This window comes from Chenopodium quinoa, unplaced genomic scaffold (assembly GCF_001683475.1).
Source record: "Chenopodium quinoa cultivar QQ74 unplaced genomic scaffold, ASM168347v1, whole genome shotgun sequence".
Taxonomy (NCBI): Eukaryota; Viridiplantae; Streptophyta; class Magnoliopsida; order Caryophyllales; family Amaranthaceae; genus Chenopodium; species Chenopodium quinoa.
In genome coordinates this window covers 3,202,889-3,347,067 of record NW_018745080.1, presented here as the reverse complement: position 1 = coordinate 3,347,067, position 144,179 = coordinate 3,202,889, and the positions used below count along the sequence as shown (strand labels likewise).

Here is a 144,179-nt window from a genome sequence, read left to right as displayed (position 1 = left end):
TATTCAAGTCGTATGAGGTCATTATTGTTGATGCATCCTTTGTGTTGCATGACATTACGGAGCTCTTCTTGTACTTTTTTCATAGAAATAGGGCTCTTCATTAGCTCTGTCATTGCCCAAATTACCATGGCTGCACTTGTATCCGTTCCTGCTATTAATATGACCTGTAGAAAGGTTTAGCGAGTTGGCACCATTAGAGTGATTTCATAAGAATGCATATAACAATAAATAAATAAATAAATAAATAAATAAATAAATAAAAGATACTCCGTTGTGCTTCATAATGATAGTCTCATACTAGAAACTATAGTAATGGATCTCCTTTTTCTATTATGTGTTTTTTTTTTTTTTCTTATATGTTTTTATTACCAACTTTAAAGCTGTAAATGTTAATGAAACTTGTAAAGCAAAAACATCATTTGAGGGTGGATATTCATGCCAATATACGTACAATAAGTATAAGATGAAACTACCATTAACACTGCTTTGATGTGGTCTAACGTGAGCTCAAATGAGCGTTCATTCATGAGTTGGAGTAGAACATCAACGATATCTTCTCGCTCGGTTTTAGGCTTGTTTGGGTCAAGATGATCATTAATGATTTCTTCAAAGAATGCATCTAAATCCTTAAATGTCTTCTCAAGTCTAGAGAACTTTCCGGTTAGCTTATCAAGCCACCCAATAATAGAAGGAAAATAATCACTAAAGAAGAAGGTGGTAAACATGGCTTCTGCTTCTCTTATTAGCTTGTGAAATCTGCTACTTGACCTTTTATCATCCTCGTACCTGAATTGAAATATACAAATTTAAACTAAGGCTATGTTTACTTGATTACTGATATAATTTTTACCACTAGAGTACTAGACCAACTACTACTTGATTTAGCTTTGACACAAATTAAAGTTCCTAAACTAGTTTATGAGTCATGTAGCGTTGTAGGCTTGTAGCATTCTCTCTTTTGTATCAAGCCTTAATTTATATGTGTTTAAATTTTATATTAGAGACATAACTATTGATCCATATCATATTACATAATTTTTAAGAAAAAAATTAATAAATTAAAGGAGAATATGGATTTTATGTATAATAATAGAAATTTAAATTTTTTTTTTCTAATATAATAACTTGACTCAGGATGTCACACAGGCCCATAAATATACGAAGTAGTTGACTTTTATGCAGATTAAAATGTATAATGGAAATTTTAGTGAGTACTTATAAAGGTGCATATAAAGTTGATTGGCCTAGTTCAGTCTGACTCCTTGACCATAAATGGATCACTGTTTTTGCCAAGCCTAAATTCTGCCTTTTAGTTCCCGCCATTTTCTTTTACTATCTTTCATTCTTTTTGTGTGGATAAAAATAGGATAAGGCTTATCTCTAGACAAGTTCAATCCTACATTTTTCTAATCTTACACCGTTACCCCTTACACTTACTTACACGTAACAAGTTAGATAGTGTTGTGCGACAGCGGAAGCAAAGGTCGAAAACAAACAAGAAAACAATAAAGAAATTCAATGCAAACAATAAGAACAACACCAAGAATTTACGTGGTTCACTATCGATGTGATAGCTACGTCCACGGGCACCGAGATCGAATGAATTTCACTATAAACTGCAAAGATTACAAAGATGATTCTTGTATTTCTCAAGAACGGCTCTCACTCTGTCTCTCTTCACCCTAATACTGATATTAGGGAGGTTTTATATTAATCCCTAATTAAAAGATACTTGGGCAAAAAGATAATAAAATAAGATAACCTAAAACCGCAAAATCCGCGTTCCGTATTTTTCCTTCTCCGCCCGGTCAGACCGGGCAAGGTCTGCCCGATCGGGCGCGAGAAGAAAACTCCATACGAATGCTTCAACGTATCCAACCCCCACCGCCCGGTCAGACCGGGCAAGGTCTGCCCGATCGGGCGAAGGCTCGCCCGGTCGGGCGAAGGCTCGCCCGGTCGGGCGCGAGAGCAGCTTCTTCAACGAATTTGCCAGGCACCTCTTCTTCTTCCGCCCGGTCAGACCGGGCAATGTCCGCCCGATCGGGCGGACAAAGCTACGAAGTACGAGTCACCTAATATACTTATCAACAATCTCCACCTTGACGAGAACTCGTAGTCAGCAAACGACCCCATCAAGACATAGTGAAAAAACATCTCAAGCCAAACCCGATGCAGGACTCATGCATAAGCCATACATCCCGATAAGTCTTCAACCAAGACCCATCACATACTCGTCTCCAAGTATAACAAATCATAATGCTCCACCTGCATCACAAGCCCCGGGCAAGCTCCACCTTAATGCCAACACACCTACACCAGGAGCTCCCCAACTTCGCCCCTCAGGGCCTACTACATCACGTAGTAATCAATATTTAGCAAGTCTAAGCAATGTTTAAACTTGCTAAACGGAACAGGCTTAGTGAAGAAATCAGCCGGGTTGTCAGCAGTCCCAATCTTCTTCACCTTAATCCTCTTGTCAGTACGTAAGAAATGATACCTGACATCAATGTGCTTCGTCCGATCATGGTGTACTTGATCTTTAGCTAAGCAAATCGCACTTAGACTATCACAATACACTGTAGCAAAATCCTGTGCAATACCCAGTTCACCTACTAGGCCTTTGAGCCAAATAGACTCCTTAGCTGCAGAAGTTAAAGCCATATACTCAGCTTCAGTAGTTGACAACGTAACTGATGACTGCAATGTAGACTTCCAACTAACCACAGAACCACCCAAAGTGAACACATAACCAGTCACAGACCTCCTGGTATCCACATCAGCTGCATAATCAGAATCACTGTACCCAGTGACCAAGCATTCCTTATCATTCCCGTACACAAGACCAATATCAGCTGTCCCTCTCAGGTAGCGAAAAATCCTTTTCACCCCTTGCCAGTGTTCCCTCCCAGGTCGAGCCATAAACCTGCTTACAACACTAACAGCATGCGCAATATCCGGCCTAGTACAGACCATAGCATACATCAAACAACCAACCGCGTTTGCATATGGAACTCTAGACATATAAGACAACTCCTCCTCTGATTGAGGTGACATAGACAAAGACAACTTACAACTAACAGTAGTTGGCGTACTTATAGGCTTCGATTTTTCCATCCCAAAACGAGACAAAATCTTTTCAATGTAGCTTTTCTGAGTCAAGAAAAGCTTACCTCTAGCCCGATCCCTGTAGATCTCCATACCCAAAATCTTCCTAGCTGCACCCAAGTCTTTCATGTCAAACTCCGAGTTAAGCATCTCCTTTAATCTAGCAATATCAGATTTATTCTTTGTGGCAACCAACATGTCATCAACATATAACAAAAGATAAATCATGGAACCATTATCCAGCTTACTATGATACACACAGCAATCATATGAATTCCTGTCAAAACCTTGTGAAACCATAAAAGAATCAAACCTTTTGTACCACTGTCGGGGGGATTGCTTAAGTCCATACAATGACTTTAGCAATCTGCAGGCATAGTGTTCCTTTCCAGGAGCTTCGAATCCTTCGGGCTGCTTCATCAGAATCTCCTCCTCCAAATCGCCATGAAGGAAAGCCGTTTTAACATCCAACTGCTCCAGCTCAAGATCAAAATGTGCTACAATTGACAATAACACACGGATAGAAGTATGTCGAACCACAGGTGAGAATATCTCAACAAAATCAACCCCTTCTACCTGACTGAACCCCTTAGCAACTAGCCTAGCCTTAAAACGTATTTGCTCAGTTTCCGACAACCCTTCTTTCTTCTTGTAAATCCATTTACAACCCACAAGCTTCCTCCCTTCCGGTACCTTTACCAGTTCCCACACTCTGTTCTTGTAAAGAGACTGCATCTCTTCACCCATTGCGGCAAGCCATTGCGCAGACTCACTACAACTAATTGCTTGTTTATATGTGGCAGGTTCAAATGACTCTACATCATCAGCTACACTCAATGCATAACCTGTCATCGCATCAACACAGCAATTTCTTCCCTCCATCTCTTCAATCAATCTAACAGGCTTCTTGATAACTCGTTTAGGCATCTCAAGAATGGTGTCAGGTTGACTAGATGACCCCTGATTAGATTGCTCCACCTCATCCCCAGAGTTAGAATGAGTAGGAGTAATCTCAGGTTCAGGAGTACCCGGCACTGGAACATCAGCATCATCATCAATATATTGTACCCGAGGTAAATCAGCAATGGTAGACTGATGTACCTCAAGTACCCCATCTGTCTGTAATAAATTGTCTCCTTCCCTTCTCAAATCTGAAATCTCTGCATTTTTAATTGAATACATGGTGTTTTCATCGAAAGTAACATCCCTACTAAGAATGACCCGACCCTCCGAAGGTGAAAAAATTCTAAACCCCTTCACACCATCCCCGTACCCAACAAAACACCCCTTCTTGGCTCGTGGATCCAGCTTACCCTCAATAACATGATAATAAGCAACACAACCAAAAATCTTCAAATTCGAAAAATTAGGCAACTTACCACTCCAGATCTCAAACGGAATCTTGGAATCAATTCCAGAATGAGGACCCCTATTAATGACATAACAAGCTGTTAACACAGCTTCACTCCAGTACCTCCTCCCAAGCCCTGCATTAGAGAGCATGCATCGAACTCTCTCTAGCAGTGTCTGATTAACCCGTTCTGCTACACCGTTCTGCTGTGGTGTCTTCCTGACAGTATGATGCCGACCTATACCCTCATCTGCACAGAACTGATTAAACTCGTCTTTGCAAAACTCTAGCCCATTGTCCGTTCGTAGCTTCTTGATCTTCCTTCCTTGTCGATTTTCCACCAAAGCTTTCCATTGCTTGAAAACTTTGAAGGCCTCATCCTTTGACTTAAGCAACCTAAGCCATGTGTATCGGGACTTGTCATCAACAAATGACACAAAATAGTGGTAACCTCCCATACCTTCAACTCTAGATGGACCCCAGCAATCTGAATGGATGTAATCGAGCACTGCATCAGTAATGTGAGCACCCTTGCTGAACTTTGACCTGTGTTTCTTACCAAACACACAATGCTCACAAAATTCAAGGTTGGCAACCTTGACCCCGGATAGAAGACCCCTCTTGGACAATAGCTGCATCCCCTTCTCCCCCATATGACCAAGCCTCATGTGCCAAATCTTAGTCATCTCCTGGTGAGATACAGATGCGCAAACCGCAGAACTAGGCAGTGTAACACCCTCAAAAACATAGAGGGTGTTCCTTTTGATACCCTTAAGTACCAACTCATAACCTCTGAAAATACACAACTCCCCATCTGAAAACACACCATTGTACCCCAAGTCATCCAGGGTACCCAATGAAATCAGATTCTTTCCTAAAGCAGGAACATGCCGTACATTAGTCAAAGTTAACCTCCGCCCATCAACAGTCCTCAACCTCATGGAACCAATACCTGTGACCTTACATGGAGCATTGTTACCGACTATAACCATACCCCCATTGCGAGGTTCATATGTATCAAACCAATCTCGACGTGGACACATATGGAACGAACACCCCGAATCTAGAACCCAGTTATCAGATAAATCATCAGACCTAGCAGAACTGACTAATGCTAAATCTTCCTCTGAATTATAGCTCTCATTCGGTTTCTCTTCAACTACAGCAGCCTGGGACTTGTTTTTCCTCACCGGACAATTATTCCTAAAGTGACCCGGTTCTTTACAGTAATAACATGTTTTAGTAGTAGTTTTACTAGATCCATCCTTGCCGTTTCCAGCACCCGACCCAGCATTGTTCCCCTTGTTAAACCCCTTATTCTTTTTAGACTTTCCGGACTTAACAAATAACCCACTACCATTATCCCCATTATCACTCGTAGCTTTCATTCTGAGTTCCCTAGTATGAAGTGCTGCCTTCACTTCTTCTAAGGTTATAGAATCCTTACCAACAACAAAAGACTCTACAAAATTCTCAAAGCTAGACGGTAGAGATACAAGTAAAATCAACGCAGCATCCTCATCATCAATTTTAACATCTAAATTACGTAAATCAAGCAAAATAGAGTTAAGTTTTTCTAGATGTTCCCGTAAGGAAGTACCTGACTGCATCCGGAGGCTAAACAACCGCTGTTTCAGTAATAATTTGTTGGTCAACGACTTAGTCATATACAATGACTCCAGCTTCAGCCACAATCCAGCCGCCGTTTCCTGATCAGCAACCTCCGTGATGATTTGATCATCAAGACTAAGTAATATGGTAGAGTGTGCCTTCTCTTCCATAACTTCTAACTGCGAGTCAGTCGGTCCGTCTCCTGACTCCGAAGTAGTACTCTTTGGAGCCAACGGACGCCATATCTGCTGTTGTTTTAACAGAGCCTTCATCTTAATTTGCCATAGCCCGAAACTATTTTTCTCGGTAAACTTCTCAATTCTTATTGTTGAATCTCCTGCCATTGTTATCTTCAAGAAACTCTCCAAGGATTGAACCTGAGCTCTTGATACCAATTGTTGTGCGACAGCGGAAGCAAAGGTCGAAAACAAACAAGAAAACAATAAAGAAATTCAATGCAAACAATAAGAACAACACCAAGAATTTACGTGGTTCACTATCGATGTGATAGCTACGTCCACGGGCACCGAGATCGAATGAATTTCACTATAAACTGCAAAGATTACAAAGATGATTCTTGTATTTCTCAAGAACGGCTCTCACTCTGTCTCTCTTCACCCTAATACTGATATTAGGGAGGTTTTATATTAATCCCTAATTAAAAGATACTTGGGCAAAAAGATAATAAAATAAGATAACCTAAAACCGCAAAATCCGCGTTCCGTATTTTTCCTTCTCCGCCCGGTCAGACCGGGCAAGGTCTGCCCGATCGGGCGCGAGAAGAAAACTCCATACGAATGCTTCAACGTATCCAACCCCCACCGCCCGGTCAGACCGGGCAAGGTCTGCCCGATCGGGCGAAGGCTCGCCCGGTCGGGCGAAGGCTCGCCCGGTCGGGCGAAGGCTCGCCCGGTCGGGCGCGAGAGCAGCTTCTTCAACGAATTTGCCAGGCACCTCTTCTTCTTCCGCCCGGTCAGACCGGGCAATGTCCGCCCGATCGGGCGGACAAAGCTACGAAGTACGAGTCACCTAATATACTTATCAACAGATAGACAATAGAAATCAATCAAACATTCAAATCATACTCTCAAAACTCCACCTTTAGAAATTAGTGGTAAAAAGTAAATTTTTAAACGTGGATAGTTACAATGTGTGGTCAGTTATTTACTCGGTTAGTGTTTATGGGGTTAATTAGTTAGTATTATAGGAATTACTAAGTTACGGAGTAGTAATATGAATATTACTGTGTCAGTGTTGTAGGGGTTATTTTGTTATTTAAGGGTTATTCAATAAGTATAATAAGAGATTACTCTGTTAGTATAATAGGAGCTACTCTGTTAGTGTTATAGAGGTTAGCCGGGATACTCTGTTACAAGCGGTCACACGATGTGACCAACTGCACAGAAAGCGCGCTAGCACATCTAACAAGTCTATAGTTTTTAACACAAAATATTACGAGTAACAATTTTCCATAAAATAATTGCACAAGATTTCCAAGGTTTGGTCACAAAAAGGCTTAATTATGAGGGAGTTTAATGTAATACCTCTTGCCAAATGCAGTCCTGCATACGTTCAACCTTGCGAAGTTCGCTAACAAATCTGTCAAATTTACGATTTCTGAAGCTTCGGAGAGGGATGAAATTTTTTCGATCATCCTCGATACTTCTTCTTGACGAATTGGAGCAAAAGATTCAACTCTTTTAGAGCTAAGAAGATGAACTATACTAATCTTTTTAATTTTTATTTGATACTCACTATAAGGGGCAAAAGCAATGTCTAATCCATTATAACTTAGCTTTTGAATTCCAACCATAGACGGTCTACTACAAAAGTTAAGGTCTTGTGTGTGTAAGACCTCCCTTGCTAACTTGGCTGATTGCACCACAACAACAGGTACACGTCCAAATCGTAAGCTCAAGATCGGGCCGTAGGTCTTGGCTAGCTCGGCAAAGTAGACGTGTGGTTTCGAGGTGTCGAATTGGAGTAAGTTTCCGATGAAGGGGATCCCTTTAGGCCCCGGGGGAGGATGAAATGGCTCATTTTTTTTGCGATTTGGAAGAAGGAAAAGTACTACTAGGGATAAAATTGCTAGAAAATATATAATTATCAACATGACTTTATTGTTGTGGGGTTAGTTTCATATGCGTATATTTGTGTTAGCTGTTGTAACACCATACTAATTATATATAGACAATAGACTGAAGTTTATGATCGATATTGAGTATAAAATTTTCTCTTCTGCAATCTCCATATCACAATATTTTTTTTACGAGTTGCGTTACATGAAAAGTGAGTGGCCATTTTTTTTATCCACGTGATACCTTGATGTACGACCTTATCAAAACTAATCTTGTACTCCGTGTGGGTATATATGATCGTGAACACGGAGTATTATTTCACCTTAAAAATATAGTATTCAATAAAAATAAGTTCACTTCACTAAAATCAATTTCATTTCAATAAAAATAAGTTCACTTCACTAAAATCAATTTCATTTCAATAAAAATAATTTTGGTTCAGTAAAAATTACGAAGTAGTAAGTTAAAGAGGAAATATAATAGAGAATCTGTAAAAATAATTTCAGTTCAGTAAAAACAATTTCAGCTTAGTAAAAATAATTTCAATTAAGCTAATATAAGGTGTAGTGAACAGGGCCTTACCTATCTAATGCAAAAACTAATGAAGTTTTCAAAGTGTTGCTAATTAAGTATGCAACAATTTTGTATCCCTTGTCTTTCAAAAAAAAAAAAAAAAATCACGTGTAGATCCTAGATTTCTTTTAGGTTAAAATAAAAGGTAATGATGTAGACGCAATTCAACTCTAGATTTCTTTTATTAGCAAGTTAAGCTATTCAAATCCTTAATAACTAAAAGGGTATCGCTATAAGTAGCCCATCCTACATATAAGCATTAGATACGCTTTCTAACATGGTATTGATTTAGGAAATTTTGACAAAAAAAAAAAAAAAAATCACGTGTAGATCCGTGTATGTAATTAATGTCTAGTTATTCCTATTTCTTGTATTTTCTTTTTTAGCTTCTTATATGTATCCCTTATTAGGGTTATGTGTTTATCATTTTCCTAACTAAAATAGCTAACATTCACATAATTCAATATATAATTTTTTGTATGCAGCATGTTATATCGTGCGGCAGGGGTTACTCGAGTTGCCGGGGTTACTCGAGTTTCTCGATCAGGGGTTACCTGAGTTACTCGGTCAGGGGTTACCTGAGTTACTCTTGACTGAGTAACTCCTCAAGTAACTCTAACCGAGTAACCCCTCGAGTAATCCATGACCGAACCCCTCGAGTAACCCCTGACCAAAAAACCCCTCAAGTAACTCTGACCGAGTAACCCCTCGAGTTATCCATGACCGAACCCCTCGAGTAACCCCTGACCGAATAACCCCTCAAACCTTGACCGACTAACCCCTCAACTAACCCCTGACTGAGTAACCCCTCAAGTAACCCCTAACTGAACCCTCAAGTAACCCCCGACCGAGTAACCCCTGACTGAACTCCTTAAATAACATGTGACCGAATTACTCGAGTAACCACTGACCAATTTCCTTAAATAACTCCTAACCAAGTAACTCGAGTACCCCTGACCGAGAAACTCGAGTAACCCATGACCGAGTAACTCGAGTAACCCATGACCAAGTAAACCCTTGACCCCTGACCGAGTAACTCGAGTAACCCCTCAACCTTGGCCGAGTGAACCCCTCGAGTAATTCCTATCCGAACCCCTCAAGTAATCCCTGACCGAGTAACTCGAGTAACCCCTGGCTGAATAACTCGGGTAACCCTTAACAAAATAACTTGGGTAACCCCTGCTACACGGTGTGGGCTGCTGCACCAAAAAGTTTTGTCACCCGGCATACTCTCTAACCAAATGTGAGGCGGATTATTTACCTAAATCTCTATTTTGGACTTGATTTTAGCATAACAAAAATTGTAAAGGGTATTATTAACTCACCAAGTAAATTGTGTTGAGCTAAAAAATTCGGAGTATAAAGGAGAGAAGAGGAAGAGAATAGAAATCATTAAACATTGATTCATGATCATCGTATCATGCGTAACTCATAATCTAAGACTCCACAAACCCAAACTAATCAGACATCAAACTCGGAATATTATTAATAAGTTATGACACACGAACATATGTATAAATGAAATTATTGATAAGGCACACGTACCCCACATTCTTATTCATTCTCTAAATCTCAAAAGACAAACGTAAATCATTAAGATAGAAAAATTAGTTACTAGTATATTTCCTTGCCACAAGGCAAAGTGGATTTTTCTTATTCATAGTTAAACCAGGAAGTGTATCAGTGTCAATATCTTGAATTTTCATACCCGCTGGCAATTCCCAGTCAAAAGAGAATAATAAGTTGGCTAGTGCTAGCTCAAAGTTTGCAACAGCAAGAAGCATTCCAGGGCACATTTTTCTCCCAGCACCAAAAGGAATAAACTCGAAATTTTGCCCTTTATAATCAATTGAACTTCCCATAAACCTCTCCGGCATAAATATCTCTGGGTTCTTCCAATATTCAGGATCTCTTCCGATAGTCCATACATTAACAAACACGAGGGTTTTTGGTAGTATGTCGTACCCTTCTATAGTGCATTTTTTTAGTGTTTTCCTGACTATTAGCATTGGAACTGGAGGACGGAGCCTTAATGTTTCTTTGACCACAGCTTTAAAATACTCGAGCTTTGGCAGATCATCTGCTGAAATATAATCCTTGTTTTTTGCTGAATTCCGAATTTCTTTTTGTACTTTCTTCATCGCAGTTGGGCTCTTAATTAGTTCTGTCATCGCCCAAACTACCATTGCTGAGTTTGTATCTGAGCCTCCTACGAACATATTCTGTGTAACACATCTTCAGAAACAGTCAGTTTACAAATTGTACAACAACAAAAAAATATTGTAAGACAAGAACATAATTACCATAAGAACTCCTTTGATGTGGTCTAAAGTCAGATCAAAGGTAAAAGCACGCTCTTTTCTAAGGTGTAATAAAACATCAATTAAGTCCTCTGCCTCAGATTCAGGTCGATTTGGGTCAAGATGGTCACTAATGATTTCATCATAAAACACATCCAAACCTTTGAACGTCTTCTCAAGCCTCGATGATTGTCCGGTTAGCTTATCAAGCCAGCCGATGAAAGGAAAATAATCTGTAAAGAAGAAGGTTGCGAACATGGCCTGAACATCCTTTAGAAGGTCTTGAAATCTGCTCCTGTTGGACCCTTCATTTTCATCGTACCTGAGATAAATTTGATATAAGTTACTTTGTTCAACATTATTACTTATATGACACAATGAAGCAAGCAGGGCTACTTAATTTGATGAGAATATGATTTAAATTCTAATAGATTTTGACAAATTCAAATCAAGAGGTTGTTAATATTAGTATTACAGTAATACATACCTCTTGCCAAAAGCAATTCTGCATATATTGGAGCATGCAAAACTCATTAGCAACTCACTCAAGTTAACTGTTTCTAAACCAGAAGAAATTTGAGTAGAAATCTTGTTTACCATCCTCAAGACTTCCTCTTGTCGAATCGGAGTAAAAGACTCCACTCTTTTAGAACTAAGAAGATGTACAGCACATATTTTCTTTATTTCTCTAAAGTATCCATAACTTTGGGCAAAAGCTAAGTCTAACCCTTTATAACTTAGTCTTTCTGTTGCGATCATTGATGGCCGGTAACAAAAGTTAAGATCCTGTGTATGAAGGACCTCTTTCGCCGTCTTGGCTGATTGAACCACCACAGCTTGTGCACTTCCGAATCGTGTAGCCAAGATTGGACCGTAAATCTTTGCTAACTTAGCAAAGTAGATGTGAGGTTTTGAAGGGTCAAACTGGTGTAAGTTTCCGATAATAGGAAGCCTTTTAGGTCCAGGAGGAGGATTAAATGGTTCATTCTTCCTTCGTTTTTGAAGAAGAAAGATAAGAGAGATTGTTGCAAGGAAGATGAGTAATAGTATCATGCTAAATGGTTTTGTTTTATGGTGTGCTTTGTATATGACTATATGTACTCTATATATACTAGTAGATGAGTAATAGGATTATATATTTATATTAGATGTACATCATAATTGTTTATCTTTGTTTTCTTTAAAAGTAAAGGTACACAAATTTTAGAATAGTCTTCTTCTAATTTTGTATTTTAACTTCTTTAAAGAATCAAAGTAAGAAACGTAATCATATTGATTAGAAAGAAGTATATATATGCAAATTGGAGAGTTGATGATTAACCAGCATAGGCATGGCATAGCGCCGCCATGTAGTATACTTCCTCCGTTCTTTTATTATTGCATCATATAAAGTTGGGCATATTTTTTTTGGTAGTGGAAAAAAGAAGAGATAGAAGGGTAAAAGTACAAAATTATCCATGTGATGTAAACATAAACTAAATAATCAAGTGTTAAAAGCAAGGGTATATTGGGTATTTACAGTGTAAACACATATATTTTGTTTCCTAAAATAAATATGGTGCAATATTTGTGAAATTTCCTTTAAAGACAAGTGGTGCAATAATTAAAAAACAGAGGAAGTATGACTTTTAGTACTACTCCCTCCGTCCCATATTATATATAGTTCCTGTTTTCTTATTTTGGAGATCCAAAATGTTGTTCCTGTTTCTATTTTTGGATAGTATGTAAAGACTATTATACCCTCATTTTTTTAACTTTATTCATTGAAATTCCTAATTTATCCTTAAATTATCCATTTTGTCTTGTACTTTTTTCCATTTCTCTCTCTAACTTTTGTCTATAATTGTACTTTCACTTTTTTCCCCTTAAAATTAAAATATCCACTTGTCTTGTACTTTTATCTAACTTTTGTCTATTTTTTTTTTCCACTTTTAATGTACTTCATCCACTTTCTCCTCCCATTTCTTAAATATCGTGAAAAAACACAAACAGGAACTATATATTGGGACGGATGGAGTACTAGTTTTGTGTCCTAATGATGCCTCAGATTGTTAATTGATTTTTATGTTAAAAAAATTTACCAAATTATGTTTTGAATAATAAATTTAGCTTATTCCAAATATAAAAATGTGAAAAAAATAAAATATAATAATAATAATAATAATAATAATAATAAATAAGATATTTAACTTTTTGTAAACGTTTCTACATATATGTGTTGACTAAGATTTTTTTATTTTTTATTATGTAATCAATTAAAATATATGTAGTATGATATATGAATCTTATAATAGATTGATGTAAAATATTGTGATGTAAAAATAATAGATTGATAAGATATTTATATTTGAGATTTCAAATTTATAAAATATAAAAAATAAACTCGGACGAATGAAGGCTGACACACGCCAAAACACTCTCAAAATAAATATTCTCATTTTACATAACGTCATAACCACAAGGCCTTTTTTTTAACACCCATGTAAAAAAACAAATATAACCGTATAAAAGTGGAGGAGGAAATACGAATTATTGAGTCATCAACTCTCAAGTCATATTTAGATATCAAGTCTTTCGTACAAAGTTAGTCTTATCTTTAAACTCGAGGCCGGGACCTCTTTTTTCTAGCATGGAGTTGATTAGTCAACAGTATACTCTTATAATGTTGCCTCTACATCAGCCATTTCACTTAGTAAATAAGACAGCTCATCTAAGCACTTGATACAGTAATATTTTCTGAAAATGAAATTCAGGCCTTGTTCATTTTCTGTGTATAAGTCTTTATTTTTGTATAACTACATTTTTGGCTCACGTTTATTTTTGAAAAGCTACATTTTTGGCTCGGAGTTGGGAGTTCTGAATTCTACACCAACAACTCACTTATTACTGTATCAGTATTTTGGATATGTACTGCTATGTTATATGCTTTATGGCAAAGCTTTCGGAGTAGGATATATCGTTTCTTATTGTCACATAAAATGCTCAAAACTCTGCATAAATAATTATTATGATGTCCTCTGTCTCAGATACAGGTCGATTTGGGTCAAGATGGTCGTTAATGATTTCATCATAAAACACATCCAACTCTGTGAACGTCTTCTCAAGCCTCGACGATTGTCCTGTTAGCTTATCGAGCCACCCGATGGAAGGGAAATAATCCGTAAAGAAGAAGGCCGTGAACATGGCCTGAGCATCGTTCAGAAGGTTGTGAAATCTGCTCCTGTTTGACCCTTCATCTTCATCATACCTGTGATACATTTGAATCAAACAATAAGGTACTTAGTTCAACTTTTTCCTTTTTGTGTTCATGCTTTGCAATTTTTTTGTGTGTGCTCCACGTATTATTTTGCGTAGCCAAATTTTAATCTAAGCTCCTAGGGATATTGAATCAGATAAAAGCATTTCTAAGCTTAATACTTGAGCAACTAAGCAACTAACCAAGTATATATATATATATATATATAATATATATATATATATATATATATATATATATATATATATATATTATATATATATTATATATATATATATATATATATATATATATATATATATATATATATATATTTAATTCACTTTAATTACCCTGATCTAAACTTTATTTGTCTAAAATTTAGTTTATAATGCATGTCTTAAAATAAGTCTAGAGTCTAGACAGTCTACTATTTTAAATATTACTTATGTTTTTTTGTATATCTATTACAAGTACTCTCTCCGTCCGTAATTATCTGTAACATTTACTTAAAATGGATGCTCTCTATTATCTGTAACAAATTTTTTTCTTTTCTTTTTTAGTAATATTTAACTATTAATTACCCACTATTACCCACTTTTTTGGTTAGTGGACCCCTCTACCACTGATTACCCATTAACTAAAATCCACTCAAAACAAAATTAAGTGGAACCACTCCTTTTCCCTCCATTTTCAACCTTAATTAAACCCACCAAAACTCAATTAAAACTCCCCGAAAAGTTTTGCCTCAGAGTCCGTGAAAGTATCCTTTGGTGCAGATAGTCCCGGGCGGAGGGAGTATAATCTTTAGTTGTATCTTCTATGAAGTGTGTTCTTTTGTTTTAGAAAATATAATGGAAATTAAACATTTAACATTTCACCAGTCTTCCCTAAAAAAATACAACTTTTTGATAATCCCATAAAAATTCAACTTTTACCCCCTATCTTCATCTAAGATCCATTATTTATTAGTAACCAGTTTTTATAAGTTATATGCAAATGTGGCGCAATTTCATAGGTCTATTTCATTTTTTAAAAAATTGAAAAATAAAAAAAAATAAAAAAAAAAAAAGAAGAAAGAAACATAACCCCAGCCCCGCCCCCTATAAAGCCTAAATGACCGGCCAACCACCCTAATCCCACCCCTGCGCCACCAAGGGCTGAATGGCCACCCTCTTTTCTGCACAACCCCTTCCGCCAGATCAACCTTCCAAAAAAAACCCCACCGCCAACAACCCAACCAACAACACCAACTCTAGCCACCCCACCAACAATAGCAGCAGCGCCTTCACACCAAGTAGCAGCCAAACAGGCCACTCAAAGTCGACGACAAATAGCATCAATGTTGACGACGATGATGATCTGAAAACCAGACGACGATGATGAACTGAAAACCCTAGTTTTCAGAGGAGAGAAATTGTTTCAAGTTGCGAAATTGAGGGGATATGTCAATCAAAGGTGAAATCAAATGTTTTTGGGGATGGGGTTTCACCTTAGATATTGGGGTTTTTTGAGTTGGGTGGAATTTTTGGGGCGGCAAGGGGTGGTGCAGGGGTTTTTGTGAAGGGGGTTTTCGTGGTTGGAGTGGCTCAGGCGACAGGGGTGGTGGTGGTGGCAAGATGTGGTAAGGGGTGGCCATGGAAGGGTTGTAGTTCACGGGGCAAGTGGGTTTTTGGGGTGGTGCTATGGTGTTGGATTGGTGGATAACTGGCTATGGTGTGAGGAAAGAAATTTAGGGAAAAAAAAAAAAAAAAAAAAAAAAAAAAAAGAGGGAGAGAGAAATTTTAACCTGGTTACAGATCAAATGGATAATTAAATAAAGATAGGGGTAAAGGTAATTAAATTTAAATCAAAAGGTCACAATTAAATTACAAACCGTACTCAATTTGTAGTTATGTTAAACATGGAGGAAATACTGTAGCCCACTTACTCGCTAGGTCAAGTTTGTTTGACTCTATGAAGCACGTATGTTTTGATCCGTTTCTGAAAAGTATCACAAGACTTGAATTGCGGAAATAGACTTACTTTAATGCAAAGCTCAGCCGGTTTTCAAAAAAAAATATTACAAGCAGTAATACATACCTCTTGCCAAAGGCAATTCTGCAAATATTGGAGCTTGCAAAACTCATTAACAACTCGCTCAAGTTAACAGTTTCTAAACCAGAAGAAATTTGAGTAGAAATCTTGTTTACCATCCTCAAGACTTCCTCTTGTCGAATCGGAGTAAAAGACTCCACTCTTTTAGAACTAAGAAGATGTACAACACATATTTTCTTTATTTCTCTGAAGTATCCATAACTTTGGGCAAAAGCTAAGTCTAACCCTTTATAACTTAGTCTTTGTGTTGCAATCATTGATGGGCGGTAACAAAAGTTAAGATCCTGTGTATGAAGAACCTCTTTCGCTGTCTTGGCTGATTGAACCACCACAGCTGGTGTAGTTCCAAATCGTGTAGTCAAGATAGGACCGTAAATCTTTGCTAGCTTAGCAAAGTAGATGTGAGGTTTTGAAGGGTCGAACTGGTGTAAGTTTCCGATAATAGGAAGCCCTTTAGGTCCAGGAGGAGGATTAAATGATTCATTCTTCCTTCGTTTTTGAAGAAGAAAGATAAGAGAGATTGTTGCAAGGAAGATGAGGAGTAGTATCATGCTATTGGAATAAAATGATTACCTTGGTTTTGGCTTAGGATGTATTATGTAAAGTACTCTGTAGTAGCAGAAAAGTAAAGGTACGCCAAATTAAGAAAAGTCTTCTTCTAACATTGTGTTTTAACTTATTAATTTTTATTTTTTTTGAAGGAAACTTATTAATTAAAATAACTTAAAAAGATAATATATTATATTAGAGGTAATACTCCTTCCGTCTCATAATATATGAGATGTTAGACTTTTTTTCACTAATTTGCATTAGGTTTGCCCATAATTTTGTACTGATATAATAAAAATATATTTTATCGTAAAATATGTTTTTAGATAGGTTTTAATATAGAGTTTCATAATATAATTTTTAAAATAAATTTTCATTAATATTTAATTTTATAAAAGGTCAAACTAGTGCAATGGCATGTGTGCAATGTTTGACTGTGTCATGTATTATGGGATAGATAGAGTATTTTAGACATAATCAATCATAGGTGGCATAACACCACACCCGACCCGATCCGACCCAAAAAATATTTGATTCAGATTTTGGCTCGCCTGGACAAAATATTTTAATATGACTCAATTTTAAAATTTGACCCGATTCTATCTGACCTCACCAAAACCAATCCGGACACTCAAATTGAAAACGCCTATGCATGCCATGACATAGCACCATGTAGCATATGACTTTTCATTATTGTTATCGTTATTTATTCATATACATTTAGATTTTTAACGCTTTGATTTTTAGTCAACAAATTTAAAAATAATCATAAGAGGACAAAGATGGGTTCTATTTGTTAATTTAATTTATAAACATACATGATTAGCCGTTTAATATTTTTTAATAATAGAGATGTATGTCGCACATAGAGGTGTAAGTTTATGATGCAAATCTTTAAATCCGACTGTTTTGAATCGATCTAAAATGGAACTAAATCGTTAAAACCCGTTTTTGTAAATCGATCTGATCTAATTCTTTCTAACCCGAAATTGAAGTGAATCGAATTTGTACGAATCGTTACTAACCCGACCCGTTATCAAGCAAAACTGTTACAACCCAAAACTGAAAACAACCCGAACCGATTACATCTAAACTCGATAGTAACCCGACCCATTTAAAACCGAAAACCATTTAAACCCGGCAAATCCGATAAACCTGAACCGGTCCAACCCGTAACTCGTTGGGACCGAATCATTTATAACTCGTAACCCGTTATGACTAAACCATTTCCAACCCGTAACCCGTTGAGACCGAACTGTTTACGACCCGTAACCCATTGAGACCAAACTGTTTACGATTGGTAACCCGTTATGACTGAGTCGTTTACAACCCGTAGCCCAATATGTTTATGATCTAATCCTTTTCAACCCACTACTCGATAAACCCAACTTATTTATGACTTAACTTGATTATAACATGACCCGTTCCTACCCATCTGACTAACTCGACTCGATAATGATCTGACTCGATTTTAACCCAATATGATTTGGACTGAAATTCGCTTCAAATTGGGTAAACCCATTTTCAAACTGACCAAGTTCAATACAAACCGACTATGACCTGAACCGATAATGACCGAACCCCCGATTTCATCCGATCGATCTATTTGAACCGAAACTCATTTTCAAACCGACCCGATTTAACCCAAACTGATTATGATCCTTACCGATTACAACCCGACCCGATTAGAACCTGAATTGTTTTGAATCGAAATCCATTTTAAACTTGTTTTTAAACCAATCCGATTTAACCCAAATTGATTATGACCGCGAACCAACTTCAATCTGACTCGATTAGGACCCGACACGAAAAAAAAAAATCAAATTGAACTGACGATGATTTTCAAAACCAACCCAAACTGAACCGCTAATCATTTCAATCCATTATAAACCGATCCGTTATAATTCGAAACTGATAAACTCAACCCAAACCCGAACTATTTACCCGAATTGACACTCCTAATCCCACATAATAATTATATAAAAGTAAATATATATAGTGTAATAATCATTGTTTAGCTGTATTTTATTGAATTATTTCAGCTTATAGAGAGTGTAATTGAAATTTTGTTCAACAATAACGACCGACGACCGAGCAAAAACCAATAACATTAGTACATCACATGTGCGATATGAGAGGCCAAAGGCCACATATCTTATATTTCACTCTCTTTATAGTATTAGTTTACTATTAAGCTAGTTTACAATAGTAATTAAAGATTAATTTTTATTTCTTAAAAATCTTCTCATCTACATTTATAATTGTATCACTCGGAAGTCGGAACCAAATCCAACATAATAAATTTTATTGATTAGTAAGGACGTAAGGTCATTTATTATACATATAATCATCCAATTCTTTCAACACTCAAAAAACCCATCATAAATTGAAATTACCAAGCTTCATATTATTTTTTGGGGTGCAACTATGAATATGTTTTTGCCACAAGGCAAAGTGGATTTTTCTTATGCATAGTAATACCAGGCAGTGTATCAGTGTCAATATCTTCACTTTTCATATCATCAGGCAACCCCCAGTCAAAAGAGTATAACAAATTGGCTAGTGCAAGCTCAAAGTTTGCAACACCAAGAAGTATTCCAGGACACATTCTTCTACCAGCACCAAATGGAATGAGCATGAAATCATTCCCTTTGTAATCAATTGAACTTCCTAAAAACCTCTCCGGCATAAATATTTCTGGGTCCTTCCAGTATTCGGGATCTCTTCCAATGGCCCATACGTTTACAAACACTAGGGTTTTAGGTATAATATCGTACCCTTCTATGGTGCATTTTTGGAGAGACTCTCGGAGTACTAGTAACGGAGCTGCAGGTTGGATCCTAAATGTTTCTTTGACAACGGCTTTGAGATATTCGAGTTCTGGTAGATCTTCCACTGATACATAACCCTTATGTCGTGCTGGTGAGTCTCGAATTTCTTTTTGTACTTTCTTCATCGCGGTTGGGTTCTTAATTAGTTCTGTCATCGCCCAAACTACCATGGCTGCACTTGTATCTGTTCCCGCTACAAACATATCCTGTGAAATATAAAATTTAGTACCACAAAATTTATATATGAACATTACTTAGTAAAGTAAGGTAATAAGCAACTTGTTACCATAAGTACAGCTTTGATGTTGTCCATAGATAGATCATACGTAAAGGTTTTCTCTTTTTTGATCTGAAGTAGAACATCAATGATATCCTCTTGCTCAGGTTTAACTCTATTTGGATCTAGATGATCGTTTATGATTTCTTCGAAAAATGCATCTAAGTCTTTGAATGCCTTCTCGAGCCTAGAGGATTGTCCGGTTAGCTTATCGAGCCAGGCTATGGAAGGGAAGTAATCAGCAAAGAAGAAGGCGGTTAACATAGTCTGAGCGTCACTTAGAAGCTTGTGACAATTGTAACCTTCATCATCACTATACCTGTAAAACATCATTAAAATGTTAAAGACTTGTTATGTTGTTTATTTTATTTTATTTTTTTACTTCTTGTCATTTAAAAGCCTCGATCTGTAAATAAAAAACCCAAGTGAAATTTCATGGGAATTAATTGATTTGGGATATTACATGATTTTTGCAAAGATTAGAAAGTACATTTATTAGACTTGTTTGTGTTTGTATATTTATTAGACTTGTTTGTGTTTGTATATTTATTAGAAAGTACACAATTCAATGTTGAAAGGAGATAAAACAAACATTGTCGTATTCTTCTTGAATTAAAGAAGCAAAAAATCATATTCTCATGTCTTTTATATGGAGTATTTAATGTAGGCACAATTTCTAGAAAAATGTCAACAAAATGATCTGATAAAATTAATAAACAATTTTTTGCATAATCATTTAATGAATTTCCTACTCCGTATATTTAATGGTATTGGGGAATTTATGGAACATGTGTAGATTAGTGTACATAAATATGATCGCCTAAAATGAAAATGAAAAATATATTAATTATGGAATAAGGAGTATTATTCTATTCATCCAAAATTAAAAAAATTATTGATAAAATATTAGTACTCCCTCCGTCCCTTTATTAGATGTCTATTTCTAGCATTTATTACTCACATAATAAAGAGAAGTAGACATCTAATTAAAGGATGGAGGGAGTATGAAAAATCATGAAAGTTAAATGTTTGTAATCTAATATGGGATAAAGTAATTAAGAGAGCAGATTATAAGCCGCTTTAAGGTGATCCCTAAAAAATTGATATTTCCGTACCAGTTTTAAAATACTCAGTCAGTAATCATGTATTTCTTTCTTAGCAAAATTCCATGCATCAACGCGCTCTTACTACCACATCTACGCAAGCTAGCTAGCTAAGTAGCAATGCCTAAGCTTATCAACATTTATTACCATCTATCAAACTGGCGTTTAGCTTGCTAATATTTTATAATAATGAGACAAACTTATAGAAGTCATGCTATACATCATCAAATACATTATTAGTAGTAGACATATATAATAATAGTTATAATGTAATATTTTATGACAATTATTTCCAAATCATAAGGTCATGAGAAGTACCTCTTGCCAAAAGCAATTTTGCATATATTGGAGCTTGAAAAGGTCATTAACAACTCGCTCAAGTTAACGACTTCTGAAGCAGAACACTTGGTAGATATCTTATTAATCATCCTCATAATTTCTTCGTGTCGAACCGAAGCAAAAGACTCCACTTTTTTCAGGCTAAAGAGATGAACAACACAAATCTTTTTAATTTCTCTAAAGTAATCAAGGCTATGAGCAAACGTTATGTCCAACCCATTATAACTTAATTTTCGAGTTCCTAATGTTGGTGGTCTATAACAAAAGTTTAGATCTTGTGTTTGTAGGACCTCTTTCGCCGTCTTGGCAGATTGAACCACCAATGTGTGTGCGGTTCCAAATCTTAAAGACAAGATCGGACCATAGATCTTGGCTAGCTTAGCAAAGTAGATGTGAGGTTTTGAAGGGTCAAATTGGTGTAAGTTTCCAATAACAGGGAGCCCTTTAGGTCCGGGCGGAGGGTGAAATGGTTCCCTTTTTTTGTGTTTTAGAAAAAAGAAAATAAGAGAAGAGGTTGCTAGGAAGAGGAGTAGTAGTATCATGTTTTATGGTTTCACAAATTTTTGTTTATGGTTCTTGGCATTTATAATCATGAAATCATGCAAGTACTATAGATAGAAAGTAATACGTTGACTTTTATATAATATGTTGCCTCTCTTTTTTTCTGTTTTTGGTAATGGAGCTAACATGTTGACATGATACGTGAATGATTCGGATCAGTTTTTATTTTCGAACTACAAAGGATGATGTGTTACTTGTCAAGGAGAATAAATAATTAGCTGATGATCATATAATTATTCTACTAAATGTCCATATCTTAAAGATTGTCAAATTTTAAAGCAACCCATGGAAGACACTAAGGGACGACCAGTAATAATAATAATAATAAAATTTAATATTTGGAGAGATGATAATAAATTAATGGCTTAACTACTCTCTGTATTTCATAATAATTAATTAAGACACTTCAACATACATAAAATTGAAATAAAAATTAATGAATTGTTTATCATACTCTGAAACGGCTAGTAAAACGTTTATCATACTCTGAAACGGCTAGTAAAACATGATACTACTGCTCGTCTGCTCTTGTGTAATGTATGGAGTATGTATTATTGTACCACATAATTATATATAGGCTTATAGGCTACACCACATGTCTTTTATTGTTTTCTTTTTTTTTTTTTTTTTTAAAAAAAAGATATACATACACGTCTTTTACTTTTTTTTTTTGAAGAACACGTCTCTTACTTTTTTTTTTTTTTTTTTTTTTTATTTTAAGAACACGTCTCTTACTTCTTTCTCTTTATATGTTTATTTTATTATTACTCCGTAGAATTGATAAATACCCCCTTAGTTTTTTTTTTTTTTTTAATGCATCACTTGGTGATGTGCGGAGTTTTAGGAGAGTAATATAATATTGTGAGTGGGTGAATAATTTATTATACAACATAGTAAAATTAAGATGAGGACCGTAAAAGAGAATATGTGAGAGGGTATAGTTAAATTAAGACAGTGTTATTAGCCCGTGTGATACGCAAATTATTTAAAGTAAAATCAAGTTAAATTACTGAATATTCAATAATTATATAATTCCTTATGAGAAAAAAAAAAGAGTTAAGTGAGGAAAGTTGAACATCACAATACAATTAGATATTCATTAACAAATTATAAAAAATAAAATAAAATAAAAATGAAAGAAACAACATTCTTTACCTAAATTAAATTGCTTATTGATAATTATTTTCTTACCTTTATAAAAAAATTGAATCAACTATAAAACCATATTTAAAAAAATAGTAAAGAAGGGATGTTAGATGACACCTGGATAATAATAAAATATATTGATTATACTTATTAAGTTATAGAGAATGTAATGAAAAATCATTCAATAGTTAAATTGAATTAACAATAAAATCATTTAAAAAAAAAATAAAAAAAAAAGACAAACAAATTCAAGAAGGGATGACCTTGGCATTAATGGTTTAAGTTTTTATAGATTAGGTAGCAACATTTCCATAAGATGGAGCTTTATTTGTTTTAAGTTTTAACTAATAATAGTATTAATTTTTTTATTTTTTTTTTGAATAATACAATTAATCCATTAATAAAAAGTCATACGACATCTACAACGATAATCGAATTTAACAAATACATAATTTGAATCAAATAAAAATTTCCTTCATAAAAACTACGATCATCAAGCGGATCTTGCAATGTAAAACATTTCCCACTTATATCGCTGGAAAATACAGTCTTGTTGGAGAGACAATCTAACGATTTCTTGTAGAGAGGATGATTTCCATCGGATTTATCTGACCGCATTCGAAAAATTGAAAACCTTTGCGACCCCGCATAATTTTCACCAACGAAACAATTCCACGGCAATCCATCAGATCTATTATATCGGATTTTAAGCTAAAGAAATTCCCCCTCAAAAAGAGGAGAAAAACCTTGTCTTTCGAAGGAGATCGAAAAAACCTTGTCTTTCGAGGAAGATCGAAAACCCTTTCTTTCGAGGAAGAAATCATTATTATAAACCAAAAAAAGTGTAAAGAAAAAAAGGTTGGGGCTTTCTATCGATAAAAACCGATAGAAGCCCCTTCAAAAATCAAGAATGGGGGCTAGGGTTTTTTTAGAGAGAATAGAGGAGAGGGGAGAGATACTATTTTATTTTTACTACTAATCAAATTAGTTACGTTATAATAGTATTAATCTTAGTATATAATAGACATACAAATAAATATTTTTGAGCAGCTTGTAATTCACAATTCATATTATTCATACTAAAATTTAAATCAACTGAATTATCGAAAAAATTTGCAAAAACCAAAGAATTGTGGTATGCATATAAAACTTTGTAAACCGAGTTATCGAGTAAAATGAAACTAGAAAATAGTGCGCCAAAAAGATGAATGGACGATATATCGAGATAGCTCAACTGCTAGATCAGAGGACTGAAAATCCTCGTGTTACCGGTTTAAATCTGGTTCCTGAGTGACACATCACATAGGGTTTTTTATGAATTGAGATACATATTCCTAGCCGAGATCACCACAATTGAATTCAAAAAACAAAAAAAATACAAAAAAATATACATATTCATTCCTCTAGCCGATATCACCACAATTGATTTAAAATAAAATAATACAAAAAATAGTTTGATTTTATTAGAAATTAGATTATTTCTGTTTGGGTCCAATTTAGTCCAATTGGGCCTAGATATTAAATGATCCAATTAAAAGCCCAAGGTCAAGGTTCAACTCTCCAATTGTGCTAAAGTCAAAGGTCAGCCCACAAAGCAAGCCAATTGGGCTAAGGCCCAACCTCTCCATGTATGATGAGGTATAAAAGCCATCAATATTCATAAGTTCATTGATATGTTCATTCATATGTTCGTTCATAAATTCATTGATATATTCTGATATATTCCATTAAAGCCTCAAGCAACAAACTCTCTTGCATAGTGTCCTCTTCTTACACATTGTACTGACTTTAGCATCGGAGGGGCCTTCCTCGGCAACACCCCCGAGGCTAGTTTACGTGTGTTTACTATGCAGGAAACCTTCGGCCCAACATAACTTGGACCGAATCCAGTCTTCTCCGTTTCAGCGGACCTTCGGCAAGGTCCCATTGTTTTCACCCGAAACAATTTGGCGCCGTCTGTGGGGAAGACTTTCAAAAATCTTTAAGCCAAATTCCAATCCCAGACCACATCATCTTGCAATTATCTTAGCAGCAATGGCTAAGAACCGCAAGAGCAAAAGCCTCCGTCAAGGAGCGGGCGAAAAGCCTAAAACCCCTACACCATCACCCTCGCCGGACCGGAGCTCTCCCAAGGGTGCCGGCTCGGGGGGAGGATCATACAAGGAGGATTCCCTATCTCCCGTAATTCATGACTCTCATTATAGGCCGAGTCACTCTCGGTCTAGCAGGGGTGAGTCCGATCATAGGACACATTCAGTGTCCCAAAGCCAACCATCGGCTGCCGCCCTCATTCCCACACTCGGCCGAGGACCCCTTTGACGGGGCCCAGCTCGGAAGAGGTGGCAAGAGCGCTGGCAGTACTCATGGAGGCGATGAGGGCACAAAATATGCCACCACCTCGTGATCGAACTCCTCCGCATACCTGGCATCAGCGGAGGAAGTTAGACCGTGATGGTGGGAAGCTTCCTTCCTTCCGGGAACTGGAAGAGTGGGAGGAGGATTCCTGAAAAAATGAAAAACAGAGGAAAAAGAACCCTCAATTTTTAAAAGGATCCTCATCCTCAAGACTAGAAGCGCATAAGAGCAGCAGCTCAGCTTCTCGGCCAGAATCTACTCACCGAGAACCTGAGACTGTTCGCAGAAGTGTCCTTGACCGACTCGGCGGCAAGGAACCGAGCGTGCACAGTCGCCTCTCGTTCCCTGCAGCCGAGGCCCAGACTTCCCAGCCAGGGACGAAAACCACTCCTACCTCTCTAAGAGGGCGGAGCGCGGTCCCTTCGGCCAGGAACAAGGGCAAGGCCGTTATGCTACCCGCCAGTTCACCATTCGAGCAATGGATACTGGAAGAGCGCGTACCCACGGTTAAAATACCGTCGCACATCACATATGACGGGACCACGGATCCGAAGGATCACGTGGCCTCGTATGAGACTCATATGCATCTTTGCCCCAGATCCGAGGCGACTTGGTGCAAATATTTCCCAACCACTCTCAAGGGGGTCGCGCAAGCGTGGATCTCCAAGGGAGTAAGGCAAGGCTCCATAACAGGGTGGGATGATCTATCCTCCAAATTCAGGAGCAAGTTTTCCACGGCAAACCGCCGAGAGAAGACTACCGCAGAGCTCATGAGTCTGCAACAGGGGGAAACCGAAAGCCTCCGAGACTACCTGACCCGTTTCAGTAACGAGTCATCAAGCGTCTCCCAGCTGGACCAGGGGCTAGCCGTTTTCGCAATGCAGAATGGCCTTCAGCCCGGAAAGTTCCTAGACTTCATGGTCATGCATACCCCGCAGACCTTGGAGGAAGCTCTTAATGCTTCGGATAAGTTCATCCGAGCCGAAGAATGGAACAAAGCGAAAACCCAACCTCAATTCGGGGGAGAGAAACAGAGACAAATACCCTTGTCTGAAGGCCAAGGCCATAAGGCAAAGGGAAAGTCAAAGGCCCCGGAGCAATCTTTGGCCAACGACCCAAAGAAGGAAAGATATGCCTCATACACAGGCAGATACGAGTCCTACACTCCGCTCTCTCTTCCACGCGCCAAAATTTACAGCGTGACGAAGGAGGAGCAGAGTTACCGAAAGCCGAGACCACTCCCAGAGTGGTATCAGCGAAAAAATAAAAATCAGTGGTGCGAGTTCCACGAGTCTTCGGGACACAACACTGAGGAGTGTATCCAACTGAAGGACCAGATAGAGGACATGGTCCGGAAGGGATACTTGAAAAAATACATCGCGGATCACCGCGAGAAAAAAGAGTCCGAGAGGTCAGCAAAGGACCCTCGGCAGGACCTCGACTTCCCCCGGAAAAACAGTAAAAAGCCGGAGGGGAAATTCCCTCCGATCAATGTTATCTCGGGAGGAATATACTCTCGGAGGGAGCACAAGCGCCACCTTAGAGCTTTGACTCACCAGGTGAACAACGCTGACATTCAATCTCCCCAGTCGCCGGTGCCGAACATGACGTTCACAGCCGCCGACTGCCGGGGGATTACGTTCCCTCACGAGGATCCGTTGGTGATCATCGCCACGGTGGCCAACCACGACGTCAGTAAGGTCCTTGTTGACGGTGGCAGTGGAGCAAACATTCTGTTCCGAAAGGCCTACAATCAAATTAAGCTGAAGCCCAAGCACCTTACGCCGGTACCCTACCCGGTATCCGGGTTCAATGGGGCTTCAACTTATCCAGATGGGAAGGTGACACTTCCTGTCACCATCGGTTGCGATGAGGCAGCCCGGAACGTCATGATTGAATTTTTGGTCATCGACGCTCCTTCAGTGTACAACGTGATTTTGGGGAGACCCATAATTCACGAGATCCAAGGGGTCGTCTCAACTTATCATCAGCTGATGATTTACGTCTCAGACGCCGGCTTCCCCGAAAGGATACAGGGCAACCAAAAGGACGCCCGAAGGTGCAACTACCTCAAGCCATCCAGTAGTCGCCCAGATGACGACAAGGATGAGGAGGAGAAAGAAAAAGAAAGAGAGCCAAGCACAAAAAAGCCAAAAGGCCTAAGTGCTTCGGCCCAAGGATCTGTGCCCAGAGAAAAAGGGGCCCGAAAGGGAAAAGGCTAGCTCTTCAGCTGAGCCGCAAGACTCAGAGAGCCAGCCGAAGAACAAAAAGACTGGGACACCTGCTGACATTGGCAGCAGGCCAGATTCTGAAGAGTCCAGTCCATCGGCAATGGACATGGACCAACAGACTGAAACAGTTGAGTTGGCCGAAGGAGACGGTGAGAAATGTGTAACAATCGGGATGGACCTTGATCCGAACACCCGTTGTGAACTTATTCAGCTCCTTCGGGACAACAGAGATGTGTTTGCTTTCTCGGCAGCTGATATGCCCGGGATAAGTTCAGACCTCATCTCCCATAAGCTTAATGTTGACCCGACGTGTCGACCAGTTAAGCAAAAGAAGCGGAATTACTCTGCCAATAAGAACCGATACATCGCAGCCGAGGTCAAAAAATTATTGGAGGCAGGATTCATCGAACCTTGCCAATATCCAGAATGGCTGGCAAATGTGGTGATGGTTCAGAAGCCCAATGGTACCTGGAGGATGTGCGTTGACTTCACGGACCTAAATAAGGCTTGTCCAAAGGATTTCTATCCCTTGCCGAGGATCGATCAGCTAGTCGATTCGACAAGTGGCCATGCCTTGCTTAGTTTCATGGACGCATTCTCGGGGTATCATCAGATCTTTATGCACCCCGACGATCGAGCAAAGACAGCATTCGTCACGAACGCTGGGGTGTACAATTACAAAATGATGCCCTTCGGATTGAAAAATGCGGGGGCAACCTATCAAAGGCTGGTGGATCAAGTTTTCGCCAATCAAAAGGGCCGAAACATGGAAGTCTATGTTGACGATTCGATCGTCAAAAGCAAAAAACTAGAGGACCATGTAAAGGACCTGGCTGAAACTTTCGCCACCTTGAGAAAGCATCAAATGAAGCTGAATCCGAAGAAGTGTGTCTTCGGCGTGAAGTCAGGGAAATTCCTTGGGTTCATGGTCAGCAAAAGGGGGATTGATGCCAATCCCTCTAAAGTCAAAGCGGCACTCGACCTTCCTGAGCCGAAAACGAAGCGGGATGTTCAGCGGCTCACCGGAAGAATGGCAGCCCTCTCGAGGTTCATTTCCAGAGCTTCGGATAAGGGGTTACCTTTCTTCAAAGCCCTGAAACTCCCGAAAACAAAAGAGCTCGTTTGGGAGGAAGAGCAAAAAGACGCCTTTAAACAGCTTCGGGAGCATCTGGCTGAACTCCCAACGCTGGCTAGCCCAGCTGAATGAGAAACTTTATACCTATATGTGGCCGTTAGCCCTGCCACTATCAGCGCAGTATTGCTGAAGGAAGAGAGTAAAAGTCTGCAACCGATCTACTTCGTCAGTCATACACTGACGGATGCTGAGACTCGCTATCCACTACTCGAGAAAGTTGCTTTCGCAGTAGTAGTAGCTGCTCGGAAGCTGAGGCCCTATTTTGATTGCCATCAGATAGTGGTCTTAACTGATCAGCCGTTGGAAAAAGTTCTCAGCAAGGTTGAAAAATCTGGTAGCCTAGCCAAGTGGGCTTTTGAGCTCACCGAATTCAGCATCAGCTACCGTCCGAGGGCTGCCATTAAGGCTCAAACTCTAGCGGATTTCCTGGCCGACTGCTCATACCAAGAAGCGCTAGACAGTGAAAAGAAAGTTTGGACCGTGTTTACGGATGGATCTTCCACCGAAAACGGTTCAGGGGCAGGAGTAGTGATAACTTCTCCCGAAGGCAAATCCTTTGAGTATGCACTAAAGTTTTCTTTTAAGGCCTCGAACAATGAAGCCGAGTATGAGGCAGCAATCGTCGGCCTAGAATTGTGCATCTCCCTGGAAGCCGATCATGTCTGCTTAAAAACAGACTCTCAGCTAGTTGCATATCAGATCAGTGGCAGCTACGAGGCCAAAGAGCCCTCCATGATAGCTTATCTTGCCAAGATCAAATCAGTCATTGCAGAGCTGAAAACTTTTGAGGTTCAGCTGATCCCAAGGGGTCAGAATACTCAAGTCGATGCACTCTCCAAACTTGCTAGTTCATCTTTTACCGAGCTGAACAGATCTGTATATGTAGAAGTGCGTCGAGAGAGAAGTGTCGACGAAGCACCTGAAGTGTGCTGCGCTGACCCAGAGCCTAGTTGGATGGACCCCATCCTAGCTTTCAAGCTTCGGGGAGAAACTCCTGAAGATAAAGCTTTGGCCTCCAAGATGAAGAGAACCAGCTCTAGGTTCATTGTCTTCAGGGGGGAACTTCTGAAAAAGTCCTTCTCAGCCCCATTGCTGAAATGCGTGGGACCAACAGATGCAGATTATATCCTACGGGAGATTCACCTCGGCATCTGTGGGAACCACATTGGGGGAAGAACCTTAGCCCATAAGGCATTGAGGGCTGGATATTACTGGCCCACCATGATCGCAGATGCTAAGGAGCTGGTTCGGAAATGCGAAAAATGTCAAAAATACGCTCCAGTTATCCATCAGCCAGCAAGGGATCTTCAGCCGATCCTTAATCCACTCCCGTTTGCCCAATGGGGACTGGATATACTGGGACCATTTCCAGAGGCTGTGTACCAGAAAAATGGCTGATAGTTGGTGTCGACTACTTCAGTAAATGGATCGAGGCCGAAGCAGCCTCGAACATTACAGAGCAAACTGTCAGAAAATTTATCTGGCAGAATATCATCACTCGATTTGGCATCCCGAGAGTATTTGTCTTCGATCATGGGAGGCAATTCGATAACTTGCCGCTGAAGCGGTATACAGATCAGTTCGGCATCAAACTGGCATATTCAGCGGTATGCCACCCGCAAAGTAACGGACAAGCCGAAGCTGCAAATAAACAGATCCTAAATGCCCTCAAGAAGAGGGTGGAAGATCAAAAGTCCAAGTGGCTGGAGGAGCTCCCTGGAACCCTTTGGTCCCTTCGGACAACTGAAAAAGAGGCAACGGGCCACTCACCTTTTGAACTGGTGTATGGTGCCGAAGCAGTCCTTCCAGTGGAAATTGGCTCTGAGAGCCTTCGAGTGCACCACTTCTCGACTGAGAATGAGCGACTGATGAGGGAATCTCTCGATTTCCTCGACGAAGTAAGAGACTCAGCCCGAGACAGAATGGCCGCCTATAGGCAGAGAATCAGCAAGTTTTATAACCGAAGGGTCCATGCAAGGCCTCTCAAAATTGGAGACCTTGTCCTTCGGAATGCTGCTGCAGTTCAGAAAGGCCGAATCCATGGGAAACTCTCAGCTGCATGGGAAGGACCTTATGAAATTTATGATGAGCTTCAGCCAGGGACATACCGACTTCGGCAGTTGGATGGAACTGAGTTGAAAAATCACTGGAACGCTGATGTACTGAAGAAATACCATGTGTAAACCCTTCGGGGCAGAACAATCTTTGTAAGTACATTTTGAATTAATGAAAGGCCTTGGAGCCGCCATTTATATAAATGTTTACAACTTTTTATCCTTTCAAAATTTTCTTTGTTCTATCTACTCTTTAAGGGTTTTTTATTCAGCCTCGTCTGAAACCTTCGCCTTCGGGTAACTGGGTTTCAGATTGCTGACAAAACTCGTCTTTTTAAAGAACACTGGTCTTTCAGCTGAAGTCAAACTTCAGTAAGACTTGTTCTCCAAAGACATGAGTCCATGGACAATTCTGGGATATTGCCTTAACTGAGCCTTGTATCCCAGAGAGCCATTATCCGAAACATTGCCTTAAGTTGGCCCTGTGTTTCGGGTATCCATTTTTCAAAGATAGACAGAAAATCAAGGATAACAGCAACAGTTGAAAATTTTTAAATCAGCCTCGTCTGAAACCTTCGCCTTCGGGTAACTGGGTTTCAGATGGCTGACAAAACTCGTCTTTTTAAAGAACACTGGTCTTTCAGCTGAAGTCAAACTTCAGTAAGACTTGTTCTCCAAAGACATTAGTCCATGGACAATTATGGGATATTGCCTTAACTGAGCCTTGTATCCCAGAAAGCCATTATTCGAAACATTGCCTTCAGTTGGCCCTGTGTTTCGGATATGCGTCTTTTTAAAGAACACTGGTCTTTCAGCTGAAGTCAAACTTCAGTAAGACTTGTTCTCCAAAGACATGAGTCCATGGACAATTCTGGGATATTGCCTTAACTGAGCCTTGTATCCCAGAAAGCAAAAATCCGAAGCATTGCCTTCAGTTGGCCCTGTGTTTCCGATATCCAACTTTCAGATGAAGTCAATCTTCAGTAAGACTTGTATCCTAGAAGCATTGCCTTCAGTTGGCCCTGTGTTTCGGATACCCATTTTGAAGAAGTGAAGAAATTGCTTATTCAGCTGAAGTCATACTTCAATTTCTGGGGGGGGGCAAGAAGCACTCTCAGTGCAAGTATGTTCGGCAGAATTGAAGTATGTTCGGCAGAATTGAAGAAACAGAAACAGTAAAGCATTCAAAAACAAAGCAACTGAAGAAAAGAGCATCAGATTAATAATTCATGCTCAGAAATTGAGCTACAAGTTCAATTAAACTGTATCGGCAGCCGCCCACAAGCGGAAAATAACAGCTGCCGAAATACGTACATAAGCAAAAAAATAAACTGTTGTACGACAAGGCAAGCTGAAGCAAAAAACAAGGCAAAAAATTCAGAAAGCGGCAAGTCTAAAGTTAAGCGCATGATGAACCGCAAGATTCTGAAGACGACTGCCCGAGTTCCTATGCTTCAGCCTGAGGATCAGACTGATCAGCGTTGAGCCCCATGGTGGCCTCAGCCCCAGAAGAAGCGGGCTTTGCACTCTGCCGAGCCTCCCTTTCCCTCTGTTCAGCTTCCAACTCCATTCTCTCAGCTTCCTCTTCGGCTTCCTCAGCCTTAAGAATTTCAGCTTCGACCCATTCAGCACATTTAGACCAGTCCAGCTTCGGTTCAGCATGAAGGCAGACTCTTCGGCATACTCTGAACCCGTTTCTGAAACCCATCTCATATTCCTCTTGGGTATAGACACGGACTTTGAGTAGAGCCTCAGCATCAGCCAGCTTCTTCTGGGTCTCCTCCAAGTCTTCCTTGGATTTCTTCAGCTCATCAGCGAGCTTGGAGGAGGAACCTTTCAGCTCATTCAGCTCCTGCTGAACTTGGGAAGCCTTTGTCTGAGCCTGGGCCACTTCAACTTTTTTGGTCATCAGTTGATCCTCAGCCTCATGGAGTTTAGCTCTCTGAGCTTCGGCAGCAGCAGCAGCCTCTGAGAGTTGGACATCTTTGGCCTGGAGCAGCTCTTCAGCAGCCATTCGGCTGGCTTCAAGAGCTTCTAGACGTTGCTGCACTTCAGCTTGTGCAGCAGCTCCTTCCTGAATACGGCTCTCAACAGCAGCCTTGAATTTGGAGACGTCCACTCCCATATGCTCCTGAAGGAATTTTTCCCCTTCCATCAGTGGGGGAAAAACTTCCTTCTCCATAGCGTCGCAGAAGGTTTTGAGGGCTTCAGCAGCTCTTTTCTCGTACTCCTCACCCTTCTGCTGCTTCTCTTCAGCTGCTGCTTGCTTCAGCTTAGCAAGCTTTAATTCCTCTTCAGCTACCTTCTTGTCGTGCACAGCAGCGTCTACCCTATCTTGTAGGGTATCTATCAGCTCTACAGTGAGAGTCTGATTGTGCACGAACTGAAAACAAGAAGACAAAAAAAAAATATATTTATAATAATAAAAATAGAGCTGAATTTCAGAGGAAATGAAGACAAGGAAAATTACCTGCATCATCAGCAGTTGGTTAGACCTGGCTGGGTCAGGAACTGATCTGCTGGATTCGCCCATCCCAGCAGTGGCCTTCAGCGACCAGATCCTTGCCCTATCTACTTCGGACATGCCAGCAAAATCGCCGAAGTAGGCTGCAGCTCCTTCTCGGTTCTGACCCCATATGAGGTCCCAGATGTGGTCTGGGATTGGAATTCGGGGGGCCGAGAAACCCATTTCTCCAGATTGCAGAGTCTGGAAGGAAGGGAAGGATGACGATGGAGCTTGATTAGCTTTGGATGGCTCAGCATCATCCTTCTCAGAGGAGTCAATTACTATGACCTCCTCTTCTTCAGGGGTGAGGACGAAAGCCTCAACCTCTCTTGCGATGTCTGCCGTGAAGCCCTCAGCACTGGACATCACGACATCCTTGTTTTCGTGCTCAGCAGCACTCTCCTTAATTTCTTCTTGGACCGCTCCCTTAGATTCGGGAGTTCTCTGATCCACCTTCATCTCAGGAGGTGGCGGAGGGGTCTTTTGAGGTGATTGGGGTGGTGGCCGGGGAACCCTCGGCGATCCATTGCCTTCCTCGGGTTCCCTTATTGCAACGCCGATGGTCATCGGCCTCCGCTGAAAGTCATGAGGGCCGATGATGGCCATCCTTCGGCGCCTTTTCTGAAGGGGCTGCTCGTCCATATCTGAGTCTGAAGACTCTCCTTGTATTTGGTCTTCGGGACGAACAGGAGCTTTCCCTTCTCTATGTCTGTTACTCTCTTCAGACTGTAACAGACAGGGGGGAGGAAGAATGTGAGTAAAAAAAAAAAAAAAAGAAAAGAAAAAAAAGAAAGACAAAGTTAAGTCTGAAAGCTCACCGAGGTCTTCAGCAAAGCCTCGTCTTCTTCAGCTGCTCTAGCTGCAGCTTCTGCTTCAGCAGCTCTGGAGGACCCTTCTCCTCCTTCGCAAGCTTCGAGAACCCGTGCAACCTCTTCGGCTGTACGGGCAGCTTCAGCTTCTTCGTCCAGCAGCCGAAACCAGGGGTCTCTCTTCTTCCACCAAGGCTTCTGCCTCTGATACAGAGCAACAGCCTCAATTTGGAAGTGGGAAGAGTCTAGATGAACTTCCCTATGCCTCGGCTCATTGATAGACGGGGCCCGTTCAGTTACAACTCGTTCTCGGTTGACACCAAGACGAGCGTAGTTAATGCCAACGTTGGTCTCGTCCCGCTCTGAAAAAGGAAAGGGGAAAGGTTAGTTCAGATAGGTTGGCACAGCATAAAAAAGCGAAGCGAGAGAAGAAAAAGAGATAGTTAAAAAGCCTCGGCCCCAGCCGAAGAAGCTTACCATCCTTAAACTTTCGGCTGAGGCCAACAGCTGCTAGCATGTTCTCTTAGAAAACGTAATGCGTATCGGGGAGCCAAGTCTCCGGGATATGCTGCATTCGGCCACTGCCCCCCCGGTTCGGCAGCTTGCCGAAGATATGTTGCTGATCAAGGTTCGGATCCGCCCCGTTATCTGCGGGGGGACCTAGACTTCCCATTTCGGGATCAGGCTCAGCGAGGTACCGGGGAGCGCTGAAGACGTAAGGGTGGCCCGGATCTGTGGGTGCCCTAACCCAAATCCATTGACCTCTCCAGTCCTTGTCTGAAGAGTCGTTTGGCCACATGGTTAGGTATTGGGGCCGGGACTCAATCCGGTACCACCCAGAACCATGGCTTCCGTGCCCACTTTGAATATTTGGCACTAGCCGATGGAGCTTTTTGAAGCAGTGCAGGTTCGGCACGTACTTGAAGAACTTGCAGACCCATAAGTATGTCATCACCCTTCGGATGCTGGTGGGAGTTAACTGACATAGAGAGATGTTGTAATGGATCAGCAAGTCTCGGACGAATACGTCCAAAGGGAACCTCAGCCCGTACTGAAGCTGTCTTGTGTACACCCCCACATACCCCGGGGGTGGACGATGGATTCTATCGGATGCCGAGGGCATTCGGCACCAATACCCATCAGCTTCAAAAATGTCGTAATGCAACTCAATTTGCTCGGCAAATCGATATTGATCGGCATTCTCCACCCACCATGGGTAGGGGCGGTTCTTTATCATGGCCGAAGCAACTTCGGCATTCTCCCATTCTGAAAACCCGGGGAGGATATCCCAAAGGACAGCGGGAACTTCATCATCCCGTCCAGAAGCGCTCGGCTCCTCCGTTCTCTGAGGAGGAGCCGAGGAAAGGGGAGTCGCCCTAATCCCTTCAGCAGGGTCAGACTCTGGCCTTTGTCCATTCCAGGTCCCAATCCTGTTCCTAGGATCGGGAATCGGCCTTGCTCTTCTTGGAGCACGGGCTCTACCTCTAACTCCTCTTGCCATTGATTATTTCAAAGAAAAAAGTCGAAAGAAAAGGGGAAGGAGTTCGAATTCGAAGAAAAATAAACTGAAATCAAAGGAATTTACCTTAATCTGAAGCGAAAGTTGCCGATTTACGAGTTCGTAGTGGCAAGTCTCAGTTTCTAAGCTTAATGCTCGGGGAATTTGCGAAGTTTTGATGCGGGTTCTTGGTTTCTCTCTCGAGAATTCTGGGTTTGTGTTGGTGAATAAGTGAGGAGAGATGACGCGCCTCTGTTTATATCTCCAGGAATGGGATACGAGGAGTCTGCGTTTTAATTTCTCTTAAATACTCCACTAAGTAACCGTTAAACACATGATCTTGTGATTAAACTGCCCATTATCCGTCCAACTTCCACAATCATCCGCCTTAACCGTTGTTATCTCATTAATTACGGTTTAAATTCAAATTTTTGGATTAATTAAATCATTTACTTCCCTCCTTTTCTGAATTAAATCAAACCCGACCCATCATCCTTCCAAATCGGGTCTGGGGGGCAAGTTGTTTGGGTCCAATTTAGTCCAATTGGGCCTAGATATTAAATGATCCAATTAAAAGCCCAAGGTCAAGGTTCAACTCTCCAATTGTGCTAAAGTCAAAGGTCGGCCCACAAAGCAAGCCAATTGGGCTAAGGCCCAACCTCTCCATGTATGATGAGGTATAAAAGCCATCAATATTCATAAGTTCATTGATATGTTCATTCATATGTTCGTTCATATGTTCATTGATATATTCTGATATATTCCATTAAAGCCTCAAGCAACAAACTCTCTTGCATAGTGTCCTCTTCTTACACATTGTACTGACTTTAGCATCGGAGGGGCCTTCCTCGGCAACACCCCCGAGGCTAGTTTACGTGTGTTTACTGTGCAGGAAACCTTCGGCCCAACATAACTTGGACCGAATCCAGTCTTCTCCGTTTCAGCGGACCTTCGGCAAGGTCCCATTGTTTTCACCCGAAACAATTTCTAACCATTATAAAATTACAATAGAAATGCTGCTAATAATTACAATAGAAATGCTGCTAATAATTACAATAGAAATGTTGCTAATAATTGCAATAGAAATGCTGCTAATTTGCATTTTGACGTAATCACTAATAAAATACGTAATATATAAAATATTTTTTATGGATAATAAGTGACATGATCAAAAACCCATATTTTTGATAGAATATACAATAGATATTTTCATTTATTCTCGTCCTCCACTAGACATATGATTTTGATAGAATATACGATAGATATTCTAGATATTCTATAATAGAAGGATATAGTTTGCATATATTGTGTAAATATCTTTTGTAATCTCCTGACGTGATTAAGACTCTCTATTATAACTCTATATATATGAATCAATGGTAAACACTCCAGATTGAGGAGTTTTTACAAAATTTAACATGGTATCAGATCACAGGTTTTGATCCTACCTTGTTTCCGCAATTTATTAATTTTTTTTATTTTCGCCCTAACTCTAGCCTGCTTTCGGGTGAATAACATCAAAAACGTCATCCCACTTATTCTTGACCGTGAGAAAGTACAGTATTCGAATTGGGTTGAATTGTTCGAGTGTCATGCTCACGCATTCAACGTTCTTGATCATATAGATTTTAAAACAAAGAGACTGGCGGATTTATCTGATGCAGTAGTGAAAAATTGGATCTATGGCACTATCTCTACCTTTTTGCTTGAAACCCTTCTTTGCAAAGGGGATACAGCTCAACAAATCTGGAACAAACTCAAGGAAAATTTTCAGGATAACAAATCTACTAGAGCGGTGTATCTTGAAAATCAGTTCAATTCCTTGCATTTTTCTAACTTTTTAGATATTTCTTCTTATTGTCGACAATTGAAGAATTTAAAAGATCAATTAGCCAATGTTGATCAACCGGTGTAGGAACAAAAATTGGTAATTCGATTGGTCTCAAGACTTGTCAATGGCGATTTTGATACAGTGGCCAATGTTGATCAATCGGTGTCGGAACAAATTTAATCATATCATCAAAATATTAGAAATGATGAATATTGTTTTACCATTATTTATCATCTAAAGTTTTTTTTTTTTTTTTTTTTTTAACTTAGGAAAATGGTATTTGAAAAGTTTACTATCTAAAGTTAGTGTTGAGATAGTTTTTCTATTTATAATCAATTACTCATACGCAATGTTTAGAATTTGGTTTGTGAAATGGCTTTCTATGCCACTGGTATTTATGCTCTTGATTGGATGCGATTAATTACATATCAACCTTAATATTTAAACTTATAATTATGGAACAACACATTGGAAATTTGTGAGATGTGTCTCAATATAATAACATATGTCTTTCAAAATATCTAGTGTTTGGGTCCAAAATAGCCTCTTTTGAGCCGGTCATTAAATGGCCCATGGCCAAAGGTTCAAAAGTCCAAATGCCAAGAATCCAATGCAAGCAAGTCAAGCCCAAGCACATGTGCCAGCCCACATGCGCCAAAGGATATATTTGTCATCCAAAACAAGGCACAAATACCCCAAATTCACCTAGCAAAAGTATCCCATTAAAGCCTACAACATTTATTACTCTTGCATAGCTTCTAATACACTCTAGTATTACGCATAATAACTTAAGTATTGGAAGGGTTTTCCTCGGTAAAACCCCTGAGGCCAGTTAACATGCTCTGTTGTGTAGGAAATCTTCAGCTCAACCATCATCTAGTTCGGAATTTGTCTCCAAACCACATACAAAAGGTCAAAGTCTTAACCACATTGTTTTTACTCGAAACATCTACCTTTTCTAATTTTTACTTTCCGATGGTTTGGTATAATGGTTAAAACAAATAATTCATAAAATAAAATTACTCTAGTCTGTATTAAGCATATACACTGACAGGATCTAGTCGTATCACCTAATCAAAAGTAATTCCTAAGTCCTCTAACTAAAGTAGATAGGGAAGTAGGGTCGAATCCATAGGGAAACAATGTTCTTTTACTCCTAATTAACTATTATAATCTAAATTATCAGGTAACCAATTTGTATTTGTATGGATTAAACTAATAATAAAACTAAGCAAATAAATCAAAGGAATAATCAATAATAAAGAGCTCTAGGGTATAGGTTCACCAATAAATAATACTCCAGGGTAAAACATAACAATCAATTATCAATGCATAAATTAACCAAATTATAAAGGGCTGTTGCTACGTATTATAATCACATAATCAATCTACCGGTATTAAATCTCATCTCTCGAATCTCGACCTAACCATTTATAGATTAACATGCCTGTTGAAACTAAGCCTAAACATCAATTCTCATCTCTCGAATCTCGAATCAATATTGCATAACTCATACAATTAAACCTGGCCAAATCTAATTGCATAGCATTAAATCAATCAATAGGAAATCAATCAAGCATTATTAATCAATAATAATAATTTACCCCTTCATATTATTTATGTATCCCCAAGAACCCTAGAAATAAACTACTCATACATAATAAAAACTAAATTAATCAAAGCAATTAAAACAAGCATGATAAAAACAATAATAATAATAAAAAAAGAATGAAAACTAAACTAAGGAAAAAGTTCCGTCAAACTAACAAACTAAAATCAAAGAAATAAAAATAAAACTAATTCCTAAAAGTCTAACCTCCCCCCCTACCTACGGTACTACTACACCCTATTTATAAGAAAAGTCCAAATCCCCAAATTCCACTAAAACAAGGAAACTAATCAATTAGAAGCCCAAATACGAAAAGTCTTGCGCCCAGATCAGGAATCGGCCTGCTCGATTGGGCCCGTTACTTCTCGCCCAGCAGCTCCACGAGATTGGATCTTTTAACTTGCAAGTGGGCTAATTCAAACCCTGAGCCCAATCTCTTCTTTTGGACTTGACCTGATTATTACTTGGTCCGTGATACTAATTTGTAAAAGTTGGACTTCTTCATCAATCGAGCCCTTAATCACCGAATTAAAATCCTTTAACTCGGTTTTGGGCTTTAAATATACGGTCATGAAATATGATCCGACTCTAATGCTTCGTAGTGGTTTAAATAGCTCGGTAATTGTCATAATTCTGCAAATTCCTACAAAATAATACCAACTCTACAAAAAAACACTAAAAAACATATATTAGTAATAAAAATAGCTCCGTAAAGTTCAAATAAGCATAAATATGACCATGGGACGGGGAATAAAAATATATATAAAATAGACTTATAATACACACAACACTATGTCATTATCATTATGTTATGGTAATTATATCTGTCATATCAAATATTCTCCACACTTCATATTGATTCCCTTAATTAGATAAAACATTGGCTTCAAATTATGCCCTGATCACCTCATATAGATTCCAATAACTGGATATCCTGCCTCATCTAGAACACAAGTATGGCTTGGGAAAAAGGCGAAATTTGAAGGGACGATATAGAGCACATATGGAGCACTAACAGGTGGAGTGAACGAAAGAGATATTCGTAGACTTATAGGCTATGTCTCTAGATTCCGAGGGTGGGAACAACTCAAACCATCTGTCAACTGATAGCTCTTGTCCGGCATTTACAGCATCTACTAAGGAGATTGTTGTACTGCCAATAAATTTTTCTGAATTTCTGCCTTTTGTAGTGCTTGAACTAGCCATCAGCTCAACAAGTAGCGGCACAGTTGGTTCAGATTGAAAACTAACCACCTGTTTCTTTGCAGATCCTGAAGAAGAAATGCTCAGCATTTTCTTGTTTGCATTGCGAAGATTGCCTTGGTATTTCTGGCTGATGAAAATGGAGAATTCATCTTCATGCCCTTGAGGTAAACCTCTTACTCCCGCTATCTCCAGTAGAACCTTAAAGAGTTACAAGGGAAAATATAAGCTCCTTGGATATGTTTAACATCATCATTATGTAAAACGGAATAAGCTGATGAGTGATATATTCTCTAATTAATTAAGTTGTTTATAATTAACTTAAAATGTATTGCACGATCAACTTTCAATCGCTTAAATGACCAAAATCAAAATTTCTATGCTTGAGGTGAAAATGGACAGTGCTTTTTTGTATTTTTTGTACTTAATACTTACATGGACAGTCAGAAACTCAGAACTTACCTCAATTAGCATTTTCTTTGGAAGTTGAATCATATTTTGTAAAAATTACATCTATGTAAGCTTCCTGTAGGGGCTGAGGATCGACGGTAAGAGGTGAAGGTGCATTGCCTCTGTACATTGCTCCTGCCTTCCAGTACCTGAGGCCATAGACTTCTTCCCGCTGATTTGTTGTCTCCATAAACCCAACATTGAGTTTCATACCTTCTGTTCTATCAGAGTCTGTATCATCGTGCTCAAGTACGTCACCACAAATTGCAGCTGTGTCTTTGCAGTAAAAAGATGGGTGCAGTTGGTGAGCATGCCATATGAGGTCAATATCATACGTTGGAACACAAAAGCGCCTTAAAAATTTCTCCTTGTTCTTCTTGATCAAATGAAGAAAACCCTTGTATCTGGCTATTGCTTCCCTTAGAAATGTCATTGCTCATAAATGGCCTAAATACCTGTGACAATAACATGATCATGTGTGAATGTTACGCCTTGGAAACTTGAAATTAACGATTATCCTACTAATGCAAGAAATTTCAGTGTCAAGATTGTTATGTAATTCGAGGAACGATTACCTGGTAAAATAAAGTGATCTGCCTATTAACAGCAGATACAAGATCATAGTCTGTGGTCTTTTGGGAATCAACGTAGCTAATGCCACTACTTTCCTTCAAGGGATTGCTTAAATCAAGCTCAAACGGTTCATCAGGAAACATTTTTGTCCAAATTTCTTTGGTTTGGTTAGAGCAAGTCTTTTGGATGGTTGACACAACGTTGAATTTATCAAGAATTCTCCCATATAGTTCCTCACAATCTGTTTTATAACGCGTCTGAAGAAATATGTAAAAATTAGTCCTCCATTTCAGGTGCAGCAACAAGTAGTCTAGTAACGTATAAATGTGGCTTTTACATCAAAGGGATACTAACCGGATTAAGGCAATGAACATGCTGGATCCATTCACAGTCAAGTGGTACAACCAAAGGGCATTCTAGGACTGCAAACTCAGCTTGTTTGGCTAGCAGAGGTAGCCAACAATCTTTGTACCTTAAGATATAGAAGGTCTCAATTTAATACAAAAATTCATGAATCTATATACTAGTAAAGGATGTACATGTATGCTGCAACACACCTATAAATGGCACGGTCCAAGGCAGGACCATCATATAGACCGCGATTTCTGTCAATCTCTTCAAGAAATTTCAGTAGCTGCCTTGCTGAAGTTGCAAGGTCTACACTCAGCTTGATCTTTTGTGATTCGGACCATTCGATCTTCTGCTCCTCCTCCATCATCAAGTAACTGTTGAATTAAACATCATGTGATGTGAGCTTTTGATATTTAAATATCTAATGTACTCCATACAAAAAACAAGGTTATTCATGTTGTGTATATGATCCCGGAAAATTGGGGAAAAAAACATGCTCATGCTTTTGGAGAGTTTTTTGAACACATTTACCATTTTAATACGTATTTTGTCTTCGCAAAAAAATGTTCACAGTAATCTATAGTGTGTGAAACGTCTAGGTCTATAGCACTTAAAATCTAAAATTAGCTCCAATACAGATCATGTTTTCTTAGAGATTTGTCCTCAATTCGGCTGAAAAAAAGGAATAGCTTTATTGTCACAAATTTGAGGTATCACCACTTTATTTAGTAGCCTTACCTAAACATTCCTCACTATTTTCCCAAATAATGGACCTCTTCATGCACCATGTTATATTATCGTAAATACCGTGTTTACAAACTCCTTTGTCCATGATGAACCTAGTCCATGTTACTTCCTCTTTTCTATTTATCACCTTTCCTTTGACCGTCTTTTGTGAATAATATGTAAAGAAAAACATATTCATGTGGGATCTTTTTGAATTCGTCTCAATAAATACAATCATAATATATAATTTTTACTTATGAAAAAGAAAAGTTATTGATCGTTAAAGTTTTGTATTGACAATCGTAATAAAAGAAATAGGTCAAATAAAAAAAATAGAGGAAGTATGATATTATGAGATAACATTATATGTGATATTATTGTGATATAAGGTGTCTAGAATTATCAGGACTTAGGAGATAGGATTCAGTATAGAGATATTATTAACAAATATTTACAAAAGAATTTGGAAACAATTGATTACTGTTTTTTTGGTGTTCTACCCGGTTCACCCTTTGGGTTAGTCCGGATTCGATGATCAGTTTTGGGTGGTTAGGTTCCAGTCCCCTCCCAATTGTTGTTGCGGGGGATCGAACATGTGATCTTCCCTACCAAGTGTAGCCCCAATCACCACTACACCAACAACTAATTGGTGACAATCGATTATTGTGAATATGTGATATTGTATAAATATGTAAATGATTAATAAGAAAATGCGACCAATATTGAGACTTGATACTTGTATATGTTGATGCGTATATAGCTAGCCTACTTTAACCATATGTGCATATGTATGGCAACGTCGACACACACGATTTGGTGTCTCTATAATACTATAAACACGTCACATTATAATGGAGTATAGTTTTAGATACATTTAATCATTTATGCTATATATTCTAGTCTCTATTATTATTTTTAATCTTCAAAAGATAACTGTGCCATTTTTGTCCTTCTTTATCCCTCTATTGTAGTTATATTTACAAATGTTAGTCTAATCCCTACTTATATCAAAATTGCCCTTACTCCCCAATGGTAACATGAGATCTATTCAAAGATGAATCCAATATCAAATTAACAAACCGTGTACACGATACACCCACATAACTATAATACCAATAAATAACTTCTTACAGTACAATGATATTATTTAAAATTGCATGATCATCCAATAATATTTAGAAACCTTCACTAATAATACGAAGTATAACATGGAGTGAAAATAATTGTAAAATGTTAAATAACTCATTTGTGTCAGCCTAACACCACTCGGCCACTTGCAACACACTTGCAACTTTTAGTGCAAGGTATTGGTGAATCACCGAACAATGTACTTTAGAAAATGTTTGCAATTGTTTGTCTCTATCACAATTTAAATTACATTTTTACTACACGTACAAGCTACAACTTGTGACGTCTTCAAAATTAGTATTTTTATTGGTTTGTTTGTCCCAATTACAAATTAAAAAAGTATAAGCGTTCTAATCCTTTTACTAGAACTGTCCTAGTGCTTCAATCTCACTCTCAAATCTTTCTCATTCAACGGACAAATACGGAGTAATAAAAACTTTAACTAATCTTACGTTCCTACGCATCATATACGTGATAGAGTTTATTTAAATTTTTTGTTAAATTAGTCTTCTGATATAATATCAAAGTTGACGTGATGGGTTCATATCTAATATATCTTTGCTTTATATATGGACTTGTATCTTTTTTTTCTTAACACTCAACATAAAATTTGAGAAAACATTTTATATTTAAAATTTTTTGGATCCATTGATGTTATTAAGCCACTATGAACTATTACCTTGAATTTAAGACCACTACAATCATACACAACTTTGACATTATAACGAGGAAAATCCTACTAGAAGAAAGGGACCTCTTTAGTCACTTTAGATGAAGGGATGATCTGGAAATTTTTTTGTGAAATGTAATGGTACCATTGTTCATCGATGTATCTGATTCATTAAGAAACTAAACATGGTAAGCGAATCAACCACACATTATGACATAAGCTTAATTGGATTAATTGCTATTTGTTAATCACTTAGTAGTCAAATCAACCACATATCCATGACATGATGACATGTTAGTTGGTCAAAAGCTAAACCAATAATAATTTGATTCCTTATCCCCAATAAAATCTAAAGATGGTCCGTTATTATTACGAACGTTTTAAATTATTTGCAATGATTTTTTTACACATGTTAAATCGTTGTAAATAATTTAAAATTGAAATAGTAGCTACATTTTTCTTTTACGTTATTTTATTGATTTATAGAATTATTTTTCTTAATAATATTATATCTCTACTTTCTTTTTATATTGAATGCAAATTCATCTAATTATTTCTTCTCTCATTTTAGTAAAATTTATGTCATACTTCCTCTATTTTTTAAGTGTCATACATTGATTTTTTTTTTTTCACTATTTACTTATTATTAGTTTAGACATAGTTTTTACTTTTACATAATAAATAATGTTATTGTATAATATATTGTTAGATTAGTCTTTTTTTAGACAGTGTTGGATTAATCTTAATGTATAATACATGACGAAATACAAGTATGTAAATGGTCAATCATACTAGTATGTTTTTTTAGCTTAAAGTTTCCGAATGAAGAGTGATCAGTGATGAGATGCTGATTGAGGACACAGGTAGAGTATTTATTAAAGCTATAGCAACCTACAAAACATATTCTTCCTCTTGGGGTTATGCTGTCAACGATTCCCACATCTTTATTTTATCTTAGTTGTTAACTTTTTTTTTCTTTTTTTAATAGAGTTAACTTTATTTAATTAATCAACAAATTTACGTAGTAATTATCTTCACAAAAATAAAAAAAAAATAAAAAAAAAATTTGAAGCAAATTTAGAGCATTTATATGATTATAGCTACCAAAATCCAACCTAACATATAGACCTACAAAAACAACATGCTTTCCCTCAACCTATAAAACCCCAAACCCAATTTTCATGTTTAATGTTTATATTCTATGCTTTTTCGGCACAAAAATCTCATTAAAAGTTCCATACTTTATTTTCCCACCAATTGCAATTTGGCAATTAAACAAGAAAACAAAATCCCAATTTTTCAGGACTCTATTTATTTTTTGCAGGACTTTTTAAAGTTGTTAGCTTTTTGATTTTTTTAAATCTTTTTAAATTATTATAGAAATTGGGTATCAATCAAATTTCTAAATGTGGATTTTTTTTGGAGATTAGTGGGAAAAGAGGAAAATCTTCATCTTTACTCTTTGAATTGATGCTGTTTGTGAAGAAAAAAGAAGAGAATTTTGTTTATGCCCTGCCAAATTGAACAATTGAATTTCTAGAGTAAGAAATTAAAGAGAGGAAGAGATGGTGGTGAGAAAAGTAGGAAAGTATGAGATAGGAAGAACAATTGGAGAAGGAACTTTTGCTAAGGTGAAATTTGCTCAGAACACAGAAACTGGTGAAAGTGTTGCCATGAAAGTTCTTGATCGAAGTGCCATCCTTAAGCATAAGATGGTTGAGCAGGTGATTTTCTCTCTCGTCTTTATTTGACTGAGTATAAAAAAAATAGAATTGGGAGATCCATTATGATAAATTTGTGGGGGTTATAATTAAGTTGGGAATTGGTTGATTTTTGACTTGTTATGTGTTTTTCTTGTGATTTTAGTTGAATAGGCCATGATCGAGCTTATAATATACATGTATTGATGTTGCATAGTAGATGATTTGTGTATGTTGGATGGAGACTTGCATTGATATCTGATAGGCCGTCGTCGAGCCTAGTCAAAGATAAATTACCACCTACTAACTAATGTTAGAAGGTTAGTCCAAGACTATGTTGTAATTGGCTCTTGAAAGTACAATCAAATCCTAGAAATCACAATTTAAAGGAATATTACAGTATAAAGGATTAAAGGATTGTTTTTCTGGAGGAAATTGCATTTCAATTTTGTGAATTTCCTTGTGAATTCAAAATTTCAAGATTTTCTTATATTTCCTAATTACTTGAGTTGGTGGTTGTTGTCCCTCAAGTAGGTTAACAATGAGAAGCAATTTTGATTAGTTGACAGAATTTGTAATTTGGCTAATCTAAGTCTCTACTCACCTGCCATGAGCAGTGATCAAGGTGTAAGGATCCAGCCTTGAATATATAACCATAGGGTCAGTCGCCCTTAGTTAGCTTCATGACTCTTGTAACCTTTTAGTCATTCTATGTTAGACCAATCTCAACATTGCTACCTTTTCTTAGCTAGCCTTGCACCATGATTTGAAGGGGCAAACCTAGTTTATGTCTGTCCTTTATCAGGCTCAATCTTAGTAAAGCAGTATCACCTCACAGGCTCACGCCCATAATTTGCTGCCCTGTTAGGTGTAGTGCATATTTTGTGGATATGATTTTTCAGAAGTATACACTGGATGATATTGAACACCTTTTGATTATTCTTAAGAGTTCCACTCTGCAACTATGCCCAATTGTTACTTGTTCGCCATAGAAGATGAAGTTTGCTTACGCTCTCCATTTGTTGTCCTATTTATGTTCGAGCTTTGTGGCACTATTATACTGTAACATAATATAATTTATTGGGATGTGTAATTGAAGATTATATTTGCATGAATTGGCTTCAATCAGACGCTTAATTTCTATTGCTTAATATGTCTGCTGCTGGTTCTTTGCTCAAATGTAATTATATGGCTTGGTCCAAATTTGTTTGCTTAGGATTTTGTATGAAATTGAATTTGTTTGCATCAAAGTACTTGTATATGATTTGGAAGTTACACCATTTTGCTAATTGTACTTCCCTGCACCTCACCTCTCTTTTTAGTTTTCGCTATACTTTTTTGTACCATTACACACTGAGCATATTTGCCTTCCTGCAGATAAAAAGGGAGATATCCATAATGAAACTTGTTAGGCATCCACATGTTGTTCGTTTACACGAGGTAAGGATGCTTTGGTCAGAGTATTTTTTCGTAAGTGAAGCATAGTTTGTTTTCCATGACTGGTGTGCTATAATTTATATAGGCTGTGTGTTGTGAATACATTTTGCAGTAATAATTTGAAGAATATATTACTAGTGTTAATGGAAGAATTTGCCTACAGAATTAGAAGAATTAGCCTAAATAATTGGGCCCATGAAAAAATTATTGTAGATAGGATATGCTTTGTGTTTTGTGAGGATGCATAAATGTCCTTGAAATAAGCTGGTGCTGTCAACTGTGCAGGTACTGGCAAGTCGTACCAAGATCTATATCATATTAGAATACATTACGGGTGGCGAATTGTTTGATAAAATTGTAAGTTTTTTGTGCTGAGTTTTTGTTTTTGAGATATGACCTTGTTTTGTGCTGAGTTTTTATTTTTGAGGTATGACCTTGTCATGATTATGTACCCCCTGATCCATGGCTCATAAGAGTATGGACAGGCTTGAAAGAACTACATTAATCCCTCCTAATTTTGCAGGCTCACCGTGGACGACTCAGCGAGGTGGAAGCTCGCACATATTTCCAGCAATTGATTGATGGTGTAGAGTTTTGCCATAGCAAAGGGGTTTACCATAGGGATTTGAAGGTGAATTACTATTGTTCTCAAAATGACCATTTTGCTGATATTGCCGTATGAGCATCCTAAAATCCGTTTCTATGTTTTTCCAGCCTGAAAATCTTCTCCTAGATTCCCAGGGAAATTTAAAAATTTCTGATTTTGGACTTAGTGCACAACCTCCAGAGGTATATATTTCATAATATTTTTGTCCAGTTGAAGAAATGTTATTTAGATGATTTTCACTAGGCTCTATTTTTTTTAGGGAGTTAGTCTCCTGAAGACTACTTGTGGGACTCCTAACTATGTGGCGCCAGAGGTAATGGCACTTCAGCAAACTACTTTAGATATATGTTTTTTTTTTTTTTTTTTGTCTTTTGACTCCTAAATCATAATTTCTCTCCAAATCTCCTACTAGGTTCTCAATCACAAGGGCTACGATGGTGCTCTGGCAGATATTTGGTCTTGTGGGATTATCCTTTATGTCTTGATGGCAGGTTATCTCCCATTTGACGAACTTGAACTCACGACACTATACAGTAAGGCATGAACATTTTGATTGGAGTTAATATGACTTCCTTGTTAACATTGATCCTTTGTTAAAGCTATCAGGCTTTTGGGTAACATTGACCTTCTGTATACTTGATCCTTTTCTTCTAATCCTGCTGGATGTTTTTGTTTCTTTTATAAAAATGTTTTTCACTGATGAATTCTCCCATGTAATACGGGCAAGTATCAAAGCATCAAATTTATTTTGGAATTGTTCCCTTAATCTTAATTTATCTTCACACTTGACTTCTGATCTGCAGATTGCAAATGCCGATTTTTCATTTCCTTCTTGGTTCTCCATGGGAGCAAAATCTTTAATCAAGCGAATATTGGACCCAAATCCTCAAAGCGTAAGATTTTTCTGTCAAACTTAAGTTGTGTGTACTCAAGTTTATACAAGCATATGAAAACCTGATTACTTTAATGAAGCTTTTAGTACCTTTTCACAATTTGTTTTATGTTTTTCCTTGTCAGACTATTTCAGTTACTTTATGTATTTAATTCTGAGTTGTATGTTCTTTTCTTCTTCTTCTTCTTCTTCTTCTTCTTCTTCTTCTTCTTCTTCTTCTTCTTCTTCTTCTTCTTCTTCTTCTCTGTAGCGCATTAGGATGGAAGATATTAAAGATGATGAATGGTTCAAAAAAGATTATACTCCTGTTAGTTATATTGAATATGAAGATGTCAACTTGGATGACATAAATGCTGTTTTTGATGAGACTGAGGTCAGTGAGAACTTGAAATTTGGTTCCCTAGTTTAGTTCATCTGAGATAGGAGAGGCTAATTCAAATCACATTCCCTGAATTTAAATATAATTTTATCTTAGATTATCTTTGCTGCATACGGGGTATGATATCACTTTTATTGCAGAATCAGCAAGAGTATCAGCAGCATGGAGATGATGATGCTGGGCCATTGATTCTCAATGCATTTGACCTTATCATTCTATCACAGGGATTAAATCTCCAATCCTTGTTTGATAAAGGCAAGGTATGAAGCTGTATCTCCTGGCTCCTTTATACTTTTGCGACCTTGAACCTATCATGCCTCTGTGTGTGGTATTTCACTAGATTTTCCTATTAATGTTAAAAAGTTTAATGTTATATATCTAGACTGCGAGAATTCTCTTAATCTCTTTTTTACTGCTTAAATTTAAATATCCCTTCACTCTTTAACAGGATTCAGTGAAACATCAAACACGCTTTGTTTCCCAAAAGCCAGAAAAAGTTGTCTTATCAAGTATGGAAGTAGTTGCCCAATCAATGGGTTTCAAGACGCATATACGGAACTATAAGGTAGGAAGTCCTAGGAGCTTTTAACAATCTTTCTCAACCTTGATCTTAGATCTGTTATTTGGTGGTGACATTTTTTTATGCTTGCTGTTTATGTTTGCTAGCAATAATATTTGTTTCTTTCTCTTTTTCTGCCAGATGAGGATTGAAGGTCTATCAGCTAATAAGACTGGAAATATCACTGTGATTTTAGAAGTAAGTCTTCCTCTTCATTGTGGTTGGTTACTCTGATGTTCTGAATTCTTTTCATTGGTGGGAAGTTGGAACTGATTTAGATTCATTTTTCCAGGTATTTGAAGTTGCGCCTACATTTTTGTTGGTTGATATTCAAAGAGTTGCTGGTGATCCTAACGAGTACCTCAATGTTAGTTTTTTTTACTTGCTTTTCTTATGATTCAATTAGCAGTTAACTTGTCGAGTGATTGGTTAGAGAGTTTGTATCTTTGGTTGCCCAATTATTATCATCAATTGCTCTACATTTTCTGGACTGCTGTTTATGCCATGTCATTTATAACTCAGAGGAATACTTTTAGCTCAGCAGTGCTACTTCTCAAAATCATGCAACTGATTGATGCTTTTTCATGTTGTAGTTTTACAAAAACTTCTGCGAAAATCTGGATGATATAATTTGGAAGCCTCCTAATGATTCGGGGATATCAAGAATTGGCAAGAACAAGATTGGTAGAAAGCGTCCATAGCTTTTATCTTACTTCAGATTAATTAGGAGGCTTTTGGATTGTGATGAGCTTACTTCACAATCCCACACCAGCATCAGTTGGATCCACGAAAGAAAACTAAGAGACAGCAGTGTAGCTAACTCGGGATTGAAGAGCAGAACTCATCTCCAAATGATGTTTGTATATCTTTTCTTAGGAAGTGAAGGCTATAGAACTTTCTGTACTATATTACATAGATGTGAGGAAATTAAGTATGACCTTAATTAATACGCTGTTTTTGTAAATCTCTTGGGTTTTCTTTGATTTTTGAAAGGCAGACGAATTTTGCTTGATATGAAGACATGCTGAATCTTGGACTTGTTTGCTTCTATGCTTGTTACACATATAATAGTGAGCTAATTGTCTTAGATAAGTTAATGTTACAGTGTTTTCTATTGAGTAATTATTAGTTTAATGTAGGGAAAGTCCCTGATGATTGAACGTGTAGTGCAGTAATTTCAGTCTTTCAGATTCTTCTGTTAAGAAAATAATGATTCTTTGCTTCTTTATTTGATACCAAAAAGAGTGATCAACTAATAAAAAAAATCTGCTAATATTGGCGACATTTAATTTGTTGCTGTTTTGATACATGCCTGATACAAATTCATGCTGAATAATATCAAACTGCCGTATACTTGGATTCTCTCTTTTCATATAGTTGTTATTTTGCCGTGATACTTCACTATATCTTGTTCAATTTTCCACTAGAGAGGCTGACCAATTATCTGAGCAACATTCTCGATCTTTCGTTGACTGCAATGTCTAGTCTTTGTATTTCATCGTCTCTTTCTCAAAACCAATTGTCGGAAATTGTTTAGCAAAGTCCTCAACATCTTGGCGCAGCTTCATGATCTCAGACTGGAAGTTGTCATTTGATTGCATGGTAGCTACAAAATCCTTCAGCTTTGTCCCTTTGAAAAGAGGTTTCAGATGGACAGCATTAGATCATTCATTATTCACTTTCAATGTGGATGACTAAAGAAGAGCATGGAATAATTACAGCACAAATTGACATATGAACCTTTTGTGTCAGCCTTTATCTTTAACGCCAATTTAACAGCAGCATCAAAGAAGTCAGCCACTTTGGCAAAATCCTCTTCCACAAATCCCCTGGATGTTAGCGCAGGGGTTCCTATGACAACAAAATAGACCATTTATATGATGACAGTGGGGATGTAAAATTCACAGGGGTATGATATATTGATAGGTGATGATGGCCTACCCATACGGATGCCTCCAGGAATCATGGCTGACACATCACCAGGAACTGTATTTTTATTAGCAGCAATATGAACTGCTTCCATGACCTTTTCAACTCGTGATCCATCGATACCCTTTCCATGGGAAAATAAAGAAAAGAGGACAAAGGTTACATTCTAATAATTTGAAGACAGCCCACTTGGTTTTACCACACTTTTCCAATCCATAAATCCCACCATGGGTTGGCAGAGGAATGCAAAATCAATTATTAGATACTTTCCAAGAAACACCATTAATGATAGCATGTTATTTGCAACAATACATTAGGGGCATGCAAATTTTCCTACTTAATACTAAAAATGGCCTCCAAGCAGTTCCATAACTCAAACAAGAGATAGTGACATTATTCTCTAATTTGGAACTTGAGGGACAAATCCCTAATAGCAGTTTAAATCTGAAGGAGATCAGCCATGTCAATATCAATATAAATTAATAATTGAGAAAATACAAAACCATGAGCCATTATCTAGGACCAAATAACCTGCAGACTCAAACATTCATGAAAATACAAAAATTAGATCGTTCACCTTGTCTCTCAGATTCACCAAGACTAGATGGTTATCGGTCCCGCCAGAAACCAGATGATACCCATTGTCTGCCAGCTTCTGCAAAATCAATAGTGTTGGACCAAGCCTTGTCAGGGAATTGCCTACCACAATAGCAATGAACTGATAATGAAGAAAAATACTCAGGGATTTTGAACAATTTGTTTTGATTGATGTACCTGGGCAAATGCAGCACAGTTACTTAGCACCTGCTCTTGATAGGCTTTGTACTCTGGAGTCCTAGCCTAAACATTACAAAGCATATATATGGAGTATAAAATAGTTAGATTAACATACATTACAAGCTGGAAATTGTATCTTTGATCTGAAAATTCATATACAAAATTCAAGATAGACCTGTTTCAATGCAACAGCTAAGCCAGCAATAGTGTGATTGTGTGGTCCACCCTGAAGTCCTGGGAAGACAGCCTGATTGATTTTGTCTTCAAAATCATACATTACCTGCAACAACAACTCAACTACTTAGAATTCATTTACTTGATGTAAATGATCTACTCACCCGTTTTCTCATTACTGAACTGGTCAATAATTATTAATTAGTCCCCAGCCCGAAATAACAATTTGGATTCTGAATGAACAAAGGTTACAAATAAGCCTCAATGGATGGATGATCTCAGCATTTAACCATTACAGAGAAAATGTTACTGTAATTAGAGTTTAAATATTTGTCCAACCAAATAATTGGGACAGAAATGAATGGATTGATGCAGATTATTCTTGTCAAAGAAACAAAAACTCACTTCCTGCCCTTTCTTGTTCATCTCTTTCAGACCCTTCCTAAAAAATATCATTGCTCCTCGTGGCCCTCGGAGAGATTTATGTGTTGTAGTTGTCACTATGTCTGCATACTCAAAAGGAGATGGAATGACACCTGCAGCAACCAACCCACTGATATGTGCCATATCTGCTAGCATGATAGCTTTTTGCTTGTCACAAACCTATTGGACCAATCAAAAAAAAAATCATCATACCTTTCATTTCAAGACAGAGAGATGAATGAGGAAATAATGAGACTACAGAAACAAAAGTATAAGCTAAGGGAGTGCACCTTTCTGATCCGTGCATAATCATATAGGCGTGCATAAGCACTTGCACCAGCAACTATTAATTTTGGCCTAAACAAAGTGGCACTCTTCTCCATCTGCAAAGATTTATATTGACAAGAATTAGTACACTCTTTAATGACACAAAATATATTTTTCAATAAAGAAGTTAGTCACAAACTTATCCGTACTAAACTTTAAGATCTATGAAGAGTATTAGATTATTAGATAACACTATAGAGAAATACGAAGCATGGTTTATGCACATGGTAATTCATTCTTCAATAGAAACAAATGACATTATATATAAATTCACTGACAGATAAACTTTTATAAAACATCCAATAAGTACATGTACATCCATATTTTCCTGGCTAACACATGACATCTAACAAGACCAGAGGAATGCAATCCATTTTTCATTAATCCAAAAGAAGGAAGAGCATGGAACACCACAGCAAATTGGCCAAAAACCAAATTTTTTTTCCTTTAAAAACATGGAGCATACAAGTCTCAAAACGAGAGTACCTGATCATAGTCTATGTAACCTGTGCTCTCATCCAATCTATATGGCATGGTCTCAAAGAATATGGACACAGCTGATATCTTCTTGGTGTCAGTCTGCAAGTAAAAAGAAAAATGATTGAGCCTGCATTTCAGCATGAGCATAAGAAAACTCGTAAGCCAGTCCTACAACAATTCCTCATTTCAGAGAGTAAAGCCAAATTAATGAAGGATAACTTTAAAAATTCTCCATGGTAGATAGTTAGCCAACTTAACTCAAAACCAATCAACTAAGTTTACAGCTGCTTTGGAAAGCTCAATCACCGATCCGGAGAGGGACGAAAGTAGTTTCAAATATATGAACATATATAGAAAGGCCTATGCCATTTTTATTAAGGTTGATAGTCTCTAATGGGCAATTTTATTAACGTGTGTTCTAGAAACTTATATTTCACTTACTAAGGAAGCTGGGAAAAGTGGAGGAATATAACTTAGTTTAAGTAATGCAAGTAATGAGTTCTTCCAGCAAACTGGAGGCCACAACATACAAAATGAAAGCAATGCCTAGGTCTTCTTTGAGTTGAGAGTAATTTCTCTATTATAAATAAAATGCATATAAACCAGCATGAATGATAGTTGATGATTTTTTAATTGATAAATCCTAACAAAACCCCAAAATTTTGCACACATGCACGCACACACACACCCAAAATCTAAACAAATGTTTCATTGAACAAAGTTAGAGCACCTGATAACCGTGCGAAAGATGTCCACCATGAGGTAAATCAAGTGCCATGATTCTTTCATGGGGTTTCAGAAGTGCAGTATAAGCTTGGAAGTTGGCTGGTGATCCAGATAGAGACTGCACATTGACTGCAATAATAATGAGAAAAAATAGATTGTTCTTCATGATGCTAGATGCAAGAACTAAGGAGTACTATTGATTGTTAATTATGAAAGCCCTCATAATATGGAATACAAAACAGAGACTGTTTTGATGAATCCTTTCCATGACTTTTATCAAAAATATCATCCATAAAATTGGAAGTACACTGTTCAATTAAAAATCCTAATTGTACAATTTTCGTGCAAAAATGTTGTGGTTGTGGAAGGTATAGCTTGCAACTATTATACAACTTCTGGACATGTGCTCGCAATTTTGGCTCACCTCCCCATTTTGCAGGATCCAGTTGAAAAGCTTCCAATGCCCGCTTCTGACACAATGACTCAGCCATATCAATGTACCTGATATCCATTTTACTTAAGATGAGACAAGGAACTACAATATATCACACCTACATTTGAAAAAAAAAAAAAAAAAAAAAGGATGGAGCTTTATCATACTCATTTCCTCCATAGTATCTAGCCCCTGGATATCCTTCACTGTATTTGTTAGTCATGACAGAACCAACAGCTTGCATTACTGAAACAGATGTGAAATTCTCCGACGGTATAAGCTCAAGCCCCTATAGGCACCCATAAATTTTCAATGTGAGACCAAATAATTCCTCAGTCAACCTGATTAATAGGTAATACGAATAAATGAATGAATAGTGATACTGAGATTCGTGTGATTTTGAAAAGAAGTCAAAGTCCATGGTAAAACAATCCTCTCCCAAAGTCCCAAGTACGTATTTTTCTATGTACTCCGTACAAAGGAAACTAATTGAGAGTGGAGCTGCATTAACAATACCAAACAGGCCGTAAATGTACAAATATATGGTATATTCGATCAACATCAAATGAAGTTTTGACTTCCATTTATCAGATTAAGGCGGCTTACAAGTTGCATCTTCCATGGTGATACATAAACACGAATTTACGCCAAGATACCAACAATGGTGTAAACATTAAAATGAAATGGCAACACATTTCGCATTTACGCATTGAAATCAAATAAACATCATTAACAAAACAGAACTGAGCAAAATCTTCTTAAACATAATGCGGAGTACCATATTAAATAAAATAATTATTCAGTAATTAATTTACCTTCCATTGCCGAGCTTTTTCCAGCTCAATAATGTCTGCAATCTCAGGATCAATAACCTCAAGCGGTTCATTCAGCTGCTTTATCCACTAAATCCAAAAATTAAAAAATAAATAAATAAATAAATAAATAAAATAAAATAAAATTAGTACGATCACCATTGATACAAATCACCAAACCCTAAATCAATAGATTGCAACATTAAAACAACAAATAATAAATATTTCTAATTCCAACAAATAACTAAATAACTTACATTAACACGAGATCGATTGCTATCAAGAGAAGCTTGATTTGACAAAGAAGACTGCCAAAAATAATGCAGGAAATATGAAAATGTACATACATTCAATTAAAAATGATAATGCGTAAGTTTATAATATGAAAAAAAGAATATCAACCATGTAGAAATTAGAACCGCCATTGAAGATAGGACGAAAGGAAGATGATGAAGAAGAAGAGGAGAGTCTGCGAAGCGCCATTGACATCGCCATTGCCGCGCTTTCTCTCTCTAGAAGTAGCTGATTTTCTCTCTCTTCTGAATTTTTTTGTGGCGGTTGATTGGGAATGGAGTGGAGAATGGAGATGCAGTGGTTGTTGATGTCAGCAATCGGGCACTTTGCTACTTTCAGACTTCAGTGGGTTGGTAGATTGGTGCGGTTGTTGTTGGTGGGACCTCCACCTACTATGTTGGATTTGATAACTTAATTGGTGTTTTCATTTTCCATTTTTAGATGGTCGTATATACGTCCTTTTCAAGGGTTGTTTGGTTATTTCAGGTTTAATAATTTAGATAGATTCATTTAAGTTTAACAAATTCAAATAGGTTTAGTTAAGTTTAAATAAGTTCAGTTTAGGAAAAATAAGTTTTAATAAAGGTTGTTTAAGTTATAATAATAACTAAAATAAATTTTAATAAAGTCTAATAAGTTCTAAAAAGTTAAGGTAAGTTCATATAAGATCTAAAAAGTTCAGATAAGTAAAAATCAAACTAACAGAACATACCCTTAATTTTTACTCGTCCGAACTTAAATTTTTTGATGGCTATATAATTTTTACTCAATTAGGGACCTAATTGGGTCAACTTGAGCCTTATAGATATCATTAAACATTTTTTACTAGAACCAATGTTACTAATTCAAAGATGATATGAATATATTTGAGGATCACCAATCCAAAACTCAATCGATGCATTTGATAGGAGTCATAGAACTACCTAGGCTTGTACGTGTTTTCTTTTGGGTTCAATGGTAAGGGAGGTTGGACACAGACAACGAATGGCGCTGACTTATGACAAATATGGCCTCAAAGGAACTAACTAGCCTAGATCTGCTGTTTTAGATGAGAGAAATCTGAAAATTCTCTATTGTGTTTTAAAATAAGGCTGTATTAACATATTAAAGGCAAACACTCGAGTCATACATATGCCTATCTGATACCATGATTGCATAAGACATTAATTGTCAAACCTTCTTAATAAAAGTCAACATGTGTTTGTCAAAAATCCTTGAATTTCCCTATGACTTCTACATAACCACACATATGACATATGTTATTATACACCTATCTTGCACTCTTGCACAAGAAATTACAAAGTATGTATTGGGATTTTAATTCTCCCTAATATAACATACTCTGTATAAAATCTTTCCTTATATGGAACAATATTAGCAAGCTTGATTTATGGGGCAACAAGACCAACAACTATGTTTGAAAAGGTGATTAGCTAGTGCAAATATGATGGTGGAGGCATATGCACACGTTGAACATCAAGCCTAACTTCAATCAAAAACACAAAGACTAGTTAATTCCAATAAACATAAGAGTTATAACTAATTTAAGATGATGTTATGTTCATTGGTGTTTATGTTCATTAGAGTATATATATGTTCATCATTGTCTTCATTTTTTTAAGATAAATTCGTTTGATGTTCAACGTATGCACAATGAGCACCATGTATACATCTCCATTAGATATATATATATATGAACAATAAAAAGGATGTATATAAAATTCTGGTGGTTGTCGGTGGTGGTTATAGGTTTTGGTGGTGATATGCTTTTGTTTAAATGTTTGTTTGTTTTTTTTTTTTTAAAGTTGGATTAATACTTAACCAAGTGCCCTTATTTTTTAATAATCATGCCTTAAAAGTTTTTCCTAGGCATGCGTGAAAAGTACGTTTGTTGCAAATAACAAAAAACGGAGGTAGTATACAAAATTAATCATAACTTTTAATAAATATCTTATAATTCGGTACTATTTCCATCATAAAATTCGTTTTAAAAAGTTCTTTAAAATAAGATCCATTTATAGTATATTTAATTTATTTACAAAAATAATAGAGAACTAGATGGAAGCCCGTGCGTTGCACGGTTTTTTATACATAAATCTCATGAAAAGATTATTTTCTTAATTTAACCCTATAATTTTTTTTTTATTATTTTGCTTGTTAGAAAATGGATAATTTGTTTTATTTTTATGCAATTTATAATGCGACCTTAATTTACTAATATTAGTTATATGAAAATTATAAGTATAATAGATATTAGAATAAAATCATAATCCTGTTCGTATTTTTTTAACCTATGATTCGTTTGTATAACGAAAACACGTTGTTCCACTATACATATATAGGTATAGAATCCCTATTTTTCTTTCACAAACAATAACTTAGACCACCATTATTCTTTTACTCCGTATCAACTTTATACAATGAAAAATTAATAAAAATAAACCCAAAACTACAGGGTTAAAATAAAGACGGTGGGAGTAATAGTAAAAGATATGACTTTATAAATTTTAAAATAGTTAAATGAAATATATATATACTACCAAGAGTGTTGCATTACTGAAATTAATCTAATTAAATAAAATTAAATCTTTATAATGAAATTTCATTATCATATGTCCTTAATAATAGAGTTTTATGTATACACTACTACAATGATTTTTACAATAATAATATAGATATCTACCAAAAACTATAATACACAAAATTTAATACGATAAGTAACATAATTAGATTAGGTAAAATAAAACAAAACATACATCTTATAAAATAATGAATAACAACCAATTTATTTTTCTTACCATCAGAAAGTCTTGATATACTTGCATTATTTCCAATATTTTTTTGTTAATCAGCGAATTAGACCTGAAAAAAATTCACACCATGAAAAAGTGTAGATAAATAATATTCACATGTTTGTGTTTTTTTGTATATATATATATATATATATATATATATATATATATATATATATATATATATATATATATATATATATATTGTCTATTTACAATTGAAAAAAAAAATCATAATTATATTTTTGAGAGGATGAATACAAATCATTAATATCATCCTATAACATAAAAAATTGAACATTATTGTTTTTTTTTTTTTTGAAGAATATTGATAAAGATTGAACGTTATTGTCATATTTATTTATTTATTTGAAGAATATTGATTTTTTTTAAAAAAAATTGAAGAATATTAGTTAATTATTAATAATTTATATTTCTATTAAAATGTTTTTTTAAAAAAAAAAATCGATTGAACGTCTTTTAAAAAACAAAATGAACATTTCCTTTTTCAAATATTTAATTTTAAAGTGTTTGTATAATTTATAGTTTTTTTTAATATAAATCCTAATATCAAAAGATCATCTTTTAAAAAAAGATAATTTTTAGTTTTAAAACAATTTAAATCTTAATAAATCATTATTCGTCGTTTTTATCTACGTGGCAAAAAATTTAAATTTCATTCGTCACTTTTGCTTATGTGGCGAGTGAATTTTTTAATTCTAAAATAAAAAAAAAATGCCTGCTTTATATATATATATATTAGATTAGATTAGTGAAAATAAGTTTTAATATGATCGTAATTAACATTCAATCCAAAAAGTTTATCCTAAACTTTTATCAACCATCTAGGCATTGCCCGGGCTAAAAAGTAGTATATATAAAGGGGAGTATTTTCCCGAGTTTTTAAAGAGCCACGTAGGATGTAATTTTCTTAGCACGCCATATAAGATTATAAATTTTAGTTGTAGCCAATTAAATAAAAGATTATTAATTTCTTTTAGAATTAAATAAATCAACTGCCACGTAAGCAAAATTGGCAAATGAGATTTTTAATTTAAATTAATTAAGTATAAAATATTATCTTTTGATATTAGGAATTTTATCAAAAAATATATAAAACGAATGAGAGGTAATTCACAATTTATTTTAAAATAAAAATATTAAATGATATATAACGCACAACAAATAAAATAATAAATTTTATCATATAAATGCAAAAAATATTTGTTTTAAAAATAAAAATAAACTGTGCATCTCACAGGCTTCATTTAGTGATATACTATGTAGAACTAATGAAATAACAAATTTTATCACATAAATACAAATAATATTTGTTTTAAAAAATAAAAACAAACCGTGCATCGCACGAGCTTCATCTAGTAAATATATAATAATACTAGTATGTACCCCGGGCGATGCCCCGGGTTCCCTCTGCAATATACTTGTATATTCTTATGTTTAAAAAAACCTTAATTGGCTAAATCTATCCGCGTTTGGAATATTTGTTGTTTTAAATGTTTATAATCGGATGAGTAATTTAATTTTACGGTTTCATTGACATTTAACAGTTTGAGTACTATTAGACTTTATTCAAAACTCTCAGTTCAAAAGTAAGTCTTCGACTCCTAGAGTTTTAAGATTGTTTTTTGAAAGACGATTGTCTGTTTGGAATTTTAATTCTATTGGCAATGCCCGGTTTGTTTATTGAATTTTAAAATAAAATTTTTATCTATATGCCAAATTTTAAAATATCATTATACAAATATTGTTATGTAAGAGGTGTATATCCCTTTTACTTTACGATATTTTGATGTAGGATACTATTGATTTTTGTAAAAGCGCAATATATATTATTAAAATATACATAAAAAAAATATTTATGTTTTTCAAGATTTCTATTAATAATCACTTGACAATCATACTTGTAAAATAAAAAATATAGTACTACCGCTAATAAAGTTGTGGGTTATAATTTATATAGTATACATAAATGAATCTATTTTGAAGGACTTTATCACGAATATTATGATATAAAAATAATAAATTATTAAAATAATACTATTGAAAGTTATAATTTATTTTTTTAATAGGGTTATAATTTAATTTGTACATATTAAATATTGGTATATTATCTAAAATAAAACTCTAAACGGCGATATTATGCTAAAAATCTATCCAAATTTTATTGAAAATGAAACTCTAAACTAACTGTTTTTATCTTATACATCTTTATCCTATGTGTCAAACTAATAATTAATTGTTGCCTACTTGGCAAAAAAATGGAATCCAAGTGTCACTATCTTGTAACCTCGCTAAATTTTTAGCTTTATATATTAGTTATATATATAATACCGTAGGATAACAGTAAATATCATCTGTGGACTGTGGGAGATGAATATATGATCAATTTTTGCAAGCTGTTTCCCATTAAACAGTCAACTCCTAATCATTTTTATTAGTTGTTTTTGGCTTAAAATGGATAAAATCTTAAAAAATAATAATAAAAAAGATTCTATGGATCTAGTCTATTTGTTTGGTTAAAGATAGAATCATAGAACCTTTTTTATTATTTATTTTATTTTTTTAAGATTTTATCCATTTTTAGAACGTTATAACTACGTGATCCTCCTTGTGAATATTATCAACAATTCCCTGTTTTTCCTTAAAAAGAATAAAATAAACAAAGAATTCCATTTCCTCCTACTCTCAAAAAGTCAAAACTACGGAGTACATTATTATATAATTTCACCCAAACACAAAAGTTCTGAAACCCTAGCAAAAATATATATTTCAAACCAACGCTACCAAAAAAAGCAGAAGAAAATAAAATAAAATTTAAAAAAAAAAAAAAAACTGTACAACAATGGTGGAAACCGAAAATGTAGAAGGTAAAGAAGAAGAAAATTCACCAATAGAAGAAGTTCGTTTAACAGTATCAAACACCGACGATCCCACCTGAATAGTTATCATAGTGATCACAAATGGTTTCTAGGGATAATTTCATGTGTGTTACTATCATTCTTGAATACATATTTCAGTTACCAAGACCAACCATTTGTGATCACTATGATAACTATTCAGGTTGCTACGCTCCCTACAGGAAGGTTAATGGAGCGTACGATTACGACTCGAAAGTTTAAGTTGGGAGGATGGGAATATTCATTTAACCCTTGACCTTTTAATATGAAGGAGCATGTTTTGATTTCTATGTTTGCTAATGCTGGTTCTGCTTTTGGGAGTGGTACTGCTTATGCTGTTGGTATTGTTGATATTATTAAGGTGTTTTATATGAGGAAGATTACGTTTTTGGCTAGTTGGATCCTTATTATCACCACTCAGGTTAGGTTTACTTTTTTTTTATTTACCTTATTATGATCTTGATTTCTTTTCTTTCTTGCAAATGACTAATTTAATTAATTGTTAGTTCTTATTGTGGTTTATTATTAAATTGTTGAAATTTTAGAGAAGCAATTTACATGTCTATGTTCATTTATTCTATTAAGAAAAGTCTATGATTGAATCTTTTTTATTTATTGATTGTGTTTGTTCATGATTTTACATTTTTACTCATTGAAAGTCATTTTTAATGATTAAAACCTATCAATAAGATTGTAAATATTTGGGTCATTATTTGGGTGTATCAAAAGTCTTTTGAGAACATATAAACTACATTATTGATGTTTTTATTTTTATTTTTTGTTTATGAAACAACACTATTGATACCTTAGCTTTTTTTGTAGATTTAAATTTTACTATGGAGTAATTTCATGAAATTAGTAACTATGATATTATAATATAATGAAATCCCCCACACCATGTATCTCTTGGCCCTCTTCAATTCCTCTTTAAAAGTCATAAGTGTTGTTTACCTTTAAGTTCCATAGAGGATTTCTTTCAAAAAAAGTTCCATAGAAGATTTATAATCATATGGTGAAAGCCTAAAATGATAATTCTTAACAAAAACTTTGATACCATGCATTATACGATTTATATCTAAGTATTTATTTAATAATTTCATTTAGCTCAGTTAAAGAACCAAATAAAAAATCTTTGTACAGGTAATTAACAAAACTTGTAGTGATCATATTTCTGAAAATATAATAATGTAATTTATGTATGTATCAATGCAGGTACTTGGTTATGGTTGGGCTGGAATACTAAGAAAGTATGTGGTTGATCCAGCTGAAATGTGGTGGCCCGGTAGTCTTGTTCAGGTTTCACTTTTCCGGTAAGCATTACTTAGATCTAGTACTCCGTGTTGAATACTCGACACTTGACTAAACATGCATTTTGGAATTTTGGAAGTTGACAAATGACAATTATATCTCTGGACTCACATATGATTTGGTATTTTGCAGGGCACTACACGAAAAGCAAGACAGTAAATCAGATAAAAGCTTAACAAGAAGCCAATTCTTTGCAATAGCACTAATATGCGCCTTTTGCTGGCAATTAGTCCCTGGTTACCTCTTCCCAACAATATCAAATCTTGCAATTATATGCTTGGCCTTTCCAAAATCTGTCTTAGCTCACCAGATTGGTTCAGGAAATAAAGGACTTGGAATTGGGGCGTTCGCTTTTGACTGGAACGTCGTAGCTGCCTTCAATGGCAGCCCTCTAGTCACTCCATTTTTCGCTATAGTTAACATAGCCGCGGGCTATGCTTTGATCATGTACTTGATTATACCAATTGCATACTGGGGGTTCAATTTGTATAATGCTAAGACTTTTCCCTTCTTTTCTTCACATTTGTTTACTGCTGCTGGGACGAGGTATAATGTTAGAGCCATTGTGAATAACAAGTTTGAGCTTGATTTGGCTGCGTACGCTAAGTATGGACGAGTTAACTTGAGTATGTTCTTTGCGCTTACTTACGGCCTTGGGTTTGCTGCTGTTGTGGCTACTCTAACTCATGTTGCCTTGTTCAATGGCAAGTAAGTATTCTTTAAAAATCTACCTTAGTCATTTGAAAATAATCTCATTTTATAGAAGTTTGATAAGCTAGGATTATTTGCTATAGGAAAAATGAGTGTAAAGTGTATTATGCTTTGGTGCACTTTGCATGACCAAAACTGATTAAAAGTTCGACTCAAAACTAGTTTCGATTATTTTATGCAGGGACATATATAAGCAATTCAGAGCATCATCAAGTCGTAAGGAAGATATACACACCAAGTTGATGAAGAGATACAAGGACATTCCTAACTGGTGGTTTTACATTCTACTAGTAGCATCATTTGCTCTTTCTTTGGTGCTTTGCATTTTCATGAAAGATCAAATCCAAATGCCATGGTGGGCACTCATTTTTGCTGCAGGCATTGCCTTTTTGTTCACCCTTCCTGTTAGTGTTATTACCGCGACCACTAATCAGGTGAGCACCTCCTTCTAAACCTCTATACTGATCTAGTAGTATTTGAAGTACTGACACTAGCACCCCTCCTTATCTTTCAATGTGACCGTCTGATATTGAGGTTACGAGTTATATTATTGAATTGTGGGCAATTGGTGGCACGTCTCAACCATATGAACAACAAGGTTCTAATAACAACTAATACTGATTGGAATTTTTTGTTCCCACATGCAGACACCAGGGATTAATATCATCACAGAGTATTTAATGGGTTTGATTCTACCAGGAAGACCTATAGCTAATGTCTGCTTCAAAACATATGGCTATATGAGTATGGCACAAGCTGTATCCTTTCTTAATGATTTCAAGCTCGGCCATTACATGAAGGTCCCTCCGCGATCAATGTTCTTGGTTCAGGTACGTATTGATGATTATACTATAATGTGTCCTATAAGTTATTTTTTCTGGCTAAAAGCACATTATCTGATCAAAAATCTTATTTGTTCTGAGACATGCTTCTTTTACCCTATGACTAGTCTAATTGGTCTGTTTTGTACACCATAGTTCATTGGAACTATTATTGCAGGAACAGTCAATTTATTAGCAGCATGGTATTTCTTAAACACAGTCCCCCACATATGCCAAGACCAGCTCCTACCTCCAGGTAGCACTTGGACATGTCCAAATGACAATGTATTCTTCGATGCATCTGTCATTTGGGGCTTACTCGGACCACGAAGAATGTTTGGATCCTTGGGGACTTACTCATCCATAAATTGGTTCTTCCTAGTGGGAATTGTAGGTCCTCTTCTAATATGGTTGTTACACAAAGCATTCCCTCAGCATAAGTGGATCACGCTCATCAACTTGCCTATTCTCCTTGGTTCAACAGGCAACATGCCCCCCGCCTCAGCCATCAACTTCACCACTTGGATATTTATCGGGTTTATCTTCAACTACGTTGTGTTGCGTTACAGGAAGAAGTGGTGGCAGAAGTACAACTATATTCTCTCCGCGGCCTTGGATGCAGGGGTGGCCTTCATGACTGTACTCCTTTACTTTGCCCTTGGAAAGATTGGAGGCATTTCATGGTGGGGTTCTGGGTCTGAATATTGTGACCTTGCTAGTTGCCCTACTGCTAAAGGTGTAATTTCTGATGGGTGCCCTGTATTTTGATGTTTTAGTGTTGTAGAATTCATGTTAGGACTGTTATTTGTCCCACGTTGTTATCTTGTGTAGGTACTTAAATTAACAAGATTAATTCTATATGAAGATTTCTTTATGATTCTTTCACCTATCATTCATCATTTAAGCTGTATACATAATCACTTATTAGCAAGCTATAAAATATTACAAGCATCAACTGACATTAATATTCTGTTAGAAAGTTCTGCTATAATTCTGTTATGCTTGCAGAGTACCCAAAAAAATCTTGTGCACCCGTTGCAAATTTGATGCAGTGTAATCAGTTCACACTAAACGTCTAAACCTGTCGAAATTTTTAATGTCATTTCTCTTTTCATTATTCCTCAAAAATTCTCCTCCTATTTCAAGGGTTGTGAGGGTTACACCAATATATGATGCTAATGGCATACTATAAGCTTGTTAGGAGCTCGTTTGCAAGGTACTCATTATTCGCAATAATTTAGTTTCAATTTTCCTTATCTCAATAGTCAATAGTGCTTGTTAGGAGCTATAAACATTAATTCTTGAAGTTCACCAAACATATCTATTCCTTTAATCAATTAGATATAGCACATAGCAAGACGACAGTAGTCACTCGTGCATAAAAAGTACTGCACATTGACATAATCACATCTTCAATAAACGCCCTGTATAATTAACACTCGTATATTGTATAGTTTCTACACAATCATAAATGACAATAATAACAATAATCATAAATTATTTAGTGCCCCAGTTTGTTTATAACCTGAGGATACAGCATATCTAGAAGAAAACCCATGATCATAATCATCTTGATTATCACATTCAACTACACCCTCATTAAAGTTTTGGGCATAGCTTAATGCATCATACCTGAATTCATCATGAAATGTGGCCTTCTTTGGTTGAGGAATACAAACATTGGTTGCTGCTACTGCATTACTGCAGCTTTTACTAGTCTGCTTTATGTAATTCTTACTTTTCTTCCAAATATTTCTGATTGGAACATTTGGAAGCTTCATCTTCAAGCAGCCCCCACATCCAACTCTTTTCCCTCCCCCTTCAACGTCTTCTCTGATAGGATATGTTGATGAATCCCCCTCCATTTTTGCGTTATCTGTTTCGTGTAATTTATCAATTTGTGACAGGAATGAGTAAAAACAATATATATTTGCTGAATTTATGAAGAAAAAGAGAAAAGAAAAACACAAAGAGGGAATGTGTTATTATTATATGTCATGAAAATAAATTGTGGGGACTGAAGATCAGTATCACTCTTTCAAGATTTTGATTGTGTGGTAGAGGAAATGATTAGTTGTTGTCATGCGTTGATCATACGTAGTATTATAATAAGTATTATTGTAGATTTTTATTTATGTTTGTTGAAAAATAATTAAGGGAATACAACATTTGAAGGATGGAAGTTGGTGTTTCTGATATTTTGTTGCCAAAGATACTTTTTTGGATGGAATTGTTTGTGTTTATATGGATTGTAGAGAACCATTACCCTTGCTCAAGTGGTGAGGCTGACAGTTCATTTGTACTATACAATCAGTAGTACATTGTACTCGTACGTGGTTACTATACAATCAGTAGTACATTGTAATCATACGTGGTTACTATACAATCAATAGTAAATTGTACTCATACGTGGTTACCGGAAAAAAAAAATACGAGTAGCAAAACGAACATGTATCAGTTGCCAGACCTGCACCAGGGTAAAAGAACATGGAATGGGGCACAGCGCACAGCAAAATTCAATCATGTCAAAATTAACGCTGAGAACGCGCCAAGTAGGGATCGAACCTACGACTTTCTGCTTAGGAAACAGACGCTCTATCCGCTGAGCTACAGGCGCCAGAATTTAACAACATTTTGTAAGTAGTGTAAATAAATATATATATATCTCAAATTACGCATCATACTCGTTTTTATCAGCTCAGGTCTATTATTTTTAACTGTTTGCAAGTATTTTCCACATATATAATCATATATACAGTATATATAAATCATTTGTTGTTGTTCATAATACATAATTATAGATATTAATTGTCATAACTTTGTTGTCAGTATTTATCTCACATTACTAACTTAATTACGATAACAACATGACTAGTTAATTATATAGAGAATTCCGGAAGCAAACAGACTAGGTACTGATTTAGTGCTTTGGTCTATATCAATGCGTTACAACTTACAGACTACCCTAATCATGTAAAAACTAAAAAGTGGTGTGTGGGTTCAAAAATATTTGAGCCTATCATAACTAAGTCCTGATGCAAGTCTTATTCTTACATATGTTAAGAGTTTGAAGGAGGGACAAGCAATTTGATACTCTGCTATAAGCTACTCCGTACAACTCTACAAGACTACCATTATGAAGAATACGTTCCATTTGACGTTGCTGGAAGCATAATTTCAACTTCTAAAATGTTACTGTACTTGTACTACATGCCTATAATAAGAACATCAAATGGCTTCTTAAAGCTAACCTAATCAGATTACAATGTCCCTTGATACATAATCAATAGAACAGAAAGTTCGCTGTTTCTTTTATCCCTTTTGAAGTTCTCTCTTATAAGCAATAAAATGAATAAATTTGCAATATACAGTATGAATCTTCATTGAGTCCCCATGTTAAGGGTAGCTCTTCAACAATATACTTAAAGAACTAATCACGAGTTTTTACAAGAAAGAGGGAGATAAAGAAATCAGCTCAAAAACTATTTGGATTATACAAGTGCAAGGAAGTGATGTATCCTGGTGAAATAAACTATATAAGCAAAGCTTACATGAGACATGATATTGAACTATGCAGGACTCAAGAACACAAACAAAATTGAATCCTGACATCACTAACTACAGAAAGGCAGGGTAAGCAATAATAGAACTACGATAGTTTGTGAGCAAAAAGCAGGAACATTAACTCGCTAGCCTCTGTTGATCTACATCTTTACAGCTACCTGTTCAGCTGAACTTTTCTTCACAAACCCTCTAGCACACAACTCATTCAGTAACTCCAAAGCCTCCTCAGTTAGACCTTCATATGCAATACCTTCAACGAGAATGGTGTATGTAGCTTCAGTAGGTTTGCAACCTTTTGATATCATATAAGACAAGAAGTCAATAGCACGAGCAGTATCTCGAGCTTTGCAGAGTCCCAACATGATAGAGTTATAGGTTATTGCATTAGGTTGAATTCCTATCCTTTCTATCTCATGGAAGAATCTAATTGCTTCTTCAATCTTTCCCTCTCTACTAAGCCCTGAAACAAGTGAAGAATAAGTTATTATATCAGGTCGCAACCCCTTCTTCTGCATCTCATCCAAAAGCTTTATTGCGTGTTCTGTCTTTCCTGACTTAGAGAGCCCGTCAATTACTGTGTTGTAGGTAATCAAAACTGGTGAGCAACCCTTGCTACTTAATTGATTCAGTAATTCCAAAGCAACCTCAACATTCCCATCCTTGCATAAAGCTGTAAGGAGAGTGTTGTAGGTAACAATATCAGGATAACACCCTCGAGAGACCATTATACCAAGATATTCAAGCGCCCTATCCATTTTCTTTTCTTTGCAAAATGCATGGAGTAAAGGGTTGTAACTCAAGGAGTTAGGGGTGCATCCGTGTTTTGGCATTTTATTTAACATATCAATTGCCCGGCCCAATAGCCCCTTCCTACACAAGAAATTGATGAGTATATTAAAGGTGACAACACTAGGAGAACAGCCCTTCTGAAGCATGTCAGACAACAACTTCTCGGCATCCATCCACCTTCCAGTGCTACACATGCTTCTTAAGATAATATTGTGAGTTATTACATTTGGTTGGCAGCCAAGTGATCGCATGCTATTTAAAAAATCAATCGCCTCATCCAATCTCCCTTCCTTGCAAATTCCATTTATAAGAACATTATAGGTGACCACATCAGGCTTACAACCTTTGCTCCTCATTTCATCAAGAAGCTTCATTGCTTGGCCAACCCCACTTTCCTTACAAGTTGCTTCAATCAATATAGTATATGTGATCACATCTGGGTAACATTCCCTTTCCATTTGTCGATCAAGAACCTTCATAGCCTGTTTTAATTTCCCACTATCACACAAACTACGCAAGATGGTGTTATAGGTCACAACATCCGGAGCAACACTCATACGGTCAAGAAGCCTCAGTGCATTATCCATCTCCCCAGCTCTACAATACCCACTAATCAAAACATTATAAGTAATCACATCAGGTACAGCTCCAGATTCCTCAAGAATCTCCAAAACCCTAGTGGCCTTCCTAGTTTTACCAACCCTACAAAACCCACGAATCAAACTAGTACATGGTATAATATCAGGGATATCACCCCTATAAACCATACTTTCAAGATACTTAAAGGCTTCCTCAAGCTCCCCGTTCCTAACCAAACGGCGAAGATGATTATTGCTCTCGTATTCATCATAAGTCGGACCAGCAGAACCCAAAGATGAATTATCATCCTCAAACCGCCCACGAGAGTTCCTCTCGCTGTGGAAAACCTTACCATTGATAGCCATAGGTTCATTCTTAGAAACAGCACAACACAACTTTCTCTTCTGTTTTCTATACACCCTATTATCCTTTTTCAACTCAGGGAAATCAACTGATAATTCAACATACCTTATCTTATACGCTAAAAATACCTTTTCACAGACCCGCCCCTGAGCCAGGGCAGCAGGCGGGGCGGTCGCCCTGGACCCAGATAGAGATATTCCATTTTCATAGTTCCGTCCTAACATTCAAGGGTTCTGCAACACAATAACAACCAAATTTGACTCAATTTTCAAATTAAATTCTTCTCGCTAAAGAACTACTAATAGCAAAATCTAGCAACAAAATTTCTCATTACAAATTTTCAGTAATTACAAGTTTACAACTAATAGTTCAATAGTTCACCTAAGAAGAACCTTACAAGTTACAATGATAATTTATCGATGAAATATCTGGTCATTATCTTTCAGTAATTATAACCAATAGTTCAATAATTCACCTAAGAAGAGCCTTAAAATGACTATAATCTATCAGCAAAATTTCTGGTTTTAATCAGTAATTATAACCAATAATTCAATAATAAACCTTAGAAGAACCCTAAATTGACAATGAAATTAACGATTAACAGTAGCTTGTGAAAGTAAAATTCTATGAATGTATAAACATATCTTACTTCAGAAGCTGCTTCAATGGAGGAGAGAGAACTCACAAGCCGCTTCGACGGAGTTCAGAGTAAGCTTCAATGGAGGAGAGAGGGAAGGAAGAGTACACGTGTATAAGCTCCAATATCCGTCTAATTCATTGGCAACGTATACTCCATCTTTAAACAATTAGGGCTGCTCGTTACTGGGTACCCACTTTTGTTTGGGCTTTCTAGTCTACGAAGTATGTTTTAAACTTTGCAACCCATTTTCTTGTATCTTAACATTGGGTTAGAAATTTGAAAATTACTAATACTTCCTCTGTTCAGGACCGATCAATAACTTTAATCTTTCATAAGTAAAAATTATAAAGTTATATATTATGATAATATTTATTGAGACGAATTCAAAAAGATCCCACATGAATATGTTTTTCTTACATATTATTCACAAAAAACGGTCAAAGGAGGAGTGATGAATAGTGTAAAAGTCAAAGCGGGTCAAGTAAAAAAGAACGGATGAAGTATAATTTAAACTATTCACTTGAAATAACTTCTCCAATGGTGAGATTATTTGGAGTTTTTTAGAGAGAGAGAGTATTTTTTTTAATAAAGTATATCAATAAGTTGGTGTTTAAACTTGGATACTCAAATAGAAAGTTGCTAAATTTAGATAACTTTTGTCAAAAAAAAAATGTTTAGATACTCAATTTTGAATCTTAATTGACAAATATGTGAAACCTGACCCTTATTAATTTTATAATTACTATTTTTTATTTATTTAATTTCTAATCACAACAATCTCTCACAAAAAAAGGGGGTTGTTAAATATCGCCCTCGATTCTCCAACTAATGCTCGCAAAATAAAATATATTTTACAAATTTACCCTTATATTTAAATTTTTTTTTACCCCCCCAAACCCTCACCCCCTCTTCTCTCTCTTAAAAACAATTCTCTCTCTAAACCACCACCACCTCCATTTACCACCCACCACAACCACCTCCTCCTCTTTTAACCACCCACCACCACCTCCTTTTACCTCCAGTTTCTCGATCTACGCAGTTAGCCGTGGAAATGACGAGGAAGGACAAGGAAAAGGCGGTCGCCGGAGACAACTAATAATAATAACAACTAATAACAATAATAATTCTAACAACTCACAACTAATAATAATAACAACTAATAATGATAATAATAATAATTCTAACAATACACAACTAATTATAATAGCAAACACAAGTAATTATAATAACAAACACAACTAATATAATCAAAATAATAATAATAACAAATACGTGAAATTCAAAACCAAAAAGAAAATAATAATTCGAAATTCCCAGGCAAACGCCCAGAAATTTCGAAAAACCTAGGCAAAAACGCCTAGTTTTTTCGAAACTGCCTAGGGTGTTCGAAAAAACTAGGCGTTTCTGCCTAGCTTTTTCGAAATTTCTGGATATTTTCCCGGGTATTTCGAAAACAAAACGATTAAATAATCGTACCGATTCCGTACGGTCTGACGAGTCTCCGGCGAGCAACGTAAGTGGTGTTCCGGTCTTTCGTCGTCTTCCATGGGATCCAACGAATTAGGTTTTGCAAAATTTAAATTATTTGTTTGATTTTGAAAATTACGGTGGTTGGTGGTTAAACATGATCGTTGGTGGCCGGTGAACACTAGAGAGAACGATTAAAATTTTTGTGTAGGGTATAAAAGTGTTAAGTTTAGGTAAAAATAATTATTTTTATAATAAGGCTACGTACGTCATTTTAGGTTATTTTGCGGGCGTTAGTTAGAGATTCGAGGGCGACCTTTAGCTTTTATGAAGGAATTAATATGGTGGGCCATAAAGGAAAGTAACATTAGTATATTTAATAGTCTTACCATTGGAAAATTATGAAGTACGAAGTATATCACATGAGTTGCTAAAGAAGTGAGTTGGTTATCACCATTAGGTGTGAAAAACAAATCATTTTGTATTTCAATATTCAACATTAAGTCGCACCATTGGAGATGGTATGCACATTGCACTTAATAGTATTTTTGCTCATTTTAAGATCAAATAAACAATAATTGTCAATTGAGCAAATAATACGTCAATAAGATGCATGGTGCACCCAAGTATATATATAAGAATCTAAATTTGGTAGGATATCATCACTATTTGATCCAATTTGGCATAGAGTGTTTCTAATGTGATTTGTTATGATATACGAAGTAATCTACAAATTTGAATCATACTATGAAATCCAATAATACTTGTTTTAACATGCATCAATATGAACATTATAAGGATTTACAACTATGAAAGTTTCATACTCTTTATCAAACAACAATCAAAGATTTTTTTTTACATTAAGTAATCCAATGTTAAAAGTTTTGGTTGTTGAATATTTCTTAATTAAAAGTAAGGTCCCGTTCACTTCACCTTATTTTTGCTGAACTGAAATTACTTTTACTGAATTTAAATTATCTTTACTGAACTTAAATTAATTTTGCTGAACTCAAATTATTTTTACAAATTTTCTATTATATTTCTTTTTTAAAGTTACTGATTTTTACTGAAGTGAAATTATTTTTACTGAACTTAATTTATTTTGTCTAAACTGAAATTATTTTTACTGAAATGAAATTATTTTTACTGAATATTATTATTTTAAGGTGAAGTCAACAGGGCCTAAATCTAAAGTCCACTAAGTAATATAGTTAAAGAACGCATGTCTCATGGACTCATGGTCGTATCCATAAGGAGATAATTTTCCCATCATTTTGACTTTATGCGAAATAATGATTATAATCAAATATGAGATAAATCAATTGATTAAAAATCTAAGCTAAAATAATTATCATTGTTTATATCGTTGGTTGGCTTCACTAGGCTAAATTGCAGTCATAGTCAAAACTCAAAAGTAAATCTAATGTTCACCATTATAGTTTGAGATCTCGTGATAGTATACTTAAGGAGAAAATTTTCTTATCGTTGATTATGCGGTATATACTTTTTTCGTTTCTTTTTAGGTGATACGTTATTTTAGTCATGTTTGCCAATGCACAAATCTAACCATTAATATCCTTAATTATTGATGTTGACACTGAAATTTTGTTAATTTTTAGGTGTCAGATATATGTAAATAAGGAGATAATATAAAAAAATATATATAATATATTTATCTTCAAGACCTCGTAGAATATTTGATACTTCTCTTATTTACTAAATAATCTACGACTCTCTATATAAAGAGGGTTGTTCTTAGGGTTTTCACAGGCTCAGATGGAATAAGTCATAAAGACCCATCTCCTTCATAAGGGGCTCGGATAGAATAAGTCACAAAGACCCCATCTCCTCCCTACTACCAAATATTGTAGGTCCATAAAATGGATTAAGCCAACAAGGCCCCGTACTATAAACATGTCAAAAACCTAGCCCTTCAGAGAGAGGAATCAAGAAATCTATGAGAGTTGTAACCCATAAGTTATCAATAAAATCATTGTTTCCATATATGTTTATGCCTCTTTATTTGTAGATTGTATGTTCGAATTTTTATGGTTATACAATCAATAAGTAAAAATTATGAAAAATTTGATATTTTGAATATATATCGTGGCGAATCTAACAAGATCCCACACGACTATATTTTTCATTACGTATAAAGCACGAAACACGGTCAAAAGGGAGTGTGTGAATAGTAGGGATGGCAATATTATATGGATATCCACTAACCCGCTCCGCTCACTTTAAATAAATGGACAAAAATCCGAAATAAATGGATGAGAAGCGAATGACAGATGGAACGGATGATGGATCGAATCAGGTTTGGTCTGAAATGGTCACAAGCTCACAACTTTCTCCAATAGGGAGGTGATTGGTATCATATCAAAGGGCTGCGACTAAGGGAGAAGATAAACATCGAAGTAAGTGAGAGGTGAGATGTGAAGACTTTAAGGTGATTTTTTAAAAATATGGTAATCACTCTTAAAATTGGAATTAATTAAAATTATTTACTTCAATCTAATCAAGTTCGCAGTCATGTTATTTTATATATATATACGGGGATGTTCCGCTGAAAACAGAGTTTATGGTGAAAACTAAAAACAAGTAATCTTAGCCATTGAATGTTCTCTGGAATCTGATGCTCTGAAACAACCCAGAGGTCACTATATACAAAAATAAGGTAATTATATCAAGTTATATTAATTTTAATGACATTTACACCGAGGTCACTATATCAATTTTTACAATATTTACTTAGAGGTAACTATATACAAAAATAGGGTAATTATATCAATTTTGACCACATTTACATAAAGGTCACTATATACAAAATAAGGTAACTATATCAATTTCGACCACATTTACATAAATGTTACTATATACAAAAATAAGGTAACTATATCAATTTTGATAACCCCATTTGGAGGAGGAATCCAACGCCTTGGCCTGGTACGGGGGCAGTACCTATATGTTGGGGAGGGTTCTTCATTTTTTCTCACTCCTCTGTCCACCGTAGCACTCGAGCCTTTAAGACAACAACTGGAGTTTCTTTCTCCTAGAAATTTTCACATTTCTATCTTGCCAAATCCTCCATATTAAAATCTAAAAAGAACTTACACTAACATATTTTTGCTAATAGCAGTGGACTTATAGCAATGGAACAGCTACACTACAACAAAATAAGATCAATTTCCTTCCAAAATTGCAAAGTTTCATCATATATCTCAAATCAGTACTACTGTAATACAATTTGGATATAGTGTACACCAATACTGGACAAATATGGGTTGTGACCCCTAAACTGAAGTTGGCGTTTCCTTATCTTGCTCAGTACCCTTGTCCTCATCGCTTTGGCTTCCAGCATAACCATTCCGTGACATCTTGAGCTCAGATGGAAGATTTTTCCTGGCTTTGCGGCTACCCACGATCTTCCATTGATCCCACACCTTTGTTTTTGGAGGTGGGGCAGTACCTCCAATGGGTGCAACCAAACCTGGTGTTGGAAATCTCGCTCAATCGGTGAAGGCGATTCAACCCAATCCCACTCTCCGACGACCAATTACGGAAGTCAATCACAGCTCTTCACCGATCTCATCTTCTTCGTTCACCCCTACCCCCGAACCAAACTTCGGTGATAAACCCACCCTCACAAACACCGATTGTAACCCCCACCATCCTAAATAAAAAAATTAGCAAAATCGCAAATTAATCAAACAAAAAAAAGCAAAAACCCTAAATTGAACGGGAAATCGAACAAAATTGAACAAAATCGAACAAAATGGAACAGAAAATCGCAAAATCAAACAAAATCGAACAAAATTGATGAAAAAAAGTCGAAAAAATTGATGAGCAAAAGTCGCAAAATCGCACTGGAAATCGAACAAAATTGATGAACAAAACACGCAAAATCGCACAAAATTGATGAACAATTTTAGAGAGAGAAGTTGCGTGAAGGAGAAAGAAGTGAGGGAGTGTATGTCTAATACACGAATTACTAAATCCCAAAAAAATCAAATCGAAAAATCAATTTGGTATTTCCAAAAACACGTATATAATACCAAATTAAACAAATATCATAAACGAAAACTCACTTTTTTGAAGCTATTGACGAAGATTGAACCAAATTCCTCTATAATTTGATGATGTTTAACATTGATATTGAATTGGGAAGCAGAGAGAATGAAGAAGATGGTGAACGTAAGATGGAAGAGAAAGAAAAATAGAGTAAAAAGTAGAGGAGTGGATGGATTTTCAGAAATCAAGGAACAAATCCCACGGTCAAGAATAACTATCACACGGATATAATCTCCTCTGTCAGATTAGGTCTAGATTACTTGTTTTTAGTTTTCAGCCTTAGACTTGTTTTCACATGATCCACTCCCTATATATATATATGTATATATATATTTTTCCTTTTTTTGGTCCGAATTTCAAGTTCATCTATAATCGTGAAAGCTCGTGCTTATACCCATATAACTCATGGGTCTGTCTTATGCCTATTTAACAACATTTTAATATAATTTCAACAAATATGCTACCTCTATTTTTAAAATAATTATACCATTTTTGACCTTAATTTTACGTTTGTTGTGCACAATTTTAAATATTGATATATATCTGATTATGAATTAGCAAATATTTTAACATTAGTATTAACAAAATAAAATGGGTAAGAGAGGAAATAAGTCACTTAAAAAACAAATGTACGGATTTTAAAAATGAGATATCATTACAAGGGGAGCCTGTTTTGTACACCCGGATGTACCTTCCTCTAGGTACACCCAAGGGCATATTCGAAATTTTCCAATTAGTTTGCCTGACTGAACTTTCTTCCTTTTTTGTCCTCGTTCCAATCAAACTTCCTCATAACACTCACTCGCCAAATCAAACTTCCTCATCTCATGCCAAATCAAACCAGTCTTTGCGAGAATCAAACCAAATCAAATTATTCCTGATCTCATACCAAATCAATTTTCCGATTAGTGATGGAACTCCTGCAACATCACCGATGATTGCGAGAATGTCGGCGGGGGCTTGCCAGAGCTCCACGTGTCCTTTTATGTCGGCCAGTTCCAGAGACGGCAGTTGAGCTTCCATAGCTGAAGCTTGACCAATTTGGAGAAGGAAGAAGGACTAAGTTGACTAAGTTGAGTGGCTTGAGTTAGACATTGTCGAAGCTGAGGAGATAGAGAGGAAGGTAAGGGAGAAGTTTTAGGGGAGAGAAGTAAATTTGATGATAATGATGTTGAATCAAATTACAAAGAAAAGGAAGACAATGATGGGTTTTTCAAGTTTCGTAGAGCTATTCGCAATACTATTGATAATGACGACGACGATTCAAATAATGTTTTGTTCATTTAATCAATAAATGAGCAAATAATTATTGCTCATTTATAATAACCCTGGGTGTACGGTACACTCAGGTACATAACACAATTTAGTTATTACAAGAATACAACTATTCCCTTCATCTATATTACTTCGTATGTAGTTTAATCTTTTTGAGTCATCTTTTTATGAGATAATTAGTTAATTACCATTCGAATATGTTTTTAGAGACAAATAAAGTACACTCTATTTTTTGTTTTGAAAATTTTACGGTCATGGAATTTTTTAAAATTTTAAAATTTCTTTTTTTTTTTTTTTTTTATAGGGAAAACAATTCTAACACGACTACTTGAAATACCATACGCGGAAGCAGAAACAGTGTACTCGTAGAACACTTTTTCAAAAAAAAATGTAGAACACTACCTGTCTACCTGGAAAACGATTCTCAATGAAAAAGAGAATAAAAAGATTAGCAATCCACTTGACAAGCTTAAATATTCCACCACACGTCGGCAGTAGAGTTAATTGGCTAAACTAATTGTTGAATCTTGGGTTAACCAATATCTAATTAGTCAATCATAGGTTTCTTCCCCCACTTTTTTCTTCTGCTCCATTCCATAATTATTAGTGTCACACACTTGACAAACGACCTCCCAAAAAGAAGCATCTTGATTACCCTATTATAAAAATCTATATTGAACCAAAAATATCTTCGCAAGGACTCTTATAAATATCTACTACTATAGATTAGAGATTATATTTGTATAGTCGTCGTACTTAATTCACTAAACGAGAACACGTGCCGCTTTAGACGTCGGCAAGTGTACAAATTGCAATGTATGCTATTATTAAAATAAAGAACTTAGTACGGAGTATTAAGAATGGTTTTTAATAAAGTTTTCTCCGTTTCTTAAAACTCGTCTTATTATTCTTAGATCGTTATAATTGATTTGTCCCATTTCCATTTTAATTAGCATGATCCTATAATTTATCTCCACTTTATCTATTTCGTGCTATACTTATTAAAGCGGAAATCGAAGACAAATAATCTTTATGAGACGGAGGGAATAATAAAGTTTATATACTTTAAGTAGTGATTAGGTATTAATCATAGGGTGATAGATCTAATTACGTGTTCAATCCTGGTTAGTTAATTTGCTTTGGATTTTTAATATGGTTTATTAAGTCAAAAAGCAAATGGCCAAATTAAATCATAGTTAGAGCCTTAGAGGGGAAATCATTAACGTTGGCTAGCTGATCTGGCTGTACGGTTCAAGAAGGTGTTTGGTTTGCTTGACATATGATTTATTTTAGAGCTGCCACTTGTAACCAGCTATATTCATCATTGTTTGCTTATCAAAGTGGATCATGCAGTTTTTTAACACTCATAAATTTTTGAGTCCCAAAAGAGCATAGAAGTATAACTACGAGTATGGAATACCGAGTACCAGTTTAAATCTTTGCATTATACTCATGAATATTACCAATACATCGGATTGGATCGGATCGAGATGGAGATATTTCAGATCCAAATAATCAAATAAGTCAAAATATTTTTGATATAAATTAAAGATTATCGTAAGTTTATATATGGCAAGTTATACCGTGTGGCCAACTATTATAAGGGGTTATTGTTAATGTTATAGGGGTTACTAGGTTAATGTTATAGGAATTATTTCGTCAGTGTTATAGGAGTTACTCGGTTAAATGTAATATGAGTTACTTTATATTTTATAAGCGACCACATGTGCCACCCACATACAAAATGTGCTGCAATAAAGTTTGGAGGAAGAGTATCAAAATAATATTTAAACAATTATACCATTTAAAATGTTTTTAACTTATTTTCCTCATTATTGTTTTTTTATTCAAAAATTCTTATATATGGCTGACCACATCGTGTAGCCAACCATAATGGAGTTACTTCGTTAGTGTTATGAGGGTTACTCGGTTAGTGTTATAGGGGTTACTTCGTCGGTGGTATAAGGGTTACTCAGTAAATGTTACAGGGATTACTCGGTCAATGTTATAGGGGTTACACGGTCAACGTTACAGGGATTACACAGTCAGTGTTTTAGAGGTTACTTTGTTTTTTTTTTTTTACAACCGGCTACATGGTGTGGCTAGCCACACTCTAGACCTGCTATTTTTTATTTGACAAACCTTATTAATATTTATTGCTCTTTTTTGAACTCTTATATGAAATTAAGAATAGGGTGTAGACATTTATAACTTAAAAATATTTGTTTACATATTTTTCATGATACCAACAACTAATATCGAAAGAGCTCCATAGACATAGCTAATAAAGTGGACTTCATAACTAACATTAAAGGACGAACGGAGTACGAAATGTGGTAGTCGCTAGTCGGTAATCATAGACGGAGTACCAAATCACGTAATTAAGCGATAATCAAATCGCCACTCTACGTAAGCAATTGAAGTATAAACGGGTCCCCTACTCCCCATATAAAAAGTTAGTCACACTATGCCAGATATTTTTTCTCGCTCCTTCTTTCGCTTTCTCGAACCCAAGGTACGTTTCTCTCTCTATGCAGACTATGCCTCACTCAAGGAGACACATTGTTCTTTCTCTCTCCTCGTTTCAATTTTGATTCCTGCAATTTCAGTTCCATGATCGCATTTCATAGCTGTAATCTACTATGCATTTGATCAAACATTGCTTGAATTTCACTCAAAATTCGATTCATTCTCAAAGAATTTTTATAATTCTTATTGTTTCAATTTTACTCGCGATTTAATCGTCAAATTAGGGCAACGATTTCGATGATCAAAGTTTTATGGTGAGATGTTAACCTAATTTTTGTAATTTCTTCAATCGCTGTTTTATCGTTGCCGAGATTTTGCATTGTTCATACTCTTTTCGTTTATTGCAATTTGCATGCGCTCTTTTGGATTTGATTCTAGATGTTACGGAGTACTTCTTCTGTTAAGCTATTTTTAGCTTTTTTAATCGCTTTTTTTCACAAATTTTTCAGCAAATTGTGCTAGATTTTGCATTTGGGTGTTATTTTACCTCATAATTTAAGTAACAAGAGTTGAATGTGCGAGAATAATGAATTATGGATGTATTGTTGTGAAAACAGGATTTATGCAGATGGATTCTATCATTTTAATTTGTCTCCGAGCTTGAACAATCGAATTCTTAATTGTAAGTAATGCAGCACATTGAGATTTTGTTTGTCTTTTATGTTTATGATTTTAATTATTTCTTGTCATTGTTGATTCTATTTTGTGAAATTTGTGATTGAAGGTGAATGAGAAGAATTACGAGGAATGCAATTTGAAACACACGTTGCTGTTTATTTGATGGCTACAAGTAAGTATTATTTATTGCTAAACTGTCCTTCGCTTTTTGTTCAGTACGTATATAATATGAATTACTGTAGTTCAACTTGTATATAGCTTTATCGTAAAATGAAAGTATTGGCATATTAAACTCTATTAATATCTTTAATGGTTTAGATTCCATGTACTATGTGCAGAAGTTGAAATTGCTAATTGTATGTTTCCGGTGGCTACCTAGTTAGGAATTTGATGAAAACTACATAAATTATTGATTATAACAAATTACTTTTTAGATTTTAGTATCGACGCTATTCACTGGGTGTAGATGTGGTATGGTTTTAGCCTTGTTGTTTTACTGCCTTAACTGTGTTTATTGAAAATTTGATCAATTACACTTTTATTCTCCTCCAAAGTCCAGACCAAAGATTTTTATGTCTATGCTTCCTAATTTTCTGGTTCCGTCTCTAAAGATCCCTGCGATGCTTAGCATACAGAACATTAGAGCTTGTTTGTGATAAGTGTTATACTGGATTGAATAAATTTATCATATGGTTTTTTAACGAGTTACTTCTCCGTTTTGGTTGAGAGCATGTGGTGAGATATGGAGAAGAACGGAAAAAGTAAAGGAGCCTTTGTTACTAAGAGGACGATGTTTATCATTGACTAAGAGAGTTGGGATTTCTTGGTTTTTTATATAGCAATGTGACAATGAGTTCAAAGGGATGGAGCTCAAAATAATGCTTCTTTCTCTGTCTATATTGGATTGTCTTACTTTTCATCATAGGATGCTTTACATTAATTGTCCTATATTTTTATAATTTTCAAATTTCTTATGCTAAATTAGTCACTTAAACCCTCCTTAGGTTTTTATCACGGTGAAATGGAGGGAGTACTTCATAGATAATTCTATTTAAGTATTTATATAGAATGAATTTGATATTATGTTTGCATTATCAGTTGAACTTTATCTCAAAATAGGGATTTGAGCATCCACATTTAGGCACACAAGTGTTACTACAATCAGTGATACATGTTTACCAGTTTCCTTTAGTTTAAGAGGCCTTTCTATGAATTATTTTTTTACTGTTCTAAGTATTACTTGTCTAGCTAGGTTTTGGTCACTGTCAATCCTGTTATTCATACCATCTTTAGATAACTTTCTCTTCACCTATAACACCATGGGTGTGTAACATAAGTAGCAGCCTTTCTTTTTATATGAGTATATGACTCCCCCGTTTCCAACTTATAGTCCTATGTAGAATCATTTTTGATTCTTGTGAAATATAATCTAATACTAACAGAAATTTGTAAGAAGAAACATAATCATGTGTGATCTTATCTGCGTTGTCTTGCGTGTATTTCTATGATATATATATCTTTTTATAATTATAATACACGTTTGAAGATAATTATGCTTAAATATTTCACAAAACTGTGCAAATAAATAAACAAGATTAGTTTTTAGATACAGATTGAGTAATAATAGGCTATGAATTTAACTTGAAGGATAAAACTTTGTGCTTTAATTGGCTTAAAAATACCCTACATATTTTATTATCATTTCAATCTTCTAGAAACTAGTTTATTTAGATAAATGTTAAAATGGGGATGCCTAATGTTGTCCCAAAGGTTATCCAATTATTGTACTCATAAGCCCTTAAAAAATCCTAGACACCTCTATGAGTGATAGATTTGTAGATTCCTATGATATTCCGTGGAAACTAGGCATTGGGAGACTTGGTGAAGTGATGAGCCTTTGTGTTTTTTCCTAAATAAGAATGTGTGAAGTTTTGAAGTTATGTGTAGTTGAACTATAATGCCCTAAAGAACCTAGAGAGCATGACCTTAAAATTGCTAAAATAACCTGTGGAAGTTGTGAAAGAGGATAGTGTTATTATGATAACCTTAACTAAGGCTGTATTTAATTCATTCTAGTTAGTCTTCCTCTTTTGAATGCCTAGTGTTATAAAGAGTGTCATAAATGGGGTTTTTAAAGTTTAGGCAGATGGTGTTAAGAGGCATTGTGAACTTGTGACAATAGATTAAGTGACTCATTTGCTACATGGCACCCCACCTCTTTTTGACACCTCTTTACTTCTGATGAATACGTTATGTGATACATTTTTCTTATAACTTAGAAAATAGGGTGAAGTGTGTTAATGCTAGATGTTAATACCTCTTGGAATATAAGTTTGAGTTATTACAATCAACTACTACCTCTGTTTTTCTAAGTCTTACTCACTTTCCGTTTTCATCCATTTTTCTAAGTTCTACTCACTTTTACTTTATTCCTTTTATGATAATTTTTATTCATTTTTAATCATCTACAACCCCACTCTGGGGGGACCAATTTTATTTAATAAACCTCTTACTCCCTCTCTCCTCTTTAATACAAAAGTACCCACTTATATGGTCTCCATATATATGGTCCCCATTTTTACTTTTCCTTGATTTACGTAGCAGACTCAGCAAAACGAAGGTGGTAGTATTTAATTTTTGTAAAAATATAGAAGTATACACTTTGATTTTCTTTAAATCTCTATATCTAAAATGATTATTAAGCTTTATGACAATATTTTTTAAGTAAATCACTAGGTTTTTTTTATTTATTTATTTTTTTTTCTTAATTTATTACTATTTTTTTTTTATATTTTTCAATTAATTTGAAAAATATTTTAAAAACGTATATGATGCAAATCCGACAGATATTAATTTGAAGGGTTAAAGGAATAGTACAAAAAATGGATTAGTACATTTTAATGAAAGAAATGTATATGAATTTGTTAAAATTGAAATAATGGAAAGACACAATGGTTTAAAAATAAATCAAGAGTGGAAAAATGTTTGTTAGTTATTTAAATCTATACTAATATTTTAAAGCCGGAAGTTGAAAGGACACGTGTCCACTTCTTGTTTTTCCTGATTTTCTTATATATATATATATATTTTTTTTTGGGTTTATTTTAAATTTTTTCCAACAACACTTCTTTGTTTCAATTTATCCCCTTTTGTTTCTTTGTTCAAGAATTCCCAAACGACGCTATTCCCTTTTCAGTTTCTCCATTCAATATTTATAAATAATCTGATTCCCAATTCTTCACTGGTATCTAATCAACCCTTTTTCTCTCTCCCCCAAACAATCTCTCTGATTTTGAAGGTTAGTTGTAATTCCTCTTTCCCTCAAATTCTCATATTTTTACATTGTTTTTTAAAAATTCGTTTTTTTTTTTTTTTTTTTTATGATTTTGAATTTAATCTCTTATAAAGCAAATTGTTTTTTGGAGTTTCATTTATTTTCTTTTTCAATGTTTAAAGTCAGTTTTATATATTAATTTTTTTACTTTAGTGTTTCGTTTTATTTTTCATTATCATTTTTAAACAATTCTTTTCTATTTTAAATTTGATCTGGTTTTTTTTTTTACGGTATATTTTTTTTCCCAAATTTATTTGTGAAAATTCGTTTTTGACTCTTTTCTTTTTTTGTGAAATTGTTTTTATTTATTTTTAAATGAAACGTGCTGAAGAATTCATCTACCGTTTTTCAAAGATATTCAAAATTTTTTAATTTTTATTGGTTACAAATTTGCTTTTTTATTTTTTTATTTTTTATTTTGTTTTAAAATTTATTTATAATTTTGTTTCATCCTACAAAAAACTAGGATATTATTTTAATTTTTATAAGGTTTTTTTTTTTTTTTTTTTTTTTTATTTATTTATTTATTTTTATTTCGACTTTGCTTGTGGTTTTCATTTAGGATTTTTTTAATATTATTTTTGTTAAATTTTGAATTAGATCCACTAAAGTATTTTTTTTTATTTGGATAAATTTTCGATTTACGTTTTAAATTTGACTTTGGTTTTTGTTTGTAGTTATTTTTAATGTTAATTTGATTTTTTCAAAAAAAATTAGATCTTATCCTAACGTTTGTTTATGAGTTGATAAAATTTGTATTTCGCTTTTCATTATTTTTCGATTTTGTATTATCTTTTCCGTTTTGAATTCATTGGTTTGATTTTTTTTTTTTTTTTTTTTTATCTATTTCTAAATTTTACATTCTACTCTACAAGATATTGTATTGTACTCTACAAGATACTATTTGTCTTTGATATAACCAATTTAAATTATTTTTCAATTTCTATTTTTTCGTTTTTGTCTTTCTTCTAAGTATTGTTGATTTCTTTATTTATTAATTGTATATTTTGTGTGTGTTTAAGAATAATGCACTAAATTATAAGCCGTATTTCTACAATGCAATTTATTTTTACATATAATTTGATTCAAATTAAACATAAAGCAATCCAAATATACAATAAAAATTCTTTAATCAAAATATGAAAAACATATTTTACCAACAAGTTTAACAGTGCATCGCACGAGTTAAATACTAGTTGTTTTTTAAAAATAAAATATGGAAATATAAAAGGTTTGAGGGACACCTATCATCTTTTAGGATTTTTTTTTAAATATTAGATTAGATACAGGTATGAGGTTAAACTTTAAAAAGAAATAATTTATAAACAAGACACATGATAAAGTAATATCCACTTTCTACCTTTTTTTTTTTTTTACAAGTTAGTCTTTAAGTATTTTTGGCCCATATTTATTCAATGCTAGTTCCATTCCACTTTTGTTTGCACATTATCCTTCTTACCCCTTCATTTCTTTTTTATTCTTCCCACCTTTTTGTTTTAGCGTATTTTTTTTTTCTTCTATTCACTTGTACAATTTTTATGCTCATTTAAATGTTTGGTAAACATATTTACCATCTTACCCAACAGTTTATCCATCTTCTGTTCCTTTTTCCCTTACATTTTACACCTTTTGCTCCCTTTTTTTTTTTTATTTTTTTTTATTTTTTTATATTTTTAAATTTTATTTTTATATATTCACACACCCCCATTTTGTTTTAGGTTATTTATACAGCTCATTATTACATCTACCCGCTTTTATCTTACTTTCTTGGTTTTTAAATCTACACGAGTGAGGTAAATTAATAATGGAAGTAGTTGAATCTTTGATTTACTTAAATTATGTGTTACATCAAATCCTGTATTCAATTTGTATGTCTTATAATACTTCTAGGGACAAATATTATTTAAATTGTCAAATCATCTCCAATCACTATTTCATCATTCTTAGGACCAAGAGTCGGATTAGTACTCTTATTGTCTCAGGAAGGAATAATTTTGGTAATGGAGTAAATTAATTTTTTTGTCAGTGATCATGCTTCATAATTTTTATCTTTAAACAAAGTACAAATAACTTCTAATCAATAAATCATTATTATATGTATAAAATGTGCTTTGTGTTTCACTAAAATGGTCTGTACATCCACTTGTATAATTTCTAGTGATAAATGTTCTGAAGAAATTCTGAAGTGTAACAAATAACAAACTTAAGAAAATCAGTCCATTTCAAAATTATACACTGTATATCTTAGCGGATAAGTAGTAGAGTTTTGTGAACTTAGTCAACAAAACCTTGTAAATAAAGCATAACTAGAATAATTTCAAAGAATAACAATGTTGGATTTTTTTTTTTGGTTGTAAAGATAATTATGGTAGTCACTTTATGTGAAGAATTAGGGGGTTTATCCAAAAAATTTTTTATTACAGCGGAAGTTATGTGAAAAATTAGGGGTTAAAAAAATAACAGAGTGCATAGAATTTTAGTATTGGAATTTTGAAGCCTTGTAATTGAAAGTTGGCCAAAAAAAACTGTACAATTATATAATAGACTAGAATATACCCATGCTAATGCATGGGATATAGGTATGTTTAGGAAAAAAAAAAATAGTATAAGTGGAAGTTATAGATATTTTTTTTTAATAGGAAAAATAACTTCCAAATAACTCCCACAACTCCAAATAAGTAAATTTAATAGGGTTTTGGAGTGGTGTGGTTAAGTGTTGCAAAATTGACTCTACAATTATATAATAGATGAGGCGTCCAATGGCGTGTCCTTTTCTCTTTATCAGCTTTAATTTTTTATAAACCTCATTCATTGGTGCCTTAAGTGTGTTTGGCCACACCCAAACCAATATGTCTGTTTTGGCTATGAGTGTAATGGAATACTGGCGCCTTAAACCTGAAATTCTATAGACAAACATTTAAGAAACAATTGAACATTATTTAGAACACGAAACATAATCCATAAACAAATGAAAAATTTATCAAATAAGCCTTTTCGTTTTCCGTATAAGCTACCATTACAAGCTTTTAGATTCAAATTGGATATTTAACATAAGAGTTTTTACTTTTGAATCTACCAAAGATTTTTAAAGAGAAATGAAATACAAGAAAGGACAATGCCTAAGATACACTCACTAAATTTTTATTGTAGTGAAGCATAATTTTTTATTATATGGCAACCTCCTTTTAATGTTTTGGATGCTTTCCTCTAAGTCTTCTAGGACTTACATTCCATTATTATGTTTGTGTCAACCCAATAAAGAATGGAAAAATGTAATTTTAAAACTAAGCTCGTTGGGGAGCAAACCTAAATTTGTCAAACATTATTATTTATGTTGTAGGCCTTGCCTATACAATACTCGTAATAACACCCCCCCCCCAAATAGATAATCTTTGTTGTCATACCTGCTTGTGCTCCCTTCATTTGCTTAGCCATCTCTCTCAGACACTTGTCCCTTAATAGACAAAAGGGAAAATATTGCACATTGACATTTGCTTGTGCTGTTTTTGCTCGTTAACAAGCCTAGCGTGCTGCTCGGATTTGGTGTAAGGGGCTAAGGGCCCTTTGTGTGCTTTGGTAAGAAATATTGAAATGCCTTGATGGAACAATTGACACAACTTGAGTATGTTATAACCTTGCTAGCAACAAATACCAATCAACCGGACTTACAGGTTGTGATCGATGAATTATTGAACGAAAGAGAAGCGCTTTATGAGGTGGCAAGTTGATGAGGCGCTAGACAAACCTTTAATTACAAAAAAAAATAAGTAAACATTATTCTTGTTGTGACAACCGCAACATGGTTCTCCTCGATGCATCATTTGAGTAATACCATGACCGTCATTGTGACTAGCGGTGTTAACGAGTCATCGTGACTAAGTAGGATCCGCTTGAGCTAGCTTAGGCTTGTGCTCGAAGCTCCACGAGCCTTTGGGAAATTGAGCTCGAGACTCTTAATTGAGCTCGAGCTTGTCAAGCCTAAAATCAACGAGGCCTAAATGGTGCCCATAGACATTGTTTCAAAGGCAATCAAATTTGGCTTTTATAATTCTTATATTCTATCCTTTGCTCCCATCTTTCCATGTGGGATTATTTCATTCCTCTTTCTAATGTTAGTTCTTCTTCATAAACAACAACAAATGCCATGAACAAAATCTCTAACACTCAGCGAGAACGCAAACTAGAGCTTTGAAGATTAGTTCTTGATTCTTAGTCCTAATTATGAAACAAAGTTTATGTCAATGATTAATTTATTAAAAAAATTGATATTATACAAAACTCAAACATGTTCAGGAGCTTTCGAGCCGAGCTCATGCTTGGCTCGTCAAGGTATCGAGCTGAACCCGAGTTTGTGTTAGCCCACTTGAGTCGAGCCTATACCGAGCTTTGATGGAGCTGTGTCTCGAGTAGTTCACGAGTAGGCTCGGCTTGTTAACACCCGTAATTGTGACTAAAATGCATTTCTGTACCATGCTCCTTAGTAGCATTTAACTATATTTAAAGCTCAAGTTTCTCATTAACATCATTATATCCCATCAAAAATTCAGCTTGAGTTTGGTCACTTTGGTGACCCTTTTATTTTTGACCGTTTCACAAAATTCTAAAATTCATTATAAGTATCTGTTGGCTCTATAGATGGCTTTGGGTCGGGCCATGGGCTTAGCCCACGGGCTTTAGGGTTGTCTAGGCACAACCCATTCAATTTTAGAAAAAAGGCCGTGGGGTCAATGGAAAGAAGATAGTTAAGAACAGTAGAAAGTTTTGGATAAGGGAAAGTGTAAGTATAATAGGCAAGGATTGGGTTTTAGTGGTTTTGAGCTCATGGGTTGGGTTTGATTTGCTCGTCCACGGGCCAAAGCCGGTCTCTAGTGGGCTTAGGGTTAGGTGATCTACATCACAAAAAACCAACATCCATCACTATGGCTTTTCAAAAATATATGATTCGTTTGACCCAATCTAATATTTTGTGATCCGATTCAGAATTTCGTGTATACAATTTTTTTTTTTTTTTTTTTTTCCGAATATTTAGGATTAGATGTTTGTTAAAATTTTTGGCTTTCGAATCCAATTTGTAATTTGGATCCAATGCTAAACAACCCTTGGTGGTCAGCACCCAGGTCGTACGAGAACGAGCACGGTCACAAAGCGAATACAAGAAAATGTCAATCCTAAAAAAAGAGAATTTGACCATTAATAAACTAGATAAATCATTAAATAAATTTAGATATCGAATATCATGTTAGTATTTTCTTAAATAAGAATAAAATGATAAATAAGACCTATTGTTAGAATTATAAATCTAAAAATTTTAAAATTTATAAACTACATTTACATAAACATAAACTACTTGCACAATTTATCACTTTTGCCTTATTAAATTCTATATTATCATTTTGTTCTTCATTGGACCACACACTATTACATTAACAATATCTCAATACGGAGTACTTTTTAGTTCACACTTAAAAATGAGCTATGAAGGTGCCTATATTATTAATTGTTACCTTCTTTCTCTTACTTCACTTTAATTTTATAAGGCTTCGTTTGTTTTAACGAAAAACTTTTTGGGAAAATGGTTCTTCATGGAAAATAATTTTCAATATAGTTTTCCTTTGTTTGTTCCCTTACAAGAAATTTTTTTATAGGTTTGGGGAAAATAGGAGTAGAAAGTAGGGGTGTTCATAACCAGGTACCCGATTTTTTTTCTTTGGACTCGGAATCGGAACCGGTTACACCGGGTCCCAAAAAAGGGAACTGGTTACACCGGAACCCAAAAATCTGGATCCGGTCTTGGACCCAGTAGGAACCGGTTCCAAAATCGGGTGCACGATGTTTTATTTTAAATTTTTTAATGGTATTTTACTCTTTCACAAACTTGTTTGTTGCTGTTAGCCTGCACTAAACCTGTACAATACCTAATTTATTGCCGAATGCTAATTATAAATATCATACACAAATTAATATAGTAGTTCGCATAAGAAGTTCCAAAAATTACAAATTAAAAGTTCCCATTAAAAGTTCCATAAATTACAAATTAACATAGCCAAAAAAAAAAAAAAATAATACAAATTAACCGTATAGAAATAGCAAGCCAACATAATAAAAGTGACCTTTACATCAATTGTTTCCAAGAATATCATCAACTTGTGTAATCTCAGTATCCCACTATCATTAACCTCGGAAAAAAAAAGTTGTAAACAAGATTAGTAAGAGACTTAATAATTTAATAGTGATTCCTAAAAAAAAAAAATAAGTTAAGAGAGAAAACGACCCAAGCTGACAATCAAATTAGTCCTTACCCATCTTGCCATACACATATTCACAACAAGTTCACTAACATTAGACCTAAACATGCTAACAGTTAGTCACATTACTCTAGGTTGGTCAATTTATCCTAAAATAAAATTCATCAAACGAGTGATAGATTTAATAACTCAATGCATAAATCAAAAGAGAAATTAAACTAGAAAATATTTCAACAATTTATCAACCTCACATGAACATTTTCGCAAAAAAAAAACAAAAGAACAAATTTCCACAAAAATAATGTGATAAAATTAAAAACGAACAAATTTAAATTGAAACGTACAAAATTAATCAAACATTATCTTGAATTGGATAATCAGGCAACTAGATGAACATGGATGAGCGGGAGGGAGAGACTAAGAAATGAAGTGGAGGTTGTAGGCTAACAAATGAGAAATGAACTAGGGTTTTCCCCATATTGGACTTATTATTAAATGGGCCTAATTTATATTATAAAATCCAGCTAAAATATATATAAAAAAAACAAATAGTACCAATAACCGGGTACCCGGTTTAGTCGGGTCCAAATTCGGGTACCCGGAACCGGAATCGGTTTAACCTAGTGTGTACCCGGTCTAAATTTTTAGGACTTGGAATTGGAACCGGTTGGCACCGGTTCCAAAATTTTGAAACCGGAACCGGGTCCACGTCCAAGTTTGGACCCGTCGGGTCCAAACCGGTTCTGGTTCCAAGATCGGGTAGCCTAAATTCATGCTCATCCCTAGGGATAATGTCTATTCTTACGAGAACTATTTTCCACCTTTGGGAATTTTTTTTGCATTCCTTTACTGTCGAAACAATGGAAAATGAGAAAATCATTTCAAAACAAACATAGCCTTGATCAAAAATTGAAAAGATGAGATGTGTCAAAAAGCGAAATGGGTTGTATCTTAGTAGGATATGGTTTGAGTTGAAGCGTTTGAATACATAAAAAAAGCCATGTATCATCGTGTGTCCATCGCGTGGTACTTTTTACGTGGATATGATTTTAGGTGAAGTGTCCATGCATTGTATTGTGGCATATATTATGTGAGCTTAACAATGATCCTTTTCTTTGACTTGTTATAGGCATGTAATTGAAACTAGGTCATTGTGTAACGTATTTATTTCCCCCGTGCGTTACGTAACAGCGACTTGTCATATTAGAACATTTGTTTATTGTCTTTTTTTTAATTTAATTTAACAAAAATATATTATCAATTACTCTTTCTGTTTCTTATATTTAGTTATGTTTGGAGTTATTTTATGATTTTGAAGTTGAAAATAAAGTTGATAATTGATTTTATTTATTTTTTTAAAAAAGAAAAGAAGGCCATGTCATGGAGCATGTGGTTTTCAAAAAAAAAAAAAAAAGAGTACACCCTTTTTGGTACCTGTGTGATTGTGCCTATGTGATTGGTAGCGAAGAAGTAAAATTGTTAAAGAACATTTGTATAATTTTTTGTGTGAAAAAGTGGGAGTATAAATTGTAAATAAGGGCAAAAGGGTCAAAGAAGTACAAACACAAATAATAAAATTCTAAATGTAACTAATAAATGGGAACACCCGATGTAGAAAACGTAACTAATAAAAAGGAGTGGAGGGTCTAGTTACTTAGTTTATAAACATGATAACTAAGTACTTCCTTAAATTCACTAAGTATGTCACCCCAAACCATATTATGATTAATTTGGTTATATTATGGCTAAAAAATATTTTGTATTTCCCTCTTTACTTCTCCCATTTCCATTTTTGTTGTCCCACAATGTGCTTCCTATTTCTTTTTATAGCCGTATATTATTCTTATTATGCTCTCATTTGAAAATTTTAAGACACAAATATCCGTAAATTTTCCTTCAAAATGTGCCCACCATGGGGGTCATTAATATCCAATAAGTTCCAAATTAACTTAATCAATCTCTCATTTTTTTGTTATAGATTTAAAAAGGAAAAAAATAAATAAATATTAACATCTACTTTCCAATCATATCATGCCTCAATTTTTTTAATTTGCGTGAAAAAACCCAATCGAGAAAAGTAATGTGGGATGGAATGAGTATCTCTAAACTTTAAATAATGTCAAACAAGTCTTAAACCCATTAATGTGAATAATTTGAAAAAAATTAAACTATGTTAGCCATGTTCCGTTTTATATGTTCATTACAAGTCATTTTGTCAAGTAATGCAACCATTATCACAATCGCAAGTGTACTATTTTTTTTTTTCATCCCAATGTTTCTAGACATGGCTTACCTAATAATTTACATAAAAAGGGGAGAGGTTGGAGTAATTTACATAATTGCCCATGTGCTTACCTTTAACCATAACATGTAAGGTGAAAGTGGAGTTGGTACCCTCAAAAATAAGGGAAATGTAGCATTCTTGCATGTAAAACTTTACTAAAAAGACAAGGGATGCATGTATTGTTAAACATCCTATGAAGGAAAGAGGTGCATCAATTTAGAAACAAAGAAAGTACTTCCTTCGTTTCATATGAGATGACATATCTCATTTAGGAACGTTTGCCAATGCATATTTCCTAATGCAAATATCCTTGATTACATATTAGCAAAAATTATAAAAATATAATAGTTATAAAATAGATGTTCAGACGAATCTAACAAAACCCCACATGGCTATAACACGAAATCACAAAACGAAGTCAAAGCAAGTAATCGCAGAACAAAGTCTAAGCATGTTATGTGAATAGTGCATAAAGTCAAACTGTGTCATCTAATTTGGAACTGAGGATGTGTAACCTATTAGCTAGGTTAAAAATTTATTTTATATTTTTTTTTAAAAATATATGAATTTATATGGTAAGAGGTTTATTCGATTCTCGACCCCTTTAATGCCTTTATTGTTAGTTAAGATCCATATAAATTCTATATATACCAACAATAAAGGTAAAGATCCATATCTTTAAAGTCGACACTACCATCACCAAAAAATGTTTACATCAGAATTTGTTTTGTAAACTCCTACAAAAGGAGCTTGGAACGGTAAAGCCCTAACCCTATTACCATTCATGCAACCTTTTGAGCTTTCTCTCCTACCATACCAATTGCTTTATGAATAATCTCTTCTTTCCTTCAAAAACCCAAGCGCTAAGCCTGAAGCACACCCTTTTAACAAACTCCAAATAAGTCCCACCATTGTGGTCCTTTCATTTTCTTTTTCAAGTCCACGCACCATTGGCTGAAAGTCAAAGGTTTCAATCTCCAGTCGCAGGAGAATGATACCAAAGCAAGCTTGTAACATGACAATTTACCAGCATACGGTCCCCCATCCCCACACCAAAGGGCACTTTCGGTCCACGCTCCTCCCTTGTCATCAAATTAGCTTTGGTTGGAAGGCTGTCTCTAACTATTTGCTACAAATTAGGTTTAATTTTTGGAGGCATCTTCTCTTTCCAAACTACATTCCAATCAAAAGAACTAGGGGTGAGCAAAAATATTCGGTACTCGGTCTCGGAACTGCTGACGTGGAACCGATTAAGACCCGCTGGGTCCAGAACCGGTATCCCGGCTCTAAAAATCAGGTTTCGGTTCCAATTCTTGATTTTTAGGACCCGGTACCCGATGGGTATCCGAAACCAATTGTATTTCCATATAAATGTACATTTCATAGCACATTTCATAGCCCATTATAAACGGAAGGAATATATTATTCCATTGGGCCCTTATAATACTTGGCGCACTCTCTGTTTTAAACTCCATCAACCACATATATAAGGAGTACTCTTTTTACTTAACCCTAATACCCTTTTCATTTTGTTAGCCACCTAACATCAATTCACCATATCTACTTTCATCCGCCCCCTTCAACTCCATTTTGATGATTTTTTTTAGAAATTTCACCCACACAGTGGTAAATAAATCACTCTAATCTTACCCATTTACAAATTTTTAGATCTTACCTTACTCTTTTCCATCATTAGTTTTTATTTTTGCAATGAAAAGAGGTAAAAGACAAGATGACGAAGAAGATATAAAAAATAATGCTGATGAAGATGAATTTTTATTTTTTTTTTCTGTAATCCAAGCTCCATAATCTGAGTTTTTGGGTTTGATTTTGATTTTTTTTAATCATTTTTGTTAGAGGGACGTCGTTGATTTTCTTACTTTGTATAAGCCAACCGGGTACCTGGTTCTGGAGCTGGTTCCTACCACTTCCGGATCTGAAAATTATGGACCCAATATTAACTGGTTCCGGATCCGGTTCCAAAATCTTGTTCCCGATACTAACCAGTTCCGGGGCGAGTCTTTAGTTTTACTACCCGGTAATGCTCACCCCTAAACAGAACTAAAGTTTGATTTAGTTGTCTTTGCATAATCTGATAGAAGCATATTATAGACACTCTTTGATGGTGTAATTTTCTTCCTTTGAAAGTTGCCAAAACTTGGAAGAGGGATACAACTAATATTTGCTACTTGTATTGGCGTAAACAACTCCATTAAGGTACTGCACTTCCACCTCCTTCCTTCCCACAACTCATTGACAAAGTCGGAAAATCCTTCCCACCTCCGTTTGTAGAGAAACCCCGAAAATTAGGGAGTTTAGACACCCTTTGATCATCCCAAATATTTATATTCATACCATTCCCTATATGCTTCGTTGCACCCTTCTTGATTACATCCCGGCTATTCAAGAGTGATCTCCAAGTGTAGCTCGCTCATATTTGGGACATTTATTTGCTTCCAACAACGTAGAAGAGTTGAAATATGTCCCTTTGAGAACCCTCGTCGTTAAAAACCGCTCTTATGTTAATATTCTCCACCCTTGTTTTGGCCAACAAGGCCTTATTAAAGACTAAGCTTATCCCATGCAACCCAACAAATCTTCCATTCATCCTTTGTGGACCCCCAAAAATTGTTTTCGTCTTTCAACCTCATTAAGAATACTCAGTGGAATGGAGTTGCATAACATAAGTGGGATGGCTTAAGCCAACGGTTTAATGAGAATTTCACATCCTGACTTGAGAAAGAAAATTTTCTTTCCACCCCTTAGTGTTTTCTGAATAGATTGGAAAACCTATTTCTCGGTGCTGCTAATGTAGGTTGTAGATATTTATCATGTCCATCAACAACTTTAAAAGATAATTTCATCTGCAGCATATTTCCCTTTTCCTGAAATATGTTTGGTTAAAAGATACTTCTGATTTATCCATACCGAAGCGACTTCATAGGTTGAAAAATACTCTCAGTTTCCTCATTAGCACGCACAGAAAAAGGACTGTCATCCAAAAAAAAAAAAAGACTAGCAGTCCTAATTTTTAACCCCATGATGATTTTTCTCCTCTTGGCGCTGTTAGTAGATAACCCTTCTGCACACATGATTGATGAATAAAAAATGAGACAAAGGATCCCCTTGCTGGAGCTGTCTACTTGGTTTGAAAGTTTTTGAGGCTTGCCCATTCACCTAACACATCAAAAGAAGTAGAGCTAACACACCTCATTTGTTTAAAAAAATCTCATTCCACTCTATCGTAAGCTTTACTCACGTCAAGTATCAAGCCTAGGACACATTTCTTCCCTCTTTTCTTCATTCTGATATGATGAAAATATCTATAAGTAACTAGAATATTATCAGTTATTCGTCGGGCAATAATGGAGAGTATTTTAACTCTGAGATTCTCTTAACTTGTTTGCCAAGACTTTTGACACAATTTATACAAAACATTTCGCAATTTAATTGGTCTAAAATTAAAAGAGACACGCAATTTCTTTTTTGGAATTGAATTAATATGATTTTGATTTAAATGACCTTTATCCTCATTATCTAAGATGTTTATAACTTTGTCAATCACATCTTTACCTATAACTCCTCAAAATTTTTGGAAGAAAATGCCAGACATAACGTTTGAGCTTTTGTCGAACACATTTGGAACAACGCTTTTTTCACCTCTTCTCCATTGAAAGGGGCAACCATCTTATTGAATTGCTCGATTGATATTGCCGCGGTTATCTTCTCCACCTCCGTCTGCTCGTTGCAAAAAGATCCTCAAATTTTTTTTTAACAAAAACCTTCGTAATTTGCTCTTCCTCCATATAACTATTCCCAGCCCCTTGTTCGAAAATTGGTCGTTTTCATTGCGAATCAGTTCAGACGTAGCAGATTTGCAAGTTGCCGTTTTGATATATACGGTTCAACACACTGCTTTATAATACCCCGCGATTTTGATCGGTACGACTGTTTTGAACTGAAACTTGGTCGCATCAAACATTACCAGCAAATATCCTTAGTAAAAACACCAAGGTTTAAGCTCTCTGTACACTTTTCCGGTGAGGGGTTGCGAATTCTCCATAAAAGTCTAGCAGATTCTCTAGCCGAATAAAAAAAAAGCTTTTTTTTGTTTTAAAAATTAAAATAGGATAGAGTTGGGTACTGGTTATTAGACATCCCTTTTTATTCTCTTTTGAAAATTTTACTTGCCACCCCTTCTCTTTCCCTTTACTTTTTTTCCCTTCTCACATCCCACGTAACCCCATGCCCCACCCTTCTCTTTCCCTTATTCATAAAGGAGTACTAATTTACTACCCTAGGCCTCCCACACACTTTAAGGATTTTAATTCTAAAATATAAAGAGAGGTATAGGAATACACAATATACTTGTATAAGAATATAAGATTTCCAATATTTATGATAAAAATCATCGTAAAACATATAGTTTAAAACTTAAATATAATTTAAATTCATGTGCGACAAATTGCGACACAATCCATGATCAATGCATTTATTCCGTAACTGAATCATAGCAACCATTTCCGCAATCTTGATCGAAACCTCATTTTTGTACCATGTCTCATCATCTTTAATAGGTTTAATGTGATTTCGAGCCCTCCTTTGGTTTGCCTTTACATGGAAAAATGAAATATCTTTGTCACCATTTTTAGTTTTGTCTATTTTGTTGTCTCTAATACATCTCCTCCTCCCGAGTCTTAAGTTCGTTCACCCTATCATCAAGAGGTATCATTTGAGCAACAAATGGAAAAATGAAGTACTTAATGTTTAGCCTCCTTTAAATTCTAAAATAGTAAAATGACACTTCATGTATTACTATCCTAAATTAGCCTAAATTATATGAATTTTTTCTTCATTGTTGTTGAGCATTAATTTGGCGCTATTTTTGTCAACCAAACACAATTTTCCGGGCATGTCACAAATACTCTCTTTATTGTTTTTATGTGTTTTGTTCAAGTGTTTCACTTTATTGTTTGCATTTTCTTTTATAATATACATAATATTTCAATTTTATGTGTTTTTTTTTTCTACGTGTCTATCACTAATCTTATATCTATTGAAATCTTGGTTTTGTTCAAATTTTTTTAGTCATTTAATAACTTTGTTGCATTTTCCGAGGCTCTTATATAATTGAAGTAATTGTAAAGTAGGACCTATCAATAAAAAATTACTATATTACTTATTCATTAATTATTGTGCATTAAGTGGGGGTTGTAGATCCTCGACGAAGTTAAAGTATTTTCGAAAAGAAAAAATTATTCTAGCAATTCAACATTTTTTCTTTGGGAATATGTTCTGAATATTCTCTAACAAAGGGGGTAATTTGCTTACGCCTCAACGGTTGGTAATCGGTTTGATGGGTTAAGCATGTCACATGTCGCTCTTTAATTAGTCTAAATTTTTTTTTATGTTAATTAATTATTTTGAAAAGAATTCTTTCTCTTTCCTCCCTTACCCTTCTCTCTCTCCTCCTTCCCTTTTCATGGCACCTATTAGGCTACCATCCCCTATTCTTCCCTTCCCATCATTCCCTTTGTACCTTCTCACATCGATTTCTATCTTCTCCTCCCTAACTCTTGTCTTCACCTAAACCTCTCAAAAAAAAAAAAACAAAACCAAAATTACCTTTTTTTTTTTTTTTTTTTTTTGTTACCAATCACATGGGATCAATAAAAGTGAATTACCTTTAAAGGTTGGATTATTAAAATAGATCAAAAGCTTCGATTATTATTAGTGAATTACCATGCCTATGTTTCCTCCATTTGATCAATAGGCATGGTGTATGATTGCACGTAAATTGGTATTTTTTTCAACTATGCGAAATATGTTATCGTAAATGTAGCTTAGAGTGTTCAAAGAATGGAAAATAAAGCTCTTAAAAGTAGCTTAAATGTGGCTATTTTTGGGACTTGGATGTGCTTTGTAAGGGTTTCAAATTCCTAAAGTAACTTATGTTTGTAGTCTTTGTTATTTATGTAAATTCACCATAAATTAACATAAAACAATCTTTGGTAAAATAATGGGAAATTTTAATTGGTAACCATGTGAAATTGCAATTTCTATTTATTTCTATTTAGTAAACGAAAGAAATACTTCGTATTTAAGGTAACCTTTTATTCTTGATTAATACCCCTCATGACATTATGGAAGTATAAAACCTTAAAATACTACCTTCGTTTCTTATTATTTGCTACAAAGGAATATCTTTGTCTTACAAATTAATAACCTTTTGTTACAAATAGTAAGAAACAAAATTAGTTTTTTTATTTTCTCATGATGGTTAATAGCACAATCATAGAATCGCTTAAATTTCCTTATGACACCCCCTTACTCCCTCCTCTCTTTTATCTCCATATCCTCCACTAAAAGTTGGACACCTTCGCCTGGCTATGCTCACAATTCGGCCACCATCGTCTTTTTTAGCTCCATATGCCTCCTCTATCTCCTTCCTTTCTCTTTTGCCTTCTTATTTTATTTCCTTTCCTCTTCTGCCTTGCAAATCAACGATTGATTGCCCAACCTCCATTTCTTTTTTTTAGCCATCACTCTAGTAGGTATACATAAATCTTGCCAAAAAAAAACTACCACCAAGAAAACCATTATCAATCTAGAATTCTTGCTCACTAACTACTAAATTAAATAAGAGAGTAAAACAAATTAAACCGTATGAACAATCACAATCTCAAAAAAATTCGTTATCGTTTTAAAAAGATCCTTGTTATTTGAAGCAACACTACATTAACAAGCACAACAAGGTAAGAGCACGTTGGCAACAACTCTTTGAACTAGAGGCAATAACTTAGAAACATCCTTGACAACGTCAAAACAGTGAGTGTTGATGCAATGACAAATTGTGCATAACTAAACCCTAGAGAATTTTGAAGGAGAAGATCAGGTGTTAGGGTGAATTTAAATGGGGTTTGGGGAGGGAAGTTGGAGATGGAGAATGAAGAGAGGAGAGAACATGTGGGAACTATTAGAAATGGGTGAATGACTGTAAATGGTTGAGTTTGAGGAAGGAAGATGGAGACGTGTTATGCGTCAAAGAGATGTAGTTGAAAAGGAAGCGGTTGACATAGGGGTGGTGGATGAGGAGAGAGAAGGAAGATAGGGAAGGAGAGGGTTTAACCATAGAAATGCTAATTGTGGTCGACAAATAAAGATATATTTAGGTATTAAACCTTAAGAATTATATTAATCAACAAATGAGTTACCATGGATAGAAGTTTTTTTTTTTTTTTTTTTTTTTTTTTTTTGTTTTTTTTGTTTCATTTACCAAAACTAAAGTACCGTTTTAAGGTTACTTATGAGATTATTTTAAAACAAACAAAACATGCATGATACTAAATGAAAGAATAACAATGGACGGAGGGAGTACCAAATTATCTAATCAATGGACCTCTTTAACTCCTAAAACTAGTACAAAGAGGAAAAGACTTAGAGTAGAATGACACAATCCAATCCAGTTATAATGTTGGAATCCTCTATGCTCCACCATACCTCATGTCTCGACATTTGTTGTTTTCATTTGGTATACCCCTTTTTACCGTTTTTTCTTAAAGTACATACACTTTCTCTAAATTAGTAACAATTGTGCAATTTTTTTTTTTTTTTCTTCTCTTTGTAATAGTTCATTATTTGTCCCATAAGGTGATTAAATTCTATGGTTTAACGTCTAGACAATCACCGAATAAAGTACACCTCTATCATCTATATTCATGCAATGGTCAAATTTTGAAGTTTACAATGGTGGTATGGGGCTTGTAGTTCTTTGATTTTAAAGTCACTACACTTTTATCTATAGTGTACTAAAATTTTATTTGATAAATTATGTTATGAATGTATTCATTGTTTTTCATCTTTGAGTGCTACGTTGGGTTTTATAAATTGCTATTAAAGATTATACTTGTAGCAGGTCATAAATTTTAACAATTGCAATTTTGGTAGCTTTTTAGATAGTTGATATTGCAATTTAGGCTTTTAAATGGAAGTTCTTTTTAAATATTGTTAAACTATAAAATATGAAAAATATCATTAATAATAAGCCATGAGACATGTGCAACAACAATCATCTCTACATATTAATAATTTCGTAACATCAATAACTATCTTTTTCTAATCCACTAACAACAAACCATAAACATAATTTGATGTTTAAGCATCATAAGTCTCAGGGGTCCTTACATTTGGTATTGGGAATATGAAATCGAACTTTATCTTGATATTCCAAATCTTCAACCCTGCAACACAAAATGCTCTCACATGTGGAGTGATAGTTTTCTACCAAATTATCTCTCGCCATCGGAGAGACTAACTTGTACATTCCACTTAAACAAGAGAGATTAACAACACAACATAGAAAGATTAATTTTAGGTTTGGGATGTGCATAAAATGTTCATGACCAACGCATAAGACTTTTAGAGATGGAGTATTAACCTTTGTGAGAAACAATGAGAAAAGAAGAGGTCTTACATATTAGATATTTTATGATGAAAACATGTTTTATGACTACTTTTTGTCACTTTTAAATATAGTGATGTAGGGATGAGTACCAAATTTCTTTTTTAAACATTGGTTTGCATTAATAAACATTAATGATTGATTTAGAATCTGGACCCTATTCCTTGTCTTCGTTTCATTATGTTTTTACATTCACTATTCTTGTGGTCAAAGTATGAAACCCCTAAATGATGACTTAAATGTAAGAGGAAACATTATTATGTAGGATCTTGTTGGATTTGTTTCAAAATTAAAACTCATAACATCAAATTTTCATAGTTTTCTTGTTCAAAGTTGAAGATATTAACAATTAAAAGATGTGCATTTGAGACTATGTATAAAGAAATGTAAAGAACATTATGAAAGGATGGTAGTATGTAAATGTTTTTTGGTGGTGAGACTATGGTTTGCGTATTTGTGTTCTTGTTGCTGAAGTATGTATTTTGTGGAAGGATAAGGTTAAAAAGGTGGTTTTTGGATGAATGTTATACAATTAGTTAGTAGATATTCACGAGTAACTTGAATAAGTAAGATTTGTGAGAGTTTAAGTGGGGCACGAATTAATCAATAGTAGTTTAGTGTATCAAGTCTAAAGGAATCCTAGTTACATTAACTTAATTCATATGGAAGCCCATTTCTAATTCATTTTTAATTTTGAATTGATTTATAAGAGCCTCCGATGGGCACTATCCAAACGAAGGAGCACTTACAAGCATTTAGTTGAGAAGTTTTAAGCATGGTAACCTTTCAAGACTATGTCAGCTATTATCTCTTGTTGTAGTGCCGATGTATTGGTTGTGTATATAGTAGGTAATTTATTTCTGATGGATTTCCATATTTCAAGTTGAGTTTTTCTCATTAAATATCCTACTTCCTTTGTTTCATTAAAATTGCAACATTTTTGACGTATGCACTAATCACATACTCTAATATGATTAACATTTATGATTTAGGAAAACTATAGTCGCATGGGTTCTTATAAGGTTCGCTTCAATTTATACTTTAATAGTATCTAATTTGTATAACTTTTACTTTTTGATAATTAAATATAATAGTGATTGAATAATTCATTAATAGTTGCAGACATGGGCTCCTAGAACCTATGTTTTTTATTCTAGAATTCTAAACTGTTATCATACTCGTTACAGATTGCATGTGATGTTGTATTGGCATAGGGAGGGAATATATCTCTACTTTGCCTGTAACATTTTTTTTTAAAATTCTTTTTCCTGCTCGGTAAATATCTTACAATCAAGCTCAAATGAGCTAGTCGCAGACCTGGGTATCTAATCTTATAATTTACTAATAATACAATTTCAGATTATTTATCATGTTCATTAATTCAATATAGTTGTACATTTGTTTAAATTTTCAGTTTCTTTATTTTATCTATGACAGGTGGTTGGTAGTTCGATGGTTAACAGATTATTGAGAATTATCTAAGAATCAAAGATTGAGGTATACTATGCTGCTACTAAGTCTTGCTATACATACTATGTGCGATATATCTATATGGAATAAAAGTTTATGATATGCTTGGCAAAAATGACAGTGGATGTGTCAAAGATGCCTCATTACATGGATCTTTTTTAGAATGACACTCTCTTTGGTGCTATCTTCTTTTGTGTGCTACCAAATCTTTAGTATTATGTGCGCTGCTATGGTCATTTGACGGCGTATATTGGGTTGGGAAGAAGATTTTCTTTTGGGAGGATGATACGTTGAACAAATATCTTCTTTTGTTATATTCCCTGTCTTTATTATTCTACTCATATGATAATTTTTATTCTTGCCCTCCTTTAGTTGATGTGTGACATACCCATGGTTTCTTCTATGTTGCTTTTGGTACGTGTCCAATTTTCCGACTCCACTTTTTTTGTGAAAATTATTCATGATTTTTGTCCAAAATAGAAGGTTCGAATATTCTTACCCTTGTACGGAGGAACACGGGTTGTTTAGGTAAGATGAAGAGTCTCACCCATTTTTTTTGGATATTTTTGTCTTTCCAGCTATTTAAATTAACTACTTTTCAAGACAATTTGTTGAAGTAAATTACATTTTAGTGGGGTTATTTAGTTTCAGGCATTTGGAATGACTCACAATTGGGGGTCAATTATCATAGATCCAAGGATATAAAAGAGACAGACTGGTTTTTGTTGGCCATACTTACTGGTTGGAGCTCATGATAACCGTCCTCTGGTTGTGTTTATTTATCACATTTTCTTAAGAGGTAGCTATTTTATTGCCCTATAGGGTCTTCGTTTGTTGAAAGTGGTTCATTATAGGTTTTTCATGGTTATTTTGTCTGAGGTATATTTATATAATTTGTCCCAATAGAAAAAAAATCACCTTACACTTTTTAGGATGTCCCATATTTACATATATGCCTGGATTGCTTCAGGCTTCTTGTCATTTTGATTCATATTTCTACCTAAGCATTGCTCTAAAGCGTTTCCTCAACATGGAGGAATGGAGGGAATTTGATGTGCATAGTCTTAGCCCTAATGATATGAATTTGTTTTTGTAGATCAATACTTGGTCCTATATGCATCGTGCATAACTATGAACTTTTGGCCTAATTTATGAAGTTGAGAGATGCCATCTTTTAGATTTTTTGGAATGAAAAATATGAACAGCATAATCTTCAGGGTCTTTTCCATTTTTTTTTTTTTTTTAATTTTATTTATTTAAATATAAGTAGCTCTTTTAGATGTCACTCTTTTTATTGATTAATATTTCTGTATTATTTGGAGTTTTTGGACCTCTAAGGTTTCAAAGAAGGATAATGCTTCTGCATTTATGGGAGGGCTCTATAATTGTGACAATCTATGCATGTGCTGAGTAACCCTAACATATTCTTTTGCCTTCACATGTTCTCAGTGCTTAAGAAGAGGTCTGAATGAAATATTTTTGAACTTTGGGTAAAAGGAAGGATAGTAGAGCATATAGAAAAAGAGATTACTAACAAAATTTTTGGTTGGATGTGGCCTAATTCATGGAATAGACTTAAACCATGTACCTTTCAAGCTGATAATTTTTTCTTATAATTGGCAATAGGTTTGAGTGACTCTTTATACTTTTTCGTTTTGTTTTGTATTTTCTTTTTTTTTTCCTTTTGATAAATTTCTAAAGATGTTTATTAGAACGACACTAAAGGGAATATGGAAAAGCCAATTGCTGCCCAAAGCCTACTTGACTCCAGCTACATAAGTATATAAAAAAAAATTAACCAGAGACCTTGACGTGGGGAGCTACACAATCGTTATTTTGTGAAACTGGCAATGTGATGTGCATTATGTTCCTTGTTCATGGTTTTTGAGCATATTTTCAATTTTTTTTTAAAGGGATGATTAATTGAAAATTGGAATTTTTGTGATAGACTGGAAATTAGTTGAATATAGACAATTTTTACTTGAATGTTATAGTCTGTTTAGTGCACATTTGAGCCGATAATAAAAAGTGAGCTAATTCTAGTCTGTTTAGTGCACATTTGAGTTGAGAACTCATATAAATGGTTGATAATAAAAAGTGAGTTAATTCTAGAAAACGGAGGTAGGCAGTTGGACGCCACTTTCTAAGAATTTATAATAGTGGATAAATCACATAAATGTCAATAGAAATGTACTTGGTTATTCTTTTTATGCACATGTAAGTTCAATTTTTTTCCTACCCTGAAGTATAGTCCTATGAAAACTGCATATTTTGTACTTTGCGTGACACACTAGCTTCCTTGTGGAGTATTAAAGATTGTGAGAAAGTTGATAGTGGGTTTAATAGTTTATTACTACCTCCGTCCCAAATTATTGTGCATGTATTCTTATTTGGGTGTCCCTTAATTTTGTACCTGTCTCTAATATCACTGTTTCTATTTTATACATTTTACCATAACACGTCATTTTTTCTTACCTTTCCCCATATAAAATACCCAACATTTCTCCAAATATTTGTGCCATTATTTACTTTTTAACTTTTCCCTCATAAAGTTTTCCTATATCCAAACTTTCATCGAATGCATGTTTTTTTTTTTTTTTTTTTTTTTTTTTTTTTTTTTTCCATTCTTTTTTAACGGGGATGATGGTACATTTGACTAGAATTTTATTCTATTAAATATCATTTTAAGAATATTTCCGTGAAAATATAAATATGGGCTTTTATTATGGGATGTAGGGATTAAAATAAAGGTTTTGAGAGGGGAGAAATAATAAAGAATGTAATAGTGGGGACAATTGATATATGTACAAAGTTTCCAAATTTGGGATGTTTGGGACTTCAAATAAACGGCTGTTTTTGGAAAGTTTGACACTTTAAAAAAAATTAAATCGATGGAGGGAGTATTTGTTAGCCACACATAAGTGTTTATGGTCTTTTCAAGGAGTGACTTTGTGTACATTTTAGATTTCATCTTAGACTGAATTTCTAGTGGGTGGTGGTGGTTGCTGAACTTATGTATTGTAAAGATTCTTATTATTGGAAACCAACTAAAAGTAATAACAAAACATATTTGAAACAAAAAGAGAAGAGAAGGTTGAATACAACTTCAGTGAGATTATCTTGCTTGGTTCATATCTTAGGAAAGTTTGTACAATCATTACTTGACATAGACAGTATTGAAAATGTAGACTATTAATATTAGTTCTCTTCCTGACAACTTATCAACATTCTAGATACAAATCTCAGTATTGCCACACTGTCTTACCTCTTATGCAACAATGAATTTCTTCTTGCAGTTTCTTATTTAATTTCAGGACCAGTTTGTGTCTATCTTCATCCATAGTCTGTTTAGTTCACGTTTGAGCCGATAGAACTTGTACCTGTAAATTTGACATTTACGTTAGTGTTTTATATAAGTCTCTTGAAACAAATAGACAATATCTATTAGTATGAAAGTTGTGGATCTTTCTTTCTGATCTAGTTACCCCATACTGCCTAGTTGCAGTGAAGCATTGACTGTTCGGAGAGCCTTCAATTTGCCCATTTTATTTCTGCATTGTAGTTGTCTCATTTTGTATTCACATAAAAGTAGTAGAATCCATTGTTTTTGTTTCTACTGTTTTGGTTCCTCATGAATTTTGTTGTAGTATATCTAATTTTCATTGTGCTAACAATGAATTACATTTTGCTCATTTGTGGCATTCCTGTTCTTGTATGACTGCTTAACCTATCCATCTTACATGAAATATTGAAATCATAGATACAGGGATCATCTTGGGAATATGATTATGCTTGAGCCTGTGTCCTTTGCATTCATTTCTGCATGTTTTCAGAGTTTTAACTCCAGCTATTTTTTTTTTAATTTTTTTATTTTGTACTTATAATTATCGTGCTGTCATCTATACCGTGTCTATGGATGAACCTATTCAATGCATGTATATTATAATGTTTGGCTCTATGATGATGGGGAATCTGATTTCTTTTATGTGTAGTGTATGCTATTTTATTTGCCGCACTCTCACTGATGCTAATATAATTATATAATGAAACATGGCTTTAGGGAGTATTGGAACACTGTGCAATCCCATAAAGCTATATTTTCTTTGTGTTGAATTTCTTGCACAAGAGATCTAAAGATATTAACAGAACACTAAAATATAAAACACATTGTCTTATTTGTTCTCTCTTTCTACATGACATGATGAAACAATAGGTTTTTTCAATGCTTTTTTTGTTGGTTTCTTTTTGTCTAGAATTTCATTCCAACAGATGCAAACTTCTCTTTCTTCATGACCATTCAATTGTGTTATTGATTGTCTGTGGTTCTATGCCACTATCTAGTAATAAGAGCAGAACATTAAGACCTTGGGAATTGTGACCAGGATAAATGTATTTCCAACTAAGCCATCTTGTCTAGTACAGTTGTAGTCTGCTGCAGCAAAACAAAAAGAACAAAAGAATTATGGATCAAACTTTCTGTTAGAGGAATAAGCACTTTAGGTTAGTAGTTTCTAGTAGGTCATATACCCCAACTTTATAGCCCCTGGTGATGCATGGGTTTGCTGCTGTGGTTGACTAAGCTGTAGATGGACAGGTCCGTTTGAATCCTCTTCCATGTCTTCACCATCAATAAGCATGGCACCATTGGCTCCACTTGTATCTCCATTTCCATATACCTGAAAAAGAATCTCATAGCGTCATTATTTCATCTGTTGACACAATTACATTAATTTGATTCAAAAATCTGTGCATTTTGCTGATCAAATAATTACCTTTCTGTACAGCTCTATATTTTCTTGACGAATAGTATTTGCTTTTTTGTATAGCTCCACATTTTCTTGGCGAATGAGCTCCCTCTGTAACAATGCTAATGAGCTTTAGCTGTTTGTCATTTATGATGTGCATTCATTGAAACAAATCATTAAAACAAGAAATTTGCATAGTAAATGTTAGAAGTTTGACCTTTTGATTTAGTTCTTGTATGTCGTTTATCAACAGTTGATCCTGCAAAAGATAGACTATGAGTCAGCTCCTGCTTCACAGGAACAGTTTATAATAAGGTATTGAACTTGTATTAGTACCTTTTTGTTACGGACTCCTCGTAAACTCATTTCGAGTTGGTTTTCAAGATTCTGTAGATCTTTGATTGTCAGACCAGAGAGCTCTTCCCCCATAATTTGCCTACATCAACAAATGGTTAATGTGTGTCATGCTTCCTTATATTTCTGGTAATAGTGTTTGTTCCTTTAATTTGAAGAGTATGAAGGTACACACTTACTTGGCTGACCTTGCTTCACTTTTCTAAATTATTTTAAGAGGGTTGGAGCACTTTTCATTTCACCTCAAGCTTAAATTTATTCAAAGTTGTGTCTTGTCATTTTGAACGAATGTATTCAGGTGTATGCTTAGAGGCATACTTTGTAGTAAGCAGCGTGTCCAGAGGTCATGATTGGAAAGATCTGTCCATCAAACTTCTCTACATCCTTTCCTCTTTATTGGAACAAAAAAGCCCAACTTTTTCTAAACTTCTTGGCTCATTTTATCATATTTTTTCCTAAACCCTGGATCTGACATTTGGGCAAGGACAAAGACAGCAAAGAGCATCCCTTTGAGGCGCTATTCAGAAGACTTTAACCTATTATATTTGATATTTTTCTAAGAACTGAGGGGTTGGGATTCTTTATCTTAGCATTTTGGGGTACCTTTGCTGTTTATGTTTCTTTTGTGGGAGAAAGTGGGTGAGCTAGGTTACTGCATTTCTGCAGTACCTCTTATGTTATTGCTTATCGGTGAATTATGGTTACAAAGTTTTTTGGGCTTTCTCTATTTTGACTGTTTTGTGGTTCAAAGTTCAGATTATCTCGATGACAATTTCTTAATTGCTTTAATTGGTCAAGTGAGAGTCGATGTGCTTAGTTGAGAGTATGATATTATGATCCGTCGAGTAGCCTGGCTCCCTAAGGATTTTGAACAGAATCAAATATTCTTGATTTTGCCTTATTAAATTTGCATATCCGCATATTCATGATAACGTGTTTTTAACAACAAATGTCAGGTTTGTTTTTACTTTAAATATTCTTGTTATTTGTGCTTGTGATCATATGTGTCTTTAAAGTGTGTCCATCAAATTGGGCAAGTTAGGGTAGAAAGTGATTTAATTTGCCAAATAAGGAGGTTGAGTTGGAAGAATTTCATGAATTAGAGGGAGTTAATGTTACACCTCTTTTTTTCTTTTTTTTTTTTTTTAATTTTTTTATTGAACAATTAGTTCAATTGAAAATCGATTCTTGTAAGTTTTGACTATATACAAGAAAAATCTTAAAATTTGGATGCAAGTATATTGGATACAGAATAAAAAGTTTAGACGACAAGAGCACTCGTATGTTGAAATAAGTTGAGCTGAACTATGAAAGCATGATTATGTTATAGATGTGGATTTTTTTTTTGTTCAAATAGTCAAGATGTCATGTTGGGAGAGAAATCATACCGGTGGCTTTCTTGTAAGATCTGCAGTTGCTGCCTTAGCATTGCCACTTCCTTTTGCCAGAACTACCAAATACAGTTATGCATAAGATTATGGTAAGAAATGTTGATGTAATTGGCATATACAGGATAATAATTACTCCTATGTAGTACACCCTTTTCAATAATATTATAAGAGCATTTCTCCTGTTACTTTTAGGATTTGTATTACAATGGATCAAACACAAAGCTTCCTCCATCCCAAAATGTTTACCCACTTTATAATCTGTAACTTACAAAACAGAGTAATTACCGAAAGAGTAGGAAATGTAGCAGAAGATTTAGCAGATGGGGAATTTATATATAAATTAGAAATGGTCTAAAGCATTTGAGAGGCATGATTCTATAAAAAAAAAAAAAAAAAAAAAAAAAAAATGCATCACATAATATTTATGATCTCCCCTTTATCCTTCTCCGCCCTTTTTATTACCTATCCAAGTTTCCCAGTCATTTTTAACAAACTTCTCGTGATCCAATACTCCTCCTCACAGCATTATTGCGACTTTTCTGCATTATAGTGACTTGCTTGAATTATGGTGACTTGCCTACTTTACCCTTGTTCCTATGTCTTCCATACGTCAGCAATAGGAGTCCTTGATGGAGTCATTGCGCAGGTCCCTTGTTATATTAATCATAGCTATTTCCAATTATCTCCACAGTGAAGTACTCTCTCTCAAGATTTCTGAATCTAAGATTAATAATTAGTAATGAAAACACAAGCTTTTTTGTTTTGGTGATGATTCTTGGTATATTACTGATACAAGCTGGCATGCTCTGTCCTTGTGTTCAAGGTTTTTGTGCTCGTTTTCTGTACAACCTAAGTATCTTATTAAAAAGAGTTTTATGTTTTACAGGTTGTTTATTTCTGAGGGATTGAAATAAACGTTGATGTTTGCTATTTCTTGGAGCTGTTGTCTTAGATAGGTATGTATGCCCCTGCAATCATTTTTCACTGATAGATATGATGTGAGATCCACTTTTTGTTTTGAAGGGATGATTACATCTCTGGTCTGCTATTTTAAGATGTCTGTAATACAACTAATACCATCTTCATGTCTGTAATTACAAAAAGGAGATTTTGTCAACCAGTTCATTCGAAATGTGTCGTCTTTCACACAACTTTTATCGTGGGGCTCTGCCTTTATTGATATGAAGCCAGAAGGTGAACAAAATCACAGTGGTAAGATCTATATTTTTTATTTATTAGCTCCAAGAAATAATGTTGGATCAATTAGAGGTTTTTTTTTCTTTCCGTATAGCTAGTATTTATACTTCCTCCGTTCTAATAATATTGCAACAAGGATGAAATTACGCATTCCAAACACATTTTATATATTAAATATCTATAATTGTATTAGAGTATAAATTATAAAAAGTTAATATTGTGAAAGTATTTTATGAGACGAATCGAACAAGATCCCACATTACTATATTTTGCATAATGTATAAATCATATTATATGGTCAAACAAGAGTAATGAATAGTGCAAAAGTCTCATTGTAGCAATATTATTAGAACGGAGGAAGTATACATTATTTGGTGCCTGATTGTCTTGACCAACCAAAGTACAAGAACAATGTTTTTCTCATACACTTGAATACGTTGCACCCATTTGTTTTTTTCTCAATTTTCCCACGTGTTTTGTGATGGTGATTACCTCCTAAGCACAGGCACTAATTGTAATACCTCTAAATTTCAAGTATTTTCTAAGAAACAATTTCTATACATTGATTTGATTTTAATATTAAATTAAATGATTATTTAATGTTTTTTATAAAAAAAAAGATAACAAACTGATTTTCATTAAAGATATCAAAGTGATTTTCATATTTATATAAATTATTAATTTGAAATTTAAAATAGGTTTAAATACCTCCATCTGCCCCAATTATATGACCCTTTTTTATTCCAATCATTTGGTCTTCATTTTCTCTTCAATGTTATACTCGTAGTTTTGTTTTGCTTCCATCATTAACTTTTCGAGGTACTCTAATGTAAGGATCTATTCCCATTGTAAGAGTTCAATCTGGTCTTGGTTTCCCATTGATGAATATATCACTGTATTTTTTTTAAGTTATGAGAATAGTTCTCTCTTCCCAATGTATAAGAGTATGTGTTCGTCAAAACTTAAGAAACTTAAGTTTTGTTGAACAAATACTCTTATACACTCTTGGGAAGAGAGAACTATTCTCAAATGTCAAAACTGTAAAAAAAAGTACAATGATGTATTAATCAATGGGAAACCAAATACGCAAAGTACTCCTGCAAGGGGACTTGATCCCTTACTTTAGACTACATTGAAATGCTGATGATGGAAGCAAAACAAAATTACAATTGTAACATGGAAGTTAAGAAGACCAATAGAAATGAATAATAGGGGATTGTATAATTAAGGCATAAAGAGGTATTTACACCTTAAAGTCAATAATAGGGTTTGATAATCTAGAAATTTTAGAGAGCCAATAATAGGGTTGATCATCTAGAAATTTTAGATTTATTTCAACCTAATAATTATTATTATACAAATCAGTTTTTTTTTTTTTATTATTTTTTTTTTATTTTTTTATTTTTATTTTTTATTTTTTTATCTTTTATGAAAATTATTTGTTTTTTAATCTCCTTTTAAAAATATGAATAATCTTTTATGTAATATCGAAGAAAATTAAAATCAAATAAGTGTATTACACTAATAATGGTGGTGTCTTTGATTGAAGAGTAGGGTTGATGAAGTTAATTAGGCTGTATTTAGGTTGGTACAGGTAAGCCACTAGATATAATTATTGTTTGTCAGGTAAAATTAAATGATAAGTTTATGAAAGGCATTTATTGATGATATGTTTCATAAACAAGATTGGGGTTGGCTATATGTCATTATTTGTTTGGTATGTGAATTCAATTCAAATCATGATGTCTTGCCTTTCTCTGTTGTTACCTGACATGTCATTAAGCTTAAGAGGAATAAGTTTGTGATGTATGGGGAGTCTAATGTTTGTTACGTTTTTGGAGTGGCGTTTATGATGTGCTTTGTAGGTTTTTGGGGGGCCAATGAGTTATTCCTATGGCACAATGCTTTTATGGTAATTTTATGGTGCATATCTTCTCAAACTCCTTTTTCCCCCACCATCTTATATGGTTTGTTAGGCATTTAGAAGTAGAAGCTCATGAAAAAATGTGTATTATATGTGTGGAAACATGGTGAGGGAGTAAAGTATGTAGGTATTCGAAGTAATGTTAAAGATATGATAAGGGAGAGTCGATTACAATGGTTTGGGCATTTGAGATGCTGACCGGAAGATGCAGTGGTAATGAAGGTGAAGGGTTGGAATAAAAGAGATCTTAAGTTTGGTTGAGGAAAACCAAAGATGTGTTTGAATGTTTGTTGGATGGGATTTAAAATGCGCATGGAGAAAGTGGGCTTATTAGATGATGTAGCAGTAGAAAGCAGAGATTGGAAAAGGATGATGTTTGGGTTGATCATATGAGAGAGACTCTTGGTTCATGTAGCTAACCCCATATCTTTGGGAATAAGTCTATTTGTGGGCTAGAATAACTTACGCAACTTCCTATTGTGCAAGGACGACAAAGGCTTATAAGAGCTATATGATTTTGGAGATCTATTAAATTTTTTCCCCAGTTAAAATTTGTTTGATCTTGGGAGTACTAGTTCTTTTGTTGCATTTTGATTATATACATATATGCTTTATATGCCTCTCTAAATAGAAAGAGAAGTGAAATTTGTATTTGAGAATTTTCAAGAGTCCTCTAGAACAACCAATATGATATAGTTGTAAGTTGTGTTTCTAATTACATCCCTTGATGGGATCAGAGAAGCACGGCATCCAATTTTCAGCATCATATATCAGGATTAAGTAGTACTATGTGTCAAACAATTCACGGCGTCCAATTTTCAGCATAAGACGTGGAAAATTATCTGGATAGTTGGGTCATTAGACTGCTGTGGTAATATAACTATAGAGTAATAGGGAGATGGTGATGAATGAAATGAGGGCCCATACAATGATGACAGGAGAGGGATGCAGGTTGTTACTTTATTGCATCCATTGCTGGCTGGGTAGCAGTGCAGAATGGAAACACACTTTGTTGCATTTTTGGTGCTGTTACTGCAATAGTTTTAAATTGTTTTTAGCTGATAACCTGAAGTAGTTTGTAAATAACCCTGTCTGATTGTTAGAGGTGAGATTGTGTATATCTTAAATCCTGACCTTTCAAAATTTCATGTTTCAGTAGTTGCTACTGTAATCTTCTGGTAGTTGTTATTGTCTTATGTTTTTGTTGCTTCTGCTTTTCTACTTTATAGAGAATTCTTATTGCTTTCCATTGAGAGTAGTAATGGTTTTTATTTGCATTTTGTTATGATAAATTATTATATTATATGATTTCTTAGTTAACCTAGCTTGAAACTTTTATTTATAGTCTTGAAATATAATATTGCACTCGGACTAGCGGCTTGCAAATTTCTGATACTTAAGTAAGTTTTAACCATTCCTCAATAAATAAATAAATAAATAATTAAATAAATAAAATAAAATACTGTAAAATACTGTAAAATTAAGAGCAAATATTTGCCTGTGAATATGAAGAAGTGATTTTCTGTTAACTTCCAAACAAAAAGAAGATTTTCCTGTTTTCATTTATATTTGTCTTGGAAGGATCCATTAATATGCTGCCATTCTGGTAACAATTATAGTATTATACATTCAAAATAAGAAGTCAATCTTACCTTTAGCTCACAATTTGGATTCACCAGTTGATTTTCTTCCTCTTTTGCCTTATTATAGCGGTCAATTATGGATGTCATGCTGGCAAAGTAAATATCAACCATCAGCAATATTTATTTTTGAATTCAAAATCCAATACTGAAAATACTGCCCTGTTAATAAAGTAACTATTTTAATTTTTGATAAGATCTTTTTCTTAAACTGCACAAGCTATTCTAATTTAAAGTACATTAAGAGAACAAATGGTCCTTGGAATGAGACAGGAAATAACTGCAAGTTAGCCCAATTTCTTTGTATATCCCGATGTAATTTGGGAACGTCCCGGCTGCTTTATTCCATAGAGGGATAGGAGTCGAGAGATAAGGATAAAAGAGGAGGGACTTGACTAGTCTTTTGTTTGTTTAGAGGGATGGGGATATAGAGGGGGGTTTGGGATGGGGATAAAAAAAAGGGAGTTATTCCTCTAAAATAATAACTAAGAGGGGGTGGTATAGGGGATGGGGATTAAATTGAATGGTAAAAAGATGTTTTTACCCTTAATGAAAGAGAAAGGAGAAGATAGTGAAGAAAGGATAGTAAGGGTAGTTATGTATTTTTATTAGTTATACTAATCTAATCTCAACCTATACCAAACAATGGATTATACTATTTCTATCCATATCCCACTTATTTATTCCACCTTCTTATTCTAGTTAATCCCATCCCTTATACCAATCGCCCCATAAAGGTATTAAATTTTTTTTCGAAATCCAGCCATTCTGTTCCAACTATACATAGCAGAATTACAAGTATTGCATTTTGTCGGAGTAACTTATTCTCATTCCCTATACCAAATCTTGCAATGAGAATTTGTGAGCACTCTTGTATGCTCCTAGTTATCAAGGTAGCAAACCTATTTCCTTTATCCGCATATAATCTTTTTAAATTCCTATTTAGGATGTCCATAAAAAATTGGAAACTTTTCTCTCTCATCCGTGTGATATAGACTCTCTTTTCCTCACCTTCTCACCCGCCCCTACTAAATAATGAAAAATATGTGCAAATTTAACAAGTATTGTCCAGTGGCAGAGGAAGTATTGTATAATATAGGAATTCATACTAGCAAGACTTGCTATTAACTAATAAGCCAGAAATTGTGAGTGATATAGGATTATAGCCATCATCGGTAGCTTTTGGAGTATAATGTTTGCACTAAGCCTTCCCTTATCTAAAGTCCACACCAAAGCTCTCACCCTTTTTATGAATATTGAAAACGGAATGGAAAGAAAACAAATAAGAGGGGGAAATAGGATTATCGAACTCTTATATTTTTATTTGTTATCTATGGAAAAAAATCCATTTTTTTAAATTCATTTTTTTAAGGAGGGTAAAGGTAATTCGTAATTGTTAAGAAAATCTTCTAACCAAACATTTGGTAACGGTAGTAGTTTAATTGAATCCGTTTCCAATAAAAAAAAAAAAAAAAAAAAAAAAAAAAAAAAAAAAAAAAAAAAAACCTTTACTTAATATGCTCTAAAAGTAATAAGATGAAGATTTTCATGAAAAAACTCTATATAACTTCTTATCCACATTCTTGGATCCTTAAAATAAAGAATAGTAAATGGTGTCAAAGTGCAAACTTGCAACCTGCGAGGAACTAGATTTTTGGAATATTATTATAAATTTTACTTGGGTATACCCCACATTTTCTTGTCATTTTCTACTTGGAGGCTCTCTATAATTCCTATAAATGGAGATAACTAATTTTAGTAGAAGGTGGTGAAGAACCTTTTATCTCCTTGTTATTTGCAGATACACTGTGTTTGGATCAAAGGACATGGAAGAAAAAGAAGAGAAGAAAATTGAGAGATGAAGTATTCTTCATTTGGATAACAAATGAGGAAGGAAAGGAATTAGAGGGGAGAGAAATAGAGGGATTAAATAATAAGAAATTGACCTCTCCAACAATGGAGAGATTTGGAAGGAAAAATCATCTTCCTTCCCTCCCCTCCCTTTCCCTTCCCTTCCTCCCCTTCTTTTCCTTCCCCTTTCTCTATCCAAACACAATGCAAAGCACCGTAAAAATGAGAACATTAATGTGTGTTTGGATAGAGAAAGGGGAGGGAGTGGAAAGGTTGGAAAGGGAAGGAAGGGGAGGGAAGAATGATGAGTTTTTTCTCCAAATCTCTCCATTGTTGGAGAAATCAATTTCTTCAATTTAATTTCTTTATATCTCTCCCCCTCTAACTTTCTTCTTCCCACATTTGTTATCCAAATGAAAAGTAATTCATCCCTCCATTTCCTTTACCTTCTTTTCCCTCCATTTTGTTCGATCCAAACAAAGTATTAGAGGGTTGTTAATATTAGTAAATTTTTCATAATATTTACCCTTAACATTGATCATTCCTTAGAAGTCGTAAAAACACTTTTATAGTGCAACTTGATAATGGACTTTTTAACTTTATGAAGTTAATAGCTCTTATATAGGTAAAGCAAAGTACTAGTGTATCTTCTTATGAACTTATAACGATAATATGTGAGATTTACACTATGTTTGGATAACAATAGTGAAGGGAAAAAGAGGGGAAGGGAAAGGGAGGTGAAGGGAGGGAAAAGGTGACCTTTCATTTTCCTTCCAAATCTCTTCAACAATGGAGATATTTGGTTTATTAAAAGGGGAAGGAAAATGGATTCTTCCAATTTCATTTCCTTCCCTTCCTTGCATTTGCTATCCAAATAAAGGATGATGCATTTTTCTTTTTCTCTTCTTTTTCCTTCCCTCTATTTCTCTATATCCAAACATAGTGTTAATGCGAGAAATATGAATTATATTTTTTAAAAAAAATAAAATAAAAACCAAATTCCTTAATGGCCTGTTTGGAAATGATCATTACGTTTCATATGTTGGATTCTTGTTGGGGATGCAAATAATTTGGAAATGAATTTGGCTCAAGTCCACACAAGTAATTAACAATGTATAAAAAGCTATAGTGCGTTGAAGCGATGAAGGTCTATTTCGGCTAGGCCTACGAAGCGCGCCTCTTTGAAGTGAGGAGCACAGCAAAAAAGCAACTAGAAAAATTTGCTTGTGTGCGCCTTGGCGTGCCTTGTGTGCCTCATGCTTCTTAGGGGCATCTCTACCTTTCCATAGAGCAAGAAGCACTCTACCCAAATTGCCTAGCGCCTTAATGTGCCTTTTTATATAGCCTAAACTAGAATTTGGATATTCATCTTAAGTTAACGTCATTCCCAAATTCCATCTTCTAACATTGTTAATAAGTGACTAATGTATTAATCGAGACCTGTCGATGAAGGCAATATCACTATTTATTGCATTTCTTAAACTATAATCATTTTTAGTGTAAGTTAGGCATATATATATATATATATATATATATATATATATATATATATATATATATATATATATATATATATATATATATATATTTAACATCAAGCATAGGTCCAAGGGTTTGCTAGGCTCATAGGATTTCAGGGTTTTGATTCAAATGTTTTGGTCTTGAATGTATTGATGAGCGAAAGGTGTTGACAAGGAGATTGACTTGGAGTTGCAATATTCATAGTTATGCATTGGGAGTTCAAGTTAATAGATGAGGGAGGTGGTGTTGTAGTGGTCTAAGTATAGGCAAAGTGTTAGAATGAAGAATGGGTTTCTTATGTTCTTGGTCTTCTATTTTTAACATAAGAATTGATGATTTTTCTTGCCCAATTTTCTTCTTATTTATTTGACCAAGGGTGAACGCAATGACATAAACTGTATCTCAGATGGCAATGTGCTAGTCTGTGCACCTTAAGTATAATTGGTGTTGTTATAGAAAAATTTTCCATTGATTTAAATATCTTTTAAATATGAATTGTTGTGAATGATTATTTTGTTTTTTAGCAATTCAATAATAAACTTTGTTAATCTAGATTTTTTAGAGACAACGAAAATGGGTGGATTAGTTGCATTTCATCAACTAGTGGCTAATCTGTCGTTGATAAATTATGAATCTTTTAATTCGTCTTTGTGAGATTTTCCCCTATAGATTGGTATATATATCACCTCGTACGTTTCTTAACGTTTGTCCCAGTTTTCTTTTTTCATTGTTGCACATTTTTTTATTTACAATATCTATATTTTTGTATGTTTAAATCAAGAAAATTAATGTTTTGAAAGTACACATAAAGATGAATGTATAAGGTAGGTTAAAATAAAATACGATTCTACACCAGACACAAAACAAGTCTAAACTCTCAAGAATGCTCGAGTTGGTTATGGTTTTGGTTGGGCAAAATTTTGGATCAATTTAGATGGCGTAGACCATGGAAGGGATTTCAAGTATGTGCTTACATATGTAAGTATGTAACATCACTCTTAGTCAGCCCCTTGTAATGGGAGGCACAACATGAGACGTGGGCTGTACGTGGCCAGTTTGTCAAAATGTAATAAACATAGTATGTCTCATAGCTATGTATGTTGGTATGGATTAGGCCCTTGAAGTGGGAGACATGATACGAGTTTCATGACCTATTCATGGTGAACTCTGGTACTAAAATAGGTCACAACATGGCTCATTGCCTTATTGCCTTGTCTAACTAGGTAAACTCTTAAACAAACTTACTCTAAGAATACATATTAACATGTATTAATTACTCCCTTTGTCGAACAACAGATTTTCCATTTCCATTAGGGACAAAATTGGAGTGTTGGTTTTATGAATGTTGGGAGAGGTGGGAAGCGTACTGTTGGGGTGGGACAAATATTAAGATGCACTAGCATAGTTGGGATGTACTATGTAAACCAAAGGCGATGGGTGGCATGGGTTTTAGGGATCTCAAGGTCTTTAATCATGCACTTTTGGCTAAGCAAATTTTGCGCCTAAACACGAACCAAGACTCACTGCTACATGTTATGAATGCTCGTTACTTCAAAAATGGTTTGGTGTTTGATGCACCTTGAGGATACGTTACGAGCTACTCTTGGAGGAGTTTATGGGGCTCGAAATCTTTTCTCTTGGAGGGGCTAAAATGGAGTATGGGTAATGGCAAGGATATTAAGGTTTGGACTTATGTGTATCTCCTTAGTGTTCTAAATCATGTGACTCTCGTTTACAACATTCACTTTTTGAGTCGGAGCTTCTGAATGGGACATGTTGAAACTAAATGTTTATAGTGGAGATGAGCTCTTTGATTTTGCAAGTACCTCTAGCTATTGCACATCGAAAGATATGTGCTTCTGGTGGCCCTTTACAAGTGGTGAGTTCAATGTCAAGTCAGCTTACTGGTTTGGGAAGATGCAGAGGGAGTATATGGGTAATGCTTGCGAAAATGGTGATGATATGATTATGTTGAAGCTAGTTTGGGGAGTAAGCTAACCCCAAAGCTCTCTAACTTTGTGTGGAGAGCATGTAAAGGAACCTCAATGTGCTAGGAGTTGTTCTTCGGACGTCACATTGTGCCTTTGGTAATGTGCAGCTCGTGTGGAGTGGAAATTTAGTCATTATCTCATGTACTCTTCTATTGTGCCAATGTAAATCTTGTATAGGATGCTAGTGGCTTTGCTCTTATGGTGTACAAGAACCCCTCCCCCCTAAACAAATGCCATTATTTGAGAAGTTGTGGCTCGCAAGCAGAGTGGATAGGAATGACCGAATGAGTTACAAACCATATTGGCCTTGGCTTGGTCTATATGGTTTTGCATGAACAAATGACTACACCTATTCAAAGGTTTATCCTTCGAGTTGAGAGCCATAGCTTCTAGCTTTGAAAATCTTGTTCATGATCATTACCTATATACTACTAAAGTTGCTTCTCCTAAGCCCGCTACGAGGTAACAAACAGCGATGTCGTGGGTTTGCCCTCTTGTGGGAACCGTGAAGATTAATGTCGACGCCCACATTGACGACAATGCTCTGGGGGCTGTGGCGAGGGACGATAGGGGCAATGTTTTGTGGGCTGCGGTGAAGTGGATACCTGGTTGGAAGGGTCAACTAGTCGAAGTACAGTTCTAAGGTTTGGCTTGTCATGTCGTTTATTGTAGACTTGGGTGTGCATGGGTTTGGCTAAAATACGCTAAATGCTATCAACAAATTGTGTGCTGAATCCCATGGTTGGTCTTTGATATGGTTGGTTTTGATGATATTAGATTACTAGCTAAGTTGTTTATTGATTGTAAGTTTTGTCATGTGAAAAGAGCAAGGAATACCATAGCCCTCTTGGTGGCAAGGTGGGATACAGGAAATTGTAATGAACGAATTTGTATGGACTTCTTCCCTTAAGGTTAAGACCTTAGCGAAGCTTGATTTGAATAGATCTACTGCGCTCTTTTCCTATGAAAAAGGTAATCTAATGATTCCCACCTATTTCACCCGCAACAGAAATTTATCTTTTCCCCCTCAAATTTCATCTCTCCCTCTCCCCATTTCCTCCAACCACCACCTTCCACCACTAATCTCCAATTTCTCCCTTCATCAACTCATAAATTACATCTCTCTCTTTCTCTCTCTCTCTATCTCTCTCTCTCTCTCTCTAAATTTCAATTTCCACCGTTAATGGCAACCATCGCATTCTTTGTTAGAAGCCGTCGTTGTCCCTTTTTCCCTCTCCCCTTTCTTTTTGTTTCAGTACCACCACTTTGAGGTTTTATGGTCGATTTGACTATGAAACTCTAAATCTAGAGTTTTCATGGTCTTGACTATATAAAGCCCTAATTGATTTGGTATTGGGTGGTTGGGATGGTGTTTACAAGGTAATATATATGGTTTCGCGGTGAGTGGGGAAAAGATGTAGGTGTTTTGGTGAAAAAGTACTTGTAATTTAATTAGTTATGTATCCACCGACAAGAGTTTTGGCAGAGGAGATTTTCTCCCTTCTCTATAGATTTCCGCCAAAGGAATGGTATAATAAATGACGTTTCGAGTGGGTAAAAGGTGGGTTTTTGGATCTTGGTCGTGGTGGGGATGGGGTGGGTTGAGTTGGTAAGGTGGTTTTGGTGGGGTATGAATGGGTGTGTTGTGGCTGCTGCTTATTGTTGTGGCTAGGTGTGCGTGTTAGTGGCTACTTCCGATTGGCTTGGATGGAGAGGGTGTTGGTGGTGGTGGGGTGGAGCCACTTAATTGATTAATCATCCCTACTTTCTCTCCTCAACTTGATCACATACGAAGTACCCTTTAATTTACTGGTCATACCTTAATATTTTTTGTCTTGTAGTTTGTTTCAAGGCATTTGTTACACATATTATGAAGCAAATGTAGTATATTTTTATCGGTTACATAAATTTGGTTTTAGGTTTGATGTAGAGGTGATCAACAATGACCCTACCCGATCTAGCCCAAAAAGCGTAGGCTTGGGCAAACTTAAAAATACATTTATAGTTAAAAACCCGACCCTAAAACCTGTAAAGCCCGTTTTGGCGTGACAAGCTCAACGCTTTCTACGGGTTAGGGCATGAGATTTTATACTATGACCCGCCCGAATTTTGGTCACCTCTATCATTATCATCCTTAATTCTTATGAATAAATGCTATGTATGATAATTAAAAGCGAGTATTTTTGGGCACCTAATAAAATTGTTAGGATCCAAAATGAGAATAAAGAGTTGAATGTATTAAATTATTATAGAAGTGGTATATGTTTGAGGTTTAAAAAAATTGGAAAAAGCATTATTAGGTTATTGTGGAGAGGAGAGAGTGAAGACTATTAAAAATGAAATTGGGGGGTTGGAGGGACTAGTGAGAGGTTAGTATTACCATATTGTCACAACTTTACAAAAATTGGAATAAAGCACACATATTAAATAAAGAGGAAATATTCCATTTGTGAGTATTTTACTTTTAGAGATCAATTTATTTTTACTATAAATTTTATAATATTTATGAGTTCTTTCTACTCATTTTTCATCCTTACCCGTTCTAATATATACTTTTTCGGTTTCTTTATAATGGAAACACACACTTTATCACGGTATTTAAGAAAAGTGGACATCACATGATATAATACACTTAAAATGGAGTTAAGAGGTTAGGAGTATAATCAAGTGGGCACGAGTTTTAAATAAAGGTAATAGTACAATTTTCACCATAAAACTTTTCTTTTATAGTGTTGTAACTATTGAGACATCTCCATTTTAAGAAAGTGTTGCAACTATAAAGAAACGGAGGAAGTATACATATGAAAGTTTATTGTAGGTATATTAACTTACTATATTATTCCTTTTACTTTGAAGGGCTTACGCTACTCTTTGTTTATTCACCATATTTTTAACACTCACCTATCTTTTTACACTTTTTTTTTTCTTTAGAAGTGTTTATAGAGCTTGTAGCTTATTGATGCATATTGGAGATCTGAACATTATGAGAAAGCAAATTTGAGAGTTTGATAAACAACTTATCAACAAAAGCTCTTTTTGAATAAGTTCATAATAAGAGCTATTTAAAATTAGTTTATTGAACATTTAAAACAGTTAACAATAAATTGCTAGTTACCCAACACTATTACATAAGTAGTTCATTTCAACCAATTAGACAAACTAGTTAATATCACCTGCTAGTCAAACTAATTGATACAACTAACTAGTTTATATATTATTGAACAAGGCCTCTATCCTACTCGTACTATGTATTAGATTAGCAAGATTATCTAAATTACAAAATTAGTAATTGAATCAAAAAAAATTATCAAAAGCGAAACGAATGGTTCCCTTTTTCTTTTTTTTTTTTTTTTTTTTTTTTCGTGTAAAATCTGAATAACAAAATCAAAAGTTATAAATATGACAACACATTAGCTAATTAAAATGGAAGAGCTAGCAAAGGTAATAGCATCAGCAACAACTTTCTTAGTCAACTGATGAGCTTGTTGGAAAACAAGCCTTTTGTTACTCTCTCCGTCCCATAATATAATTCCTACTTTCCTATTTTGGAGATCCAAAATGTCGTTCTTATTTTTATTTTAGGATAGTATATAAAGACCATTATATCCTCACTTTTTTTTAACTTTATTCATTGTACTTTTTAAATTATCCTTGAATTTTGCACATGCCTTGTACTTTTTTCCACTTTTTCTCTCTAATTTTTTTCTATAACTGTACTTTTCACTTTTATTAATGTACTTTATCCACTTTTTCCTCCTATTTTTTAAATACCGTGAAAAAACACAAACAAAAACTATATTATGAGACGGAGGTAGTATTATTTAAAGGCAATTTGACCAAAACTACACTTTCCAAATAAAGAACTTAGTGCTCAATACTCACGTCTGAAGCCTAGTATTTTTCCTCTAGAACTAATCTGAGGAAGAATCTTACTAATTTTAGCCCTTATAATGACTACCTGAAGAATTAGTATAGCATCTTTTCCTAGATGTGACAGTGTCTGGGCCCTATAAAATCAAATCGAAAGCTAAATAAAAGAGATATATGAACCGCTTATCTTTTATCTATTTTTGGGTAGAGCATGTGGCAATGTAATTAACCTAGATAAGGTAACCAATTGCCAGAGATATACCAGTGATATCCATCATCTATGGTACTAATTCCTATTTAGTGGTACTAATCTAGTTTATCTCTTCGTAATTATCAATTGATTGTCTGTTGAATGCTGGAATATCGTACTAATCCCACATTAAGCACAATTAGTAGTATTATATTACGTGTCTTTTACTTTGAGGTTATTTGTATTGATCTTTCTTCTTTTGCTTTATTCTTTATGTGACCAAAAAATAAATAAAGAAAAAAAAAAACACATCCATTTTAGTTATTCTCTTGAAAGCTCTCCTATTTTCTTGCTACATCCTTAATAGTATCACATTATCAAATCTTGTCTATATTCCATTTTCAATGCTAAACTTTGAGTTTATTTTTTAAAGGAGAGAAATTTAATTTTTTATGTAAAAAAAATGTGAACAGCTCGTGTTTCTGTTAACTCAAATTAACTTAATTAGTGACGTTTTTTGGGGATAGTAAGGTGTTTTATTCTTTTCGAACTCATCGATCTATGCATAAAATCGATAGATTAACTTAAAATCATCATAAATGTTTTTAAATTGATCTAAATTCAAGACAACTTATTTTTAATCAAGCATATGAGATGAATATCACTAGAATTCATTGTTATATAGAATTCATTGTTATAAAAAGAGCTGTTCAATAGAATCTAGAAAAGGAAATATTTCAAGACCCAATAATACGGAAATACTCAAATTCCACTAACCTGTTGCTAGCATATTCATAGAGCTTCCCTGTACTCGAAAAAATTATGACCCCAACTTCAGCATCACAAAGAACGCCCAATTCCTCTGACTTCTTCAACAATCCTTTCCTTCGCTTCGAAAATGTTACTTGCCTGCTTGTTGTGTTGTCGATCCTTCTAATTACAATCTTCCCTCTTCCCATATTGTTGACCAATTGCTCGAAAATCCACCTAATGTCAAAAATCACAAGAAATTCGAGTTGGGGAATGTTTCGATCAAATTGGGGAAAGAAAACATTGCAAAAAAGTGAAACATAGAAAGAAGAATTCACTCAATTCAGTATGTAATCTTACCACAAAAAGGAAGAAAAATGATTGGAATTTTTGGAACAGTTGAAGAAGTTTTGGGGGGCTAAAGAAAAAAGGGGGCAAAAAAAAAAAGAAATACAAGGCTTACTTGTAAAAAGGCAGCCAAAAGAAGAAAGAAGAAATACAAGTTGGTTGTGGTATATAGTACTTGCTGAGGTTTGCAATAATCTGGAAATTGATTTCCCTTTCCTTTGTGCTTGATTTTGATTTCAAATCGTGGTTAGTAACCATAAAAGGAAAGTATTTAGTTTTTATACGTAAATGGAAATTAAAAGGGGGACAAAAAACACTTATTTTTGGGGGTTTGTGCTCAATCACCTATAAGAATCAATTTCTATTTCATGTCATTGGCTACTAGAAGTAAAAGGGTTGTCTAGCTAATAGATCACCGACGTGTGGCATTTCCTAGGTTGCTATTTTTAGATATCTAATTATTTTGGAATTCAGACCAACTAATGACGTACGACTGCTTTCTTATTTTAATACAAACAACGACGACTGCCCCTTCTTGGTGTCTTGTTAATATGCCTTAGATGGGGTGTTTTTCATTTTATTTTTTATTTGATGGGGGGCTGCTCTACTTTTCTTGTACACGGAGTTTACACTCTACAATTATACTCTCACAAATGGAAATGTGGAAGTAGACCTGCTATGTTGCTCAGACTCGGATTGGGTATCGACGTATCGTGTTCCAACACCGCGTTATATCATCAACACTTAAAATAAAATTTCATACTCTCTTCGTTTTCTTGAGTTCTACTCAATTGTTATACCAATAGAAACCAATGAAAAGTGAATATGGAGACCATGTACATGGCTACTTTTGGTTTAAAGAATAAATTGATAGAATATGAGCTTTATCTAATATACTTGGGTCGCAAAGTGGTCAGTGGGTTTGTAGATATAAAATGAATAAAAAGTTATTGTAAATTTATAAAGTAAAGGTGAGTAAAACTAAAAAAACGAATACAAACGAAAGTGAAGTGTCAAAGGATTTGGGTGTTGTGTTGTTTTGAAGTGTCAGATTACAATAGCGTGTTGAGGTAACATAGAAGACGTTTTTGAGGATGCTCATTTGATAATTCATGGCCTATGCATTTTAGTCTTACAAGTTACATCAAGCTTCAATTGGTCATTTGGTCAAAAAGATCTTCCAACACAAATTACTTCACCAAACACAAAATTTAGGGAAGGTGAATCAACTCCCTTACCCGTTATAATACTCGGAAATCTACTTTCCCTATACTACTCAGAAGTCTATTGCTAGTAGAATTTTCATTTATGCCATTTTCTTTCATTAATTGATTAATTGAATAATTGAATACTCCATTCGTTCTTGAATAATTGACACAGTTATAGGCGCACGTGTCAATGCATTTGTCTGAACTTAAATACATATGATGAATTTTTAGTAATATAAATATGTTGTAATATCAATCAATCGATCAATCAAAGTCTTAATTTTATAAGCGGGGTTGGTTACATAGACCAAAAGTAATTATTCCATATAATCATCCACAAAAATGTTCCTCTTCCATCCCTTAAGATCAAATACTTCATTCTCATGCAAATATATTGATAATATGAAATTTATACTAATATCTATTTAACAATATGTTTTATAAAAAACGATGGTAAAAGTTAGTGTATAAATAGTAAAAATAATTCAAACGTGTCAATTATGAAGGAATGGAGAAAATATTGAAATGAAGATAATAGGATTTGGTAATGAAAATATTTTTTTTAAAAAAAAATGATGATAGTCTTAGATCGATTAAGAATGAATAAAAAAAATAGATAAGTGAGAAATGAGGATCAAAGACTAAAAGGTTAATGAAATGAGATTTTAATTTGGGAACTAGAGATGTCAATAGGGCGGGTGGTGGGGCGAGGATCCCCATACTTGTCCTGCCCCACCCTCACCCCCACCCCATACCCACATCTCTATATTTAAAAAAATAAAATTTTAAACTTTTTTACTATTTTATATTGAAAAAAAATATATATTTATAATAAAGTAGTGTATATAATACATTGTTTTATATACACTAATGTTTAAAAATTTTAAAAGTGTAACATTAACAATTTTTTTTTTAATTATAATCTATATTATGCAGTATTGTATTTGAGAGGCGGGTTTTGGATGGGGATTTGGTAGGGGTGGATATCCAATTTGGGGGGGGGGGTAGGACGGGGATGGGTTTGGAATTGTACCTGCCGGGGCGGAATGGGGATGAGAATGTGGATGAAAATGTTAGATTGTAGGGGTGAATGTTCGGTTTGTGGTATGGTTTATAGCCCAACTGAAATCAAATCACATTGATTCGGTTTTGGGATTTTCCGAACCACACCGCACTATATTACTATTTAAACCGAACCAAACCACACCGTTTTAAATTCGGTTTTTCAAAAGAAAACCGAACCACACCGAAATTTTTCATCCTCTTCCGTTTTGCTCCATCTAACTGGTCATTCACTTCAACATCGCCCACATTGGTTGACATTCTAGGTCATAAAAAAAAAAACACAAATTTTGTTATTCTTTGGCTATATATATGTAGGATAGAAATTAGTATCGGACTAGGCTATAATTTGGATATAGGCCATAAATCGGTTTGGTTTTGGTTTTTGGTTTTTCATACCAAACCATATTAATTTGGTTTTGGGATTCCTCAAACCGCACCGAACCATATTAGAAAAAAAACCGCACCACATTTCTTATTCGGTTTGGTTTGCGGTTTGGTCCGGATTTAAACCGCATTAGTTTCACCCCTTTTAGCAGTATCTTAAACCATTAAACTATGTCCCCCAAGATCGACATCTCAGCTTGATAGTAATCGCCATCAAAACTGGTTTCTTTTTTCCATAAATTGTTTTTCGTCGAAACAAATGGAGGCTTAGTCTCTTGGACAAAATTTAGAAATCTACCCTATATTCGTATCTCTCACGAGTCTTGATCTCATGTGCCCCTCCTTCCTTGGCTTTGAAAACACTTGTAAATGACTTTCATTTGAAAATTTATCCTGCACAAAGTTACTTTAGTTTACTACTCCCCCTTCTGTAGTATTTTTTTTAATGTTAGCAATAGAAAACAGCTTATAGGTCTGTGTGGTGGTGTGGTCTGAAGAGAAGTTTAACAGAACCGAAATATTATGCAAAAGGTTATTTTGATGCAAAGGCCAAGGCCTATTTATTTGCGCCACTGTTGCTATTGCTAATATGTTAGTTATTCTGTTGCTTGATCTTGGAAACAGAGTCGTCCCCTGGCTGTCCCTTCACATTATACATAAATATTTCCATGCGAGCAGTACGTAGTAAGAAGATTATCTGTTGTGGTGTATTACTACTATCTGTAGCTGTATTAAATTTGGTACATTTTCAACCAAAAAAAATGGCTAGAATTTAGCAGCTGTTACATAGTAGTTGATTTGATTTAGAAGGCAGCAACCCTTCTTCTGCAACCCTGTAACCCTGCACTATATAAAGGGGCAAGAAAGGAAGCCTCCAAAGTATCGTTAGTTCCCTAAATGATGAGGGAATTCAGAACTGCTTAGTTTTGGGTTACGTTTAGGGAAGAATTCAGTGAGACTACAGGGCATATGTGTCGATGCTTTTGGGATCAAGAGGTCTGAATTTCGGAAAACCCAATACGTGTTTTCTCTTCCAGAGGTGCCACCATACAGAGATGGTGAAGGTGATATTGCAGATTTGCAGGGGAGGGGGAATTGAATTCTGACCTGCATGCTGGTGATGCGGATTGAAGTTAGAAGAGGGGGGTTAAACTAATTCTAATCTTCCTTGGCTCTTGAACAATCTAAGGATATGTAAGGATATTACTAGGGAGTATATCACTTATTAGTCCACTAATAGCATGCCTATAGTCGTCTTGCTTCCAATATTTAGAATCATTCCCAAGGGAAAAAAAAAAAGTTACTAGCGTTATAAGTAGTGTCGCTTATTTTACAAAACTACATGTAGTTTTATTATCATCATCATTATTTGCCACACAAATTGTGATGGTCTTATTATAGTTGTTTACTAGCTTCTTCTTCTTCTTCTTCTTCTTTATTTTTTTTTTTTTTTTTTTTTTTTTTTTTAGTTTTCTAGCTCTTTCACTTCTTTATCGCTCTTAATATATTGCCAATATGGATTCATAATTAGATGTGGCTAAAGATATCTCTTCGTTGTGTCATGTTGTGTCTTGTGTCAAGCCCATGTGTCTTAACTTATTTATAGGCAACCTAGCACTTTTCAAGTCCCGTATTTCACTTATCCTATCGCGATTTTATTTTTTTAACACAATGTGCCCTAATATACACTCGGTTTCCACATATTTTATTGTTCTGCCTGTACTCTCATTTTTTATAAAGAAGATTGTTTAAAACACAATCAACTTTGAATTGTACCTGTAATTTTATTATAAGCTGATCAAATAATACTAGTACTATTTGGCAGTTGGACTTGTTATTGGTAGTCGAGAAACCTTCCTCTTTTAGTCTATAAGGAACAGATGGTCTTCATGGAAATTGTAGCCAGGGCCCTAATTCTTATGCTAAATATGGGAACTTCCCTTTGTGTTAGTATCTTTTTCAAGAAAAAAAAGGTCCAACTTGCATGTTGCAAGTGGGTAGAATTAGCTGCTTAGGCCCAATTATTCAACACTTATTATAATGTAGATTAGGACTCCACTAATTATGGGTTATCCAACATTGAAATTGTTATTAATAATGTCTTTCCAACTGAAACCGGCATTAAATAGCCAAGTTGCAATATAGTACAAGTTTCCTGATTTTGAAAAAGATCTAGATTCCTTGACATCATGGTAGGTTACTTTAACTTTCTTAATTTTTTTTACCAATAATTTGATGTTTAGGATTAGCAATTCTACTTGAGAATACAAGTAATATCATTTGACAAATCAAAGAAGTATTAATCAACAAATTATAATGGGCTGATCCTGGTCCAATTCTTCACCATTCAACCCGTTGAGACGTTCCCTATAGAGCATCTGGTATGTTGCTCATTGGGTGTCTCAACACTCTCAATAGAGATGCAAAGACGAATGTTGTTGTGAATTGTGTTTATGTTTTTGGTGGAGCACAAAATCTGTATGCAAATAGAATGTGTGAAAATTTGTGGTTACCTCTTCAGTTTTACAAAATTTCTGTATAATCCTCATTTTATTTGCAAAAATACGTCAAATGATATTAATGTGATAGAAAAAGTTAATACGTAGTAGTTATTTGATACATTTACCCTTAATTGTAAAGTTTAGTTTTTTTAATTTTATTTTATTTTTATTTTTTATTTTTTTTTTTTTATTTTATTATTAATAATTTTTTTGGGATTGTAATCAAGCTCATCATTATTATTCTAAATTCTAAGTTCGCTCAATCAATGTATCTAAAGGCTGAATGGCAAAGACATGATCACACGAGAAAGTAAATGTACTTGCGAATAGCCTAACATACAACTTGCGAATAAAACATGCTCATTAGTAAAATTTGTAATAGAAGTACAAAGGATGTAGTTGTGACTCAATTATAATTATTCCTTTTGTGTCAAAAAGGAGTACTCAAATGTTATTATTGCATATTTATCCAAGAGCAAAGAAGTGCAAAAGAGACTATAACTAAAAAGTAAAAAGGTGAAAACATTTACTTATTGGTTTGGTCCATACCTTTATACTTTGGGTAAGAGTGTAAAACTATTAACTAAGTCCAATATGAACATGTAGACATGTAGTTGTAACTTATAAGTTGTAACAAAGAAAACATGATATAGAAAAACAATATCACGTCCTTAGTCCTTACTAATTAATACGGAATACTCCGTAAATGCCATATTCTGTACCAACATATGTTGTATTATTCTTGATGCACTACACTTGTGTTTGTGTCTTAATGATACTTTATACTTAATTCCCCATTTAATACTCTTACGATTTAATTTTAATACACCATTGTAGGAAAAAAAAAAAAAACACCATTGTGTCTTCACGTTTGAAGCAAAATCTCCCTGGTGCATGCAATGAGTAGACACGGCGATTGCCCTCCAAGGGTTATATAACAAAACTTTTAATTGTGCAATCGAATAAGGAGAGATTGGGACTCACACTTGCAAGTAAAGAAAAAGTTTTCTTTTGAGAAGAGAATTGAAACAAATTTGTACCAAAATTAAATCTATAAATCACTACCAAGTATGAGATTGAGAAGGAGAACTACCTGGCTGTTGTGGAGCAAAATAGGAATAGTTTGCAACTTAAAAATTAGTTGGCCTTCTGATAAATCGATAATTGAGATGATATATAAACTAGACTCTAAGTTACATCTTGAGCCAAAAAAATAAAAGAAAGACGTATCAGTGTATCAACTTGCAATTTAATGGCACAAAATATAAAATCCACATATATAAATCTAGCAAAACTCCAATGCTTCACCAATGTGGATATGATAAAAGGGTTTTGAGAATGAAAACGTGTTATACTCCAACAATTTTTTTTTGTTCATAATTAATTTAAGACAAGTGTTATGTAAGATGAATAACATACTAAGTATTATGCTCAATATTCAATACTGCATTTTTTTTAATCCACATGTTTAATTTTATTAAGATACATGTTTATTTTATTATATGCATGTATATTAAATTTCAATATTTCATATACCATACTATCTTTGAAAATCGTACCTTTATATAAAAATAAAAAAAATAAAAAATTATTCTTCCACACCTAATTTTCTTATTGAAACACATGCATGTTCTTTTATCAAAGTTACATGTTGAACCAATTAAATCACGTTGGACTAAATATTGGGTCGAAAATGGTGAATCTATAAAAAATGATATAGGTCGGCAAAAGCTATAGCAATTGGCAATTCTACATTGTTTCCTAGCCAAAGCCTTCAGCTTTCTGGTCTTGACCAAAATTATAAACTGTACTTTTTGTTAATTATTTTAATGTGTAATTAGGTTTAAATAAATAAGGCCTTAACAATGTGTCATCTGTAAGAACTTTATTTGCTTATTAGATTGCCAGAAAAATCCTTAAGCTCACTGCTTCTTGAAGCCTCGGCGTGTCATCCTTTTGAAATGACACGTGGTTGCTTTGTGGTGCATGGTATGAATCAAGTTTAAAATAATCTAAGTGTTTGTTTGGTTCAACATGGGAAATAAATTCCCACTTGTAATCATATATTATGGAAAGTTATTTTCCTTGATAATTGCATAAAAATTGTACAAAAGTGTTTGGTTGACATCATGGAAATTAGTATTTCTTAGGAAATAACTTCCTATGCATTGTAGGAATTCACTCACCTGGGGGATTTGGAGAGTTATTTCCCATGTTACGTGGGAATTTACGTACATTCCCCTTGAAAATTTTATTTCCTACGAAATTTCTAACCAAACACAACATATTTTAGCTATTGCCTAGGAATTTCCATTTCCAAGGAAAATACCTTCCAACTAAACAAGCACTAATTGTCTATTTGCCTTCGAGTAAGTAGAGTCTAGAGATGTCTCAAAATAAAATAAAAAATATAAAAAACATTCTAATTTTTAATTTAAAAAGGGTAAGGAGTACCCTAACCAAATCAATTTCTCAACCCTTATGGGTTTTTTAGTCCAGTATTTCTGAGTCAGGTGCTTAAGAGTAAAGAAGAGAGTCAGGTAATCTTTAGTAGGATTCGAGCTCCAAACCTCTAGAATCTGATGTATGAACCTACCAAGTGAGCCAACACTTTGTTGGTAAGCTTGCTTATCTACAATGTAATAAGTTAGGATATGTTTTTTTTTAAAAAAAAATATATATTATACTACCTCCGTTCCTGAAAGTTCGACTCACTTACTATTCATGTAGTCAAAATAAAATAACTTTGACCACATTTTATGATTTATACAATCAAAATAATTTAACAAGTTTGATCATATTTGATTCCCCTTATGATAAATTTTTCAAATATCAACTTTTTAAAAATTTTACTTATACATAGTCGAAGTTATTAATGGTCAAATATGTGCATTGGAGACTGTGCAAATGCAAAGTGAGTCGAACTTTCATGAATGGAGGGAGTACATACATTCTCCGTCGTTATTTATTTGCTCCATTTTTTTTTAAGTATATAAGAAGAAAAAAAATTAATGGTGAAACATTTTTAAAAAATAAAAAATAATTAATAAGAAACAAGGGAGTACATAAATATTTTATCCGCAATATTATACGGACTTTTACCGAAGAAGTATGATGTTTAATCTTATTAGTTATAAATTAATTAACAATAGATTTGAAAACTACTTAAAAGTTAGTTGAAGAAAGAGAATTTTCGTAGTCCCTAGGTTAGGGTTTCGTAGTCCTTGTCCTAGAGTTTGGTTCTGTGTTTTCTTTTCGATTTTTCCCTGTGATTTCAATTTTGTGTTCGATTTTGCATAATCGATTGTAGTATGGAGTCTGATTTGATCAAGGATTGGGAGAAGTTCAAGTTAACTGATGAGGAGAGTGCGGTGGTCGGGAACAATAATGAGGAATCTGATGTTGGTAGTGGTTCGAAAGGCCAGATTAATTTGGTGCTTGTCGGCAAATTGTGGACAGTGAAAACGTTCAGCGCCGAGGCGATGAAAAGGACACTTGCTACGATTTGGAGACTCAATGATAATATCGCAATAAAATCGGTGGATACAAATCTTTTTGTTTTCCAATCCTTCAAGGTGGAGGACAACGAGAGGATCATGGAAGGGAGGCCATGGTTTTTTGATGGAAATTTACTTATGTTGAAGGAAATACAAGGTGAGGAACAGCCATCCGAAGTTGAATTTCACAATTCCCCAATGTGGATTCTTCTATTCGATATCCTTTTTCAATAAGCGATGCTCGTCGTTTATGTATGACATTGGTGAGTCCCTAGGAGGTTTTGTGGAATTAGATGATTCTAATCCACTTGGCTGGAGTGAATATATGCGCGTGAAAATTATGGTGGATGTTCGAAGGCCTTTGCGACGTGGTATTTTCATTGCAGGAGAAGCGAGCAAACCTAAATGGGTTAATATAAAATACGAAAGACTCGGGGATTTTCGCTTTTTTTTTTTGTGGCAGACTAAATCATATAGATAAAGAATGCCAAGCTAAGGAGGAGGATGGTGATGAAATTGGTGAGATTGTTTACTATTACGGGACATGGCTAAGAGCATCCCCATAAAAACCCTCAATGAAAACATATGCTGTTAGGGAGAAGGAACGAGTTTGGTTTGAGAAATTGGGTGCAATTCGAGGAGTGGAAGGTTTGAGTTCAAGCAATGCTAAGCATATTAAGCTTGCACCAGTGGAGTTGCTAGAAAATTGTATTTTGAGGCTACAAAGGCTGTTGATGATGAACCAATGAAGGTGGCTAGAGAGGTCACTTTGACAAGGGTTTTTGTCGCTCAACACAATAAGAATGTCTTGCGACTCAAGAGCGTTTCTGATGCGGAGAAAGAGAATGAAGTTGCTGCAAAGGAGGGGGATATAAGAAGCGTGCAGGATGGGGTGGAAAAGGGGGGTCTCCAGTAGAATGAAGGGAGGGGAAATTAATGTAAGGGGTTGGCTTGAAAATGAGAGTGGGAAAAATGGAGATGCAGGTGAAGTGACGTCGGTGGGTTGTATTTTAAATCAAGGAGGTAATGTTGGGATTAGGGAGTTAGTGGGGCAAGATGCAAATGTGGGTGGAGGTAGTAGTGGGGCTAGGAAGTGGAAAAGAATTTGTCGAATGGAGGAGGGCTATGTGGGTGCTGGGGATATGTCTGGGGTAGGGGATGATTGGTAAGAGGGGAGGGGCCTGTTAAAAAAGAAAAGAAGTGCGAAGGAGATTGAATTGGGGCCGGGGTTGGAGAAGCGAAGGAAGTTAGTTGGTGACAATATCACTGGTGACAGTATTAACCAAGTAGGGGGTGATGGTGATGACCATGCCCCGAACACCAATGAAACTTTTAAGTGGGAACGTTCGGGGGATTGGCAACCCTTGGACCGAGAGAACCCTCCGGGACTTGTGTTGGAGGGAGAGGCCGAATGTAGTTTTTTTGATGGAGATGAAAATAAATGAGGGTGTTTTAGAAAAAATAAAAAGGAGGAGTGGCTTTGATAATGGTTTGTGTATGAGTAGTAATGGGAGATCGGGTGGGATGGGTTTTTGGTGGCATGATGTGAATGTGAATGTCAATCTTATTCGACACACCACTTTGCTATAGATGTGTGCAATAGGGAGGGTGTTCCTTGTTGGCGAGCTTTTGGTATTTATGGGTGGTCGAAGAGTACTAACAAATATAAGACTTGGGAATTGATGAAAAATTTTAAAAATTCTTGTGATATCCCATGTCTTATGTTTAGCGATTTTAACGAGATAGTGAGCATGTCGGAGAAGGAAGGTGGTGCGGTGAGAAGGGAGTCTTGTATGGATGCGTTTAGGGATGCCATTGATTGCTGTGGGTGATAAGTGGTTTATTTGACCACTTATTGTGTAAATTTAAACCCGATTTTGCGATCATTTCCCCTCTTTCTAACCCAATTTTGAATGAAAATGTTTTTTCTCGGCTTTCCCCCCCTCTTGGTTTGTGTTTGTCCATGTTTTGCAGGTCTATGAGCTCAATTAGGCAGGCTTTCGGTGCATGAATCGTGTTTAAGACAAGAGGATTGAAGATTGGAGAGGGCGCTCCAGGGGAGCGGGCGTGCCCCTCTCATGGAGCGGGCGCTCCTCGACTCTAGCTACATTCTGCCCAAGTTCAGGTGCTGTTAGGAGCGGGCGTGCACCTCTCATGGAGCGGGCGCTCCTCCCTTTGAAGATTGAATCTGCCCATGCTGCTGGAACAGGGGAGCGGGCGTGCATCATGTGAGGAGCGGGCGCTCCTCCCTGACACTTTCAAATCTGATCCTTCATTGAAGCATTCTGGAGAGGGCGTGCAGCCGAAAGGAGCGGGCGCTCCCAGCTTAGGAGCGGGCGCTCCTCATTGTGGAGCGGGCGCTCCTCGCTGGGAATCCGTTTTCTTTTGACGGATTTCCCTATGTGTTTCGGGGAGTATAAATACTTCCCCTTTAGCTCATTTAGAAAAGGGGGACAGTAGCCTAGTTTTCAGAAACCTCTCTTAGTTTGAAACATTCCTTAGGATTAATTTAGCTTAGTTTTCATCAAATCAAATCATTGTATTAGTGAAATTCAAGAATTATTCTCAAAGTTTGGCAATTTGTATTCAACATTTGAAGCTTCAATTAGTAATTTCTCCAACCTTCTTCCTTTTAATTTCAGATTTTATTTGGTATTTGCATGTTATTTAAATCTTCCTAGTTCTTGGTAATTTGTTATTGGATGATAGTTATTTCAATTGTTAACCACTTTTCCCCAATTATTGAAGTATTTAGAACCCTAATTCTTGATTGCATGTTGATAAACATGAGTTGTGAGTAGTCTTCTTGCTAGGGGTTGGGTGAAGCTCGACCTTTTGGGTTAACTATGCAAATGTGGGAGAAGCATTGATGTTTGAATTGCAATTAAATTGATTATATGAGATTGCTTGTTAGTTCCTCATGATAGGTTTAGCTACCCTTGACTAAGGAGCTTGATAGTATGATATGCCTAATTTGACATGGAAGTGTAAATTGAGTACGTCATTACTTATTGTAATTTGATTATGTATCATCTATTGCTAAACTAATGAGGAATCTAAGTTTAGTAGTGTGAGTTGTTTTCTAATTGCATGAGGTTGATTTTACATATAGTCCTTGCTATATCTTGTCTATTTTACTCCCCGTTTGCCTATTTGCCTTGGTTGAGTGGATCTCATTCCCTAGTATCTTTAATTCATTGATTTAGAACCATAGTTTGTTTGTCTTCTTGACGAACCCCAATTCACCAATTGACTTCGAGTTAGCTTAAGTGTAAAGATCTTTGGCAATCATATCCCGTTCCTTGTGGACCGAACTCTTACTTGTCATTATGCTTGGTTTGTAAGGTGTTTGTTAATAAATGTGTTTGATTGAGTGTGGAATGTACGACCGTTCCAACGCCCATCAAAATGGCGCCGTCGCCGGGGAACGGTGTTGTTGATAGCTAATTGATTACTTGAGTCTAGTTCACCATAAAAAAATTTCAAAAAGATTGTTTCTTTTTGGCTACACTTGTAGCCTTGGTACTAATTGCGTTTGTTGAGAGTGTATGCGCAGAACTCATAACAGGATCTTGGTACCTTACGATCCCGAGATTGAGCAAACTTATAGAAGGAGAAAAAGAGCCGGTTCTAGGCCGTTTACTACTCCCCCAGCTAGAGAGACCAATTTCGAGGAGGATCGAGATCAAATGGGTGACGCGGAACCACCACCTCAAAGACCTTTAAAGGAGTTGGGAACTCCGGGAGCTTATAGAGCTTCAAGCGGCATTGCTCCACCCGTTACTCAAGCCAATGACTTCGAGATTCGGCCCGCAATGATTAATTTGATTGAAAGGAGGCAATATAGTGGAGCAAAACATGAGAGCCCTCTTGCACACTTGAACGAGTTCGAAAAATATTGCAAAACGATCAAGGTAAATGGGGTAACTCAAGAGTTTGTGAGACTAAAGTTGTTTCCTTTTTCTTTGATAGGAAGGGCTCTTGAATGGCTTGAGAAGGAGGTGAGGCCTAACTCCTTGAGAACTTGGGACGAGGTCACCACGGCTTTGTTAGGAAGATTCTATTCCCAAAAGAAGACGGCCGAGGCAAGAGCTTTGATCCAAGGTTTCCGTCAAAAAGCTAGTGAAACCATTTATGAAGCATGGGAACGATACAAGGAATATCAAAGGGAGTGCCCTCATCATGGCATTCCGTCATATCAAGTGCTTCAAATTTTCTATGGGGGCTTGAGCCCACAAGGAAAGACTAGCTTGGATGCAGGAGCGGGTGGCCCGATTATGAACAAGACGGAGGAGCAAGTCATAGAGATAATTGAGGATGTGGTGAGGCACCACATGGATTGGCAAGAAGGAGAGAGAGATTCTCTAAACAAGGGAGGAAATGCGGTTTACTCCGTTGATCACCTTAATGCCATCAACAATTTGACCTCCCAAATCGCCAACCTTGGAAAGGAGATGACGTCCATTAAGGCAAAACTAGAGACCTCTAGTTCAACACAAGAGCATCCCTCCCAATCTAAGGGGAGAGGTATGAATTCTAACTCTTCTCCCTCTACTTCTAATAACATGCCTCATGGATGTTTGTTTTGTGAAAATTGTGGGTCTTATGACCATGATACCTCTTCTTGTAATTATGATTTCCAACCCCAACCCCAATACGAAGATGGTAATGAAAATGAAAATGAACAAGTCAATGCCTTGTCTTATGATAATAGACATAGGAATGATAATCAAAGATACTTACCACCAAATAGAAGAGAACAAGAGGGGAATTCCTATAACCAAAGAGGAAATGATTACGATTACCATAATCAAAATCAATGTGGAAATAGGAACCAAAGGGACCAAAATCCCCAAGGTAACTACAACCAACAAGGTGGTTATGGTAACCATAATCATAATAATCAAGGAAACTATGGGAATCAAGGGCAATTTCACCAAGGAGGAAACTCTAATAATCGGAACAATTGGAACAACAATAATAATAGAGGTTCTTCAAATCAAAATGCGTCCAATTCGAATGTTAGAGGTAATAGGGCTTCCCAAGACAACCACTATGCACAAGCACCACATAGTAGGTCTAGCTTGGAGGAAATGATGGAAAATCAAACTAAAATGTTCAATTCTTTCATGGCCTCAAGTGAAAAGAAATTTAGTGAAGTGATGACCCATAATAAAATGCTAGAGACACAAATTTCACAATTGGCCAATGCTTTGAAGGAAGGGACTAGCACTTCTAAACTACCACCCCAAGGACTAGATCCTAAGAGGCCTGTAAATGTTATATCAACAAGGAGTGGTAAAGTTTTGGAAGAAAGTGTTCCTAAAAAAAGCAATGAGAGAATGAACATGAGTGAGCCTCCCTTTAAAAGTGATTCTAAACAAGAGAGAGAGCAAAACCATGAGAATGAAAAGGAGAAAGAATGTGAGAAAGAAAAAGAATTTGAGAAAGAGAAAGATTTTGAAAAAGAGAGTGAAGAGAGAAGAGAAAAAGAGAGAGAAACAAAACAATTGCAAAAACTACCATATCCTCACAAATTTGTTAGAAACAAATTAGATGTGCAATTTGGAAAATTTCTTGAAACATTGAAACAAATTCACCTTTCAATTCCTTTTACCGATGCTATTAAGCAAATGCCTAACTATGCTAGGTTTTTGAAAGATATTTTGAGTGGAAGGAGAAAGTGTGAATTGGTTGAAACGGTGAGTCTCACCGAGAATTGTAGTGCAATTATCATGAACAAGATGCCACCCAAATTAAAAGACCCCGGTAACTTTTCTATCCCATGTGCAATATACAAGATGCAAATTGATAATGCTTTGTGTGACCTAGGGGCTAGTGTTAGCCTAATGCCATACTCGGTATACCAAAGACTTGGTATAGGGGAACTTCTACCCACCAACATCACCCTACAATTGGCCGATCGCTCTATTAAATTCCCAAAGGGTAAGGTAGAGGATGTTCCTCTAAGAGTGGGGAAGTTTGTAATCCCGGTGGATTTTGTTGTGTTAGAGATGGATGAAGATGTTAACATTCCAATAATTCTAGGAAGACCTTTTCTTGCTACTTCGGGTGCTTTAATAGATGTTCAAAGTGCTAAAATTTCACTAAAAGTAGGAGATGAGGTGATAGAATTTGATTTGAATGAGAGCATGAAATATCCAAGCTCTAGTCTTGATAATTGCATGATGATTGATACTATTGATTCTATTGTAACTTCTATGCATGAGCACTTGCTCACTACTAACGATGCCCTTGAGAATGTCCTTTTGAACAAGGAAAAGATAGGTGACCAAAGCAAAGAGATGGCATTGTATGAAGAGATGCTTGAAGGAAGTACGGAACCAAGCAATGAGCAAGTGTGCATGGGAATCACAACACATGATGCATTAGAAGTAGCTACCTCAAGAGAAGGTAAGGGTGTTCCAATGGTAGAGTTGAAACCTCTACCATCACACCTAAGGTATGAGTTTTTTGGGCCCCAATTCAACTTTTCCGGTTATTGTGAATTCTTCTTTGAACGAGTGCCAAACTCAAATGTTATGTGGTGTTTTGAGAGATCACCAAGGTGCTTTAGGTAATCTTTAGTAGGATTCGAGCTCCAAACCTCTAGAATCTGATGTATGAACCTACCAAGTGAGCCAACACTTTGTTGGTAAGCTTGCTTATCTACAATGTAATAAGTTAGGATATGTTTTTTTTTTAAAAAAAAATATATATTATACTACCTCCGTTCCTGAAAGTTCGACTCACTTACTATTCATGTAGTCAAAATAAAATAACTTTGACCACATTTTATGATTTATACAATCAAAATAATTTAACAAGTTTGATCATATTTGATTCCCCTTATGATAAATTTTTCAAATATCAACTTTTTAAAAATTTTACTTATACATAGTCGAAGTTATTAATGGTCAAATATGTGCATTGGAGACTGTGCAAATGCAAAGTGAGTCGAACTTTCATGAATGGAGGGAGTACATACATTCTCCGTCGTTATTTATTTGCTCCATTTTTTTTTAAGTATATAAGAAGAAAAAAAATTAATGGTGAAACATTTTTAAAAAATAAAAAATAATTAATAAGAAACAAGGGAGTACATAAATATTTTATCCGCAATATTATACGGACTTTTACCGAAGAAGTATGATGTTTAATCTTATTAGTTATAAATTAATTAACAATAGATTTGAAAACTACTTAAAAGTTAGTTGAAGAAAGAGAATTTTCGTAGTCCCTAGGTTAGGGTTTCGTAGTCCTTGTCCTAGAGTTTGGTTCTGTGTTTTCTTTTCGATTTTTCCCTGTGATTTCAATTTTGTGTTCGATTTTGCATAATCGATTGTAGTATGGAGTCTGATTTGATCAAGGATTGGGAGAAGTTCAAGTTAACTGATGAGGAGAGTGCGGTGGTCGGGAACAATAATGAGGAATCTGATGTTGGTAGTGGTTCGAAAGGCCAGATTAATTTGGTGCTTGTCGGCAAATTGTGGACAGTGAAAACGTTCAGCGCCGAGGCGATGAAAAGGACACTTGCTACGATTTGGAGACTCAATGATAATATCGCAATAAAATCGGTGGATACAAATCTTTTTGTTTTCCAATCCTTCAAGGTGGAGGACAACGAGAGGATCATGGAAGGGAGGCCATGGTTTTTTGATGGAAATTTACTTATGTTGAAGGAAATACAAGGTGAGGAACAGCCATCCGAAGTTGAATTTCACAATTCCCCAATGTGGATTCTTCTATTCGATATCCTTTTTCAATAAGCGATGCTCGTCGTTTATGTATGACATTGGTGAGTCCCTAGGAGGTTTTGTGGAATTAGATGATTCTAATCCACTTGGCTGGAGTGAATATATGCGCGTGAAAATTATGGTGGATGTTCGAAGGCCTTTGCGACGTGGTATTTTCATTGCAGGAGAAGCGAGCAAACCTAAATGGGTTAATATAAAATACGAAAGACTCGGGGATTTTCGCTTTTTTTTTTTGTGGCAGACTAAATCATATAGATAAAGAATGCCAAGCTAAGGAGGAGGATGGTGATGAAATTGGTGAGATTGTTTACTATTACGGGACATGGCTAAGAGCATCCCCATAAAAACCCTCAATGAAAACATATGCTGTTAGGGAGAAGGAACGAGTTTGGTTTGAGAAATTGGGTGCAATTCGAGGAGTGGAAGGTTTGAGTTCAAGCAATGCTAAGCATATTAAGCTTGCACCAGTGGAGTTGCTAGAAAATTGTATTTTGAGGCTACAAAGGCTGTTGATGATGAACCAATGAAGGTGGCTAGAGAGGTCACTTTGACAAGGGTTTTTGTCGCTCAACACAATAAGAATGTCTTGCGACTCAAGAGCGTTTCTGATGCGGAGAAAGAGAATGAAGTTGCTGCAAAGGAGGGGGATATAAGAAGCGTGCAGGATGGGGTGGAAAAGGGGGGTCTCCAGTAGAATGAAGGGAGGGGAAATTAATGTAAGGGGTTGGCTTGAAAATGAGAGTGGGAAAAATGGAGATGCAGGTGAAGTGACGTCGGTGGGTTGTATTTTAAATCAAGGAGGTAATGTTGGGATTAGGGAGTTAGTGGGGCAAGATGCAAATGTGGGTGGAGGTAGTAGTGGGGCTAGGAAGTGGAAAAGAATTTGTCGAATGGAGGAGGGCTATGTGGGTGCTGGGGATATGTCTGGGGTAGGGGATGATTGGTAAGAGGGGAGGGGCCTGTTAAAAAAGAAAAGAAGTGCGAAGGAGATTGAATTGGGGCCGGGGTTGGAGAAGCGAAGGAAGTTAGTTGGTGACAATATCACTGGTGACAGTATTAACCAAGTAGGGGGTGATGGTGATGACCATGCCCCCGAACACCAATGAAACTTTTAAGTGGGAACGTTCGGGGGATTGGCAACCCTTGGACCGAGAGAACCCTCCGGGACTTGTGTTGGAGGGAGAGGCCGAATGTAGTTTTTTTGATGGAGATGAAAATAAATGAGGGTGTTTTAGAAAAAATAAAAAGGAGGAGTGGCTTTGATAATGGTTTGTGTATGAGTAGTAATGGGAGATCGGGTGGGATGGGTTTTTTGGTGGCATGATGTGAATGTGAATGTCAATCTTATTCGACACACCACTTTGCTATAGATGTGTGCAATAGGGAGGGTGTTCCTTGTTGGCGAGCTTTTGGTATTTATGGGTGGTCGAAGAGTACTAACAAATATAAGACTTGGGAATTGATGAAAAATTTTAAAAATTCTTGTGATATCCCATGTCTTATGTTTAGCGATTTTAACGAGATAGTGAGCATGTCGGAGAAGGAAGGTGGTGCGGTGAGAAGGGAGTCTTGTATGGATGCGTTTAGGGATGCCATTGATTGCTGTGGGTGATAAGTGGTTTATTTGACCACTTATTGTGTAAATTTAAACCCGATTTTGCGATCATTTCCCCTCTTTCTAACCCAATTTTGAATGAAAATGTTTTTTCTCGGCTTTCCCCCCCTCTTGGTTTGTGTTTGTCCATGTTTTGCAGGTCTATGAGCTCAATTAGGCAGGCTTTCGGTGCATGAATCGTGTTTAAGACAAGAGGATTGAAGATTGGAGAGGGCGCTCCAGGGGAGCGGGCGTGCCCCTCTCATGGAGCGGGCGCTCCTCGACTCTAGCTACATTCTGCCCAAGTTCAGGTGCTGTTAGGAGCGGGCGTGCACCTCTCATGGAGCGGGCGCTCCTCCCTTTGAAGATTGAATCTGCCCATGCTGCTGGAACAGGGGAGCGGGCGTGCATCATGTGAGGAGCGGGCGCTCCTCCCTGACACTTTCAAATCTGATCCTTCATTGAAGCATTCTGGAGAGGGCGTGCAGCCGAAAGGAGCGGGCGCTCCCAGCTTAGGAGCGGGCGCTCCTCATTGTGGAGCGGGCGCTCCTCGCTGGGAATCCGTTTTCTTTTGACGGATTTCCCTATGTGTTTCGGGGAGTATAAATACTTCCCCTTTAGCTCATTTAGAAAAGGGGGACAGTAGCCTAGTTTTCAGAAACCTCTCTTAGTTTGAAACATTCCTTAGGATTAATTTAGCTTAGTTTTCATCAAATCAAATCATTGTATTAGTGAAATTCAAGAATTATTCTCAAAGTTTGGCAATTTGTATTCAACATTTGAAGCTTCAATTAGTAATTTCTCCAACCTTCTTCCTTTTAATTTCAGATTTTATTTGGTATTTGCATGTTATTTAAATCTTCCTAGTTCTTGGTAATTTGTTATTGGATGATAGTTATTTCAATTGTTAACCACTTTTCCCCAATTATTGAAGTATTTAGAACCCTAATTCTTGATTGCATGTTGATAAACATGAGTTGTGAGTAGTCTTCTTGCTAGGGGTTGGGTGAAGCTCGACCTTTTGGGTTAACTATGCAAATGTGGGAGAAGCATTGATGTTTGAATTGCAATTAAATTGATTATATGAGATTGCTTGTTAGTTCCTCATGATAGGTTTAGCTACCCTTGACTAAGGAGCTTGATAGTATGATATGCCTAATTTGACATGGAAGTGTAAATTGAGTACGTCATTACTTATTGTAATTTGATTATGTATCATCTATTGCTAAACTAATGAGGAATCTAAGTTTAGTAGTGTGAGTTGTTTTCTAATTGCATGAGGTTGATTTTACATATAGTCCTTGCTATATCTTGTCTATTTTACTCCCCGTTTGCCTATTTGCCTTGGTTGAGTGGATCTCATTCCCTAGTATCTTTAATTCATTGATTTAGAACCATAGTTTGTTTGTCTTCTTGACGAACCCCAATTCACCAATTGACTTCGAGTTAGCTTAAGTGTAAAGATCTTTGGCAATCATATCCCGTTCCTTGTGGACCGAACTCTTACTTGTCATTATGCTTGGTTTGTAAGGTGTTTGTTAATAAATGTGTTTGATTGAGTGTGGAATGTACGACCGTTCCAACGCCCATCAAAATGGCGCCGTCGCCGGGGAACGGTGTTGTTGATAGCTAATTGATTACTTGAGTCTAGTTCACCATAAAAAAATTTCAAAAAGATTGTTTCTTTTTGGCTACACTTGTAGCCTTGGTACTAATTGCGTTTGTTGAGAGTGTATGCGCAGAACTCATAACAGGATCTTGGTACCTTACGATCCCGAGATTGAGCAAACTTATAGAAGGAGAAAAAGAGCCGGTTCTAGGCCGTTTACTACTCCCCCAGCTAGAGAGACCAATTTCGAGGAGGATCGAGATCAAATGGGTGACGCGGAACCACCACCTCAAAGACCTTTAAAGGAGTTGGGAACTCC

At 35.2% G+C, this 144,179-nt stretch overlaps 9 protein-coding genes, 1 long non-coding RNA gene, 1 other non-coding gene and 1 pseudogene across 20 annotated transcripts in view; 3 read left to right on the top strand and 9 right to left on the bottom strand.

Moving 5' to 3' along the window:
- LOC110709843 (cytochrome P450 83B1-like) overlaps positions 1 to 8,364 on the bottom strand; it is an 8,887-nt gene extending 523 nt beyond the window's left edge. The window contains exons 1-3 of the mRNA XM_021888104.1: positions 7,612 to 8,364; positions 474 to 786; positions 1 to 164 (exon numbers count right to left, since the gene is read on the bottom strand). The exon at positions 1 to 164 is cut by the window's left edge and continues 523 nt beyond it. Of these exons, the coding sequence (XP_021743796.1) occupies positions 1 to 164; positions 474 to 786; positions 7,612 to 8,180 (1,046 nt within the window). The 5' untranslated portion in view covers positions 8,181 to 8,364. The remainder of the gene's footprint in view (positions 165 to 473; positions 787 to 7,611) is intronic.
- Positions 8,365 to 10,176: 1,812 nt separating this feature from the next.
- LOC110709841 (cytochrome P450 83B1-like) lies at positions 10,177 to 12,146 on the bottom strand. The gene is made up of 3 exons (XM_021888102.1): positions 11,506 to 12,146; positions 11,022 to 11,340; positions 10,177 to 10,940 (listed from the first exon to the last, which is right to left on the bottom strand). The coding sequence occupies exons 1-3, from the start codon at positions 12,069 to 12,071 to the stop codon at positions 10,326 to 10,328; spliced, it is 1,500 nt and encodes a 499-aa protein (XP_021743794.1). The 5' UTR covers positions 12,072 to 12,146; the 3' UTR covers positions 10,177 to 10,325.
- A 1,561-nt stretch (positions 12,147 to 13,707) lies between these two features.
- Positions 13,708 to 17,056, bottom strand: LOC110709840 (cytochrome P450 83B1-like). 2 transcript variants are annotated; one of them, XM_021888101.1, is made up of 3 exons: positions 16,336 to 17,056; positions 16,184 to 16,236; positions 13,708 to 14,265 (listed from the first exon to the last, which is right to left on the bottom strand). In XM_021888101.1, the coding sequence occupies exons 1-3, from the start codon at positions 16,899 to 16,901 to the stop codon at positions 14,216 to 14,218; spliced, it is 669 nt and encodes a 222-aa protein (XP_021743793.1). In that variant the 5' UTR covers positions 16,902 to 17,056; the 3' UTR covers positions 13,708 to 14,215. The 2 variants fall into 2 exon arrangements, with proteins under 2 accessions (XP_021743793.1, XP_021743792.1); XM_021888100.1 differs by lacking the exon at positions 16,184 to 16,236 and having other exon boundaries at positions 16,336 to 17,050.
- Positions 17,057 to 18,933: 1,877 nt separating this feature from the next.
- Positions 18,934 to 22,074, bottom strand: LOC110709839 (cytochrome P450 83B1-like). The gene is made up of 3 exons (XM_021888099.1): positions 21,429 to 22,074; positions 20,017 to 20,326; positions 18,934 to 19,936 (listed from the first exon to the last, which is right to left on the bottom strand). The coding sequence occupies exons 1-3, from the start codon at positions 21,989 to 21,991 to the stop codon at positions 19,325 to 19,327; spliced, it is 1,485 nt and encodes a 494-aa protein (XP_021743791.1). The 5' UTR covers positions 21,992 to 22,074; the 3' UTR covers positions 18,934 to 19,324.
- A 17,216-nt stretch (positions 22,075 to 39,290) lies between these two features.
- On the bottom strand, positions 39,291 to 42,248 carry LOC110709874 (glycine-rich domain-containing protein 1-like). Its single transcript, XM_021888141.1, is given in 6 exon segments — positions 39,291 to 40,588; positions 40,850 to 41,265; positions 41,267 to 41,292; positions 41,413 to 41,667; positions 41,765 to 41,882; positions 41,968 to 42,248. Coding segments are annotated over 5 exon segments (975 nt in total). The 5' UTR covers positions 42,129 to 42,248; the 3' UTR covers positions 39,291 to 40,588; position 40,850.
- Positions 42,249 to 45,354: 3,106 nt separating this feature from the next.
- Positions 45,355 to 50,946, top strand: LOC110709838 (CBL-interacting serine/threonine-protein kinase 8-like). Of its 3 annotated transcripts, XM_021888095.1 has the most exons (14): positions 45,366 to 46,009; positions 47,363 to 47,425; positions 47,708 to 47,779; positions 47,946 to 48,053; positions 48,137 to 48,211; positions 48,289 to 48,342; positions 48,442 to 48,567; positions 48,833 to 48,922; positions 49,172 to 49,294; positions 49,441 to 49,560; positions 49,749 to 49,865; positions 50,001 to 50,057; positions 50,152 to 50,226; positions 50,453 to 50,946. In XM_021888095.1, the coding sequence occupies exons 1-14, from the start codon at positions 45,851 to 45,853 to the stop codon at positions 50,558 to 50,560; spliced, it is 1,347 nt and encodes a 448-aa protein (XP_021743787.1). In that variant the 5' UTR covers positions 45,366 to 45,850; the 3' UTR covers positions 50,561 to 50,946. The 3 variants fall into 3 exon arrangements, with proteins under 3 accessions (XP_021743789.1, XP_021743788.1, XP_021743787.1); XM_021888096.1 differs by lacking the exon at positions 49,172 to 49,294 and having other exon boundaries at positions 45,365 to 46,009; XM_021888097.1 differs by lacking the exons at positions 49,172 to 49,294; positions 49,441 to 49,560; positions 49,749 to 49,865; positions 50,001 to 50,057; positions 50,152 to 50,226 and having other exon boundaries at positions 45,355 to 46,009.
- A 111-nt stretch (positions 50,947 to 51,057) lies between these two features.
- On the bottom strand, positions 51,058 to 56,661 carry LOC110709837 (serine hydroxymethyltransferase 2, mitochondrial). The gene is made up of 15 exons (XM_021888094.1): positions 56,343 to 56,661; positions 56,198 to 56,248; positions 55,944 to 56,030; positions 55,296 to 55,417; positions 55,120 to 55,196; positions 54,700 to 54,824; positions 53,976 to 54,068; positions 53,453 to 53,545; positions 53,145 to 53,342; positions 52,741 to 52,845; positions 52,563 to 52,628; positions 52,366 to 52,443; positions 51,801 to 51,912; positions 51,600 to 51,710; positions 51,058 to 51,489 (listed from the first exon to the last, which is right to left on the bottom strand). The coding sequence occupies exons 1-15, from the start codon at positions 56,433 to 56,435 to the stop codon at positions 51,341 to 51,343; spliced, it is 1,560 nt and encodes a 519-aa protein (XP_021743786.1). The 5' UTR covers positions 56,436 to 56,661; the 3' UTR covers positions 51,058 to 51,340.
- Positions 56,662 to 61,536: 4,875 nt separating this feature from the next.
- Positions 61,537 to 65,627, top strand: LOC110709614 (annotated as a pseudogene).
- Positions 65,628 to 67,328: 1,701 nt separating this feature from the next.
- Positions 67,329 to 67,401, bottom strand: TRNAR-CCU. Its single transcript has one exon. It is a non-coding gene; the product is annotated as a tRNA-Arg (tRNA).
- Positions 67,402 to 68,167: 766 nt separating this feature from the next.
- LOC110709835 (pentatricopeptide repeat-containing protein At1g09900-like) lies at positions 68,168 to 70,897 on the bottom strand. Its single transcript, XM_021888093.1, has 2 exons — positions 70,729 to 70,897; positions 68,168 to 70,312 (listed from the first exon to the last, which is right to left on the bottom strand). Exon 2 carries the CDS (start codon positions 70,301 to 70,303, stop codon positions 68,489 to 68,491), a length of 1,815 nt encoding a protein of 604 aa, XP_021743785.1. The 5' UTR covers positions 70,304 to 70,312; positions 70,729 to 70,897; the 3' UTR covers positions 68,168 to 68,488.
- Positions 70,898 to 79,433: 8,536 nt separating this feature from the next.
- LOC110709834 lies at positions 79,434 to 113,659 on the top strand. Of its 4 annotated transcripts, none has more exons than XR_002509045.1 (8): positions 80,059 to 80,315; positions 80,619 to 80,683; positions 80,786 to 80,851; positions 102,441 to 102,500; positions 107,472 to 107,533; positions 109,850 to 109,919; positions 110,068 to 110,175; positions 112,822 to 113,659. It is a non-coding gene; the product is annotated as an uncharacterized LOC110709834 (long non-coding RNA). The 4 variants fall into 4 exon arrangements; XR_002509044.1 differs by lacking the exon at positions 107,472 to 107,533 and adding an exon at positions 101,714 to 101,781; XR_002509043.1 differs by lacking the exons at positions 80,059 to 80,315; positions 107,472 to 107,533 and adding an exon at positions 79,434 to 80,047.
- Positions 94,391 to 125,529, bottom strand: LOC110709833 (MADS-box transcription factor 23-like). Of its 4 annotated transcripts, XR_002509041.1 has the most exons (11): positions 124,361 to 125,529; positions 123,925 to 124,134; positions 113,737 to 113,815; positions 108,961 to 109,022; positions 107,555 to 107,654; positions 107,436 to 107,477; positions 107,246 to 107,329; positions 107,001 to 107,149; positions 106,838 to 106,905; positions 105,739 to 105,853; positions 94,391 to 100,782 (listed from the first exon to the last, which is right to left on the bottom strand). XR_002509041.1 is itself a non-coding variant. In XM_021888090.1 (10 exons), the coding sequence occupies exons 1-9, from the start codon at positions 124,501 to 124,503 to the stop codon at positions 106,887 to 106,889; spliced, it is 888 nt and encodes a 295-aa protein (XP_021743782.1). In that variant the 5' UTR covers positions 124,504 to 125,529; the 3' UTR covers positions 103,455 to 105,853; positions 106,838 to 106,886. The 4 variants fall into 4 exon arrangements, 3 of the variants coding, with proteins under 3 accessions (XP_021743782.1, XP_021743783.1, XP_021743784.1); XM_021888090.1 differs by lacking the exon at positions 94,391 to 100,782 and having other exon boundaries at positions 103,455 to 105,853; XM_021888091.1 differs by lacking the exon at positions 94,391 to 100,782 and having other exon boundaries at positions 103,455 to 105,853; positions 106,838 to 106,902; positions 124,361 to 125,527.
- Positions 125,530 to 144,179: the final 18,650 nt, after the last annotated feature.

Excerpts from the sequence above, each read along its gene's own strand:
- LOC110709841 (XM_021888102.1), bottom strand. The coding sequence starts at position 12,071 with ATGATACTATTACTCATCTTCCTTGCAACAATCTCTCTTATCTTTCTT. Across the intron at positions 11,341-11,505 it reads AGAATTGCTTTTGGCAAGAG|GTACGATGAAAATGAAGGGT; the intron begins GTATGTATTACT and ends AATTTATCTCAG. Across the intron at positions 10,941-11,021 it reads ACATCAAAGGAGTTCTTATG|AATATGTTCGTAGGAGGCTC; the intron begins GTAATTATGTTC and ends TGTGTTACACAG.
- LOC110709840 (XM_021888100.1), bottom strand. The coding sequence starts at position 16,901 with ATGATACTACTCCTCATCTTCCTTGCAACAATCTCTCTTATCTTTCTT. Across the intron at positions 14,266-16,335 it reads AGAATTGCCTTTGGCAAGAG|GTATGATGAAGATGAAGGGT; the intron begins GTATGTATTACT and ends AATGTATCACAG.
- LOC110709839 (XM_021888099.1), bottom strand. The coding sequence starts at position 21,991 with ATGATACTACTACTCCTCTTCCTAGCAACCTCTTCTCTTATTTTCTTT. Across the intron at positions 20,327-21,428 it reads AAAATTGCTTTTGGCAAGAG|GTATAGTGATGATGAAGGTT; the intron begins GTACTTCTCATG and ends GATGTTTTACAG. Across the intron at positions 19,937-20,016 it reads ACATCAAAGCTGTACTTATG|GATATGTTTGTAGCGGGAAC; the intron begins GTAACAAGTTGC and ends TATATTTCACAG.
- LOC110709838 (XM_021888095.1), top strand. The coding sequence starts at position 45,851 with ATGGTGGTGAGAAAAGTAGGAAAGTATGAGATAGGAAGAACAATTGGA. Across the intron at positions 47,780-47,945 it reads GCGAATTGTTTGATAAAATT|GCTCACCGTGGACGACTCAG; the intron begins GTAAGTTTTTTG and ends CTAATTTTGCAG. Across the intron at positions 48,054-48,136 it reads TTTACCATAGGGATTTGAAG|CCTGAAAATCTTCTCCTAGA; the intron begins GTGAATTACTAT and ends ATGTTTTTCCAG.
- LOC110709837 (XM_021888094.1), bottom strand. The coding sequence starts at position 56,435 with ATGGCGATGTCAATGGCGCTTCGCAGACTCTCCTCTTCTTCTTCATCA. Across the intron at positions 54,825-55,119 it reads GGATCCTGCAAAATGGGGAG|TCAATGTGCAGTCTCTATCT; the intron begins GTGAGCCAAAAT and ends TTATTATTGCAG. Across the intron at positions 53,546-53,975 it reads GTTACATAGACTATGATCAG|ATGGAGAAGAGTGCCACTTT; the intron begins GTACTCTCGTTT and ends AAATCTTTGCAG.
- LOC110709835 (XM_021888093.1), bottom strand. The coding sequence starts at position 70,303 with ATGTTAGGACGGAACTATGAAAATGGAATATCTCTATCTGGGTCCAGG.
- LOC110709833 (XM_021888090.1), bottom strand. The coding sequence starts at position 124,503 with ATGGTTACTAACCACGATTTGAAATCAAAATCAAGCACAAAGGAAAGG. Across the intron at positions 113,816-123,924 it reads TATGAATATGCTAGCAACAG|CATGACATCCATAATTGACC; the intron begins GTTAGTGGAATT and ends TTACTTTGCCAG. Across the intron at positions 109,023-113,736 it reads ATCCAAATTGTGAGCTAAAG|TTCTGGCAAAAGGAAGTGGC; the intron begins GTAAGATTGACT and ends TGTATTTGGTAG.